At 61.3% G+C, this 125,847-nt stretch overlaps 3 protein-coding genes across 16 annotated transcripts; 1 reads left to right on the top strand and 2 right to left on the bottom strand.

The window, feature by feature from the left end:
• Window positions 1-5,764: 5,764 nt before the first annotated feature.
• Window positions 5,765-15,567, top strand: CCNQ (cyclin Q). Its single transcript, XM_065901213.1, has 5 exons — window positions 5,765-5,882; window positions 8,800-8,983; window positions 10,449-10,581; window positions 11,793-12,020; window positions 15,478-15,567. The coding sequence occupies exons 1-5, from the start codon at window positions 5,765-5,767 to the stop codon at window positions 15,565-15,567; spliced, it is 753 nt and encodes a 250-aa protein (XP_065757285.1).
• A 6,260-nt stretch (window positions 15,568-21,827) lies between these two features.
• On the bottom strand, window positions 21,828-62,823 carry ATP2B3 (ATPase plasma membrane Ca2+ transporting 3). Of its 14 annotated transcripts, none has more exons than XM_065900523.1 (21): window positions 62,616-62,823; window positions 58,502-58,699; window positions 58,059-58,316; window positions 57,537-57,662; window positions 57,309-57,431; window positions 54,321-54,362; window positions 52,674-52,838; window positions 52,093-52,307; window positions 51,278-51,520; window positions 50,663-50,904; window positions 48,143-48,377; window positions 43,597-43,776; window positions 43,375-43,462; window positions 42,672-42,778; window positions 42,183-42,374; window positions 40,437-40,650; window positions 39,497-39,708; window positions 38,468-38,575; window positions 37,227-37,409; window positions 32,787-32,900; window positions 22,571-22,891 (listed from the first exon to the last, which is right to left on the bottom strand). In XM_065900523.1, exons 1-21 carry the CDS (start codon window positions 62,821-62,823, stop codon window positions 22,571-22,573), a joined length of 3,774 nt encoding a protein of 1,257 aa, XP_065756595.1. The 14 variants fall into 14 exon arrangements, with proteins under 14 accessions (XP_065756598.1, XP_065756595.1, XP_065756596.1 ...); XM_065900524.1 differs by having other exon boundaries at window positions 32,814-32,900; XM_065900529.1 differs by having other exon boundaries at window positions 22,866-22,891; window positions 32,747-32,900.
• Window positions 62,824-88,835: 26,012 nt separating this feature from the next.
• On the bottom strand, window positions 88,836-102,346 carry BGN (biglycan). The gene is made up of 8 exons (XM_065901381.1): window positions 102,225-102,346; window positions 93,060-93,311; window positions 92,685-92,797; window positions 91,895-92,108; window positions 91,217-91,327; window positions 90,854-90,947; window positions 90,547-90,685; window positions 88,836-89,276 (listed from the first exon to the last, which is right to left on the bottom strand). Exons 2-8 carry the CDS (start codon window positions 93,298-93,300, stop codon window positions 89,079-89,081), a joined length of 1,110 nt encoding a protein of 369 aa, XP_065757453.1. The 5' UTR covers window positions 93,301-93,311; window positions 102,225-102,346; the 3' UTR covers window positions 88,836-89,078.
• Window positions 102,347-125,847: the final 23,501 nt, after the last annotated feature.

Here is a 125,847-nt window from a genome sequence, read left to right as displayed (position 1 = left end):
GGAGGGCGTCTGTTCTTTGCTCAGACAGGACGGGGTTCAAGGAGTCACTGATTCGGAGGCTCTGGCTCACTCAGGCAGGGGGTAGGGAGGGTCATGGAGTGCGGGGCGCGCTTGCGGCGGCAGAGGCCGGCGTGACGTTGCCAGCCTGAGGCGCGCGGGGGAGTTGTCCCTGGATCCCGGGACCCTGGCAGTGGCGGGCTGCACAGGCTCCCCGGAAGGGGGGTGTGGATAGTGACCTGTGTTCGCACACAGGCTTCTTGGTGGCGGCAGCAGCGACCTTAGCGTCTCATGTCTGTCTCTGGGGTCCGCACTTTTAGCCGCGGCTCGCGCCCGTCTCTGGAGCTCCTTTAAGCAGCGCTCTCAATCCCCTCTCCTCGCGCACCAGGAAATAAAGAGGGAGGAAAAAGTCTCTTGCCTCTTCGGCAGGTCCAGACTTTTCCCCGGACTCCCTCCCCCCTGCAGGCTGTGTTCACGCCGCCAACCGCCGTCCTCTCCCTGCGCTCCGACCGAAGCCTGAGCCTCAGGTCCCATGCCTGCCCGCCCCTGCGGGGCAGCAGACAAGCCTCTCGGGCTGGTGAGTGCTGGTTGGCACCGATCCTCTGTGTGGGAATCTCTCCGCTTTGCCCCCCGCACCCCTGTGGCTGCGCTCTCCTCCGCGGCTTCGAAGCTCCCCACTCCGCCACCCGCAGTCTCCACCCGCGAAGAGGCTTCCTAGTGTGTGGACACTTTTCCTCCTTCACAGCTCCCTCCCGCTGGTGCAGAACCCGTCCCTATCCTTTTGTCTCTGTTTATTTTTTTCTTTTGCCCTAACCAGGTACGTGGGGGGTTTCTTGCCTTTTGGGAGGTCTGAGGTCTTCTGCCAGCGTTCAGTAGCTGTTCTGTAGGAGTTGTTCCACGTGTAGATGTATTTCTGGTGTATCTGTGGGGAGCAAGGTGATCTCCGCGTCTTACTCTTCCGCCATCTTCCCGGAAGTCCTGATGGTAATTTTTTAAATAACAGCTTTATGGGGATGTAAGTCACATACCGTAACATTCACTCATGTAAGCTGTGCATCCATCACCACAATCTAATTCCAGAACATTCTTACTACCCTTCCAAAGAACCCTTGTGCTCGTTACCAGTCACCCGCATGGCTACCCAGTCCCTGGCCCCCACTAATCCACTTTCTGTCTCTTGATTCGTAGCATCTGTTTGTGCACGTCTGTAGCTGGGATGCGTTTTCTGACCCTCACGCCGACTCTCAGCCCTTCTCCTGAGGCCCATCTTGACCACACATGAGATCTCATGGGTGCTCAGAGCTCCCTCCATTTTCCTCTCTATTGAGTCTGTCTTTACTCAAAACTCGTTTAGTCAAAAGGAGGGCTTCCCTGGTGGCGCAGTGGTTAAGAATCCATCTGCCAATGCAGGGGACACGGGTTCAAGCCCTGGTCGGGGAAGATCCCACATGCCGCAGAGCGACTGAGTCTGTGTGCCACAAATACTGAGCCTGAGCTCTAGAGCCCACGAGCCACAACTACTGAAGCCCACGCGCCTAGAGCCCGTGCTCCGCAACAAGACCCTGCTCACAGAAACTAGAGAGAGCCCCGCGCAGCAATGAAGACCCAAATGCAGCCAAAAATAAATAAATAAATAAAAATAAAAAAAGGAAATAATCCCAGGCAGTAGGTTAACCAAGAACCGTAATCCCACCAATGTCCACACTTGTGAGGAAAGTTCCACCTTCTTTAATAGAACCAAGCCCTGACTTGCCAGGTAAACAGAGCTGTGTTCTGGCAGCCAGTATGGCTCCTGCAGGCTCGGAGAGGGAAGGGCACTGATCAGACTTCGCTTTTACAAAAGTCGCTCTGTCTGGAGAGGGAGGGGTGGGGGGAGGGCAAGGCTACAGGCTCACCAGGCGCTCTGCTGATGGGGGAGGGGAGAAGAGGAGCCAGGAGAAAGTGTTTGGGGGCGGGGAGGCGTGTGTTGTGGTCACTCTGTGGTGACAGGATGGACCCCCACCCACATTTGGTTTGGATATGGAGACGGATGGTCCACACTCACCAGGAGGCTCTGAAAGGGTTCCTTACTCAGGTACTGAGGCCCCCAAGGTGGTGGGCAAATGGCTTGCGAGCACGGAAAGGAGACTGGTGGGGTTCTTTGTCATGGGTGGAGCTGGGGTGAGGGTTCCTGGGTGGGCTTTGAACTCCCCTCTGGTGCCAAAGGAGGGAGCCCCCCGGGTTTTCTGATCAGCTTGCCCAGTCGTGGGGCATGACGGGACCGGGGGGATGAGGCTTCCAAGCTGTCGGCAGTGAGACATCCAAGTACTTTCAGAGGCGGGTGGGAGGCAGCTCAGAGGTGACACTTGACCTTGGCGAGTGCTATGGTCCGAATGGGCCCTCCCCCAAACTGATATGGTGAAGTTCGAAGGCCCAAGGTGATGGTACCGAGAGGTGGGGCCTTTGGGAAGTGATGAGGCAGGGCCCTGTGGAATTAGGGCCCTTATAAAAGCGGCTCTGGGGACCTCCCTGGCGGTCCAGTGGTTAAGGACGTCCAGGGGACGTGGGGTCGACCCCCGGTCGGGGAACTAAGATCCAACCTGCCGCGCGGCAACTAAGCCTGCCCGCCGCAACTAGAGAGCCCGCATGCCATAACTAAGACCCGATACAGCCAAATAAATAAATATGAAAAAAAAAAAGAGGCTCCAGAGAGCTCCCTTGCCCCTTCCGCCATGTGAGGGCACAGCGAGAAGTTGGTTATCTGCACCCGAGAAGAAGGTCCTCCCCAGAACCCGACTGTGCCGGCACCTAGACCTTGGAATTCCAGCCTCCAGAACAGTGAGAAATCAATGTCTGTGGTTTATAAGCCCCCCAGTCTGTGGTGTTTTGTTATGGTAGCCTGAACAGACTGAGATGAGGATGGGGTGCGGGTGGGGTGGGAGGACAGTCTCCTGTGGCAGGGGCCATATGCGGGGTGGGGGCCAAGGGCAGAGTGTGGGATCCAGGGACACGAGTGGCTTCAGGGATGTGGTGTTGAGAAGGGTGGGTGGGCAGAGGGCAGTGGGGGCCGGGAGAGGGGCCCAGAGGGAGGCTGCTGGGCTTGCCTATGGGGAGAGGGAGGCTTGAGCACCTGCCCTCACTGGCCCGGAAGGTGCGAGTGGAGAGGGGGGAGGGAGGGATGAAGTGGTGACAGTGGAAAGAGAAGTTTCCAGGGACAAGTGGCAGGGCTGGCCTTGGACCAGGCTGTGCTTCCACTGACCACTCCTCGGGTGGAGGCCCCTGGGGATGAGGTGGGCAGGGCGGGCACTTTAGAGATCACCCCTGCCTTTGAAGACCACGTGGGCACAGGCTTTCCTCTGCACCCTGCACACCTCTGCCCCTTCTCTGCCCCATCCTGTGAGCTTCAGCGTGACCTACTCATTCACTCCCTCGTTAGGTGACAGCACCTTCGGGAGAAGGAGGCTGAGGTTTACTTAGTGTCAGGGCGCACAGTCAGGGGGTAGATAAGGAGGCGTTGGCCAATATCAGAGTCCTCTTCTGAGATCAAGTCCGCCCCGCCTTTGTCGATCATCCTCTCTGTGCAGGGACTGGAGATGATCCCCAGGTGAGGTCAGGGGAGGGGGGATGAGAGTGGAGATGCCACCTTTGGGAGTGGTGACAGGTGGCAGGGAAGGGAGGGTCCCCGTGGTGGGTGTGGCTTGCCCGTGGGAGAGGAGACAGTGCCTCGAGGTTTGCTGGCTCCAATTGGTGGCTAGTGAATGATTCATTTATCAACCACTGTGCCCAGGCTGCCTGCCAGGAGGTGCCCTATGACCCAGTGCTTTCAAAGTTAATGTGTTCTTTGAGTCATTCCCCTGAGTCACATTCGCAGGTACCTATTGCTCGCTGAGCCCAGACTCCTCACACTACAGAAGGCCCAGGGGAGAAGGAGGGGTCCCAGCAGGGCTGTTGAACCAGCAGACAGTGGGCCAGAAGGTGACAGGCAGGCCCCTGGGCCAGGGGCCAGAGGGAAGAGTGATACGATCTGGGTGTGTGCGTGCGTGTGCACCTGAGTGTGCGTGGGGGGAGTGTCTGACTCGTGTGCGTGCATCTGTGTGTGCGTGCGTTGGGGGGGCATGTGCATCATGCACAGATGTGGGGAGCTCGGAGGCAGTGGACCCATATCCCAAGACCCACAGCCCCTTTAGGAGGGGAGAGGGTGGCGCTGCTCCCGGCCCAGGGACAGACAGCAGTGACAGAGTGCTCAAGGCATGACAGGGGTCAGCAGCCCAGGAGGCTGGGGCCCCCAAGCCCCTTCACACGCATGCACACGCATGCCCACACAGAGGTACTCAGCCCAGAGGGTCTGCCCCTTGCCCTGGACAGAGACAGAAAAGGAGAGACACAGACACAAGGGAGGAGGCCACGTGAGGAGGGAGGCAGAGACTGGAGTGATGCGGCCACAAGCCAAGGGGCGTCTGGGGCCACCGGAAGCTGGAGGTAGTATGGTCCTGGTGACACCTTGATTTCAGACATCTGGCCTCTAGAATCGTGTGAGGATAAAGTTCTACTGTTTTAAGCCACGTAGGTTGCTGGTCATTTGTTACAGCCGCGCCAGGAAACCAACCCAGCTGGTGTGGAGAGAGGGCTGGGGGAGGGGGAGCTCAGTAGGGGGGTGGGGGCTGAGGAGGGAGATTAAGGTTGGCCTGAGTGGGTGGGTGGGAAAAGGTGGCTTTTTTCCTCTCAACGTTCCCAGCTCTCTCAAATCATAGCAATTGTCTGACTGTAACAGAATGCCCAGAGTAACTGTCTGTCACTAGCTTGGGCGTGCCTTTGGTGTTCTACATGCCTGACTCCTGACGCACAGTTTCCTACTTGTGGAAGACACAAACGAAACGTGGGAAGCCACTGTGAGCTGGACATTCAACAACATTCATTCAGCAAACATTTATTAAGCTCCCACTGTGCTGCCACGCTGAAAAGTCGAGCAGCAACCAAATCCCCAAGGGATGCTGGGCCCCTGGAAAACCCTGACACAAACAGCCCTCATGCCCTCATTTCGTGCACAGCATTCCCTTCAGGGCTCATCTGTAGGTCTGGGAAACTCTGACAAACCTGGATTCGGGTTTTACGAACACTGACATTGAACCCCACGTCTTCTCTAGTTGGGAGACACCGATGTGAGCTCCGGTAAGCGATCCCCCCGCCCCCGGCCCCCGCCGCGGCTTGGCAGACAGCCAGCTCTCCCCGTCCTGAACCACGCGGGGCCACCAGCCCTGAGGCACACCTTAGTCGGACCGCAGGGACTTGTAGCTCAGGTGCCGGGGAGGGTGATATTTTCGTGCCCTGATCGTAGGACTGTAACGTCACTTCACCCTGGAGGAGTAACCCCGCCGGTTCCGGTTGCCGCCGTTCGGCTCCCGAGGGCGGAGCGTGAGTCTCCAGGAGGCGGGGCGTCAGCCTCCCGGGGGCGGGGCGTCGGCTCCAAAGGAGACATTTGCTGCATCTAGGGGACAGGGCGGGCGCCTTCGGCCTCTGCGCTTGCGCTTGAGCTTGAGTCTGCGTATTCGGCCGGACCCGCCTTTGGCGGACAGCTGCGCTACCCACCCTGGGGCGGGCGGGCCGGCCTGGGCTGGGCTGGCTGGCGGGCTGGCGGGCTGGCGGGCTGGCGGGCGGGCGGGCGGGCGGGCGGGCCGGCCGGGGCGGGGCGGGATCTCCGCTCCCGCCGTGAGCACCCGGGGAGCCGGCCGCCTCGCGTCCGGGCCCTTCTCCTTCCCGTGGGGGATCGGGGCCCCTGGGGCGGGACCTCATGGAAGCAGTTGGCCCGGGGACCTGCGGTGGAGGGGATGCGGCACTGGGCGCGGAGGGGCGGCCAGCACCCGAGGCGAGGGTGCACTTCCGAGTGACGAGGTTCATCATGGAGGCAGGTAACCACGGCCGGGAAGAGGGCGGGCCCCGCGCGGACGGGACGTGGGAGCCAGAGCCGCATTGCTGCACTTTCACCCAGCTGGCCCCAACCCGCCGCGGGAGCACCGAGCAGGCAGGCAGGGGCTGGCGTAGCGGGGATCCGCTTCCCGAAAGATGGGACCCGCCAAATTCGGTGCTGGCGTGGCTGAGCGGAGGGAAGAGATCGGGCCTGCACTGCCCTAGCGGAGGCTGGGAGGCTCGGCTTAGGGGTACCGGCCTCTGCCTTTCCGCCACGCCCTGCATACTAGGCTTTGAGCTGCGAGGCATACGCGGTCATGGCCATTTCATGGGCGGGCGCGTAGGTCCAAAGAGAGGATGTGGAAACTAGAAGGCCCCAGCTAGAAGGTGGCGGAATCGGGGCGCCCGCATCTCGATTGAGCGTGCCGCGCCTTCTGACACACCTGCCTCGCAGCACACGGGGAGGCTGGCACCTGGTCACACGGAGCCTTTTGGAGCATATGCCCTTGGTGAGGCTCCTGACAAACCTTGTTGACGAGGTCCCATCACATCTAGGACCCAGGGGCTTCCCTGGTGGCGCAGTGGTTGAGAATCCGCCTGCCAATGCAGGAGACACGGGTTCGATCTCTGGTCCGGGAGGATCCCACATGCTGCGGAGCAGCACAGCCCATGTGCCTAGAGCCCGTGCTGAGCTGGGCCTGCAGTGCTGTAACTAGTGAAGCCGGCGCGCCTAGAGCCCGTGCTCGGCAACAAGAGGAGCCACCGCAGTGAGAAGCCCGCGCACCGCAATGAACAGTAGCCCCCGCTCGCCACAACTAGAGGAAGCCCACGTGCAGCCACGAAGAACCCAACGCAGTAAATAAATAAATAAATATACAGGGAACTCTGGCAAATTTAAGTTTAAAAAACAAACAACCCCCCCCCCAAAAAAAACCCAAAACAAAACAACTAGGAGCCGGGGCGCAGCTCACGTTTTGAACCCGGCCAGGGCATCCACACCGTGGTGTTGGGTGCTCTAGCTCCGAAGGCGAGGCGATGTAGCTAATTGGATTCCGGTAGAAACACTGTTTCCATCAAAAGTGGTTTGCTCTGTTGTTGTTGATCTTTGTTAATTTGTATGCATTCTGCCGAAGAGGGCGATCTTTGTTACTTTGTATACATTCTGCCAAAGAGGGCGATCTTTGTTACTTTGTATACATTCTGGTGAAGAGGGCGATCTTTGTTACTTTGTATACATTCTGGCGAAGAGGGCGATCTTTGTTACTTTGTATACATTCTGGCGAAGAGGGCGTTGGGTGAGTCCGCTTTCAAGTCAAGGTGGGCAGAGCCTGGGGAAAATAGTGCAGGACCACTAATCCCAGTGATTTATACATTTAATTTCCAGGAAGTTTTGCAAAGTGTATAAGGAAGGATGGCAGTGCCTCCTCATATACTCCATACATCTGCTTGGAGGATCCATGTGAACCAGGGAAGCATGCTACCCTTTGAGGGTTTGCTATATAAAAGGCAAGACTTGGAGGGTCATGTGCAGTAATACCACCTAATCTGACATCTCTGAGAATGAGGGGTCCTATGTAGGAACTGTCTATGAAACTGAAGTTTAAACCTGGAAATGCTAAAACCTAAATGCTAAAAGCTAATGCTGAAATGTTTCGCATATGCCCTTGCCCTCTGTGTGAGGTTGAATACCGGTCCTCCAAAGATTTCCCCATCCTAATTCCCAGAACCTGTGACTGTTACCTCATGTGGCAAAAGAGATTTTGCAGATGGGATTAAGCATCTTGATGTCGGGGAGCTATCCTAGGTTATCTGGTGGGCCCAATATAATCACACCCGTCCTTAGAGAGAGAGGCAGGAGGAGTAGATAGGCTACGTGATGATGGAAGCAGAGTTAGAAGATGCCGCACCGCTGGCTTTGAGGATGGAGGAAAGGGCCGTGAGCCAAAGATTGCAGGCGCTTCAGAAGTTGGAAAGGGCAAGGGAGTGGATTCTCCTCTGGAACCTCCAGGAGGAACCAGCCCTGCCGACACCTTGAACTTAGCCCCCTAAGACTCATTTTGGACTTCTGACCACCGGCATTGTAAGAGAAAAAAGTATGTGTTGTTTTAAGCCACTTAGTTTGTGGTGCCTTGTTACAGCAGCTCTGGGGGACTAATACACCTTTTTAGGTAGAGGATGTTGACCCAATGTGGTGATTTCCCTAGGAGCTGTCGGGGGGATTTAGGGCTCTAACCCCTAAATCAAACCATCATGCTCTGGTGTTTGAGTTCTGTTCCCTTCTCCCTCGAGCCTGGCTGTGGCCTTTCTCCTGCTCTGCGGGCAGTTGCCTTTGGCAGTCACCCTGCTTTGCTTTTCTTGCCTTTGCTAACCTGTGGATTAGTAAACCAGTGCTGAGTATAATCTTAAACTATGACCTCAGGACTCGCGGCACCTGTTTGATACTCAGAGACCTTTTTTCCTCCTGTCACATTGGCAGGATTTTGGTTAGGTGAGCTGCAGAGGTGGGGGCAACCTCTGGTTAAATGCCTGCTAAGGTGGAAACAGACACACAACTTGTTCCTTTTCAAGATGTGCAGAAAGGGATATGCCAGGTGCAGTAGTTTGAAGCCTTGCTTCTACTGGCGTGGCCTTGAGGCTTGGGAGAAGCGTGGAGCCCACAGAGCTACTGAAGGGAATGCTGCACCCCAGCGTGACCCCCAGGGGCTTGTTAGCACGTTAGAGTCTGAGAAGCTCGCGTCTAAATCCCTCAGGTCGAGGACCCGGTGGAAGGCATGGCAGCCCCTGCCAGCTGGGCCCTGAGCTCTCGGTCTTGTCAGAACAGGGATGTGCACCCTTAGGGCCCAACCTGGCGGCTCCCCTCACACTTTGCAGGGGGCGAGCCCTGGATGAAGCACTCCCCTGCCTGCTTTCTCTCGGTAGGTGTCAAGCTAGGGATGCGGTCCATCCCCATCGCCACCGCCTGTGCCATATACCATAAGTTCTTCTGCGAGATCGACCTGGACGCCTATGACCCCTACTTGGTGGCCATGTCTTCCCTTTACTTGGCCGGCAAAGTGGAGGAACAGCGCCTGCGCACTCGTGACATCATCAACGTTTCCAACAGGTAGCCGCTTCTGGTGTCCCCGTGAATGGGAGGCCAGGGAAGGATCTCACTAGGCCCTGCCCCCCAGGCGGCAGCAGTCCAACTAAGGAGGAGGCACCTGGGTGGCCGTGAACTGGGGCCGGGAGCAGTAACAGCAAAGGCAGGGGTGAGCCAGGAGCCTAGGGGCACCTGTATGAGAGAAGCTGGGGCCAGATTTTGGGGAACCTCAGAGGCCAGATGGGGTGCAGAGCGGGGTGGGAAGGAGGGTGTCCCTAGCGTCGCACACGGGCACAGCTGGAGCAGAGTGTGTACGGACAGCTGATTCAGTTTGTGGTCCAGCAGAAACTGACACACCATTGTAAAGCAACCGTAGTCCAATAAGGATGTTAAACAATAAATGAAAGATCAAATTCTATTCTAAAAAAAAAAAAAGATTCTCGTGGGATCTTGGACAGGATGGATGGAGCCAGTTGGGTTCTGGGGCCGCTGTCCTGTTTAGATGGTGTGGAAACATGGTCAGAGTTGCTCAGGAGTGTCTCTCGCAGAGTCCTGGGCCCGAGCAGCCGTGTTCCTGTTGGGGAAGGACACGGGGCTCCAGCCGGCTGGGCGGGCTGTGCCGAGGTCCTGGGGCCTGGGAGGAAGCAATTTATGGAAAGGCGTCATAGCCTTTCCAGGAACTCTAATCGTTAGGGGAGAAAACTATTTTGTGCTGCTTCTCTTTTAAGAAACAGTTAACAGAAAAGCACTCCCCACCGCGTAAACATGACAGGTTCATGGTGTACCTCGAAAGAGTAGGAGAAAAACAGGGGAGGGAACCGCGGAAGGGCAGCCGGAGTCCACCTGTCATTGCCAGGGCCCTGGCGGGGAGGGTGGGCGGGCACCAGGGGAAACCGTGGGGCGCTCTAATAGGACGTTGGCGCCCGGTGTGGTTCTGTGGGGAGATCGGAAGAAGAGGGAGGGGCCGGGAAGGGTGAGTCAGCGGCAGAGAACTGGGGTCACTTGAGTGTGTATCCCATTCCCGCACAGCTTGGTGATCTTGCATAGGTGGGAGTGTTGTGGACGAATAAGGTGTAAATAAGGACACAAAGATCTGGAATGAAACAAAATGGAAAGCTAAAATACATTTACGTTTCTGAGGGCATCATTCTTGTGTTCAAATGCCTTCCTTGGGCCCAGAGTGAGAGCCCGGGGCATCGCCGCCCCGGGTGCAAAGACTGTTCCTCAGGAGACACTGCAGAGAGCCCATCTTTACACTCGACGTCCTGCTGAGGAGGTGGGACAGCCATGGGGCTAACGCTAGAAGTGGCTTCTTTCCTCTCTGGTTACCGTTTGTATGGCATACGTACACCCGTAGGTGGAGAGTGGTTGATGGTGACCTGTGCCGATCAAGAGCACAGGGGCCCTGGCGTTGCCTCTGGGTATCCCACGACTGGGCGCTCCTGGGGCCACCCACTTCTGCCGTCAGCTGTGTTGTTTCTCTGCACAGGTACTTCCACCCGGACAGCGAGCCCTTGGAACTGGACTCACGCTTTTGGGAGCTCCGGGACAGCATCGTGCAGTGTGAGCTGCTCGTACTGAGGGTTCTGCGTTTCCAGGTCTCCTTCCAGCACCCTCACAAGGTATGTGCTGGGGGGGTCGCCGACAGTTCCCAGAGGCACGAAGATACTTGCAGCCCCCTGAGCCTGGAGCCACGCGGGGCCCTGGGGAGAAGCAGTGACCGGCTCGGGCAGCCTTGCCCGTCGCCACTCTCGGGGTCCGTCAGGCAGCTCTAATTTCAGCTGCTGCCTTTCCGCCCGCTCGGCTGTGGCTGCGAGCCAGGATCCGCGTGCCCTCTGAAGCCCGTGCCCGTCCCCAGACCCGTATGAATTATTTGTTCACTGAGCCACGGGGAGGCAGGGCCCGTTTCCTGACCTGCCGAGTCCCTGTGCCAGGAGTTGCTGCCCCGCCTCAGAGCTCAGTGCCAGCTCAGCTGTGCGTACGAACCCACGAGAAAAGCCTGGTCACTCACCATTCACAGCTAGGAGTGCGTTCGTCCCAACAGAAGAATTGCTTCAGAAAGCAGCAGAAGGGGCACGTGAACCCTTAGAGCACTCGGAAGGACCCTGTGGACAGCTGGAAAGGTGGCCTGCAGAGAGGCGGGTGGGGGGGCTTGGGACGTGTGCCTTCCCGACCGCCTCCCTAGTCCCAGAGCCGCTGGTGGAGATTCCAAGCCGTAGTGTTTTCTGTCGGCGTGCGGTGCAGGGCTGCTCTCCTCAGTGGCACTCCCCGTGGGCTCAGGAGAGAGTGGTGTTCGGGCAGAGGGGGAGCTGACAGACGGCCGAGCTGGAGGGCATTCAGAGGCCCTGGCGCCCCGAGAGCCAGTGTCCGGTGTCTGGCTGGCCCCTAGCCTCAGGCTGGACTGTGGGTGCCTTGCCCTGTCGTGCACATCGGGGCGCCGTTTCTGGAGTTTTAATGTTTGAGCTGGGCCACGGGCATGAGGAGAATGATCGCTGACGGTGGCCGGCACAGGGCCACGTTGACGGAGAGGGACAGTGGCGGGGTGGCCATGGAGAGCGGCCGAGTGGGTTTTGGGAGCCGGGCCTGGAGGCTGAGAGCAGGCGGGCCTGAGGGGACCGCGGCGGGGCTGGAGGTGAACCTGGCAGGAGGGTGGGGCAAGGCCTGTGGAAGGCACTGGGGCTTTTTTCCAGTGACACCGGGAGGCGACATATCCGATCTGTGGCGTACACACATCGTGACACTTAGGGGAGAGTGGCTGGTGGGCAGACAGGCCGCAGGCTCACAGTAAAGGAGGCAGGTGACGGGGGGCCAGCTGACTGGCGTGTCTTTGCAGTACCTGCTCCACTACCTGTTGTCCGTCAAGAACTGGCTGAACCGTTACAGCTGGCAGCGGAGCCCCGTCTCCATCACCGCCTGGGCCCTGCTGCGCGACAGCTACCACGGGGGGCTGTGCCTCCGGTTCCAGGCTCAGCACATAGCCGTGGCGGTGCTCCACCTGGCCCTGCAGGCCTATGGGGTCGAGGTGCCCGCTGAGGCCGAGGCCGAGAAGCCATGGTGGCAGGTGAGGTGACTGCGTTGGCAGTCCCCCTTGGCGTGTGTCCCCCTCTTCTCTGCCTGAGGTCCCTGTACCTGGTGTCACATTTCTTTGTAGTAATTATCCACAAAGAAAGATACGGGCTACTTGGGAACCTTGAAGCTTGAGGCTACTCTGTCCTAATAGTCTAAGGCAGGCTCTCGCCCTCGACACCGCGGACGTTCAGGGTCGGATGTAGGAGCAGGACAGCGCCAGACGTTGCCAAGTGCCTCGGGATAGGGATCGCCCCTGGCTGAGAACTACTGAGGCCAACCAAGCACTTTTTTTGAACTGAGTGGGAGCTTGTCGTAGATCCGAGGTTAATAAGTCTGGCTTCACGTCAGAAGACGTACAGGGGGTGCTCTAAAAAGACAGCGGTTGGTAGGTAGGTAGATAGATGATGTGTGGATGGATAGGTGATGGTGGATGGTGGGATGGAGAGATGATGGAAAAGGAGGTAGTTGGATGATAGATGGGTGGGTGGATGCATAGATAGATAAGACAGATGACACCCCGCCTCCCCGAGACGTACTGAATGCTGAGAGCGGTTTGTCGAGAGCTGGGTGAAGTGTGTCTGTCAGAAAGGCTGCAGTTCTAGCGGGTTTCCCTGGGTAGTCCCACCGTTCCTTAAAATGGGATTTTGACATCATTCTCCGTTTTTCCTTTCCTGTACTTGAAGTTTGCCGGCCCTCTCTTCATGATACCTTTGTCCCTCCTTGTCCTACAATGAGATTCCATGTAAGCAGACTTTGAGGTGACGGAAGGCTCCTCCTTTTTGGGCACCACCCCTCCCACGCGAACCCACAGTGGCTGCCCTCCCCCTTCCTGAGGCTCCCTCCCCCGGCCTGCTCGCCCTTCCTGGGAGCTCACAGCTTCTTTCTGTGATTCACTGTCCTGTATTGCCTGTCTGCCCCCCAGCCCCCCACCGCACCCCAAGGCCAGGGACCTTGTCTGCTTCATCGGTGTCTGGGCAGGTGGGGGGCAAAGGGCGGCTGCGTGGACAAAAGCATTGCTCCGTGCCGGGCTTCTTGGGGACTTCCAGATCACGTGAGCCCAAGGTCCCCACTCTGTTGAATCAGGTGGCGGCGCAAGGGGCTGCTGCTTCCTGGCCCGTCCTGGGCTGCTTTCCTCTGCGTGTCCTCCCTGCTCTCCTTTCTCTTCGCTTGTTCCTGACGGTGACCGGGGCTGGAGCTGCCGCAGCAACCTCTGCCTCCCGCTCTGGGCCGCCACCCCTCACCCCTCGTGAGAGGAGAGCACGGAGAGCGGCTCCGCCACGGGCCTCTTTTCTGGGCGACACACACGTGCCCAGCAATCGTTCTCCTGGACGAGGCCGCCCCTCTGGACGCTACGCCCGCGCTTCGCTCGCTCTTGTCTTTCCGGGTGGCTCCGAGTTCCGTGCACGGGAGCGGCTGGGCATCCTTTGGGCACGTGAGGGCCGCTTCTTGGTGCTGAGTGGCTGCTGACGAGCCGCCTGCCCAGCCCCGAGGTGCTGCCTCTAAATCGTGAGACATTCTTACTGCTCATCGAGCGTGGCAGCGGTGGCAGCGGGGCGGCCGTTTGTGCCCAGGTGCTTCGGGCCTCTGGGTGGATGAGGCTCTGGCTCTAAAGCAGTAGCGAGTTGTAGCGGGTGTCGGAATCCCCATCTTTTGGAGGCCGAGTCCTGTTCCGTGGTGTGGCTGGACCGCGTCATGTTGGTTCGTTCCTCCATGAGGGACACTTGGATTGTTTCCAGCTTTTGGCCCTGGGCTACTTTTTTTAAAAAAATATTTATCTATTTATGTGGCTGCGCCGGGTCTTAGTTGCGGCAGGCGGGCTCCTTAGTTGCAGCTCGCATGTGGGATCTAGTTCCCTGACCAGGGATCGAACCCGGGCCCCCTGCATTGGGAGCGCACAGTCTTAACCACTGTGCCACCGGGGAAGTCCCAGCCCCGGACTACATTTTAGCGGTCATTTCTTGGCTTGGGGTCTCCAAGAGCATACAGCTAGTGGACCCTGACAAGCAAGCCTGTATTTCTTTTCTTTTTTTTTTTTTTAACATCTTTATTGGAGTATAATTGCTTTCCAATGGTGTGTTAGTTTCTGCTTTATAACAAAGTGAATCAGTTATACATATACATATGTCCCCATATCTCTTCCCTCTTGCGTCCCCCTCCCTCCCACCCTCCCTATCCCACCCCTCTAGGTGGTCACAAAGCACTGAGCTGATCTCCCTGTGCTATGCAAGCCTGTATTTCTGAAGTATTTATTTTCCAACCGGAGTCCAGGGGGTGACGGCTGATCTTCCTGAGCCAGTGGTCGAGGGAGGGGCTGTTTCCAGGTCACTATCTCCCACCTGAAGTGACAGCCTGTGGAGAGTTCACGCTTCCTTTGGTGGCCATGCAGGAGGGTGGACTCAGGTCCAGCTTTTGCCCCAGCTCAGCCCTGGGCCTTGACCTTCATGGTACCTTGATTCCCCAGGCAGCACCCCCCGGCCCGGGGGCCACGGCATCCGACCAAGTGCTCCTTGTTTTGCTTTTTACTTGCCGTGTCATCAGGGGTCTCAGGCTTGCTGTGCTGCCGAGAGGACTCACAGAGTTCAGAAAAGCCGTTATGCTCGTGGTTATGGGAGTTCGGCTTAGTTACCGGGGAAGGGTACAGGTTGAAATCAGCAAAGATAAAAAGGAACGGAGGACAGGTCCAGGAGAGACCAGATATGAGCTCCCAGGTCCCTTGGCCCTGGGCAAACCGAGACCCTCTCATCAGGCAGGGGCCTAGAGTTCCCCTCCCAGGAGCCAGGCCAGGACTGGACCTTCCTTGGGAACGTGCAGAGTTAAGCCCTCTTCATTTGGGCCCCTGGGGACTCACGTTGCAATTTTATAAGCTCCGTGGCACAGTCAAGCGGCGGTCTGGGGACTTCCCCGGCGGCCCAGTGGTTAGGACTCAGTGCTCTCACTGCCGGGGCCCGGGTTCAATCCCTGGTCGGGGAACTAAGATCCAGCAAGCTGTGCAGCGTGGCCAAAAAAAAAAAAAAAAAAAAGACACGTTCTGGTCCAGGCTAGAGAGCAGGTCCACGTGTTCCCTAGGGGTTGGCCTAGGGTAGAGTGGGGTCCAGGAGACCTAGCCTATTTCTGGAAATGAACTCCCACCCCTGCTCCCATACCCAGAGACTGTGGACCAGGGGGAGGCAGGAGCCTGTCACCAGCTTCCCATGTAACCCAGGACAAGTCCCCTCTCCTGTATGAGTTGGATGATCACCACAGCCTCTTCCATCTGGAATGTTCTCTGCTTTGTGATCAGCCTCGGCAGGCTGGACCTGAACCGGCTGTGCAGAGAGCCACCCTCGTTTCCAATAGCCGAGTCCCCACGCCATCCCCCACCCCTGTGCACTGTGGTTCTGTGCTTTGGCGGGTGCCTTGTTTAACGGAGAGGGAGTCTAACCGGAACCTGTTTTCCTTCTCCTTTCTAGGTGTTTAGTGAAGACCTTACCAAGCCAATCATTGATAACATTGTGTCTGATCTCATTCAGATTTATACCATGGACACAGAGATCCCCTAAGGCCCTGGTCCAGGCCTGCCCAAAGAGAAGTCCGTGACGCTCGGCAGCCTGGGGATGGCACCGCCACAGGGCCGTGAACGCCGGCCCCCAGAGGACCAGCTGGAAGGGCTGGTGAAGGCGATGACTGTCCCCGGCAGCCGTGGTCTGGACAGTGACAGGAGCCACGCCTTCAGCGGGCGGGCTTGGAGTTCACCGCGAGGGGCTGCCGAGGCCAGGCGCCGCGTCTGCTTTTGTCCTTTGAGAGGACCTGACTGCCGTGGAGGGTGACGTCGTCGGAAGGAAAATCAAAGAAAGGATGGGACTGAGCCCCTGGGGATTTTTTAAAAGCCTGATTTATAGAATGAATTAATGTGTAACATAGATGGAACTTTATTTTGTGTAATAAAAGATACAAATGAACTGGGACACCCGGTGTTTGCTCTCTAGCCCGTGCTGCCCTGGGGGGCTTGTGGGTGCCGTCCAGACTCGATTTCCCCTCAAAGGCTCTCCAGGTGGAAGTGCCTGGGGTAGGCCCTCCACCGCTTCCGGAAGGTAGGATGGCACAGCGTGTGCCCGTGTCACAATGACGTCCCCTAGAAGGGCCCACGTGTCCTCCCTCCTCTGCTGGGACCCTTGCAGGGCTTGGCAATCATTCTGCTTGGCGAGTGAAGTTACATCTTGGAAAGAGGGATTAGGGAGTATCATCTGAGTTCAAGAAGACCAAAATGTATCTAGAAAGTTACAACTTTTTATTAAGGCCAAGAGAGTGAGTCAAGATGCCGAGTCTGGGGAATCTCAGAGCCGTGCCCCGCCCCCCGACTCCCACTCAAATGGCACTGCTTCGGGAAGGACTGCTCTTGGGTGTGCCCTGGGGGAAAGAGGCCAGCCTGGGCGGTTGGTAGGACGCACGCTGGTAGGACCATCCTTCAACACATGATGGCGTGGGGGCTGGGGGACCGTCCCAGGCACTTCACCACATTTGCGAGGTTGTCACCAGGGGAGCGCAGGCTCTGGCCACTGGCCACCATGCCCTCTGGCACCCACAGGTATGGGGGCTGGTTGGCACGCCCAGGGTCCACTGGGTGAGGGGCACAGGGAGGGGCCGCTTATGGGTGACAAGTCAGGCAGTAGGGCTTGCTGGAGTTTGCAAAGTGATTGTGTTATTTGTCTTTAGGGTGAAGGATATGAGTAAGTGTCCCCTCTTCCGCTGTGTCCTTTCCAGCTCAACTGGGTACTCTTTGATGACAGAGTCTGTGCCAGAGCACAGGGCCGGGGCTCTGAGCGCGGACAGTGGAGGGTGAGGGGCCTGGCTGGCAGGCCTCTGAGGGCGGCTTCGGCTCTCTTGCCAGTCCTTTCTGCTTCGTGCTTTTTAAAAAGCACCTTGCCTCCATCACCCCTTTCCTCCCCGCAGGCTGGACCCAGCTGCCCCCCACCCCGGCCTTGCCTGCCCCATGTGGCCTAGCACTGCCCTTGGTGTCCCCACCCCAGCCGAGAGCCACCGTGCTTAACAGGGAGAGCTCTGGGCTGCGGGGCTGACAGCAGCCTCTCTGGAGTTTCTGTGGCCCTGAGTTTCCTCTCACCATTACCAGGTATCAGTCTCTCGATGGGACTCAGTTTCCCACTATGTAAATCAAGCAGGTTGGACCAAACAACTTCAGACTGTGACTGCTCACTGCTATTTGAAATCCCTCCACCCATGTGTGTGCCTGTCACACTGCCCTGGGGACTCGCTGGCTTTGTGTGCTGGCCTCTGGGCCTGTCAGCTCAGTGCTTGTCACTCAGGGGTCATCTGTGTGTCTTCCTGATGCCGCTAAGGCTGTGAGCCCCACCTTCAGTGTGTGTTGTCATTGGAACAGAGATAAGGATAGGTATCGGGACGTATGTGACACTTTTAAGGAATACGTGACACGGCCAGCTGTGCTTTGTGCTTTGTAAGGACAGTTCAGCCACAGACTATGAATTAAAACCTGGTGCAGGGTGGTTTCCTTTTGTTTGCTTTGGCTTCCTATTACTGAGGCTTTTATAAAAGATAGTATGGATTAAAGATATACAACCTTCCATCTCCTTTATTTTAGGTTCAAAAAGGAGAGATTGAGATAAGATTTACTAGAACCTGAAGCTTCCAGGAGCTTTTCATTCCAGAGCACGTCTTAATTACTGTAAAGTGATAAATGTTTGATCCTTCCTCGGCCTGTCAAACCAGAGGAAGGAGGGGGCAAAGCAGGTTCTATGTGGGGCTCGACCCATCTCTTCTTTTCCAGCTGGGATGGGGAGTGGTGTCCCCCAAAGACACGTTCACATCCTAAGCCCCGGAATGGGACCTTATTTGGAAATAGTCTTTGCGGTGTTGTCAAGGTAAGATGCGATTCTACGGGAGTAGGGTGACCCTAGTCCAATATGCCTGCTGTCTATAGGAAGAGGAGAGAGACACAGAGATAGGCCTGTGCAGAGGGAGAATACCAGGTGAAGACAGACTCACAGGACAAGGCCCTGCGACGATGGAGGCAGAGACCAGAGTGATGTGTCTACAAGCCAAGGACTGCTGGCGATGCCAGAAGCTGGAAAAAACTAGAATCTTCCCCTAGAGGCTGCAGAGGGTACGTGGCCCTGCCACACCTTGATTTCAGACTTCTGATCTCCAGAACCGGGAGAGAAGAAACGCCTGTGCTTTAGCGCCCCCCATCTTCCGGTTTGTGGTACTTTGTTACAGCAGCCTAGGAAACGCACACGTGGGCCTTCCCCCAACTCATGGCACCCACCCCCGTTCCCAGGCTGCCAGCTGGTAAAGATGGCGTCCGGCTTCGTGAAGGGATGGGTGTTATAGTACCTTCCTCGCCCCAAGGCATTTGGCTGAGTACCAGTTTCTTCCCATGGGAACCTGGGTCATATTTGATAGTGGAAGTCCATGAAAAAGAGAATTCAGACAGAAATGAATGCGATCGCTCCAGAAGGTGCAGCTGTCTTGATATGGCATTTGGCCCAACCTAGGCTTACTTAGAGTTATGGTTCGAGGTGGCTTGTGCATCAGTGAAGCAAGAGCTCCTGTATTTGTCTGTCTGCTGCTTTCTGCCATTTGTCTCTGGCCTTTTTTGGAAGTATGGACTCTGGTGGTTGGAAGGGAACTTAGAAGCCATTTTGCTCGTTTCTTGGCAGCTTCCCTGGAAAATGCTTTCTCTGGCACTGCCAAGTCTACAAGGGTGACATGCACAGTCGGGGAATAGAAACATGAGGAAACAGGATGCAGGGACTTTTGGCACCATTGCCGCGGGAGTCATTCGCAAATCTCGGGCCAGATCTGCCTTCGTGGCTCTACTGGTACGGCACGGCTGTCCCCAGCACGGGTGTTCAAAGACGCCTAGTGAGCGAAAGAATGAACGGGGCAGTGACGCTCGGAGCAAGTGAATGGGTGCAATAATGGGCTTTCTTTCCACGGCTTTGGTTTAAAGAGGAAATCTGTGATTGGAACCCTTGTGCACTGCTGGGGGGAATAGAAAACGCTGCTGGTGCCGTGGAAAACGGTCTGGCCGTCCCTCCAAAAATTAAACGGAAGATTACCATAGGATCCAGCAATTCCACTTCCAGGTATCTACCTAAAAGAAGTGAACGCAGGGGCTCAAATAGGTATTTGTACACCCGTGTTTACAACTGCGTGATTCACACTAGCCAAATGTGGAAACCACCCAAGTGTTCGTTGAAGAATGAATGGACAAACAAGATGCGGTCCCTCCAACCAGTGGAATGTTATTCAGCCTTAAAAAGGAAGGTCGCTCCGACACCTGCTGCAACATGGCTGGACCTACAGAGGACGGATACCGTAGGACTCCACTTGTACGAGCTGCTTAGGGCCGTCGGGTTCCTAGGGACAGAAAGTAGGATGGGGGTGGGGCACGGGCTGGGGGGGGGGCACGGGCTGGGGGAGGGGAGGGGGGCTAGTGTCTAACGGGGACAGGGTTTCCCCTGGGGAAGATGAACAGTTCTAGAGATGGATGGTGGGGATGGCTGCACACCAACCTGAATGTACTTAATGCCGCCCAGCTGGGCGCTGAAAAATGGTTAACGTGGTAAACTTGACGTTATCTGTACTTTTCCACAATAAAAAACGAAGCCGTCTGCACGCGTGCCAGGGTTCTGGCATTTGGGTGGCGTTCCCTGCTCCCACCCTCCTCTGAGGATGCCACCCTGGAGACTCAGGTCAGGCCCTTCCAGGTCAAGACAGTTTGAGGCCCACCATGCGAACCTGACCCCACAGGGCGGTCGAGCCCTCTCCTCCTTCCATTAGGATTGGCAAGGTGGCCACGACCCCAGGCGAACCCCGCTGCCCCCGGGGCTCACCCCAGCTTGGTAAAGGGAGGAAGACGCTTCTCTTTAGGTCTGGAGGAGAATTCGCCAAATAATAAATCACACACGTTACCCAGACTGAGATTGTGGGAGCCTTTCATTTTTTTTTTCAATACACAGAAATTTTGGTCTATTCTTTAAATTAGGAAATTCAACTACAGACTTTAAGTTATTATGCATCTGTGGTCTTCCTCATTAAGATACTTTTGTTCATCTTTATAACAGGCAGATAAAAATGTAAAACAGATTTAATAACTGAACACAGTTGACCAAGCCATTCCGTATAAGATAATGCTTTAGAGGGAGGGGCTTCCCAACGAGATAGGGCCCCTGGCCTGAAGACGCACAGAAATGAGAGCAGCGATCTGCACCCCACACCCCATGGAAAGGCAACCTAGGGACTAAACAATCGCCGTGTACAGGAGGCAACTTTGGACAGCAGCAGCAAGGCTTTGTGTCTACAACAGAGGATGAAAAGAAGCCCGTGAGCATAGCATTACTCAGTGTATATTCTTCAATTTAAACATTTCCAGTTTCAGTTCTTGTTTAAGAACACACAGACCCTCAACAAATTGAGTTGCCCTGTTTGTTGTCGTTTAAACAAGGACATTAGGGAACAATTTACAAATGGGTAACATTCTCAATGTGCCCTTTGGAAGAAAGGGATGGCTTTAAGTTATCGGTAGCTGGCATTTGAAGTGGGATTTGCTTTTCTAACCGAAATTCCTTTGCCCGGGGTGACATGGCATTAATGTTAACAGTGGGGACCGAGCACGCTTGGGACGCCGCCTGCCCGGAGGCACACAGACACAAGTGGAGGCAAGGCGAGCCCTGGCCAGGGGCTGTGGGATGGGCACGGGATGGGCGAACCAGCCTTGTCACTGGTCCAGCTGCTGCTCAACTGCCGAGCGAGCCCCTCCACGCCTCAGCTCCCAGCTGCCCCCCAGCGGCTCAGCCCCAGGCCCGAGCGACAGGCGCCTGTACTAGCCGTGGCTGGACCCCAACCTCCTCCCTGCAAAATGTGAGACAGAAGAATTCTGAAGGTAAAAGAACCTCTGCTTTTTCTGCATTTCCCACCCCGGTTGTCACGCATTCGAGGAAAACTGAGGCTTGGCACGCCGTGTGCCCACACTGCCAGGAGAGGCTCCCGAGGGAACCGTCTGGGGAGCCCAGGCCCAGCTCTCCCCACCTGCAGACCAGGTGCTCAGCCGATGACGTGGCAGAGCTGACCTCCTCAGCCTTCCGCACTCGCCATTATATAGCAACAGAGACGAGGGACCGTCGCTCCCAGGGGCTTGGCCTCCCCAAGGTCGCCGTAGGTGGCTGCAGACCCAAATCCATGCCCTTGCGGGCCACAGTTATCCTTGAACGAGAACACCAGGATCCGAAGAGTGCTTTGCGGGTGGTGACTGAGAACTTTTCCCAGTCGCTTTATGGGCGTCTCAGCGACAGCTTCTTGGCATTTGCCGAAGCAGAGCGGGAGTCCAGGTGGAGGCGCCCAGGGGGCTGGGGTCTGCGCCGCGGCCGTGCCGGCTCCTCCTGGGTTTGGATGGAGCGTCTGTCTCCGCTTTCTTTCTGACTCTCTGCATTCTTCCCCACCTCCACCCGTGGACCTGGCTCTCCTGGGGCTGCTCTGGGGATTCCGGATCATCCCAGGAGGTCAGGCATGGCAGGTGGCCTGGCTTCGTGCTCTTGAAGTTGGGACTCTGACAAAGAAATCCTACCCACTGGCCAGATTTCAGGACTTGGAACTGGAGTTGGAACCAAAGGAAACCGAAAGCAAAACTCCCCCTTCGGCCTACTGGAGGGAATCATTCTCGTCAATACTTTGGTATTTTCCTTTTTAATAAAAATTCCATCGAATGGTGTTTTTTTCTCTATAGGCAGGGGTCTCAAAGTGCAAATGTTCCAACTGTTTCAACTGTAATCGCTCCGGCCTCACGCCTGCCTTCCCAGGAGCTGTGCTGGGAGTACGGAGGATGGAGGGGACTGGCGGGAGGGGAGCAGTGCGGGGGAGGGGCGTCCCAAGCAACCAGAAGGATATTATTCTTGCAGTCTAGTTCCCTGAAAAAAACCCTGCCGCGATAAATAATGAAATCTCAAAATGAAAACACCCGATAAGAGAAATGGAAATATCATGCCGTTAAGTAGTTCCTTATTCTTTAGATATGCATCTGGTCCTATGTGCACGTACACGTCTATACGCGCACACACGTGGCTACGCACACATGCACACACAGGCTGACTGCACGCGTCCTGGGGAGGGGGTGCTGGGCCGGTGGACCATCTGGGTGGGAGCATCCTTCCTGCAGAGCGGTGCTCGCCTCTTGTACCTGTTGAGCCGACTGCTCTGCAGCAGGTGCCACGAAGCTCTCGATAAACCGAAACCGGCCCTCTGCCGCACTGCACAGCCCAAACAGGGAACATCTGGTGGAATTACAGTGTTCGTTTAAAAAAGCTTCCATAGAAAAAGGGGGGAACACGACTGTTCTTGGTCTCTCCTTCCTCCTCCTTCCCCTTCCTGGTCCTCCTGAGTAAGAAGCCTAGAATGCATTGGCTTCTGGCAGGTGCCTTGGAGCATCTTCTGCGGCCTGGCGGGCCCTCCTCGTGGCCGGTGCCCTCGCCCGGCCGGCCCGGGTGCGTGTGTGTGCGGGGAGTGCGCGTGCCGTGCCGAGAGCAGTTCTGCTTAGAGGGACGTCTCCACGCTGTGGAGCGGGCTCCCGGGGCGGGAAGAAAACACTGACGAGGTAGCTGACTTGGTGCCGCGCGTAGTCAGGTAGACGCCGCTGTCTATGGCGTTGTTGTTCTGGTTGGGGGAGGGCGGGGGCGGGGCCCGCAGGCGCTCCTCGTTCTCGTCCACGTCCGTGTCGTCGATGAGTGGGATGTTGTGGGTGTAGTCATTGATCAGAAACTCGGGCGTCGCCATGAAATTATGGATGGAGGTCTTGGATTCGGGTTTCTCCAGGCCTTCGTAGAGGGAGCTACGGAATGCTTTCACCACCCGGATCTGGAGGGGGAGGGGGAGGGCCAGTGAGCAGGAGGGAGGAGGGGGAGGGCGAGGAAGGAAGAGGGAAGGAGGCCATCAGCGGTGAGTGCAGCCCACACCCAAGGCAGGGGTCACTGCCTGACAAACGTCTGTCTTTTGGAACAGAACAGTTGGAGCCCTCTGCCCCGCTGCGTCTCCCTCCCCGTCGCCTGATGCGCATGCGGGACAAATGGCAGTGGCTTTCTCGAGGCTGAACTCAAGAGCAATGGATTCACGGGACTCCTGGCTGCTCCCTCCCACCCCTTCCCCTGCACTGAGTGGAGGGGGGGATTCCAATGTGGGAGCCCGGAAAGATGACTGGGCAAAGGGACAGTGCTGGACACTGGGCTCTCCACTTTCTCTTCCCAGAGAGTCCGAGGAACTTTCTGGCAAGAGAAAGTCCCCAGCCTGTGGGCACACTGCAGGCCTTTCGCGCGTTGGTTCCCCTCCCTGGCTTCTCGGCGCCCTCTCCTCTGTCCCCCGGCTCCTGTGGCAGCAGCCCGTGCTGGCCAGGCCCAGACACATCTGCCCATCACTCTCCGTGCTGCTAAGTCCAACGGCCCTTCTGTGTCTCCATCTTATTTGATCCCCCAGGGGCCACCTGCCCCTCTTTCTGGGAACTTCTCCTGGCTCCCCTGACACTGCCCCTGTCTGGCCCTCCTCCTACCTCACCGGTTTCTCTGTCTTCACCTCCTCCACTGCTTCTGACTCTGTCCCAGAGTGCCCAGAGCCCCGGCCTGTCCCTGTCCCCCTCCTCCCTGTGCACACCCCCAGGCTCACCTCCTCGCCCTGGCCACAGCTCTGGGCTCATCTGGCTATAACCATGGACTGCGGCCCAGGCCCCTCATCAGAGCTCCAGGCCTAAGAGCCTACCAGTCCCCCATCTGGAGGCATCCAAGATGGAAAATGGCCCCATTTTTAATTTACACCGACCAAGCCTGTCCTGCTCGGATGCCCTGATTCACCAGCTGGCTGCGTTTGATCTGGTAGTCATTTCCCTTCTCAGACCCTTCCGTCCTGCATCTCCTGCCATCAGAGGCCCTTTGTAGTCTGCCGATACCCGCCTCTACAGCCTTTCTCACCCTCCTCCTTTTCACTCTCCAAACCACACGACTTCTTTCAGTCCCTGGAATTTGGTTGGGGACCATATGCTTCCCCCACTCACATTTGCTACACCTTGTTCCCTGGCTGCCCCGCTGGCATCTGCAGACCTCAGATCAGCACAAGTGCCCCCTGGGGAGAAGCTTCCCACAATGCCCTGCTCCCCAGCTACCGAGGCCCCAGCTGAGCTCAGGCACCCCTGACCTCCGCACCTCCCGCAGGACCCTGCTCTCAGAACTAGCCCCTCGGCCTCCGCTGGCTGCCCTGCCTTCACCTCCACATGTGCTCAAGTCTCCTCGGTTTGCTGCCTCTCTCCGCTCCTTCCCTGGGCCCCCAGCCTGGGCTCCCTCATGTTTCTAGAAGGCAGAATCGATGGGAAGCCTTCAGCTGGGCTTCGCACTAGCCAGCTGGTCCTGTGCTGAGATGGGGAGGCCAGAGCCTCCCTATGTGAGTGGGTGGACACAAAGTGAGCTCTAAAGCCATTTCCAGGTCCAAGGTCCTAGGGTTGGGTTTTCTTGGTTTAGACAAGGTGTTGGAAAACTGTGGCCCAAGAGCTAACTCTGGCCCTCAACCTGGTTTTGTAGATAAAGTCTTATTGGGTACACGGCCATGCCGTGTCCTCTGAAGGACATGTCCAATGTTCATTGCTGCCCCCTGGTTTAGACCATGAATCCCTTTCAACCCTCCAGTGTCTGGATCCCGGGGTAGGTCAGTTTAACCCAGGAGAACCTCACAATTAAGTGCAAAAAAAAAAAAAAAAAATGAGCCCAAGGGCTCCATAAAATTGGAAATTTCTGATTCCATATCTTAAATCCAGTTAGGATTTTCTCTGCATTTGGTACAGCCGCATCTTCCAGGTCGTAGATGGCCATCATTTGCTGTCGGCCCCCGCATTCCCCAGACTGGTTTCTGAGATCGGGGTGACCCAGAAGTTGACAATCATTTTCCTTTTCTGGTGCCAGGATTGTGGGAGAGCCAATGGGACACTGGCTGTGGCTGTGTGGTGGTGGAGGATCTACTCCGGCAGTCAGCCACCCCCTCAAGCCACAGAAATGGGAGCAGGTGGCGTGCTGCCGCCCTTGGCCCTGGAGGCCTTTGTGGTAAGTTTGCCAGCAGTGCCCGGGTGCCCCTGGCTACATCCTTTCCCCTCACCTGGACCTGGGTCATGTGATCAGGCCAGGGCCCTGCTCAAACTCATCCCCAGCTCCCCCAGAGGGTGGCCGGCTCTTCCCTCCCCAGCTTCTGTTGCTCTGGCCTGGAAGGCTCCTTCAGGGCCCTCCTCCCGGGTGTAATCAAAGACTCACTTTGATGCCCCTCACTAGCCTCGTTTGCTGCCTGTCGCCAGAGCCTGGCGCAGAGCGGCCGCTCAATCACCAACAGAAGGTGCCAGGGCTGCCCACCCCAACGTGCGCCGTTGGCCTGAGTCATCCTGAGTGTCTTACAGCTGACGGTGAGTCGGCTTCCCTCCAGCTTCCATTTCCCTGCATGCAAATCTTGGGCTCTTAACACATGGCCTGGGATTGGTCTTATGATGGGGAGTTTTCAGGCCACTCCACGCTGAAGGGCACAGTCAACCCCCGGGACACGGGTTTGGTGGGAACTGGGAAACGTTTCTAAGAGAGGGCCGCCCTGGACGCCTGAGCTCGCACCTGGGAGTCTGAGGACATCCCCACCGTGGAGTTTAGCGCGTCCCTGCGAAAGCCTGGTCACAGCTGGGTGGGTCCAGCGCTCTTCCCCAGTGCGTGACCCTTACTGCCTCCTGAAGCTCCTCTCCTGGCCTGGGACTGTCCCAGGGGCCAGGGCAGGGTCCTCAGGCCACCTGTTCATCTCTAGGACGCCCAAAGGGGTGTCATTGCCCTCAAGGCTGTGAGTGCCGCCCACAGCGCACAGCCCACCTCGACGCCACCAATGCCCCCTGCACAACCTCCGCCTGCATCTGCCGCTCCTGTACCTCCTGTCAATGGCTAATGGGCCTCTCGAACTGGAGGAGGTCCAGGAGGACCGTCAGCCTTGCCCCCCGCCGACCCTGCCCCTCGCCTAGTCTTTGCATCCTGGTGCAGGGCTCTGGCTGAAACTTGCAGGCACAGACCCAGCGCCGCACATCAGCGTGTCTTGGGGCCCCTCTTTCCCGAACCTCTCCAGGGCGGAGCCGTCCCCGCCTCAAGCGCTGCGGCTGTGTCTCCCCGCAGCCCCCGAGCGCAGAGACGCCCCCTGCCTGGTCCCTGGATCTTTCCCGGGCTCCAGCCTGCGTGGCTGCCGCCCCTGGGGTCCCTGGTCCTTCTCTCTGACCGCTGAGTCAGGCCCTGCCCTCGCTGTGTAGCAGGCAGGGACTCCAAACATCCCAGCAGCTGCTGAAGCTGCTCTGGGTCCTGACTGGTGGCGCTCACACTGGTCTGCGCAGTGTGGGACGCCCCCAAGTCCAGGTTACTGTAAGAGAATTTAAAGGTAAAGAAAGACGTGAAAAGCACCGGCCAGTAAAGAGGACTTCTAGATTACAGCCAACCAGAAGCAGGTCTGGCTGGGGCTGGGGGCTGTCCCACGGCTTCCCTCCCCTTTCCGAGTGAGGCCTGCTGCGCCCCACCGCCTGGCCTCTGACACCGCGGCCCGCTTCCTCCTTCGCTGTCAGCTCCGTCCCCCTCGTCTAGGTTACTCTTTGCCCCTCTCTCGGGGCTGCAGCCCCTCCAGCTGTTGGTACGCAGGGGCCCAGCTTCGTTTGGCCCTGTTCTCTTCTGCCCCCACTCCCCAGGGACCTCTCCGTTGGGCGCCCCGTGCCCCCCACACTGCACCCCTGCTTCCAGGTCCCCCTGCTGCTGCCCATCCCCTATCGTGGCCAAGGGCCCCAGAGTCGTCTGGGCCTTTTCTCTGTCCACATCCATGCATTTCCTGGGTGCTTCTAGCCATCTGCCTGCTAAGGAGCTCCCACCTCAATGTCCAGACTCGGGGTTCTGCCTGCTTCTTCAACTTTACCTCCCACCCCCCATGTCTCCTTCCTTGTCTCCCTGTTGCCACCCTTGACGTCCACAGTCTCTTCTCAGCATGGCAGCCTGAGTAATCTTTTCCAGCGGAAGTCAGAGTGTGTCGCACCTTCCACTGGTCCAAACACTTCAGTGGCAGTGTCTCCCTCAAAGGAAGAGTCCTGCCAGGGCCTGCCTCGGGCCATTCTCTTCCTCTTTCTCCTTTACCCTCTCCAGCCTCCCGGCTCTTCCTCAAGCACGACACTCCTGCCTCAGGACCTTTGCACTGGCTGTTCCCTCTGTCAGGAAGGCTCTTCCCCAGTGAGCCTCATGGCTCCCCCTCAGCTCTTTCTGTTTACAGCCACAATCCACTCATCTCCCTCGGCACCCCGGCACCTCTTCTGCCTCCTTTTCTCCCCAGCATGGTTCACCTTCAAACACCCCACACATCCCATTATTCTCTCCTCTGTCTCCTGTCACTGGAACATAAGGCCCCTGACGTCCCCAGCACCCAGCACAGCATCCGCCTGCAGCAGGGGCTCAGTGGATAGGTGCTGGGCGTAGGGGGCCCACACAGCCTGGCACGTGTCTCCCACCATAGCTCCCCCGACCAGCGCCCTCCGCCCACGGTGCTCGGAACAGCAAGCTTGGGTGTCCCCCAGGGCCATCACCCCTGCCCTGTCCCCCGCCTACACTCTTCTTCCGCCAGATCATCCCATGTCGGCCTTGTCTCCTTATTTGGAACTCAGCTCACAAATCATCCTCTGAGAGGCTGTCCCGGACAACCTTTATCGAAAATAGTGCCACTAATGTTTCTCTCGTTCTGCTTCCTTTCCCTCTGAGGCTGGTGACCACCTGCACTCAGCGCAAACTTACTTCTCTGTTGTTTGCTGCCCGGCCCTCGCCCCCGCACGTGAGCCCTGGCCTGTCTTCCCCTCACCGTGAGCTCCATTAGCGGGGATGGGGCATGTGACGCTCCAGACCCGCGGGACTACCCCGGCCACAAGGAGAAAGGATGCTTGTGTCAGACTCTGCCACGGGACCATGCCACTGATGAAGAGTTGCAAGCAGAAGGGGTGAAGGTCGCGGCTGAAAGTGGATGTACCCCGCTTTTGTTTTGAACTTTAATCGCTTGCGTTTGCAATGTAGGTGGTGGTGGAGGCGGAGAAGGGACGTGGAAGCAGGGAGGAAAGCGAAGGATGAAGGATCTCCCACCCCATTAAAGGAAAAGAAAAGGAGAGAAAAATAAAAGCAAAGGCTCCCGAACAACAATGACAATGGCCACAACAGAAACTGGGTCTGACACCTTCGGGCTGTGGGAGGAGCAGGCCCTGGGGGGGTCGTCACCCTCTGCACCCTCCCTTCTCTCTCACTGTGAAGCTCACAGAGCTCAAAATTCTTCCATCCAACTCCTGCCCCGTCCTTCCGTACCAACCACCATCCAGAACCTTCTGTGGGAGGAAGGAACCTGGCAGCTTCCCTGGCAACGGGGCTTTGGATTTAGAGCAAATTCTGAACACAGCAGCCAGGGAGAGCCATGGCGCCTCCATGAACTTTAGGTTCCCAAGTCCCAAACCCTCCCTGTAGGCATGAGGGTGAAACGTGACTTGAGATCAACACAAAGAGGTGTGCGGTGATGGACCCACGATCGAGGGGGTAGCAAGGGGGAAGGCTCCCTTTCCTCACCACGGAATCAGAAGACATGAAAATTCAGACTCCAGAGTCGGCTCTTTCACTGAGGGATCGAATCCCAAACAAAAGACACAGCTTTGTGTGTGCTGGCAAGCCGAAAATGCTGGTGGCTTGTGAGTTTTGCGAAGTTTACCTCCCATTCTGTGGGCATGTATGTGTGCCCAGGACCGGGACAGGCCAGACTCAGTGGCCGGTGTCAACAAGATGTTGCGCTGAACTGACCCAGGCATGGAGAGTCCTGGGTTTTCCAGGGGCTCGGCCTTGCCTCTCATCCTGGCTGTCTCCAGCTGCAGGGCCTCAGATAAGTCTCCTGGGCTTCCTGGGCCCTGGCTCCCAGCCCCAGGAGTCGGCCCGGAAGTGTCTACGGGGGTGGGGGGCTCTGGAGCAGGGCTTTCGGGGTCTGCCTTAGGCTGCAAGCTGGCATGTGCTTTAGGAATTGCCTGGAAGGTTCTTCCATGTGGTAGGGTCCCTGGCTGCAGGAAGGCTCGGGCAGGGCTGACACTGTTCGTAGTGTGGAGACAGTGTGCACAAAATGCCAATACACTATTCCCAGAAACCCACGTGGGCAGACTTGCCTCGAAATCAATGGATTTCCTGAGAAGGAAGCAAACTCCAGCAAACAAGACAGCTTTCACCTTGCAGGGCTCCTTCCTCAGTGGGGCTGGCTTAACTACTGCTCTAGGAGTGTGTGAGGGGCATGTCTCCCCAGGCTCCAGAAGGGCGTGTCCACAGAAGCCCCGGGGTCTCACCGGGCTGGGCTTTGCCAAGTCGGCAAAAGCCAATTAAAATAAAGCAACCGCCATGATATGTTTTCGGTATGGTTGATCAGACCTGAAGGGCCCTGAGGGAGTCCTTCTGGGCACATCTGACCAAACTCGCCACCTGCCCCTGTGACAGTAATCGTTTGAGCGTAGAGGCCCACTGTTGCTGCAGGAGGGCCAGGCTGCTGGGGAACAGGCTGTGGATATGTGGCTGGGCGGGGCGGGGGGGGGGGGCTGGGTGTGTCTGTGCGGCCGTGCTCGCACCTGGGGGCAGCCATCTGTCGGCCTGGGCTTGCTGCTCATTAGTAAACCTGAGTGAATAGACACCTCCTGTCTGCCTCCACCCTGGGGATCCTAACAGCCAGCTGGGGAATGAGGCTGAGCTTCCTGAAGAATTACCGTGTGAGAGTATGATTGGGGCAGGAATGAGGGTGACTGACACACTAACAGGGGATAGGATTTCGCACCCCCTTCGTTTCCAGAAGACTGATGGTGTTTAGTAAAGAATGCTTTTTCCTAAGCCACTCAGGTGGGTGGCCTCAAGGCCATGCACGGCTGAGGTCCCATGCAATGGCTGTGGTGGGGCGGCCACTAAGGCAGGCAGGAGAGACGGCTGAGTGGGCGGCGGGGAGGCAGCCAAGGCCATTCTGGAGCCGGGGGCGGGGTGCCGGGGGTCAACAGGAAGTGTGCGTGGCTGTGAATGTGGGCGCGCTGAGCCCCGAGGACCATCGCACCTCTAGCCTCCCCCCAACACTCCTCTGAGGGGCTGTCCTCCCCCTCGGACTCTGGCCACTTCTTGCGTTGGTGTTGCATGCCGGGGCCTGCACTGGGTGAGCAACGTCACCTGTCACTCTGGCCTTCGGGCTCCTTGTCCACACCCGCAACCAGGCCTTCCGCCTACACAGCCTGAGGCTCTCACCGGAAGCGATGTTGGGCCGAGACTGGCCGCGGCGCTCAGGAGGAGGCGCGGCCTGGCCGGGTGTTAGGCAAGGAGGACAGAAGCCTTCCTGAAAGAGCTGGGTTTTCCTGAGGAAACCTTGTGCCCCGTGACCACTGCACCCTGCCTTTCTTCTGGTAAGTTCCGAGAGAGAGACTGAAGGCCTAGGGCTGTCCTCCACTCTGCCAGGACTTCCCCTGATTTGTACGATGTGGGTGCCAGGCTTGGTGATTTCTCGGGGTCTTTGAAGCTTGGACTGGGAAGCGGTGATGGTGGCAGGAAGTGGTCTTGGTCGGCAGCTTCTGGAAGCAGGAACGTCCCCTGGTGCCACCTGGCCCTCCATCCAGCATCTTGTGAGTCAGGACATCGGGACCCTCCTCAGGCAGAAGGTGCTCGTCTCCCAGTGGTACGTGGTGTGGATGGACAGTGACCCTTCTTCTGGCCAGGAGCTACTTAGGTTCCCCGGGAGCGGCTCCTACCCCACGCTGCTGGGCTCCCGGCACTGGGAAGGGGGATAGGACAGGTGGCCGCAGAAAGAAGGAAGGTACTAGAAGCCGAGGAAGAGAGAGGAGAAGGAGGCTGCCCCCAGGGAGGAGGCCTGAGGCCCCCAGACAGCGCGGCCTCAGCAGGAGTGGGGGGAAGGCCTAGGGGTGAGCAGAGGAGGGACGGGCTGCCTTCCCCCAAGTCAACACACAGGCGGATGGACAGACAGACAGAGAGGAGGCACAGAGAGAGATGGCAAAGGAACACGTGAAGGAAGTGGCAGGCGAGGGCAGCTGCGGCCCAGCAGGCCCTGGCCGAGCCTCCTGCCGGCTTCCCCAGGTGGAGTGGTGCCAAGTACCCTGTGGGACAAGCTTTCCAGCTCGCCTGTGACGGCTGTCAGCCAGCGTCTGTGGCCCCGGGTGGGTGGCTCAGTGAACATTCAAGGGAGCTGGACATGCGTGTGGCCTGTGGGATGGGGAACGCGCTCGTGTGTGTGTGTGTGTGTGTGTGTTTACGTGTGCGCTGTTTCCAAAGGGGACAAGGTGGCCCCAGTGGGGACCAGTACATCCCTTCCATAAAGGGCAGAGTGGTCTGAAAGGACAGCTTAAGAAAGAGGAGGGACGCCCTCCACTGGGGACCTCTTACCAGTTCCTAAAAAAAAAAGAAGAAGAAGAAGAAAAGAAAAAACAAAAAAGAGAACACAAGACAAAAGAAAACAGGAAAAGAGAAGAAATCAAGCAAAAAGAAAATCCCAGAGTCTGGTGTGGGAAAAAAGCATAGTTAACAACTCCCGTCCACGGGGAAGTGATGTGTTCACAGAGGTGAGAGTTGCCGGGTCCCACTGGAAGGAAAGGAGACAGGTAGCAGTGAACCATCCTGGCAGGGGCTCTGGGCTCATACTTGAAGGTGTACTGTTTGGCTTTTGAAATCTCGAGTTTGCTGTGAGAGGCAGGTGGCCCTGGGGGGCAGTGGGGGGCAGTGGGGGGCCCACACTGTTCCTTGTGTTGTCTCTTACCGGGCGGACCGTGGGGTGGTGGGCTTAATGGCCTAGTGGCTTGCCCTTTGTCTTTGTAAAGAAGTGTGAGCAAATATGGAACTTTCTACCTCTTTAGGACAGCCCCTGGGTTCCTTTAAAAATGTGACACACATGGCGGGAACTTTTCAGAGGGACGTATAAAAAGGAATCAATTTCTCCCAGCTTCTCGAAGGAAGGAGGAGAGAGAGTATGGACCAGATCAGGTTAAGACCTTCCAATCCTGAGGCCTGCTTGGAAAGAGCGAAGATGCTTTGGGAACAAAAGGAAACGTGGCCGAGGGCGGGCTCGAGGCATGAGGAGGGCTCCTGGGGTCACCTTTAACGCCCGGGGGCCCAGGTGTACTGCCTTTGGAAACCACTTCAAGGAGAGCTCTGGAAGCTGCTGCTTTAGTCCCAAGTGGGCGGGCTGGGTTCTTCCGCTGTGAATGGCACCGCAAAGGCGCTCGCCTCTCCTTCCAGTCCTGGGGGGGCGGCCCTGAGGCCGCGCGCCTCCCTCGAGCTGCCCCGCGGAACACTGACCAAGGCCCCAACCTGACTGACACCAGACACCACCAGAAGCGGCCAAGTTCATGAAGAACCATCAGTTCAAGAAAAGAAAACCAGCGACAGAAGGAGCGCTAAACAAAACCCCCAAACCAAAGGAAAGAACAGAAGGTCCAGCAGTGCCATGGATTCAGTACATTTCATAAGAGGATATGGCTTTAGAGAGACACACCGTCTGGGCGGGAAGGACTGAACAGGGCGATAAAGAAAGAACGGAAAAGCCTCGGTGAGCGGAGGATGTAAGACTGGAAAAAAAGAGAAGGAAGAGGCGGGAGGCTTTTTCCTCCCCCAGAGATGCCATTTATGAGAGAAAAGGGGACTCAAGACTCACTCCCAGCGGCACTGGTGGGATTGGCAGCAGAGAGAATTACGTGAGTAGGGGTAGAAAGATTGGTTACGTCATGGAGCTGGCTGAGGACCGAGGACCGCCGGCGCACAGCACCCTGAAATGAACCGCTTCTCTTGAAGGTACTCACTACCTCCATCTGTGGGAGAGAAAATGAGATAAAGGTTGGCTTGCACTGTTGTCCCCGCGACCGCACGGGGGTGGGGCTGGGTGGGGACAGGGGCCACACTGGGTGCATATCGTGACAGCAAAGCCTCACTGAGGTCGCCTCGGTGCTTCTGCTGGGGCCGGGGCCGAGGCCGAGGCCGAGTCTGGCCTCTGCGTCATCCACCAAGAGAGGCTTTGCTGAGCAAATGATTAGCGCTCAGAAGACCTGGCGCGCGGGGGTTGACGATGGATCGGGCACACCGCAAACACTTTAGAAAGAGCCATTTGCATTCACGATATGTTCATCGCAAGCCACTCAGTGTAAGAATGGATTTTAAAAGAGGGGGAGGGGGTTTCCCCAAAGCCCCTGCTTTCTCTCATCGGAATGCCTTCCCACAGAGCCACAGGCAGGGCAGGAGGGAGAGTGGAGAGCCTGGGTCCGGGGAGCAAAGATGGCTTTACTTTGTCCCCCACCCTTAAAGCCTCCTAGGAGGCTTCGGGAAATGAGAGCCATGGGGGTGAACTTGCCGGAGATGCAGTATCTTTGGGTTTCCCGACCCGCCTTTGGCTGGCAGGGGGGCCTGGGGGTGGAGCAAGCCCGGGCGTGGGGTCCCAAGGAACCGTGGCTGGGTGGCCACTGTGAACGTCCCCCCATCAGAAGACCGTGTGTCTAGATTCTGGGAGGCCAGCCCGCTGTGGCGTACTCTGGGCCGCTCCTTAGAGAACGTGCCCTCTTAGCGGGGAGTGTGTGCGGAATCTCTGGCCCTAGAAGGTGGATCTGATCTCTAGAAAGTGCCACATAGTTCACTGGATGACGTGAGCAGCGGAGCGCTCAGACGGCCCCCATCCCAACCGAAGTGAAGACGGCCGGCATTTCAACCCTCGGACGCGCTGCCAGACAGACTAATTGTTGTGTACGCACCACTGAGCCCCCTTCTGCCCAGCAGAAGCAAGGCATACTGAGTGCCCACGGGGACTGGCACAGTGCCGAGTGCCCCAACACACCGAAGGAAGATGACTCGTGCCATGATGTCGCTGTCTCTTTGCGGGGCGGGGGGCGGGGCGCATCTCCTCCCTAGACTGAGATGTTTCTAAGGCTACGGAGACAGGGGACTGTCTCAAGAGGGGGCTCTTACTGTGGCAAAGGCGACAAGGGAAGGGAAAAATGCCTTTCCTGCCTCCGACTGGGCCTCTCCGCATGGTGTCCCGAGGCGATGATGGTATCAGTCAAAATACCACAGAATTATCCCTCTGCCCCACGCCTGCCCCGGAAGCCCCCCACGCTGGGCCAGGAACGAGGCCCAGTCACTGCTGAAGCTTCTCTGGTTTAGAATGGAATGCGAAATAGACCACGCCGTGAGCACTTTGAAAAGCTCCACGTCCTGCGTTTGGAGGACTCTTTTATTCTGGAATGACACCCTTCCTGGCTGGTGCATTTCTATGTGCCTGGAATGATGGTGAGAGCGGGCAGCAGCTTAGGAAATGCCTTCACTTAGCGACATAAAAACTTGTGCTGGTCTCTGAAATCTGGGGAGCAATTTCGTGTCTTGCAAAAGTTGCAAATCTAGGGCTGGCTGCCTAGAGAACGTTTCTCTTGGCATGGGGTGTATGCACCTTGAGGGGCTTTATTTCTCCTAGGCTTTATTTCTGCTTTGCAAGCAGGTATTTTGAATCAAAATGAACAAACGCTCTTAAAAAGTGAACTAAAGCAACTGGTTGGTTCGGCATTCCTGAGAAGTGTGGCGGATTTGATGTGACAAAGTCAAGGGGAGGAATGAGTGGCTCCACGGAGAGGCCAGGGCTAAGGGATGGCGGAAGGAGACTTGGGTGACCTTGGGCAAGTCCCTTCTCTCTGGGCCCCATTTCCCCGTGTGGAAAGCAGGGACCCGACCAGCCCGGAACTGCAAGGCTCTGACCGAGGGGACCCACTCTACCAACGGGGTGGCAGTGTCAGGTCCAAGAGCCTGCAGGCAGTAAGAAGACACAGACGCACAGGTGGCTGGGGCACCAGAGACCTCTTCCCGGACACCTAGGATTGGGGCAGGGCTGTGGTCTTGGCTGCTAGAAGAGCTAACACTGACTTTGGCTCAGCGATGGAAGCGAATAGGCTCTGCTGTAGAACCCGCCCAGCATGACACACCAGAGCCCGTCGGGGCGGGATGGGTGGGTGGGTGCTCACAGTTGAGCAGCCAGGAGGCCACGGGGAAAACCTAGACAGCTGGTGACAAAGGCTCCTCCCATTCTACTGGGCGCTCAGTGTTCCGGCCGGGCCCAAGACATCCTTCCCCCGCCACGCTGGCCAAGGCGCCTGCGATGCCGCGAGGGCTGAGCCAGAGGCCCGGAGCAGCCCCTTGGGACTCTGAGAAGGCTTCATGGGGCCGCCGTGGGATGAGGAGGGGCCCCAGGGGACACGGTGGGAGCTGCGGAGGCCTGGGGCCCAGACAGTGGCCAGCATGGAGGCACAGCAACGCGGGCGAGCAGAGTGGGAGTCTGGGAAGGCAGCAGGGGTTCCGGGGACGCAGGGCACGTGGGGTGATGCCGAGAGGCAGACGGGAGGCTGAGTGCTTCTGGCCGGGGAGCTGAGGCTGGCGCCTGGGGAGGAGAGGGGCGCCCAGAGACTAGGCCCCCAGGGGTTGTGTGGCAGCAGCTGGTGAGCCGCGTGCACTGGGAGGGCGCTTTGGGCACCTGGCACGGAGGATTCTTTGGGATGAGCCCCCATGGTGACTTGTGACAGGCTGGAGGCGGGCGCTGGGGAGAGCTGTGCTCTCAGGTCCTGGCCCAGGCCAAGCGGCCACGCGGGAAGCCGCCCGAGCAGGCGCCCGGTGGTGTTCTTCCTGCCGGTGGGTCTCCAGGGCAAGAGCAATTGGAGCTGGGTCGGGGCAGTGGGGCTGTGGGTCCAGGACAGAGCACGGAGAAAGGCCCGGGAGGAGCAGGGAGTGGTGGGGTGTCACACGCTGGCTATGTTGCAAATAGGCTGCAGGGGTCCAGGGTGGACCCCGGGAGCCTCAGTCCAGGCAGAGACGTGGGCGGCTGGGCCAGGAGGATGTTGGGGGCGGGGCCGGAGGTGGCTGGACCGGGCATGCGCGTTCGAAGGGCCATGCCAATGTGCCGGGTGTGTGGGGAGACGGGAAGAGGGTCTGGGACAGCTCCAGGGCTCTGGCTTGGGCAGTAGAAGTGAGGGAGCCATGGATCAGGAGCTGGGGGGCGGGAGGAGGTGGGCTTGGGGAGGTGGGGCCTGGGTCTGGACTGACCCGAGCCCAGGGTGGGTAACGTGAGGCAGAGGAGAAGGTGGTGCGTGAGGGGCGCCTGGTCGCCATCTGGAGGCTGTGCGGGGAGGGCCAGGCCATGGGGAACTGGCACGAAGAGACCAGTGCCCCCGGGGACCGTGGGACTTCCAGCAGCTAGGGTCACAGCCAGGCGACAGGGCAGACCACGGTCTCAGTGGGAGGTGGGAGCGACAGGCAAGGAAGATGGAGAGGGGCCAGCAAGCTGCCAGGAGAGCAGGGCGGACCGCACTTCCGGAAGGGCGCTGGGAAACAGTCTGCAAGCGGGGATGGAGGGACGGCCCAGCTCGGGAGCCGGGAGGGTGTCTCGCAGACCTTGGTGAGAACTGCCTCTGGGGTGTTGAGGGCTGATGTCAGGCTATGATGAGAGAGACAGCAAGTATGGAACATTCTGGCAAGAAGGCTGGCCGGGAAGAGCTGGGGGCAGGAAGCGAGGGTGGCTCTGTCAGGCAGACTCTCAGGAAGCCTGTGCAAGTGCCCACAGCTGGGCAGTCGTCGTGGCTGTCTGAGTTTATAGAGGAGACTGGGATGCACAGAACGGACCAACTTGGTTACCAGAGTTCACTTCCCAAATGAAGTCTTTCCCTAGAATTCACAGTATAACCCACTGAATGGTGAGCTCACCAAAGCCTATTTGAAACGGGCGTCTGCCTCATCCCGAGAAGGCCCCTTCCCCGTGAGCTGGGGCAGCTCCCAGCAAAGAAAACGAGTCTCAGCAGCTATTCAAACAGTGGGTGGCCCGTGCCCCCATCTCCCTGAGATACAGCTCTGGGTCACAGCGCACGCCGTTAGCTGACACCTGTGCCCACTAGCGGGGAGGGCCACCTGGGCTCTGAGCGAGGCGTCAGGGAGAGGCCACCTTGGAGACATACTGTCATCTGGCACATCCGGCAACTGCCCTTGTGATCGTGGCGGCAAGCCCCAAGGGCTTCCCTGTCGCTCTCAGGCTCATCTCGCCCATTCTCTGCCTCTGGCTTGCTTGACCCCCTCGCGAGGCGGGAGAGCCAGAGTGGCCGAGCAGCCCGGCGGCTTACCTGCGTCTGGATCCGGTTGAGGCCCCGGAACCAGAGGATCTGGCCTCTGCGGAGCTCCCGCTCGGCGTGGTCGATCTCTTCCTCGCCCTCAGCCAGCTCCTCGTCAGTCATCTCGTCCTTCCCGGGCCCGTGCCCCGCTTCCTTCAGGCACTTGAGCTGGCTGGTGGGGATGGTGGCGATGACCTGGGTCGCCAGAGGTGAGGGACAGCAGGCAGAAGTGGCCGTCAGAGGTGGGAGCTCTGCTGGGGCCGGGAGCGGACGCAGGCTGCCCGCCTCCCGCTGACGCAGGCCCAGGCCAGTGTGTGTGCCTGCCCCTGCACAGGCCCCGGCCCCGTGTGCAGCTCCTTCCTCAGTGCTTGTTTCCTGCGGGCGGCCCCTGGGCCGCCTCTGCCAGCTGCCGAATCCTGCTCTCCAAAGCAGTGTGCGCGCCGGTGGACCCTCCTCCATCGACGCCCAGAGGAGCGGCTCATGCCACCTTCCCGCACAGCGTGTGATGTAAGGGACTCGCTTCGCCAGGCCAAGGTCTGGCCCTGGCCTGGCTCATGGGAGGGGACCTTTAGGCCCCTGCCTCTTGGTTTAGCCGGGGCCAAGGGCAGGCAGGCTACACTGCCGCGGTGATTTGGGGCGGGTCCCCGGGTCGCATGTACCAGCTTGACCTCCGGGACGCGGAGATTGAGTAACTAAGTCACACGGGCTCCCCAGGCCTCCGGGACCGACGCCACTCAAGTCCCCGGACCGCACCGCTCAGGGGAGCTGCCCTGATGGTGGTACCCACGCGTGTCATCACACGTTGCCTCCGGGAGAAACTGCACTGCCACGTGACTCCCCTGGTGGGGGAGCTGGGAGCTCGTGCCCGGCCTCTCCTGGGCCTGCCCTATGTAAGCATGATCTTGGACATCTAGCCTCCAGAGAATAACACCTGCCGTTGAAGCCACCCTGTCTGGAAGGTTCACAGAGGTATTGTGTAGCTTCAAATATGTGAGCATTTTCCAAGCCACCCAATTCTAAGGCACGATTTTCAGCTCCTACCGTGGCAAGGGGAGCGGTGGGTGGTTTTGCTGGGCGCTGTGACATCCCAGCCACGGCCCTTTGCGTGCTCTCTGCTGAGGCCGTCACTTGTGGCCCTGCACCTAGGTCATGGCCTGTCCCAGAGGCAGGCTAGGGGACCCTGGGCTGCCCACAGTTCCCCAGACAAATGGGAAAGGGGCAGGGCTGGGAAAGCCACCGAGGCGGACACTTACCTGTCCCCAGACCAGCTCCCCAGCACCAACAAACAGGCACCAGAGCCACTGTTCCGTAGACAGCGGCGAGCAGCTGAAGGGCTTTCCGCCGAACTGCACGATGACAATCTGTGGAAGAGGGGTGGGCGGGAGGCGCGTCCAGCCAGCTCCTCTAGCCCTCGGGGCTCCCCCTGTCCTGTGGGCCCAGCTCAGGGAGTCAGAAGGCTTGTTGCTTCACCCAGGTAGACAGGCAGCTCCTGGGAGCCTTCTTTTCTCTGGTCTCCTTCCCTTCATCCCCACCTCAGCCAGTGCCTAAAGAAGCTTCCCAGACCGGCTGACCACAGGCCGTGGGTGCTGTGCCGGACGGGCACGTGGCCTCGCTTGGTGTAAGGTGCCCACTGACCCAGGCGCCCCGGACTGTCCCTTTTCCAGCCTTCGGGTGAGGCTCGGTCACGTTAGCCATGTTCCTGGCTTCTGTGAAGGTGGTGCTTGAACGTGCGTACGCCAGACACTCCGATTGGCCTCCCGCAGCCTCAGGGCCCCTCCATGGGAGGAGTCCTCTTCCAGGGATGAGCTTTTCAACTACAGACCAACTGGTCCCAAGCCCACACTCCAACTCTCTCTGTTCCTGGGCTCTCACCCTCCAGGCCACTGTCCCCCTCCCTAACCACCCAGGGCTGGGTCCCAGACCACAAGGTGGACAGCCCTACACCCCAGAGCCTGGGAATTATTCACACCATCAAGTGCTCAGCCTGCCCCTCCCGCCTCAGCTCCTGCTCTGGGTTCCTCGCTCTCCTTCTGCCTGCCGACCAGCCCGGGTGCTTCCCCAGGTGGTCCCCGTGCCACGGCTGGCCCCCCTCTGAGAACTGCGAGAAACCAACTATCCTGGCCTGTTGGCCTCGCTCTACCTCACATTTTCTATCAACACGCCCTAGTTTTGAACACTCAGCGCCTCCTGGAGTTAAGGTGGCCTCCCGCCAAGGAATCGAGTTCAAGAAGTGGGAGTGGCAGACCTGGAGGGGCCTGCAAGAGTGGAGCCGCCCCTCCTACCTGGATGGCAAAGGTGCCCAGCACGATGGTGCAGAAGATGGGGTTGCCGAAGATGCCGTGGAAGACGTTGCGCTCGCCGTGGATCTTGCGGGCGTTGATCTCGTTGAAGAGCTGCATCATGACGAAGGTGTTGAAGATGATGGTGTAGTGCTCGGAGGGCGGCGAGTGCAGGGGCGCGTTCCTCCCGCTGTCAATGTCGAAGAAGAGCTCCCCTGCAAGCCCAGGGCCGCGTGAGGGGAGCCGGGCCCAGGTGGGCGCGTCACCACCGGGCGACATGGCTGGAAGTCATGAGCCCCCCAGCCCCCAGGCTAAGCAACGGGAGCTCACAGCCAAGGCCGCGTCCAGACCAGGGGGGTCTGGCACTGAAACCCCAGGACAGGGGTGAAGACATTAAGACCCATGTGCACACTGGCTCGAGCTGGGGAAGGAACGGGAGCTGCAAGGCTCAGGGCAGGCCCGGCCCTCCTCTGTGCCGCCCTGCCTCTGGAACGGCTCTCGGGTCAGCCATGACCAGCTTCTGCTCCCGAGATAGCAGAGAAAGGCCCCATGAGAGGACCCCCAGGTGCTGCCGTTTGGGTGCCCTCACGTGGTGACTCTTGCCCCTTGGCCACCGCCATGCCTGCACTGAACTTTGAGTCTACTCCCAGGAACATGTGCTGAGAGCCAAGCCACCACGTGGTCAGGGGTCATCAGACCCGTGGAGGGCCTCTGACGTCAGGAAGAGACAAAGCGACAAACCCGCCCCCATGTAGATAAAGGAATCTCCTAAAAGGAGCCGATGCCATACAGAGAACAAAACTCCCAGGATGGCAGGGAGGTGAGGGCCGAGGGGTCCTCACCGGAAATCGGGTCCCCAGGTGCCCGTCTGTCCCTGCCACTGCCGGACAGCGCCGGGGCCTGCGGGGCTGGCCACAGCACAGGGTGCCCTGGGCCAACCTACCGACGAACAGCAGCGTGAAGATGGTGGTGAGCTGGTAGACGGCGTGGCCCAGAATGTTCTTCATCATGGTCCGCGAGATCAGGGGCTTGTCCCGGCCATACGGCTTCCGCAGCAGCAGCGACTCAGTGGGCGGCTCCGTTGCCAGGGCCAGAGAGGCGAATGTGTCCATGATCAAGTTCACCCACAACATCTGCACGGCTTTGAGAGGAGAGTCCTGTGGAGAGGAGCCAGTTACCCCAACATGGGCCTGGAAACCCCACCGGCCCCCCACTCCTGGGAAGAGACTCAGCTTGGGGTCAGCGTCACTGGAATTGAATTCAAGCGAAAATGCAACAAATCCAACCTTCCCGTAAAAACGCGACATCTCCATCCCTATGTTTTCTTAAAGTTAGCAGAGAGTTTTCGCTGGGCTTTCAGATTCCTGCTCTTAAAATGTTGTCAGTCTCCCTTCTTCTCTCACCTGCTGGCAGTGATCTAGAAGGTGTGGTCCAAACTGTTAGCGGGAGGCTGCCACGCCCTGTCACTTGCCCCAGACCATAAAAGAGCCCGACGGATGCATTCCTGCACCCAAGGGCCAGGAAGAGGTAGAAACTGCACTGGACCTTCCTTCCCATCGCCTCTGACTTGTTGGTTAAAAATGAGCCTCACAGAAGACAGACACCAGGGACCATATCCTGTAGGATTCCATTCCTGTGAAACTTCTGGAACTGACAGACCCATGGAAACAGAAAGCGAATGGGTGGATGCCAGGGCTGGGGGAGAGGAGAGTGGGGGAGTGGCTGCCTAGTGGGTACAGGGGTGATGAAAAAGTTCCGGACTGAGGTATAGGTGACGGTCGCACAAGATGCGCAAATGCATCGAAAACCACGGGTTGGTACACTTTGGTTCAAATGGCTATTACGGTACAGTTTATGTTATGCGGATTTTATCTCAATTCAAAAATACCTTTGAAAGGGAGACAAATTCTGGACACTCACTAATGGGGAGGAGAATTGGAGAACTGAAAAAGGAAAAGAGGCTCCTGCAAAGGTTAACCACGGAGTTCCCAGCAGACCCAGGACAAGCGCAAACGCAGGTCCACCAAGACTTGCACACGCACGTCCACAGCGGCCACGGGTGGAAACAACCCAAATGCCCATTGATGGAGGGATGCAGAAACACAAGGTGCTCGCTCCATACGATGGAACGTCAGTCCGCCATCAAGAGGAATGAAGTACCTGCTACAACATGGACGGACCTCGAGAACACTGCGCTAAGTGAAGGAGCCAGACACAAACAACCACCTATGATTTGGTTCCGTGTAGCTGAAATGTCCAGAATAGGTAAGTCTGTAGAGACAGAAAGCAGGTGAGCGGGTGCCGGGGGCTGGTGGAGGGCGAGTGGGGAGGGACTGCTCATGGGGATGGCGCTTCCTCTTGGGGTGATGAAAACATGACGGAACTACATAGAGGTGATGATGGTGCAACACTGTGATGTACTTAAAAGTCACTGAATTGTATACTCTCGAACGGTGAAGTTTTTGGTGGGTAAATTCTATCTCAACCAAAAAAGTCTGCAACAAAAAAAAACCCTGGCTCCCGCCACTGGGTCCTCAGGTAGGGGCTCTTCAGCCCTCACCCTGCTGGGGGCGGGGTCCCCTGGGCTTGCTCTGCACACTGGGGTCCAGGTGCACCGGGCGGGAGGAGCCCGGCCATGGGAGGGAGAGCCCGGGGTCTTCCTTGGGCCCCGGTGGCCCCCAGTGCCCACCTGAGTGATGCAGGCACCCGTGAAAGCCACAATCACGGCCACCACATTGACCGTCAGCTGGAACTGCAGGAACTTGGAGATGCTGTCGTAGACATTGCGGCCCCACATGACGGCCTTGACGATGCTGGTGAAGTTGTCGTCCGTCAGGATGATGTCCGAGGCTTCCTTTGCCACGTCAGTCCCCGCGATGCCCTGGGGGACACACACACCGTGTCCGCGGGGCCCCTTCCCTAGCCCCCCTCACCCACTCCAAACGTGTCCTTGTACTAGAGAGGTTTTGCTCACAAACGAAGAGGGCGCCACCGCTGCAGCAGCCAGCAACAGGGCAGAGCTTGCAGAGGCCCAGGTGGCCAAGATGTGAGAGAAAGAAACTTCTGGCACTCTGCAACTTGCCTCAACGCTAGCTCCCACGCTGTTGCACAAAGCTTACGTCCTCCATCACAAGGCCCCACCTGGCGTGGTGAGCCAGGCTGACAGCGGGTGGCTTACCATGGCGAAGCCCACGTCCGCCTTCTTGAGGGCTGGCCCATCGTTGGTGCCGTCCCCGGTCACGGCCACCACCTGCCGCTGCTCGCCGGTGTTGCTATCGATGATCCCTGGAACACAGATCAGGGCAGGTCTGGTGCCATCTGTGGCCCCGGGTGACCAGCCCGGGGGCGGCGGGGGTGGGGGGGCCAGTAGGCCATCCTTGGGACCAAGTCCTGTGCCTTCACTGGCAGTCCCATCCCCCTTCTCCCACCCTGGCCCATCACCCAGTGCGATGATACAGGGTGGTGGGATTTCGTAGAAGGCAGGGGCTCGGCACTGGGCAACCTGGAGAAATGTCTCCCTCTCCTGGGCCCCAGTTTCCCCATCTGCTATGAAGAGAGCTGGTCTCTACTGGCGTCTTCCATTGATACTGTGAGCGCAGAGAAGTGGAGGCTCGAGCTCTGGCAGGTCAGCCCTTTGAGGGAGTCTCCATTATTATCCCCATTTTCCCGATGAGGTTCAGGGAGGGCCAGTGACTTCCTCTGAGACACAAAGTCTCCAGCAGCAATGGGTCCAGAGCTGAGTACCCTGAGACCCAACTGGAAGCTCAGCTTTGGGCGTCTGGGAGCAGACGACCACCCGAGGGGTGATGGCCATACCCAGCCTGCGTCCCGCCACCCGGGGCCGGGGCAGGGCAGGGTGAGGAGTGAGCCCACTCCATTACCTTTAACCAGAGTGTGCTTGTCGGTGGGAGACGATCGGGCAAGGACCCTCAGCTTGGGCCACACCTTGTCCAGACGCTCCTGTTCTATCTGGGAGGGAAAAGCACACAGACGCTGCAGAGCCTCGGTGGCAGGGCAGGCAGTCAGGGCTGAACGGAGGGGGCGGCGGTGGAGAAAGTGTCAGAACCGTGGACTCGAGGGAGGGCTGACGGGCCGGGAACTACCTCGCCTTTCTCGTTTCGGATCCGCCGGTTGAACTCCTTCCCCTCCAGGCACAGGAAGTCCTCCCCGGGCTGGATGATGCCGCACTTGGCTGCAATGGCGCGGGCCGTGTTGATGTTGTCCCCAGTCACCATGCGGACTGTAATGCCAGCGCGCTGGCATTTACGGATAGCTTCAGGGACCTGGAAGGGACAAGATGGCTGGAGCCCAGACCCGCTCCTCCATCCAGATCTGGAGGAGGCGGGAGAGACGGCCTGTCAGCTCTGCCCCGGCTGGGAGCCTGGCCCGCAGGGAGCAGGGTGCCCCCAAGCCCAGGTGCCTCCTTCCCTGTGCCGGCCCCGGGGACTACCGACGACTCAGAACCAGGCCCTGACACCAAGAGCAAGGCTGGGAGAAGCCACTGGAACGCTGTCAAGGGGCACCATCGGAGCCGTGTGCAGCAAGGTGACCGGAGAAATCACCCAGCTCTTTCAACCTCAGTTCCCACTGGGGAAACGGAGACCCAGAGCAGCCGAGCCAGGACCAGTCCCATTAGCAGGCCAGCTGGCAGGGGCCGTGCCAGTGAGCTCCGGAAGGACAAGAAAGGAACCTCTGGCCCCAGCTGCCCCGCCAGCTGGCAGGACCCACCTCGGGTTGGACCCTCTCGGGCCCTGACTCAAGGCAGGCTCTGGCCTCGTCGGCCGAGCTCTGGGAAGCTCTCACGTGTTTCCCCGCCACTTTTTTTTTAAAAAAAATAATATAAAACCTAAGACATTTAGAGCCGTAGGCTTGACATGACAAGGCATTCTCACTGCTCATTAGAGGAAATGGGACATTGCTCTGGTTCCTTAGTACCTCTCCATTTTCCAAACGTAAGATTAGATTCCGGAAAAGGGAGAAGAACAAGACATCCCTCCGGTGCTGAAGGGAACGGAGGCCAGCCGGGAGGGGGTGGCATTGTGGAGCGGAGGGGCCAGGAGGGGACAGGAGGGCAAGGAGACGCGGCGGGGCCAGGGGTGCGGCCCGGGGACACCCGGCTCCCTGCTGAGTCCGCTGGGCCCGGCGCACCCCACTGTGGGCTCCCGGTGGGCACCGCCGGGCTGAGCCCCTGGAACCGTGTGAGCACGACAGAGAGCACGGGAGCACGTGGTGTCCCGGGGGCGGCCTGGTGGCCAGGCCGGGGGGTCAGGGCAGCTGGGAGACCCCAGGGGAGGTGGGCAGCAGGCGGGGCCAGGTCGGCTGCAGGGGACCACTGGCCCGGGAGGTCCGGGCACGCTGGTGGCCCCCGAAGCCAGGGTGTGGAGGCCGTGATCTCAGGCAGGGAGAGAGTAGGAAGAGGAGGGGTACCCGGGGCCCAGCCAGAGGGGCTCCCACTTCAGGGCTGGGACAGAGTGACCTTACGATCCCTGCAGCAAATATGGCCAGGCGGCCTAGAAGGCCCAGCCCCGGGAAAGGGGCTTGCATCCCACACCCCCAATAACGTGTCTCTTCACTCAGCCTCAGGGACGCTTTCTGCTCTTTGGGGACCCTTGAGAGCTAGAGGATGAGCTGCGGGGAGATACCTCCCTTTCCAACAAGCTCCCCCCACCACCTCTGACGCGCCTGGGAGGAGCAGCCCCTCTGCTGCCACCAAGTGGCCGTGACGAGCCTGAGCCCCGGGAGCCCCAGATCCAGCCTCTGCTGGCCTCCTGTGTGGGCTCAGCCCAGGCCGGCTCGTCTCTGGTCTGAAAGGCCCTTGGCCTCAAGCCAGGTGGCAGGAAGCTCCCTCCGTCTGCAGGCGCCCTCTCCCTCATCAGGTGACTGTCCTTCCTCGCCTGCCTCCCACTGGGCCCAGCCGTGGTCCTGACCTGATGGCTGAGGCCTGACAGCACAGCAGGCAGCCAGGTGTCTGCAGGAGCCCCCAGGCCCCTCTGGCATAAGTACAGCCTGCCTACAGGGTCCACGCAGCTCCCCAGGGCAGAGACACCCCCCTGCCAGGCCCTCCACAGGCTGTAGCCGTCCCGGGCCCCCAGGCATCCCAGCAAGTTGAACAGCACCCTATCGGCCTTCCCGCCTGCCGTCAGCACCTGGGGCTCCCCTGGGCCCTCGGGGCACCCTCCTTGGCCACTGCGCGGATGGCTGGTCCCCCTGGGCTTCTGCCTGGCTTCCCCACCTGCTGCCCAGCCTCTCACTCAGCCACTCTCCAGCCAGAGAGGAGCGATCCTGTCCCCTGGGCCCTTTTACCAAGGCCGCTTCTGGATCTTAAACGAGCTGCCCATCGCCTGGCCTTGGCGGCTCTCTCACCCTGTGCTTCTACCCGCCGGGGCAGCCACTGAGGCTGAGCCTTCAGGGTGACCTTCAGGGAACTTTTATCCATGTTTTCTCTAAGATGAAAACATATAAAAACAATAATATCCCTCTCTGAGAAGAGCACTGACCGGGGGAAGGGCTGGGCCTCACCCCACCTATGTGCAGCCCTTCTGGACTGTTCCATCTAGCCCCCACGTCCAGCCTCCAGTCTAGCTCATTGGCGCTTCTGTAAATGAGCCGCCGTGGGCCAGAAGAGGGCCTCTGCAGCTCTGTCTTGGAGATCTACAAATACGTCTCAGGCCTCCAACCTTACATCGGTGACTAGAGCTTCAGTTTGCAACAAATATTTATGCCGGAACTTAGGGGAAGCTTGTAGGGCTCCTTGGCCCAGGGGATCAGGCAAGAAGGGCTCCCCGTGCCGTGCGGCTGCCAGCCGCTTCACACCTCACACCCCTCCATCCGGGCAAAGGGCGGAGGTGGAAGGGCTGGGCGGGTTTGTTATGATGCTGTAGAAATGGCCTTGGCCAGGGCCCTGGGGGTCCGTGAATGTCGCCTTCCCGGGTCTGTGAGACATTCCAACAGGAGCTCTGGCTTTCCGGCAGCTTCATTCAGCCCCAGTTATCTGGATGGAAAAGTCTAGAGCTGCTACTGTCGACACCTCCCAAGGAGTAAGGAGAGAACAACCATCACCCTGGAGCGGCCACCTGGGGGCCGGTGGTGGCAAATGGCTCTGTTCAGATGGAGAGGCCATCGGGTCTATGCAAGGGCCACATGGCTTTAGGACTCGGCTCGCCGTATGGACACAGCCTTCCTCTGCGCCTCAGTTTCTCCTTGGTCCGGCGAAGGGAAAGGCCCAGTCCCTGTGTCCCTGGAGGTAGCCCTGCCACCCTCAGCGGCATCCCGTGCCCCTGCTCTCCAGGCAGCTCCTCTCCCCACCCGCCTTCTCTGGGCCCATTCCTTGGCTCTAAGTCTCTCTCCTTGCCTCTGCCACCACCCGCTTCCTCCTGGGGCCGACTCCGCGTGCCCCTTCTCTGCACACAATGGTCCCTATCTCCTTGGAATTCGGGGATGTGCTGTCGCTGATGACCCCTGACTTCTGAATGGAGGGTCTGTGGTGCCTGGTCCAGTACGTGAATGCCTGTCTCCCGAGGGAGAGCTGAGGGCAGCCCGTGCACACACGTTTTCAGGCTAATTGGCAGGATCAAGGTGCCCGTGCTTCTGACACGAGGTGGGCGCCACTGGAGAGGCCCTGGGAGAGAGAGGATCCTTCCCTGCCTCACAGCCTGCACCCCCCGTGCCTTGCACACTGTCTCTGGGGGCTGGTGCCCTGCAGCTGCCGCCAGCACCCTGCTCCAGGGCCAGCCTGGCAGGCTGTCTCCCTCGGGGGTCTTGCATCTTGAAGGACCAGCACCGCCTCCATTGCTCTTCCTCTCTGCACCCTGAGCAACCTCTGCCCTGTCGCCCCGTTCCCCGTTCAGCAGAGCTCTGGGTGAAGCTGTGTCCACACGCTGGCCGCCCTGCTCAGCCACACGCCCCTCACAGTTTCCCCTCCCCGCCCGGCCCCTTCCTTGGAGTCTCCTTCGCAGGCTCCTCCCACCTGTGCTCCGATGCACCCACGACCATCACTCATGAAAAGACGCTCCTGGAGAGTGTCTCTCTGGCCAGGACCTAACCACGTGACATCTCCGTGGGGATGTCCCGAACCTCACTCGGCCCCAACCAAACCCTCGACTGAGAACTGCCTTCCCCTCCCCCAGCCCCCCAAACACCATCTACCCAGTTCTCGGAACCAGAGCCCTGGGAGTTGTCCCCGGCTCCTGCGTCTCCCTCACCAGCCCCTCTGGTCCATCAGTCCTGCGGGCGTTGGCAGCCGTCGAGGTTCTAACTGCCGCCCTCTCTTACCTGGCGGAGGCCAAGCAGGAGGGGGCCTTCCAGACGGCAGGACCGAGCCTCCTGAAGGGTGCAAGGGCAAGAGGACGAGGGTGGGGGTCCAGTGTGCCGGGGAAGGTCTGATCTGGGGCATGTTGGCCATGCCCCTGGAGGACCCCGAGGCTCTGCCATCGCCCACCCTCCCCAATTGGTCCAACTCTGGCGGGCTGCCATTTGTTCTGCCTATAAAGTCCGGCAGGGAGTGGCGTGACGGCCAGGAGGGCGGGAGAAAGGGGCAGTTCCCTCCTTGCATTTACGTCCAAAGGCCTCACCACCGAGGCCAGACGCGAAGAAGGGTGGCCCCTCCACCCATCCCGACAAGCGGGAAGCTCACAGAGGGGCTCTGGCTACCTCGGGCCGCACGGGGTCCTCGATGCCCACAACGGCTATGCAGGTGAGGTCGCCCACGACCTCGTTCTCGTTGTCCCAGTCGGGCTCCTGGGCAGCGGAGAAGTCCCGGTAGGCGATGCAGATGGTGCGGAGCCCATCGCAGGCCATCGGCTCGATGATCTTCTGCACCATGTCGTCCCGGTCCCGAGGGCGAAAGCTGCGCAGCTCCCCATTGCTGTTTAAGATGTTGGTGCACCTGGGGCGGACAGAACAAGAGGAGCCCTCTATGTGATGCAGTAGAGGGCTTCTCCCAGAAGGGGGCGCTGTGCTTGTGCGCGGCCTAACAGTGTGCCCCTCCACGTTCTGCCCAGAACCTCAGAATGTGACCTTATTTGGAAAGAGGGTTGTCGCAAAGTTAAATGAGGTCACAGTGGAGGAGCGTGGGCCTTCAGTCCAATGCCTGCTGTCCTTATAAAAAGAGAAGCGGGGGCTTCCCTGGTGGCGCAGTGGTTGGGAGTCCGCCGGCCGATGCGGGGGACACGGGTTCGTGCCCCGGTCTGGGAGGATCCCCCGTGCCGCGGAGCGGCTGGGCCCGTGAGCCATGGCCGCTGAGCCTGCGCGTCCGGAGCCTGTGCTCCGCAACGGGAGAGGCCACAGCGGTGAGAGGCCCGCATACCACAAAAAAAAAAAAAAAAAAAAAAAAAGAGAAGTGGACACGTCGAGACACAGACACAGGGACAAGGCTGTGTGACGATGGCGGCAGAGATTGGAGAGGTGCAGCTACAAACCGAGGGAGGCCAAGGGCATCTGGGACAGACAAGGGAGGATCCTCCCTTGGAGGCCTTAGGGGGAGGGCGACCCCACCCACGCCATGATTGAGGACTTCTGGCCTCCAGCACTGGGAGAAAATAGGTCTTTGTTGTTTGAAGCCCCCAGGATGATGGTACTTTGTTCCCACAGCTCCGCACAGACTCGACGGGAGTTGGGGGGCTGTCACTCTTGCCCCGTTGCGCTTTAGGGAGAGAGGTGGGACATCGGCAAAAACCGAATGCCACGGAGCAGGGCCACGACAAGGCAGCGACCACAGAAGGGCTGGGCTGGGGAGGGCTGGCAGGATTCAGGTGCAGAAAACGAAGGAGCAGAGGAAACACGGGCCCCAGAGGCTGGCACGGCAGACGGACAAATGGGGGCCCCGAGCAGACTGGTGAGGAAGGAAAGAAAGAAGCCGGCTGTGGAGGCCACGGGAGGAGCCCAGAGGTCCTGCTCGGGACTCTGTCCTGAAGGCCCCAGAAAGCCGGGGGTGAGCGCGGCAGCGCAATCAGGCCAGGTCTTAGAAGGGTGCGTGGGCGCTGCAGGGGCCAAGGCCGAGGGGAGGTGTGAACGCTGAGCGGGTGCGGGGCATGGCGCACTCGGAGGCAGAGCTGTGTGCCGCCCACCTCAGTTTCCCTAACAGCTCTGTTGAGATACAATTCACACAGCACACGACTCACCCGCTTAAAATGTCCCATGCAATGGCTTTTAGTATATCCACAGTTGTGCTACCATCACCACAGTCAACCCGAGAACATTTTCCCCACCTCTAAGAGGAGCCCCGCACAAGCGACAGAAGAGAAAAAGAGATAAGCTGGACTTCACAACTGAAAGACATCTGCGCATCCAAGGGCAAATCAAGGCAGTGAGCAAAAATCTATCAAAGAATTCACATCCAAGATGGGCATGGGCTGGAATAGATATTCCTCCAGAGAAGACGAACAAATGGCCAATAAGCACATGAGAAGGTGCCAGTATCACTGGTTATCAGCAAGGTGCAGATCAAAGCCACCATGAGATCCCGATGGCTGTAACAACAGCAGCAGCGACAATAATCGGGTAATAACACGTCGGTGAGGATGAGAAGCTGGAACCCTCATGCACTGCTGATGGGGAAGTGAAGTGGGGCAGCCCCTGTGGAAAACAGTTTGGCGTTTTGTCAAAAAACGAAACATGGGATACACCCAGGAGAATTGAAAACACGCGTTCAAGCAGAAGCTCGTACATGACCACTCAAAGCAGCGTGATTCACAGTCGCCGAAGGCGAAAACAACCCAACTGTCTGTCGATGGATGACTGGATAAGCAGAACGTGGTCTACCTGAGCGATGGAGTATTATCCAGCCATCGAAAGGAATGAAGCCCTCGGATGAACCTTCAAAACACTATGGCGAGTGAAAGAAGCCAGGTGCAAAAGGCCACATATACTGTATGATTCCATTTCTGTGAAATGTCCAGAACAGGTAAATCCACAGAGACAGAAAGCTGATGAGTGGCGGCCGGGAGCTGCGGGAGGGGGATGGGAGCGCTTGTGTGACGGGCACAGGGTCTCCTTTGGGGTGATGAACTTGCTCTGGGATCGGGTGGCGGTGATGGCGCACCTAATGCCACTCAACTGTCCACTTTAAAGGGCCAATTCCATGCTATGTCTACTTTCCCGCAATAATACAACCAGAAATGCCATACGCTTTAGCCAGCCCCAGCCCCAGGCTGGGTCCTGCTGCTCGCTCACTTTTTCAGCAGGATCTCCGAGGCGCCCTTGCTGAAGAGGCGGAAACCGCTGTCGGGCATGCGTATGACTGTGCTCATGGACTTGCGGACCGAGTTGAAGGTGTACACTTTGTAAAGCTTATCTTCAGGAATCTGCTCCCGCACGGGCTGGAAGTCCTGCTTCAGGTCCAGGACGAAGCCCAACAGAGCGCACTCCGTCTTGTTGCCCACTTGGCGCGGGAGGGCGCCTTCCTTCTCTGGAGGCTGCGAGGTGAGGAGAACCAGCATGGCCCTGGAGGCCCAAGGCCACCCTCCTTACCGTCCCCAGGCGCAGGCCAGCCTCGGCCGCCACGTCTTTCAGGTGTGGTGGCAGGGAGCTAAGGAGGGCCTCCAGTACGGACTAGATGGGCAGGTTTTCCACGACTCACTGGGCTGGGAAGGGCTTCCAGAACCTGCAGGCCCCGCCCAGTGTCCAGGGACGAGGAGGGAGACCAGCACCCCAGAAGCGATCGTGGCTCTTGGCTCAAAAGTTCTTAAGAGAGCCTAGCAAGCCCCTGGTGACGCCCACGCCATAGCCGGGCCAGGTTCCCTCCCCTCATCCTACCCCCGCCTCGGCCCGCCCTTGCTCCCAGCTCACTAGTATTTTGGTGGTGTAGGCACTGTTGATGGAGATGGCGTGGACCAGGAGGTCGAGGATCTTGGGGGTCAGGGCGCTGGGGGCCGGAACCTCTTTATAGTGGGTGTCCCCGAGGTAGGACTGCACCACGGTCATGCGGTTGGTGGTGAGCGTGCCTGTCTTGTCTGAGCAGATGGCCGTGGCATTGCCCATGGTCTCACAGGCGTCCAGGTGGCGGACCAGGTTGTTGTCCCTCATCATTTTCTGTAAAGGGCACAGATGGAGGCTTGGGTAGCCAGCTGTCCTCGCGGGGTGGGGGAGCACAACGGCATGTGGGATTCTGCTCCGCCCACCAGCTTTCCTCGCGGCACTAACAGCCCGGGACCTCGGGCGGCAGGTGCACAGCTCAGATGGCAGTGGGGTGGTGGTCAAACCGAGGCAGCGGGCCTGTGAGACGTAAGGACTCTCATCAGACAGGCCGAGCAGTCGACTCTGGGTGGCCACTCTCCCTGCTGACAGGGACAGCTGTAGGGACAGCTGGAGCCTCCCTGCTGCCCAGAGCCCCCTCTCGGGTCACTTGCAGGCCCTGTGGCTCCCCTGCCCACCCCGATCTCTGCCCTGCCCACTGTCTCCCAGGGCCCCCCTATCCCCCTGCCCCCACCTCGACTCCCTGGCCCCTCGGCGACCCTGCCCACATCCTGCAGATGCTAGCTCGTCACACAGCCCTGCCCAGGGAGCCAGGTAGGCAAGGATGTGCAAGTCCAGCTCCGCGTCCCTGCTTGGGTCTGTACCCTGGGATCGCGGAATTCTTATTTGTGTCATGTTTATTTTATTACCTTGACAGAGTAAGCTAAGGAGATGGTGACAGCAAGAGGCAGGCCCTCTGGGACAGCCACAACCAGCACAGTGACACCGATAATGAAGAACTTGACGAAGTACTGCACGTAGACAGGTGTGCACTCTGCCAGCCACGCCCGGCCATCCACCACGAAGGTCTCGATCACAAAGTAGAGGGCCAGGATGATGACGGTGACGGCGGACATCACCAGCCCTGCCCAGCCACATCAGAGGCCACGGAGCGTGGAGGCGGGAAGGGTGGCCGGCAGGGGTGAGGGAGGGGGAGACAGCAAGAGGGAAGAGCTAAGGGGCGCTGCGGCCACATTCCCTTGACCCCGAGTCGGGGGAGGCGCTCCTTGTCTCTGGCCTTACGGAGCTTTGCAGTCCACGCTCGCCAGAGGGGGCGGAACCAGGCCCTGAAGGCCATCACCTGCTCCTAGCCCGTGCCCTTGCTGCCTGGCCCACACCGCACGTCACATCCCTTTTCCACTTGTTCTCCTTGGTCCGGCCTCGAGTCCGGGAGCCCAGTGTCCGCCCCTGCCCGTTGGTGGCCCCTGGCCGCCCCCTCGGCTGCCCCCACCTGCTTTCCCGATCTGCACAGCCAGTTTGGTGAGCTTTCCCTGAAGGACCGACTTCTCCTTCTTGGGCACGTTGGCTTTCTTCTTTTCCCGCTCCTCCGTCTCCCCACCTTCTGCGCTCTTCAGGGGCTGCATCTCCATGGCAACTGCCCCATCCTGCTTCTTAGCTGCCCACAGAAGAAACCCGCAGCCAAGGTTAGGGTCTGGCCGCTGGGGTGACGGCTACAAGGGGCTTTCACGGAGAAAGATATGCCACACCATCCGAGAGGAAACAGGGGCCTCTGTCCTCTCCCTCCTCTCTCATCAGCCCAGGCCCTCCTGAGGTGGGCAGTGGCTCCAGCGCTGTCCTGGGCAGGACAGAGATGCTTCTCTTGGGGCCTCGCAGGGGAAGGGAGGACAGACACAAGCACTTGGGCACACAGACAGCGTGGCCAGTCCTGTAACGCCCCAAATCTCAATACCTGAAAGCAGAGGCCTGGGGCCCACGGAATGTTCCAGAACCCAGAGCTGACTCTTGCCCACTGCTGTCTTAGCCATGTTCCCACTCCCCTCAGGGAGGCCCAGGAATCCCCGCTCAGGCTGTCTCTCCTGCCAGCCCTCAGGTGGACACCCCTCCGGTGGATGCCTGGACTTCCACCGGGGCCCCAGCTCAGCACGTGGGCAGTCCTCAGCCCATGCCCCGGCTGCTGGCGGGCAAGCCTTGCACCTTTCTCTCGCCATGGGGCCTTCCCTCCTCTCCCCTAGATGCCTCTCCATCTCCTCTCTGGAACCGGCAGCCCTCTCGCAGCCCCCTTGGTGGACCCTAACGTGGTGGTGCTGTGTCCCCTGCCCCACACCCGCCTCTGGCCCGTCCACCGCCTCACACGCCACCCCGTGTAATCTCACCACCCGCAGGGGGCACCCAACCCTGCCACTCGTCCTTGTCCCCCCACCCAGTGGGGCTCTCAGCAGGCTCTCAGCGCCTCTGCATGCCTCCTGCCACCATGCAGTGTCAGCCGCTCCCTCTTTCTCTGTCTCCCCGCCCATCCCTTCTCCCCTTGGCTGCCTGAGACCACTCACCGGTGGCCCCTTCTCTCCATGGCCTCGGGCCACAGCCTCAGCGACACTCAAGGTCCCACCCCACTGGGCCACTCTAGCCTCTACCCCACTGACTGCCACTCCCTGCCCCTGCCCGGGTCCCTGGCCATTGGACTGTCCTCCTGTCCCAAATGCCATCCCAACCCCAGCCGGCCTCTGAACTCCAGTCGTTTGTCTGCGTTCCTGGGTCCCACACTGCACTTGAGTATTGCCCCTGGATTCACGTCTGTGGATCGTGACCTTCCTGAGGGCCAGGACCGTACTTTATCCATCTTTGGATTCCCAGCACCTTCAACCCTTCACCCTGGCTACAGAGTATCGGCACCCGCCAGGCATTCTGGCTGAAAGGGGCGCAGGCCTCGAAGGCTCAGCAGAAAGGCAGCTGAACCAGGAAAGCCACAGGCCCGATTAAGTCTTGGGTGAGTCGCCCCTCTGGAGCCTGTTTCCTCAGCAGGGTGCTGGCTCACGGGCCATATTTGCGCACTTCCGGTGGGGTCTGCAACCGAGGCGGGCGGCCCCCCACCCTGCGCCGCACCCTCTGCCACCCATCCTGAGCGCGGGGCGCGCGTTACCTTTGGTCTGGCTACTCTCCATCGCCCCATCCTGCTGCTTGCCTACAACGGGAGAGGAACGACAGACACGGAGACTTGAGAACACCCATGGGGCCTTGGCACACACACGCGCACACAGGACAGCGGGGCACAGACAGTGCAGCCAGTGAGTGCGGTGAGGGGGGCGGGCGGGGGAAGAGGGCCTGCTCTCCAGCCCTCCAGAGAAGCCGCGGGCCAGCCCTGGACAGACCCTGGCTCACGCATGGTCGGCAGTGGGAGGTTTCTGGAAGGGCCGGCACCACGGGTAATGGGGGCTGCCAGGTGTCAGGTCCCAGCTCTGCTGCCTCAAACAGGGCCCCCCAGTCGGGATGGGTGCTCCCCCCAGAACCAGTGCGAGGGGGTTGACCTAGATGGTTCCTAAGTCCTGGTGGCCTAGAGATCAGCTTTCTGTGCAGCATGGCCAGCAGTCAAGTCCGTGGGCGCTTTAGAGGATAAAGGAGCGAGACGGCTAGCCTCAGGGCACCCGCAGCGCTGGAGGGGGCGGCAGGGGCACCGGCCGGGCTGGGCCCCACTTGGAGCTGTGCGGGCGCGCCTTCACAGACGTGCTCTGCCACCATAAAGCCCACAGCTGGGTGCTAGGGACTGGGGCGGTGACCAGCTTCCCCAGGCCAAGGTAAACAGTGCTGGCTGTGCCTCTGGTTTCTGAGGCCGGCAAGGACTGCAACTCTGGGAGGGCCCAGGAGAGCCGGCAGGTGACGGGCTCTGAGCTGGGGGTCGGGCTCCGCCCCCCAGCTCCACCTGCCTCACCTGCCCCAGGGCAGCAGCCGGGAGAGCTCTCTGCAGGCCACACACACACTGCCCTGGATCCAGAGACGACCAGCCTGGGACAGGAAGGGCTAGTGGGCTGGCTTGTCAGCCACGACCCAACAGCTCATGTCACTGGGGACCCAGGGACACAGACCGGAGGCCAGGTGGCTCCCAGGCAGTGGGGTCTGGTCTGGGGGTGTCAGTTGGGCCCTGTGGGGCATTCATAGGTGAAGGAGATTTCTGGGGCGGGGCAGGGGAGACACCTGTAGACACACGGTGGGTGACAATGCAGCGGGCGTGTTGCCCTGGGGCCGTGGCAACTTCTGGAGGAGGGAGGGAGGTTTGAGATGAGCACGGTGGGAAGACGAGGGCCGGGCCTGGCCTGAGAAGGGGCATAGCTGAGGCAGGGGAAGGAGTGGGGAAAGAGGTCAAGGCCGGAAGGCAGGAGACAGGCGGGCGAGCAGCGCCCTTGATGGACAGATCGAGAGGTGGCAGGGGTAGTTGAGGGGGGATGCTGAGGGCGAGATGCCACCTTCCGGTCTCTGCAGCGGCCAGGGCCTTGGCGGAGACGTGGGGGAGGTGAGGGGTCGTGGGTGCCGCTGCCCCCTCCCCGGAGCCTGGCCATCTCTGCCTCCCCTGCAGGGCCCCCCCACGTTCCCCTCGTCCAGGGAGCCAGCTGCTGCTGGTGTCCCCTCTGACTCTCAAGTGGCACAGTAAGCCAGGGAGAGGAACCGGGGCTGGGGGAGAGCCGGCGGGGGCGCCTGGAGGGGTCTTGTCAAGGTCAAAGAGAAGGGGCCTAGGACCGAGTCCTGAAGGACGGTGACATTTAAGGGAACCTAGCGGGAGGGGAAGAGCCTGGGAAGGAATGTGGAAGAGGCGTCCTGCCAAGCAGCCATCAAGGACTCCAGTCCAGCCCAGAGGAGGCCCAGGGCCTGCCTACCCACCCACTTGCCCTCCTGTGGGCCCCAGGGTGCTGACTGTGGCGAGACGCCGGGCTGAGCCCTGCGGGGAGGGGGGCCTGGTGTGGCCAAGGTGGCCGAAGGTCCGCCAGTGCCCATTGGCTGTGAGGGGTGGGCCGGGTGGGCCAGGAGCAGGGAGGAGTCCGGGAAGGGAAGCCAGGCCCAGGCTGCCAGGAGGCGGGGCCCATGGAGGCTTTTAGGCAACAGTGCCTCATCCATTTTTCCTCCCTCACGTGCCCAGGTCTGGGAACACTAGTGCGTCTTTCCTTACGCTGACCTGTCCCCACGTTACTGGGCTGGGCAGACCGATTCCGCCTGCACTGCAGGCCCAGCAGGCTCGTACTTCTAGTGGGCCCAGGTGGCTTCCCTCAGAGGTGGGGTACACACCTAGAGAACGTCATTCCTTACCTGGTTTGATGGCAGGAGTGGCCTGAGGGGAGACCCAGGTCAGAGCAAGGTGAGCAGATGCAGGCCTGAGTCGTGGAAGGGATCGGGGTCCTGACTGGGATGGGGGCGGGGGGGGGGATGCTGGCCGAGCTCTAGAGCTTTGTAAACCCTGTTCTGAGGAGTGGAGGGGGCACCAGCCACGCCAGGGGCTCGGGACGCTGGCAAGAGGAGGCAGCTGGGTAGCCGTGTGCCAGGTAGGCCAGGGTGAATACAGAGCTGGGCCGCCAGAAGACATCTGTCCCTCGACACTGCTTTCCCTTAGGGTGAGGGCCCTGGCCCCATCTCAGCTTCCTCTGGCCCTGGATGTCCTTTGGGGTGTCTAGTCCTTTCTGCTTGGGAGCCCTCCACCTTTGGCTGCATGGCCTGTGTTTCCCTAGCTGCCACGTTGGCCTGGGGCCCTCAGTGCCTCACCATGTGGGCTGACCACCCCCAAGTCCGGGTGGCTGGTCCCTGTCCCTCCAACCCCATTCCTACCCAGGCAGGGCACTCCCCCGACCCTGGCACCCACGCCCCCAAAGCCTCAGGGGAAGAGCCATCCGAGGGAAACTGCCTCACACAAAACGGGGGGCCCCCAGCCTGCTGGCTCTGGGGCAAAGACCCCAGAAGAGGGGTCTCCAAAAGGAACCAGGAGACAGGGTATGGCCTCCCACCCCCTGAGGGCTGGTTCTCCCCAGTGCCAGAGCCAGGGCCTGGGCCAGCAAGGGGCCGTCACCAGGCAGGCGCGGAAGAGAGCGCGGCTGCGTACGAGGGCCAGCGGCCTGGCGGCACTGGGAACTGCAGGGTGCTGTTGCCTTACCTTTCTTATCCTTCTTCTCCTCCTCTCCACCAGCCCCAAGCAAGGTAAAGATGATGCCTGTCTGGGAGTTCACACCAACGGCTGTCACCACCATTCTTCCAGAACCTTCCATGACATGAGTGCCTGGCACAGCAACACACAGAGGCTGAGACGGAGATCCGCACCGTTGGATGGGAGGCGTTGTCCTGGGCGTCCCAGGAGCAGGGGCTCCGGTCCCGTTGGGCTCACCTGACAGCAGCATGGGGTCTTTGTCTGCCGACTTGCGCACGTGGTCCGACTCGCCCGTCAGGGAGCTCTCGTCAATCTTGAGGTCATTGCCCTGGATGAGCACGCCATCGGCGGGCAGCAGGTCTCCTAAGGCCGGCCAGGTGGCCAGAACCACAGACCATGCGTCCAGGAGGCCTTCCTCCATGTCGCCTCCCATCTCCCCCAGAGGAGGTCCTGTCGGGTGCGCGGCCCTCCTCCTTTGCTCTGCTTTCTGGGGGTACCCACCCACTCCTAGCCCTGTCATCCGTCTTCCAGGGAGTGGGGCCCACAGGAGCGCCCTGCCGTGCTGGGGAGGCCCTCGACAGGCTGTGGGGACAGCCTGCTCCCGGGGCGCCGAGGCCGCTGACACGCCCCGTCTTTGCTGGGCCTGCTGCCCGAGCTGCCCGCCTGCAGCCTCCCACCCCACGTGCTCCCCGGAGAAGGCCTGCCCCTGACGTGGGAGCTGAGCCCCTCCGCAGCGCGGGTGGCGATGGGCGCGCTCACCATACTTGACCTGGGCGATGTCCCCTACCACCAGCGCAGCCACCGGGACCTGCAGGAGCTGCCCGTTCCGGATGACGGTGAACTTCTGCTCCTGTTCGATGCGGCTCTGCAGGCCCCGGAACTGCTTCTCCTTGCTCCAGTCGTTGAAGGCCGTGACCAAGACCACGCAGATGACAGACAGCAGGATGGCGGCCCCCTCAATCCAGCCCGCCTCGGCCTCCCCTTCGTCTTCTGCCCCAGCCGACACATTCCCGCACGCTGTGCCCGAGGACGGGAGGGAAGGGCAGAGGTGGCAGCGAAGTCCCTCTGCCAGCTCCTTCCTCCCTCCGTCATCTCAGGCTCTATCCCTCCCCTCCTCCTGCCAGCACCTCTGCGCTGCCACCCGCGTCCCGCCCCCGTCCACCAGGTCCTCCTTCGCCGCCCTTCCCAGCCCTGCCCCTCACCTTCGCTCTCCTCTCCAGGTGGCGCATAGAATGAGAGGCCCAGGGATACGATGGCGGCCACCTCCAGGATGATGAGGGTCACGTCCTGCAGGGCCTCCCATACCAGCTGTAGGAAGGTCTTGGGCTGCTTGGGAGGGATGAAGTTCTGCCCGTAGATCTGCCTGCGCTTCTCCAAGTCACTGGTGTTGTCGGCCAGGCCTGCGCAGCGTGGGCACGTGGAGCGGAGGCACAGAAGGAGAGGATGGGAAAGGCCAGCCCCGCATCCCCCTGCTCCTTTCTCTGTGCCTGTCCTTCCCTCTACACTGATAGCTCCCAGAAAGCGGGCACTGCACTGGCCTGGCACCTGGAGCCCTTCTGCAAACCCTGGGGGCATGTAGGCGGGAGCGCTGGCAGCCTCTCCAGCTGCCCGGAGGGCACCGGTGCGCGACCGCGCCCGAGCGCAAGGAACGGGGGACCATCCTCCTGATGCGCCTGCGGAGCTCCAGGAACTACAGTCCCCTCCGCAGCCCCGACAAGCTGCGCGGGCCAGGAGGGAGGGAGGGAGGGGGGCCGGTTCGCACAGCGGCTCAGAATCAACACCCACAAGGGGGCCCGCCCCAGCTTTTGGAAGCTGGGCCCTGACTTCTCAGTCTTGGGACGACCCACTTCCCACCCAGGCCTGCGCCAAGGCCGCTGGGTCTCTCCTTCTAGAGCACGAGTCTCCTCGGGCCCGTTCCTGAAGGTACCGAAAGCTCCCACGCGGGACTGGTATCCAGGCCGCTGCCTCCGAAGGCCAGGCATCCACTTGGCCATCTTCCCCAGAGGCAGGCAGATGGGATGACACAGTCCCCTGGCCCCGACCTCAGCGCTTGGGACTCTGCTTCCTTCCAGGCCCATCCACGGGCCCCCCACCCCCCACTCCCCGCAAGCCTTTCTGGCTTCTCTGCCCCCAAGCGCCTGGTCCCACACTGACACCTCGTGGACAGACAGTGGCTTGCAGTTCCCAGACCTGAGTAGCTGCCCCTCCCCAGGCCTCCAGCGGGGAGGGGAGGGGCAGGGGGTGGGCGACCAGAAGGACCCGGGTGCCAGCCCTTGGGGTGCCCCCTGCTGGCTTGGAAAGCCACACAAGACCGGGTCCCAGATGAGTTGAGAACAAGGAAGTGCTGGGTGTGGTGCAAAGGGGTTGGAAGGAAGGAGGGTGGGTGTGTGCTGGACAGGGAAAGGTGGCTTCTGGGGAGGGGGAGGGGGAGGGGGAGGGGGCCCCTCGGGGTGGAAGGATTGACAAGAGCAAAAGCCCCCAGACACACCGCCTTGGCACGTCTCCCGAGCTAGGCCATGACCGCACACTGTCCGCCCCACCCAGCAGGAGCCACAGCTGTCTCTGCCCTTCCCCTGCCTCACTGTGCCTGGGCCCGGCCACGGCTCAAGTTTCTGGAGGCTGTGGCCTCCCAGTTGGGCGTCTGGGAGAAGCTCAGGACCTCAGCTCCTAAGGGCTGGGGACCCAGCTCAGGGCCCATGTCCCACTCCCTTCACCTACAGGAGATGTGAAAAGCGGGGTTATTACTGGGAAGGTCCTCGAACCCTGAATCTCCCAGACACTCAGGGTCTCCACTACCCCCGCCCTGGGAAAGGGCACTGATCTGGAGGCCCCGAGAACGATAGGGGCCCCCGCACCCTCTAGAGAGCCCATGGGTCCTCGTCACGCCTGGGGAATCTGCATCTTGCCTGCCCTGCCCCCTATGCCCAGCTGGTCCCCGCAGGAAGCTGGGTCCTCAGGGCCCCTTCCCCAGGAGCTCCCTCCCTCCCTCCTTCCCTCAGCCTGTCCCTTGGCCTTGGTTTGCCCTTGGTGCGGCGGCAGTGCTTCTCTACGCCTTGCTCTAGACCAGCCAGAGGCCTTGGCCTTCCTGTGGGTTCAGGGGACCGGAGAGCTGCTGTTGCCGAAGTGCTTGCTGGGGTGACCGAAGGCAGCTGCAGCCCCTCTGGCTCTGAGCACGCACTGGTCCAGCAGGGCCCCTGAGGTGGCCCAGGTCCTGGGTGCAGGGGCAGTGGCCGGCAGTTGGCATGGACTCAGGTGGGCACCCTGCCCAGAGCAGAGGCCAGATGCCATCAGAATTGGATTAGGACCACATGGAGCAGCTCTCGGCTAATCTGCCCTCTCCTTTCCACGAGTGCCAGTGGAGGCCAAACGGGGGAAGGGCCGGGGCCCAGGGTCTCCCCAGCTCGGCCTAAGACCCAGCTGGCTTCCCTGGCTTCTGGAATCTTCCTGGATAGCTGACAATGCGGAGCCCACTGATGTATTTGCTGCCCGGAGAACAGCAAGCGCCCTCCTCCAGTAGAGCGCGCACCGCCCTGGTCTCCTCACCCTCCCCAAAGCACCAGTCTGCTGGCACCCCAGAGTCTGCCCGCCTTGCCAGGGGGTGTGCGGGGGGGGCCTGGGCTCAGCTAAGTCGTCCCTCCCCCAGCTCAGGTCACTGTCTGAAGCAGGAGCGGGAACATCCAGGTGAGAACTCTGGGGCCTTGAGGGCTCCCAGGGTCGGAGATGGGAGGGTGGTCCTCGAACCGCTCGTTCTTCGGGATGCAGACCAAGCCAGGCTGGGGTCCCTCTGTTGGGGCCACCCGCCTGGGCACCCGCCCTTCTTTACGCCCGCCCCTCCGCAGGCACCGGGCGAGCGCCAGAGCCTCTGTGGCAGAATCGGGCGCGTTCCCAGGGGCCTTGACATTTTACATATTTAACAAGGCCTGACAGGCAGAGGAAAGAGCTACCAGCTGAAGCCCATCTGCTTCCTTTCATCTGGGAGAGGCCAGAGCCCTTGCGGCTAAATGGCCCTCCACCCCAGCCTCCCCCGCCCCACCCCGGCCCCAAGTCCGGGGGCTGGGGGGAGGGGATGGGCGAGGAGGAGAGCAGGAGAGAGCTCCTCCGGCCCTGAACCAAGCCATCTGCCCCGATCACACACCCACACCAGGCCGGGTCCCTTTAGAGCACAAAGCAGGAGAGACCCAGGCGGCCCCTCAGAGCTCCTGAGCTGGCCGTGCGGGCGCCCCCTCACCCAGCCTCAGGCCCACCTCCTCTGCAGGGGGCGGGGGCAGGAGGCATCTCCACTCCCCGTTCCAGCCCAGGTGTCACCTGCACACAGACGGAGCCAGAGAGCAGGAGACAAGGGTGGCGGCCAGGGCCCTGGGTGGACAGAGGTGTGATAGCCGAGACAGGAGCTGATGCAATCGGCCGGCACTGGCCGGCAGCAGCCCTGGCACCAGCAGCCCTGCCGGGGAAGCGGCAGCTGGGCCAGAAATGCTCCGGCCTCTGGAAACTGGGGCCAAGCCTGGCTCCCGGGGTCCCGGCCTCCCAGCAGACCCAGCGGGCAGGACTGGGGAAGGCTGGTGCAGGGCAGGGCAGACGTCTGCTCTGGAGCAGGGGAAAAGGGCCACAGGGCGGAGGGGGGGACCAAGGCGGCAATCAGGCCTCCACCCCTAGAACCTTCTAGAGGACACACCCCAGGCTCCCTAGAGGCTCCCTGCAGCAGATCTCAGAGATGTACCGTCTCAGATTTGGACCTCTTCAGGATGGCCTGCGCTGGCGCCACCTCCACGCAGCAGTATACCTGGCCCCCACCCCAAGCCCCTCCCTAGAGGACCGAACCCTACGCCTTTCCTCCTCTTCCTGCCCCCCTTAAGTGCACGGAGGGCCGAGCATATGGGGAACCGGGGGCACTCGGTCAGGGGCTGCCCCGCTCGTCTCTTGGAAGAGCTGCTGGGGTTTCAGTTTGGGGCCCATCCCGCCAGCACGTGCGATTCGGTGCCGGCTTCTCCCTTCCTCTTCTCTGTCGTTCCATTTCCAGTTAATCCAAAGAGGACACGCAAGCGGGAACTGCTGATTACGGACGCACAGGTGCAGGGGGTCGGGTTGCCCCACACAGAGCACGTCCCGCTCGGGGGGGAAATGGGAGCGCACAGGCACGATCGTGGTCATGGTCGTGGTCAGGAGCGCCTCTGGGAAGCTGCTGCAAGCCCACCCAGCCCTTGGCGGGGCCTGCCCCCGGGGCTAGAGAACGTCGGCAGGGAGGAGTGAGGCGCGGTGCAGGGCCGCGCATCCCCGGCGCACACGCCGCCCGTGCCAGGGCTCTGCTGGCAGACTTACCCTCCGTGGGTGAGGTCTTCAGCCTCCTGCAGAGCCCGCCCACATCCCCGTAGGTTTCCTGGACTTTCTGCAGCGCCTCGGCCCCTCGGAGCTCCATGAGGGAGCACAGCTCAGCCAGTGTGCACCCAAAGCCCCCTGCGTGGGGGGCCTCCCGCTGCTGCTGGGGTTTGGGGTGGAACTCGATGGAACTGTTGGCCACGTCCCCCATCCTGCCTGTGGCGCGGGAGGGGAGGGTGTCCTCCAAGGTCCCAGCGCCTGGGCGAGGTGCGGCGAGGCGGCGGCAGAGGGAAGTGGCCGCACACAGACACCTGGGGAGAAGGAGGTGAGAAGAAGCCCGGGGCTCGGTTGAGACAAAACCAAGGTCCACTCTCCTGGAATGTTCTCTGCAAATCTGCACTCCGACTCACTGAATGCAGAACTGCCCTCCCAGGCCCACCTGCCAGCTCACCCTCGCTGCGTGGGGAAGCAGGCGGCGTCAGAGGCTCCTGGTGGGGACCTGCCGCCGCCAGCAGTAGCCAACCTGGGATGCGAGGCTCTCACTGCCCCCTAGTGCATCTGGGAACCCACACCGAAGCAGGGGTGACGTGTCAGGGTTGAATAGTGGCTGGTCTTGCCCTGGCGCGGTTAGGTTATCTGTGCCTGTGCCCAACCTCGAGCTTTCCTCGTCTGCTCCAGCACGCTCCCACGCTTGCCTGATTAAGACTTGCCCGGTGCAGCCGGCATGCTATAAATCCCTGGGGGCAGTGGTCTTCTGGCGCGGCCTCTGCGGCTCAAGGTTTCAGGCCTGGCGCTGTGCAGGGTTCCGGGGAGCAGGCCAAGCCATGGACAGAGCCAGCTGGGCGCTAGGTCAAGGCTTAGCGTGCAGGGTGTTTCTGCTGCCTTGAGGGGACCTGGGGTCGGGGGGCAAGGGAGGAAGGGGGGTGCGGTGGGGAGGGTAAAAGGAGGGGAGAGGGAGAGAGGGAAGGGGAAGGAGGGAGGGAGGCAGAGAGCGGAAGGGGAGGGTGGAGGAGAAAGTGGAAAGCAGCCACAGGTCACTGGTGACTTCTCCGTCACCCTGGCCCACAGCACAGTGCCACCCACTCCCCTCCACGCCCCTCTGCCCTCCAGGATAACAGCAGAGCGTCAGGAAGTTGTCGTCCCTCGCACTGTCCCCACACCCCGCCGCCACCAACCCACCTGCCTGAGGAACCTCGGCACCTGGCTGCCCTGCCTGCCGCCTTCACAGGGTCTGGTGGCGCGGGCCACGGGGGTCCTGCTGGGCCGCCCCTCCTCGGGCCCCTAGCTCCTCCTGCTGGCCTTTCCCCACCTCTCATTCCCAGCTTGTGGCCTGAGTACGAGTGGTAGCATCCCCCAAGGCCGTGCACTAAGCTCCCCGGACTGAATCAGTCTCAGCGCACGTGGCCTTGGCCTTCACACCAGCAAAGAAGCCTCCTGGCGGTGAGGCTCCATTGGGCCCGATCCCTCACCTTTGGGGAAGCTCCTGGCTCAGAAGGATCCTCTTGGAAGCAGAACTCGGCCACCAATCCAGGTTTCTGATCTAGAACCGCCCATGGAAACACAGTAACCCAGAGCCTCGTGGCCTCTGCTCTCAGGAGAGCCCTTACCTCTCTGTGAGGCCAGCGGACGCCAGGAGCATGGACGTGCCACAGTCCTCAGGGGATGAGACCAAGGTCCCTGGGAAACAAGGTCCACTCCCCCATGCCCACAGGCCTCAGGGGGTCTCGGAACATGGTGGAGGCCTCAGTTCCTCTGGACACTGGCCTCACGCTGTCAAGAAAAATCTCACGTACTTAAGGCAGTCCCGCCAGAGAGGTCTGGGAGACAGAGAGGCACCTCAGCTAATGGCCATCCAAAGTGAGCCAGGTTTTAAAAGTTTGGGCACCTAAGTGTTAACTCTCTAGATACTTTCTGCACGGAGCAGCCTTCATTGCCAGAAGATGTGGGGACAAGATGGCGGACACACGAATGCACCGTCCTCTCCGCTCCCACGCATCTCCCCACCTCCTGTCCCTGCTGTTCACCATCTGACCAATCTTTACTGAGCATCTACTGTGTGCCCGTGCTGGCCACCTCTGCTGGGGACAGAGGGGTGGGCAGGACTGAATGGGTCCCTGCACTCTCTGGCCGGGATATGGGTGCCTAGCAGTCCCCGCTGGTGGGAGAGATGGAGATAAGAGCTTCAGAGCAATGGGGGCGCAGTTTCGGTTGGGGGCCGGGGGGCCAGGGAGGGAAGAGTGTTCTGATACCAGGAAGGAGGCGGATCCCATGGGGCCACGAGCGGCAGAGGCCACCACTGAGCAGAGGGCTGCTGGGTGATGATGGACTGTAGGGGCAGAAGCCGGGAGACGACGGAGGGGGGCTGCAGGAGGGGTGGGGGCAGGGACCCCGGGGGCACGACCGGAGCTCAGGGGACTTGAAGGAAGCCAGGCTTCCGGGAGGTCGGGGCACGGCAGGCTCCTTCTGGGGTGCTCTGTGAACGCACCTGCCCAGCCAGGTGGGCACAGCAGGAATCCTCTACCATCTGTCAGCTCGGGAAACTGAGGCTTGGCCAGGTGAAGTGGCAAGGCCACAGGGATGCCTGGGTGTCCCGCTTCTGACTGCAGGGTTTCAGGAGGCGCTGGAGGCCGTGATAGCAGCTTTTGGGCCACCCGAGCTCCGCGGCCCTCTGCAGACGCCGCGGGCCGTCATTCCCCCGCAGCGGTTTCCTTCCCCTCCTTTCTCTGCCCTGAGCTCCGTGCCCCTGTCTCTCCATTCCCGGAAGGTAGCACCCTGGGTGAAACTGGCGGGGTCGGGCTCTGTCTCCCCAGCCCCCTAGCCTGTTGGTTGCTGGAGGGGAGGGCGGGGCCGGGTTCATCCGCGGACGCTCATCCGCGGACGCTCCGCTTTGCCTTTGACCAATGGGCGCTGTGAGTTCCGGTAGGATGGGGGGCACCCAGCAAATATGTGAGTCACTTGTCCCTGAGCAGAGTTCCCAGCCCTGGCTGAGGGGAGTGGCCAGCGCTCACCCGGGGCTCTGATGCCCCTGCATTCCAAGACCTTGCAAAGTCGACCCAACGAGCTACCAGGGCCTCTCCAGAACTTCTCTCTAAAAGGGAAGCCAGATGGACAATTTGTTCCTTTTATCCTTTTGGCCTCTACACCCTCTCTGTGGAGACCAGTTGAAAGGCACCCAGCCCCGCCCACATGACACTGGTGGGTTCCAGGGGGTGACCCAGTCAACCGCCCATGGTTGGGTGGGCTCTTGGGCCTCCACCCCGACAACCAGGGCTCACCCAAGGGCGGCTTCATCTCCCCCCGCCCCCCCGCTCCCTGCTCCTGTCCCCAGGTGTGGCCCTGCCCTCCATTAAGCAGCAGCCGCGGCCCAGACACAGCCACGCCAGGGCCTTGGGCTGCTCCTAACTGGTGTGCTGTCGCCACTGCGGCCAACTGGGCCCAAGGTGACTCACGGTAAGGGGACCGGGCAGGGAGTCGAGGCCTGGCCTTCTGCCCTCGCCGCAGCCCCGTGGCTGGCCTTGCCGTCGCTGCACGCCTCCGTACCCCCGGCACCCTGCCTGCGCCGCAGCCCGCTCTCTCTCCCTCGGCCCCCGCCAGGCCCCACGTGCCGACCAGCACCCCACAGGCCTCCCTCCGGTCGGGTGGCTGGTCACCACCCTGCTCTGGTCACCACATTGCCCAGTTCAGGTGCTGTCACCCTCTCTGCCTCCAAGCCGCACTGGCCTCTGGAAAGCCGAGCCCGTGTTTCAGTCCTCCCCTCCCCCGTCAAGCAAAAGGCCACATTCCTTCAAAGGACCCCCCCACCCCCCAGCTCTTGTCGTGCGCTGGCTGTTCAGCCATGCCCCACACCGGTCTGTCCACACACGCCCACAGCACTGCTGGCCCTGCCACAGCACACGGCCTGACCGCCACACCTTTCTGTCCCCTCTCCCCCAATGGCCTCTGACGAATCTGAGCGGCCATCCAAGCGGACCGTTCTCCAGAGGGTCCCCGCCAAAAGCGATTGCTGCCGAGTCTAGGATCCCGCGACTGGCTCTACTTCGCTCCGCTTGGCATGACAACGACCCGTGAGCGGGTCTTTCCCGCGGTTGGGTCATCAGCTCTGAGAGACACGTGGTTATTGATTCGGCAAGAAGTCTACCGCATGGTCAGCCCTGGGTGGGGACAGGGTCCTGGAGGAGTGAGTGAGCGGGGCCTGGGCGGCCCAGGAGGAGCCGGGAGCCTTGGGAATGCCACGACCCCCAGCTCGGGGCCCCTTAAGCCGGAGACGGTGGTCCTGCTAAACTTCCTCTTCGTTAACTCCACAGGCCACTGGGTACAGGGGGCATCAGTAAAATCAAGGTCTGTCTTGAGTGACTGGTGGCCGCTGGAGAGACCAAGCAGCATATACTCTTGTTTCCCTGGGTTCTCCGCAAGCCTGGGCAACGGCCTCCCTCCGTCTGAATGAGGACAGCAGCCATCACCGAAATGGCCAAGAACAGAAGTGACTTTCCGGCCTGGGCTGGCTGCCTAGAACGGTTTGTAGGCACCAAAAGGGCAGGGAACATACCATTTCTGTACTCTTTCATCTCTCAAACCTTAATTGGCTTAATTGAGTTGAAAACCTCCATAGAGGGGGACTCGGACCTTCTGGCTTTTGCTCCATCCTGGCCCAAACTGGCCTGCACTGGTGGGTGGTGGGAGCAGACCCGCTGTGGGCCCCCTGGCCCGCCTCCCCATGGCTCCGTGACTTTCAACAGGCTGCTACCCAGGGGGGCGACAGGCACGGTAGGAGATAGCTCAGCTGCAGGCCTGGACATTTGGACACCTGTTGCCCCTGGGCCCCGTGACTCATGTCCACCCAACCAGAAACCCAGGAGTCCTCTCCCCCCTGCGCCAGCCCTCCCTGGCCACCGCGGACCGGGCTTTGGGGGCTCTCCCAGCACCTCTGACTTAATTTGCCCGGGTCCCCCACTTCGTCTCCTTGGCCCTCCCTTCAGGCCCTGGACAGCTAGGAGCTTCCTGGATGAGATGGGGGCACTTGTGCTCCCAGGCTCCCCTTTCTTGGCATGCTAATCCAGATGCTTCCCTCATTGCATCCTCATAGACACCCTGTGAGGGCAAGGAGACGCCTTCTCTCCTTCTCAGACCTCCTGGCCTCGCCTTCCAGGTCGCTGAGGAGAGAGTCAGGCCACCCCTGGCAGCTCAGCCCCTGGGCTGCCCGGAGCGGAAGCCCTTCTGCTTCCCCAGCAGCCGGTCCTGCGCTCTACCCAGCGCCTTCACAGCGGAGGCAAGGGATGGAGGACGAATCCCACCTGCCGGCCCCCCCAAGTCACAGGTCGCAACGCGTTAGAATTTACCGCCGTTCACAGTTGTGGAGACACAGTCCCATGGCAGCTGCTGTCTGACCCCAGTCTGCAGTTGCTGGGGGCCGAGTGGAATCTGTCCCCACACTGGTGACCGGGCATTTGCCGCTGGCACCGCCACCTCCCTGGGGTGGATGGATCCCGGCTGGTGGCACCAGCCAGAAGTCTCTGGTGATGAGAACACTCCCCCGTTGTGAGTACAACCGGCCCAGGACACCACGCTCCGAGACGAGAAGGGAGCAGAAGCCCCTGAAGTCGAGTCCCAAGTCCCATCTGAGTCCCATCTGAGGCAGTGTCCCAGGGTACAGGATGCCGCCTGATGCCCGCCCGCCTGCCCCGTGCCCTCCCTGCAGACCCAGCAGCAGAGGCACTCGCCGTGGGGATTCCTTGAAATAACAGTCCCCTCCTCTCTCCGCCTCTGGGCACCTGGAGACTGGCCTCCCGGCACCTTCAGACAGGCTTGGGGCTCCCGGCACCTTCAGACAGGCTTGGGGCCGGGGAGCCTGCAGGGGAGCGAGGAGTGGCTGCCCTGCCCTCACCTTGCCCTCGCCCTGCCCTCGCCCTGCCGTTGCCCTGCCCCTTACATCCCAATGATCCCAGGCAGGTGAGGACCGTGGCCAGCTACCCCTTCACCCCTTGATTTCCCACACCGCCCCTCCCCCCCCAGGCCCTCTCCCTCCTGCCGGCCCCGCCCCCTCCCCTCTGCCCCACGCACCTTGGCGACCGCCCTGCAGGGGAAATGAGGGCTCCAAGGACGAGGCCCCGCATTCAGCCAGGGAGGGAGGGAGGGAGGGAGGGAACCCGGGGGGAAGGAGCCGAGGCAGAGAACAGCCTCATTAATATTTCAGAGGCACCGTCACTGCAGCTCCTGGGCCCTCACAGCTCCACCGCTTATGCTAGTGGTGGGAGGAGGATGGGATAAAAGAAGGAAATAAAACAGAGAAAACAGATTTAAAGGGACAGCTCAGTCCCCCCGCTCCGCTCCTTCCCCGCCTTGTTCCTGGTACAATCTGTGCACACGCCAAGTGGCTCTTGCAGAGAACAGCTTTGGGCAAAAACAATAACAGCAGAAAAGGGTCAATCACCGCCACGGACCCTCTCCCCAGACTCCCGCCTCCACCCACACGGGGCTGCCCCTGTTGTGCTGTGACCAGGGCACCGGGGCCGCCTCAGGGACCCACCGGGGCTGCCAGCAAGGCCAAAGGATGCTTCCTATCCAGAGCCTGGTCCAGACCCAAAGGACCATGTGAGGCCAGCAGAAAGACAGATGCACAGACTCTGGGCATTGGAAGTCCCCACTGATCAGAGTCCATTCAAGGAGGATTTGAGAACCCAGGGAAACACAAGCCTAGGTTCCTGGAGGTGGCAGGGACCGGGGTTTACCTGATTCAGCCCCTCTCCTCGGGCGGGTGAACCTCCTCAGTATCCCTTGCTACTTGATGGCCCAGTGCTTTAGTCTTATCTAGAGCAGTGGACACCAGACCTGGAGGGGTCCCCACTCCCCCCAGCCCTGGGGGCTGTAAAAATGCATAGTCCCAGTCAGAGCTTCAGTCAGGAGGGGGTGGCACTGGGCTCTGTAAAGCTCCCCCAGAGGCTCACGAGGCCCAGCCAGGTTTGATGCTGCATATTTGCCTCTGCCTTCAGAGGCTCCAGGGAGGGCCCAGAATCCTCCAGTTAAAACAAGCTTATCCTTCCCTGGTGGTGCAGTGGTTAAGAATCCGCCTGCCAACGCAGGGGACACGGGTTCAAGCCCTGGTCCGGGAAGAGCCCACATGCCTCGGAGCAGCTAAGCCCGTGCACCACAACTACTGAGCCTGCGCTCTAGGGCCCACGAGCCACAACTACTGAGCCCGCGTGCCACAACCAATGAAGCCCACGCGCCTAGAGCCCCTGCTCCGCAACAAGAGAAGCCACCGCCATGAGAAGCCCACGCACCGCAACGAAGAGCAGCCCCCGCTCGCCGCAACCGGAGAAAGCCCGCGCAGAGCAACGAAGACCCAACGCAGCCAAAACCAAAACAAATAAATAAAGTTATTTTAAAAAAACCAAAACAAAACAAGCCCATCAGGGAATATAAAATGGTGCAGCCTCTATGGAAAACCGCATGGTGGCTCCTCAAAAATTTCAACAATTACCGTAGGACCCAGCAATCCCACACCTGGGTACATGCCCAAGAGAACTGGAAGTAGGGTCTCTAAGAGATCTGCACGTCCACGTTCACAGCAGCGTTATTCACAGTGGTCAACAGGTAGAAGCAACCCAAGTGTCCATCAGTGGATGAATGGACAAACAAGATGCGGTCCCTCCAACCAGTGGAATGTTATTCAGCCTTAAAAAGGAAGGTCGCTCCGACACCTGCTGCAACATGGCTGGACCTACAAGGCATCATGGTCAGGGAAATCAGCCAGACACAGAGGACGGATACCGTAGGACTCCACTTGTACGAGCTGCTTAGAGCCGTCGGGTTCCTAGGGACAGAAAGTAGGATGGGGGTGGGGCACGGGCTGGGGGGGGGCACGGGCTGGGGGAGGGGAGGGGGGCTAGTGTCTAACGGGGACAGGGTTTCCCCTGGGGAAGATGAACAGTTCTAGAGATGGATGGTGGGGATGGCTGCACACCAACCTGAACGGACTTAATGCCGCCCAGCTGGGCGCTGAAAAATGGATAACGTGGTAAACTTGATGTTATCTGTACTTTCTCACAATTAAAAAACCAAACAGGCCCTACTGGCCCTTTTGCTCCATATCCAGACTAGCTTTCCGCGGTGCCCCAGGCCACACACTGATAGCAGGAGTTCTACCACCTTGACTGGCCGATCGGCTGACGATTCTGCCCACGTGCATTTTGACTTCCTGGAGCGTCCCCTCTACCCGAATGGAAACCTAAGCAGACCTTTCTGCACCCTCAGCCTTCGGCCTCAGGGCCCTTCGGCACCACCCACATCCTGTCTCAGCTGGGTGGCTGCCACAGTAGGTGGCAGAGGAGCTGAGAGGCTAAGCTCGCTGGCAGCCTTTGGCACTGCTCTTGCCTCCTACTTGAAAGAAGTGTGGCCCTAAGGGCCTCCCCGTGTGCCCCCTCTCTCCCCGCTGCTAGTATGCACTTCCTCAGGGGCTCTGACCCCACCCTGTCCTCAGGAGGAGCCAGAACACCTGGGAAGGCCTGGTCTCCAGAATGCAGATTCTGAGCAGACAATATGGCTTTAGGAGGTGCTCACGAATCCCCAGGAGCTCGTGGCAGAGACTCGCTAGACTTTCCCTGATTTCTATTCCTGTCTTCCCACGTTGTATTTTAATTTTTAGCTATAGGCATCTTGTCATCCAGCTAACAGCTATCTTCCCCCAACTCCAGTGCAGCTACGGAGGACCATGTGACGAGGCCCTGGCCAATGGGATGTGAGCAAAAGGGACAAGGAACCGCCTTACTCTTGGACAGCACTGAGGGTTCTCAGCACAAGGGACAGAGCCAACTTCAAGGTTGTGTCCTTAAAGGGAAGGATGTGTCCTCCTCCGCCCCTCTCCTCCTTCCTGCGGGCTGGAATGATGATGTGAAGACAGGGGCAGGAGCAGTTACTTTGCTCCATCTTTTGCACATGGGATCCACATGTCAAGGATGGCAACACCATCGAAGGAGCCCAGATCCCTGATGGCCAAGCAGCCCTAGGTTGCCTACCTAGACTTATACGCACAGAAGAAATCCTCTCTCGTTTTTGTCTCCATTAAGCTGGGTCTCTGTTACAGAGCTCAAGCCTGTCTCCTAGGTAATTCAGGTGTATAGGGAGGAACCCAGCCTGTCACCAGGTAAGATGCCTGTCTTCCCTCTATGACTAAAGTCAGCCCTGGTTCTGGGAGATCCAGGAGTCCTTCCCAAAGTTTCCATGACCTACCACCCCCGACATTTCCATGGGCTCCCTGGGACATGGGACGGTTCGGACCTGGGCTCCCTTTCACCTGTGTCATTTGATATTGTCCTAGAAGTTCTAGGCAAAGCAGAAGACAGAACCAAGAGAGTATCAGAGAGAGAGACAGACAGAAATCTGGTCGCAGGCAACGCCGAGCACCCTTCTCTGTGCCGTGGCGGAATTCTACATTCCCCCTGTGCTCCAAGCCTCTAACGTGGGAGGAGTAATTATCCCCACTTTAGAGCCGAAGCCGCTGAGGCACAGAGAGGTTAAAGAACTCACGCAAGGCCACACAGCCAGCAACGAGCAGAGGCCAACGTGAACTCAGGTAGTCTGGCTCTAGAGAATTCTACATTGCTCATTTGCCAAGTGCCCCGAAAACCACGGAAAAGCAAGAGTTCACCAAAGGGACCAGGTGGGAAATCTGTCCACATATCCCTCAGGGCTTGCAGGTGCAGGTGCTGGGGTGAGACCTGGCTGTGTGAACCGACACAAATCACTCAACCTCTCTGTGTCTCCGCTTTTGAATCCGGAAAATGGGTCCTCGTTCCTCCTGGCTGCACTGGTGTGAACTTCAAGGACAGGGCACCACCACAACACACACACACACACACACACACACACACACACCTAGGAAGGGCCCCAGGGGGCCCGTTTCCCTGCAGGGTGTCTTCGCACCCACCAGCCCTGCCTGCAGCCCAGAACTCATAGGCAGGACCAGGCTCCACCAGGGAGGCCAGGGCATTCTGCTTGGCCAGGGGCTGACCCCATGGGCCTCTCCCATGCTTCCCTATTTCTGAGGGCCATCCTCAAGCCTGCCGAGGCCCTGAGTCCCTCCTGGGGAGCGCTAGGCACTGGCGGCAGGGCTGGGAAGCAACCAGGATGCTTCTGGAGGGAAGTCCACACTTGCACATGGGTGGTCCTCACAATCCCGGGTACCCCCTGGTCCCCGAGGGAAGCTGGAAGCCTTTATTCTTGCTGGGGCCTGGAAGCGTAGTTACGGGGGTCAAGCCTCTACCCTGGGGGGCAGTCATTTGTTTTCTGCCAGAGAGCGAGAGTGCGAGAAAGCAGGAGCAGAGAAGCCCGGTCTGGCCCACTCTGGCCCACACCCCTGCCGCTTTACCCTGTGAGCAGGTGACGGCCACTGAGGTCCCGGGCCTGCCCTGCAGAGCGTGGCCTGGCCTGAAGTCTCGGGAGCGTGCCTCTGGCCCCAAAAGGGGTAGAGGACACACACGTGGGGGCCAGGAGGTCGCGGGGCCCTGTCCTCCAGGCCTCCATGGCCAAGAACACGCAGACGAAATGAAGGCCCCTCCATCCCAATCCTGCCCGAAACATCCCCGGCTCTGTCCATGGTACCACACGGCCCACCCTGCCAGCTTCCGGTCCCCAGAGCCAGCTCCGAGCCACCGGAAGCAGGCAAGTCCTAAACAGGTAATTAAGGAAATTATAGACAGCTGGAGGCCACGGGATGCTGCAGGCCCAGGGTGACTAGATAAGGAGACTGCCAGGACCCAAGTGTCCTCCTAGGGACACGATCCATGGGGGCCCCATGGTGGGTCCTGCTGGGGAAGGGTCCGGTTTCTGGAAATAGGCTGAAGCCCTTGGGAAGACAGGCTTGGAGGGACTCTTAGGGTGAAGGTCAGGGGCGGGAGACTGTCAGGGAAGGACACCCACTTCCCTGTGGCCAGCAAGAGTCCGGAAGGCCAGGCCGCAAATGCGGGCCCGGAGATGTGCCGCTGACTTGGGCTCCACCAAGGGGGTCTCTGAGTGCCGGCAAAGTAGGTCTCCTTGTGTCCCTCGTAGGACCCATCTTGGCTGGAGGTTGGAGCCAGGTCCAGTGCCCTGGCTGAGTACCCCACGGAGCCGGCTCAACTGGGAGAAAGAGGTGATGAGGACCGTCGTCATACAGGGACCCTGGGCACAGACCACTCTGAGCACGTAGAAAACACCTTGGTCTTGGGCATCCCACTGGGAGGGCTGAGTGGCAACAGCACGAGAGTGCCGAGTGGGGCAGAGAAGACGTGTTTGGACTGAATACGGGAGTCCAGTCTAGCTGGCCTTCTGTGACCCAGACACGAAGAACTAGCATACCAGAGCGTGTGGGCCACCTTTCCCGGCTGACCTCAGAGGGACACGTGCCAAATGTGTGGATGGGGGAGAGAGTGGCCGGTAGTGCCACCCCAGAGGACGCCTCGGAAGCTGCAGCCCTGGGACGGGCATCTGCAAGGCTCTCAGGCTCCGTTCCAGCATCCTTACCAACCCCAACTGGCAGCAACGGCAGGACCTGAAGGTCACCAGGGCACCAGACGGCAGGGGCCTGGCTGCCATCTGAATCACACAGACGGCACTCTGCTGGGTCCTGAAAGCTATTTCTCATGGAGAACCTGGCACACAAATCCAGAAGTATTTCCAGCGAACCTCTGAGAAGACACCACAAAGCTCCGCAGGCCCACGGTGTGCCCAGGAGGGAGTGGGGGGTCATGCAGAGGCAGGAGGGCCCCTGTCACACGGGAATGCCTCAATGACAACAACGCAGGGTCCGAGTCCCGTCCCCGCATAACCCTGCTGATTGCAGCGCAGTGAGGCCGAGAGCCAGGAAGGGGGTGGGGGACGATGGGGGAGAAGATGGGGGGCGGGCCTGCCGCTGCGTGCAACGCGATGAAAGTGCTGTCCCCGTGCCACCCGCAGGCGCAGCCACGTGGGCCCCTCTGGGGGCCGCCAGGGCAGGGGTCCCGGGCAGCAGCCCTCTGGCCGCACACATGGATGGCAGGGTCGGAGGGACTCTCGCTCCGCTCCGCTCCCCGGGACAGAGGTGTCCGCGAGAAAGAGCCCGGCCACCGGCCGTGGCGCTGCGGGCCGTGCAGCCAGGGGCCCAGGAGGGAGGGATCAGGTGGGCTGGGGGGCGCCCAGGATGGCCGGCGCCTGCGTCCCAGCCCCTCCCTCCGGGCCTGCTGCGGGCACTGGGCCACATCAGGCGGGAGCCTCCCTCGGCGGCGGCAGGGCCGCCCGCTCGCAGGGCAGCGCTCGGGAACCCAGCACCGAGGGGACCGGACCGCCCGGCCCCGGGCCACGTGCCTCCCTCCAGGCCCCTGGCTCCAAACCAAGATGGGACACTGCCCAGCTTCTTCCAGGAGGAACAGAGCTGAGGCCCAGAAGTGGGGAGGGGGTGCCAGGGAAGGTTCCCCCGGGCCTGGCGTGGCAGGTGGAGGCCCGCTCACGGCGGGGAAGCGGGCGCCTGGCCCTCCCCACGCTGTGCACGGCCGCCGCCGAGGGCGCCCAGCGCTTGCGGTCGGGGGCTGGTCCTTTCGCGGAGAAGGGGCCTCCCTGCGCGGTGGCCACCATCGTGCCCAGTGATCGTGTGCACAGACGTTTGGCAGGGAGGCCACCACCGCTCCCCGGTCTGGGGTTTGTGTCGGGACGCGGGCGTGCCGGGATTACCAGCGTCCCGTGGTCCGGGGGGCTGAGGACGTTCCCAGGCCAGTGGGGAAGAAGCGCTCGTGGAGGCCCGGTGGCATCCACCTTCGTTCCGGGCCGGCCAGAGAGGTGGCTCCAAAGCACAGCACGAGGACCAAGGCCCCGCGCTCTGAGGTCCCCGCGGCCGGGACGGAGATGGCCGGCAGTGACGCCTGCGTCTCCCTGCCCCTCCCTTGGTTGCCGGCTTTGCTCTCCTGCCTCTTAATCAGGAGGGTCTGGCGATCCCGGGCTGTCTGGCCATCCTGAGCTGTGGGCCTTTGCTCTGATCACGTTCTCCTGCCCACACCCGCCTCCCCTGTGTCCCTCTGTGAGGAAAACCCACAGCGTCTGCGGAGAGCCAGGCACCACCCGAGTCCGCAGAGAAGCACCCGCTGCTCTGGACTCTAAAGAGGTGCAGAGAATGAGCTTGATTTGGGGGACTGGACAAGTGGCTCTAAAGTTCAGGGGACAAGAAGAGCAAAGGAGTTTTGTTTTGCTTTAAGATAACTGACGTGGGACCTGCAGGCCAGGTATCAAAAGATCCAGGGTGTGGGCAGTTACCAGTGTGGGAGCCCACGCCCGAGTCCACAAAATGGGACAGACAGCCCAGAGACAGGCCCTACCACACATCAGGATCACACATTAACCAGGGGACAAAAGGTTTAATAAAAGAAACAGGGATGATGGGTTACAGCTTGAGAACCTTACCTCATACTATTCCCCAACACAAATTGTTTTTGGATAAACAGGGCTTTTGGCAAATTCCGGCCTCAGGGCCAAATCTGTCGGCCAAGTGTTTTTGTGAGTAAAGTCTTACTGGTACACAGCCACGGTCAGGACAGAGACCTTGTGGTTTGCCAGGTGGAAAACATATAGTATCTGACCCTTTGCAGAAAAAGTTTGCCCACCCCTGGATTAAAGAGTTAAACATCTTAAAAATGCAGCTACACATACGCTCACTCACACACACGCAGACACATGGCCAACCCAGAGATGGGTAGTTCTCAGATTTCTCCAAGGGATCGTGTAAGCCTAGAAGCAATGGAAGAAATCACAAAAAAATTGTGAGATACAAGGTGTTAACCTTTTGCATGAAAAAATGAAAAGGCAATGAATGAAGAGGATTTAAACTTATTTGCAACAAGTATGCTAAACGTGGATATGTTTCATGGATAAAGTTTATTCAGACCCACAAGAGGAAACACTTGGACCTCCACAAATAAAGCTGAGGAACTGAACAAGAAGAGATACAATTAATAAACACGTAGAAAAATGCTCACCATCAGGAACAATTCGAGAGATAGAAACTGAAGTAGACTAACGCTGGCAAGGCTGCAGCGAGCCAGCCCTTCAGACGCCCAGAAAAGCCCTTTGGCAGAATGAGCTTCCGTCTGGGCACTCTCTCCTCAGGACAGAACGAGTCACCCACCGAGATGCTCTGGAGACGCCTGGATCTCCACAAATAGCCAAATAATTAAGTGAATTACAATCTCTTGAGAGAATATTATTCAGCCATTAAAAATTGTAATTACAGCCCCGAGGACCGCCCTGATACATCCTGGGTGCTCGGGAAATAGCTGTCAAACGAGCCAACGATCATGTTCTTTATTTTTGTAATAAGTACTTACTGCTTTCATAATCTTCAAAAAATTAAGCCGTATCCATTTTGAAAAAAAATCATTTAGAAAGGGATTACGTTAATAAAGAAAATGCTTGTGTGAAGTAAAAAATAGATTACACAATTGTGCCCATGGTATAATTACAGTAATGTAAAAATAAATAGCCCATGCAAAGAAAACGGAGCAGAAACGTGTCCAGTGAAATGGGAAACACTGACTGGTACTTTGGAGATAGGATGAGGGGGGTGGGGTGTTCCTACATCTTCTACTTCTCAGCATTTCATGAATTTTCTGTAAAGAGCATGCATGTTAAGAGCATCATTTTTAAATGAAAGAAGTAAACGTTATTTTAAAAAAACGCCCAAGAGCCTCCCCCCGTCTGCAGACCTGCCCAGGTGCCTCCAGCATGCCCCATGAGCCATCCTGAACCCAGGGCAGGGGCCAGATCCAGATTTGCCCAAAGTGGCATGCCGGGGCCGCTGGAATCAGCATCCCCACCACGTGGTGGGCTGCTTCTGGAACGAGGCACTCTTGCCTCCCTTGCCCAGTTCTGTGCGGGCACCTGGGCTGGCCCTTGGCGAGTGTGGCAGAGCCCCCCAGACTCTCCAGGGTGCGGACAACCTCTTTACCGGCTCCCTTTCAAGGGGCCACCGGGGGCGCAGGCTTGAGAGTGGCCTCAGGGTCCCTGTGAGGACTTGGTCTGCATTGGCTCTAAAGCGGCACGGGGTGACAGAACGTTCTGGAATGAACACTTGAAACGTGGTGTGTGGACGAGGGACGGGATTTTCAACTTTGCCGAACTTTCATTCAGTCGCCACTTGTGGCGAGTGGCGAACATCGAACCTCACAACGGAAGAAAGCGCCTCGGGCCTGCGGATGCAGGACAGAACTTCTCATTTGAATAAAAGGCTTCCCCTTTACTGAGGAGCCACCTACAGAGCACTGAGGCAGGCCCAGGACCCCGTTACACGAGGTGCTCACCAAGGACACCGGCCACAGCGCCCCCCTCACACAACTCTGATTTGGACCCAAGTTTCCGGAAACCTCTTGTGCTCCAAGATCCCTGCCAGCCCTCGGAGGCGGGACTCAGGAGAAGCCTCCAGCCCTGCCCCCCACCTGAGCCTTTCCCCCTCGCCCTGTGGCTCTGGTGTGGGCTCTGCCATCTACTAGGCACGTGAACTTGGCCTCATCCCCTCTTCCCAACCTTGGGCAGTCTGGGAGGCCCAGCCTCCGCTCCTCCGGTGGAGAGTCTCTGTCTTCTGTCCTGGTGGCGTGTGGGCTCAGACCCTGCTCTCCAGGTGGCGCTCCCAGGCCCACTTCCAGCACCTCCCACCCAACAGAAGGTGCCCAGGCAGGGGAGGGCTTTCCAGCCGGGCACCACTTGGCCCGGCTTCTGCCAGCTTAGCCAGGGCAGGGAAGAGAGAAACAGCCAGGAGCTGGGGTCCTAGGTAAAGAAGTGGCCTTCTGGGAAAGGGTGGGGGTGAAGTGGGGAGGAGACATCTGCGCGGTCCAGGTGTCTGCCTGCTGTGCCCGGCAAAGTTCACAGCCAGAGCCTGGCTCCCGGGCCCATCTCAGAGACGGCACTGGGGAGGCGCCCAGGCAGCACGCCCTGCGCTAGATCGAAGCATTTGCCTTTGGCGCCACAGCCCAGGGCTCCACCTAGCAGCAGACATTCACTCACCTTCGTAGAGGCGCCCTGGACGGGTCACGGGGAAGACTTACTGAAGGGACTCAAGGCTACGGTTTGTCTGTTTCTCTCAGTGGGTAGATGGGGGGGCCCAGGTGGCTCAGCTTCTGACCTGCAGGGTCTTCCCAGGACTGGAAGTGCCCTTGACAATCGGCCCACTCATAGAACGCGCCATTCTGCTGAGTTCAGCACACACTTCCAGAGGCTCCGGAACCAGTGGCTACACGCACAAATCAGACTCAGGAACCTGACGGCCTGCCTTCCAATCTTGGTTTTACCACCTACTGGCTGTGTGACCTTGGGCAAGTTGCCTAACCTCTCTGGGCCTCAGTCGCCTCATTTGGTTGTTTCGTTGAAGTGAGAGAATGTCTGTGAAGCACTGAAAACGGCGTCTGTCGCAAACTATTATCACTGTCACTACTGACATTATTTGAGGTGCTGGTAACCTCTGACAGAGACAGCAGCCGTCAATTAAATATACACACCCTCAGTTTAAGAACAGAAGGGAGCGTAGTGGGCAAAGCCCACATACGTGCTGACAACCCTGTAAGGTGGGAGGAGGAAGCTGGGCCTGGCGTCGACGGCTTCGAGAGTCCCAGCCGAAGCTCGGCTCTCAAAGTCCCCAGGCACCCAGGACACTCTCATCTTGCTCACCAAGAAGGCCAGGGTCCCTCTCTAAAAGTCACACTGGGGGAGGGGGAGAGGGGCTGCCACCTCGCGCTGGGAGAAGCTGTTCTGGGCTAGAGAGCGCTCACTGACTCACGGCCAACCTCCCCGCGTTCGCAAATGATTCAACGTCTGAAGCTCCAGCTCTGAATCCTGAAATGTCAGCGGAGTCCGCCGAGGCCCACCCCCACGCTCCCCAGGCCCGGAGCGCGAAAGGGACTTAGACAAGGTCACAAAGACCGTGAGGCCCAGAGCTGGCAGCAAACCCGGGTGCTTTCCGCCACCTTCTTTGCTCCTCGGGGGCCTGCTGCAGCGTCCCTGCCGGCCGCCCGCCTGGCGCTGTAGCTCCCCCCCAGTGCGCTCTTAGCCTCCGGGGCTTCCTTCCCCGAAGGACTGGCTTTCCTTCTGGCTCTGCACAAAGCCCCCTCCCACGCCGCCCCCGTTCCATCTGCCTGCGTTACCCCCTCCCCCCAACTTCTGTGCCAGAGACGCCTGCCCCTTCGATCAGACCACGTGGCGGCACTAGGCATGGACCAGGTCGGTCTGATCCAGACTGGCTGTGTCCACGGCCCTCCCTCTCCTCGAGGCAAGCAGCAGGGACAATCCGTGCCCTCAGACCACAGCTGCCCGGCCCCCTCCACACGGCTTGCTCTCCAGGGGCTGGCTCCACCCTTGGACCCTCTGCCAAGCCTCAGCTGAGGCCCTCCGGGGCCCGAACAGCCCCCCAGCCCTCCCCTCTGCAGGCCAGAGCAGGCAGGGGGTTCCCACTGCCCAGGTCTGCATCCCAGCTCCCCTCTCGTGACTCATGTGTCCTTGGTCTCCTTGGCTGTGAAAGGGGGTGATGGAAACAGTGGCGTAGCTTGTGAGACTCAGCCAGAGGGTCTAGAAACCTGCTTAGAACTGTGCCAGGACGTGTGGGACGTGCTCTCCCCCCACGAGGCCCGTGAGAGCGTCCCCAGCCAGCCCCCCATCCAGCCAACGCAGGGCCGAGTCCCTTCCTTTCTTGGGGCCTCAATTTCCCTGTCTGAAAAATGGGGACAAAAACCCAGGCCTTGCCTCCCTCACCGGGTGATTCTGCAAGTTCAGTGAGGTCAAGGTTGTGAATGTACCACACAGAAACCCATGCCCACTCTGAGCCAGGCCTGTGCTGGGTACCCAAACAACCAGGGCAGATTAGTAACCAGTCCCTGCCTTAAGATGCTCACAGACTAGTGAGGGGTGACTCTGGTGGGTAGGGAGTGGACAGAGCTGGTGGGCAAATGAGGGGAACTGGGATGGTTGGGGTCAGGCTGGACTTGGCCCTGTGGCTGGCAGGGACCCACCTGAGGTTAGGGACCCAACGGCCTCACCTTTGGAATACCGAGTGGCCCCCCTCCCCCCCTCCCCCCAGCCCCGGGAATGTCAGGTGCCTAGTTGAGGGAGGCGGCCCTGCCCTGTCCCTTCAGGGAGCCTTTATACACTCTCTCCCAACCCCTCACCAGACCCTCACCCTGGGCTCTCCAAGGCTCCCTCTGGTCCTGCCCTGCCCCACGCCGTGCCCCGGCCCCTCTCCTGGCCAGGCGTTAAGCCCCAAAGGGACCGGTAGAAGGAAGGAGACCAGGTCTGAGGAGAGAATCAGATAGTCCAAGGGGGAGACCCAGGGCTCCCTCCTCTGGGAGATGCCACACCAGCGCTCCAAATTCCAGAATCCTAAACCCCTGAGAAAACTGAGGACCCGACCCGGAGAAGCCATCTGGCCAAGGTCACACAGGGGAGGAGGGGGGGACAGCTGTGCGCAGAGGGATGGGGAAGGAGTTACCCAAGTGTGGCCGAGTCTGCTGGCCGTTGGCATGCCGGTGGCGGGGCCGGGCAGCTGTGTGGGCGTGCAGGGGACAGTGCGGGAACGTGTGAGGGGTTCTCAGACTGTGTGTGTCCGGGAAGGATGACACAGTGTGAGGAAGCGGGGCGGGGTGGGGGCGGAGGGGGTGCCAAGAGGCTCCGAGAACGTGCGTGCGCGAGGTCGGCTCCAGCCCAGGCCCTGAGCCCCCCGGCTGTGCCCGCCCCGGGACCCGCCCGCAGCCCCCGGCGGCCTTTCTCCCCAGACGCAGATGCGCGTGCGCGCAGGATGCGGGGCACAGGGTGCAGGGTGCGGGGCGCTGCCCGCTGGCCTGGGGACCCGGGGGTGACGCGCGGCCGCGGCGCCGCAAGGACACAGCAGGCCAGGCGCGGGGCGCAGGTGCAGCGGGCGGGGATCCGTGTCCCTCCACCTGCCTGCCGCGCCACCTGCCGGGCCGCCCTCCCCGCCCGCGCCCGCGCCCACCCCGGCAGCGCCCGAGCGCCCAGGGCACCACTTACCCGGTCATGGGCACGGCCGCCGCCGCGGCCTCGGTTCCGGCGGGCGCTGTCGCTAGTCGCTGCGGTCGGACGCCCGGCGGACAACGATCCGCTCCAGGGACCGAAAGGCCCGGGCACCAGGCGCCCTGGCCGGCAGCGCGGGCGCGACCCTCCGCGGCGGGCGAGGGCTGCGGCCGAGTGCTCTCCACGCTCCGCACCGGCGGCGGCGGGCGACGCGGCGCGCTCGGCTTCAGCCGCAGCTCTGAGCGCGGAGGGAGGGAGGGAGGGAGGGAGGGAGGGAGGGAGGGAGGGAGCGAGAGGGGGGAGGGAGCGAGAGGGGGGAGGGAGCGAGAGGGGGGAGGAGAAGGAAGGGAGGAGGGAGCGGGCGCGGGGGGCGGCGCGCGGCGCGGGGGCCGCGGGGCTCCAGAGCCACGCGGCTCCCAAGCTACGCGCCCGGTGCGCGCCCTTCTCTCCCCCAGGACGCGCGGCGGTGCCCGCCCTTCTTGGCCTGGCGGTGACCCCGGAGGGCGCTGGCCAAGGGGGGTGGGGGTGGGCGCGGCTGGGTACTGGGGGGCCCTGGCACCGGGGAGCTCAGAGAAAGGGCACCGAGCAGGCAGGCTGCCGCTCCCTCTCCAGACTGCCCCTGGGTCTGTCTCCTTGACAGTCAAAAGGGGCGTGGAGCTGAGTTGCTGATTTGTAATGTGGGGTCCCTGCCCCCCTCTGACCCTCACCCCCGCCCCGTGGCCTCCGAGGGGCTGGTGATCCTCAGGAAACTGCCTGCTAGCAGTTGGGAGTAAGACATCTAAACACTTTTCCCGGAGGGTAGCTGGAGCTTGGGACAGGTTCTCAAAGTCAATGACCCCAAAAGGTTATCACACAAAGACCCTTATACAGGATGCAGAGATCCCGCACACAGGTGGACACACCCAGAAGCAGACACACAGGGACACACATTCGCAGACACAAGGGGAGACAGACACACAGACAAAACTCCAATGTGGAGAAGACCCCCGTACGCCCAAACACATGTAGGCACGTCCGCGGACAGAGGCCCGAGTGTGTGCCCGTGGACACCCAGTGGCCAGGCGGGAGCTGGCTGGCGGTGCCGCTGGTCCTTAAAGCCCCAAGCTGCCCAGCCCCAGGGACCGTGAGTGCCTCTGGACCTGGATCAGGCCCTGGCCCCCATCCGTGTGAGCAGCGAGCAGGAGAGCGAGGGGGCGGGAGCGGCACAGGACGGGGGCTGAGTGTGAGTGACAGGCCCGTGGTGCGCGTCACCAGTCCGGAGCAGGCAGGTAGAAGAGGCCTGGACACAGCCACTGATTGCTGCTTGCCTGGGACAAACAGGGTCCCGGGGTGTCCTGTGTGCCAGGCCTGGTCTGGGCACCGAGGACACAGCAGGGACCCCAAAACAAGGAGCTGGCGGGCAGAGCGTGAACTCAAGGCAGCGCAGTTGGGGTAAAGGTCCAAGGAGAGCACGGCGGGGGGGAGACGAAAGATGGTGCTGGGAGCTCAGGGAAGGCTTATTTGAGGAGGTGCCGCTGTGACAGACACCTAAAGGACACAAAGGCTCTGCAGACCCAGGGGGTCTTCCCTGGGTCAGAAGACTGGCACACCTCCCCACAGTCTGTCCCTCAAGCAGGAGGCAGCTGTTCCACAGACAGCCCTTGAGATCTGGTACCTCTCAGTGCAGGCAGAGGCCACGCTTACGTGTGCATGTGCGTACACACACACACACATGCTGACACATCCTCAGGGATGCGGACACACTCACACGTGCTGACACTCACAGCCGGTGACACACGCTCACTCAGAACGCTCCCTCCCCCACACACGCTCAGTTATTCTCACACCTTTACACGCTCACTAGTCACACATAGTCCCAGACTTGCACACACTTGTACACATTCAGTTATTCACACTCACACCCTCCCTCATGCCTCTCACGCTGGCTCACACAGTCGTTCACACTCTCTCCCCCACACACACTTCATGCACGCTCACTCACGCACATGCTCCCCTTGCACTCCAACCCCGGCCGCTTTTCCTGGGACTTGCTCTCTGAGAGCCAGCTGGCTGTCCTGGTTGGTGGTTGGTTCTGACCCCCTCGGCCCCTCAGCAGCCCTGGAGCCCGGTGCTGCCCCGGCAGCCTGGCACTGTTCTCCTGGCCACCCCTGCGCTCGGAGGGGAGCCAGTCCCCACCTGGAGCCGGTGGTCAAGATGGGCCTGCACTGGGCTGGGTGATGGGGCGCCAGCCTGCCCCGGGCACCCACACCGGGGAAGAGGAGCCCCAATCGGTGGGTCGCCTCCCGAGAGCCCTTCCCCCAGACTCGGACCCCCCTTCCTGGCCTCCCACGGGGGAACAGGCTCTCTGGGGTCTGGCACAAGGGCACGTCCTTCCATCCCAGGCCCGAGGCCCCTGGCCTCCCTGGGCCCTCGCTGGAACTTCCCTCGGGCAGGGGGTGAACCCTGGCCAGTAGCAAACACCAGCCTCTTAGCAGACGTGTGTCGGCGGCTCTGGGAGGACAGAAGTGGTGGAGGAAGAAATGGGTGCTGAGAGGGGAGGCTTGGGGGTGGCTGAAGAGAAGAGAGAAGACTCACTTTTAGGACTGTGTCACTGTCTTCCCTCAGCGACCGGGGGACATATTATCACTTCTGGGGGCGGTGTTCATTTTACTGATGGCTGCTGTGCACACGGGGGCATTGGCACTGGCATGTGAACTGCGTCCTGCTCCCAGAGCTCAGAGCCGGCTGCCTCTTCAGCCCTCACTGTTCTCCCCCTTCCCAAACTCTTTCTTTCCCAGGTCCTCGGCCACCACCTGTCCCCAGGCCCCTCCCCTCCGTGGGCCCCGCAGCTGTCGCCCCTCCCTTGCCCGGTTTCGCTCCTGCCACTTTTGGTGTGGCGGTCACCGTCTCCTCCGGGTACAGCAATCCTCAGCCCAGCCCTGAAATGGGAGCCCCTCTGGCTGGGCCCCGGGTCCCCCTCCTCTTCCCACTCTCTCCCTGGCTGAGATCACAGCCACCATCCCCTGGCTTCGGGGGCCACCAGCGTGCCCGGACCTCCAGGGCCAGTGGTCCCCTGCAGCCCAGGGAGGAGGGGCTGAAATGCCCCTGGAGAGACATGCACATCCTAACCGTCCCCCACCCTGCACTGGGCTGGGAACCTGTGTGGAAATAGGGCCTTTGCAGATATAAGTTCAGGATCTTGAGATGGGGAGACGATCCTGGGTTATCTGGGCAGACCCCAGATGTAGTGATAAGTGTCCTTATAATAGGGAGGCAGAAGAACAGCTGACACACAGACACAGCAGGAGGTCTCGTGAAGACAGAGACGGACTGGAGTGACGCAACCACAAGCCAAGGGACACCTGGAGCCACCAGAAGCTGGAAGCGGCCAGGAGGGACCCTCTTCTAGAGTTTTTCGAGGGAGTGCGGCCCTACTGATACCCTGATTTTGGACTTGTGGCCTCCAGGAACATGAGAGACTCGATCTCTGTTTGAAGCCGCCCGTGTGGTCCTTTGTTACAGCAGTGGTCCCAGGAAACTCATACCAGCCCTGATCTGGCAGCGGGAGCTGGGGTCCTTCAGCGCTGGAGCTGCCCTGGGCTCTCCAGGGCCACAGTGGTCCTGTGCCACCCCTGGCGACCATGCCCTGCCCCGTGCGTCCAGAGTGGAGCCGGCTTTGCCTCTTCCTGAAACCTCTGCCCTCCCAAGACTGGAGCCCAGAGTCAGGAGCCCATGGGGGTGGGGCCCGCAATGGATGAACACCCCCCAAGTTCTCAGAGTGGGCCCCTCCACCACCCAGGCCCTTCAAGGAGGGGCTGTCCCTCTAAGTGCCCTGCCCCCAGCCCCGGCCATGGCCTGAGGACACCTGGCTGGCTGCCCCTCCGACAAGCCCCGACTCGTCTAAACCCAAACAGTGGATTGAGCTTAGGTTCCAGCTGGGCCCGGCTACACCCAGAAGGCACCTGACCTGCAATAAGTACTTGGAAATGTCCCCCACGCCAGCCCCATGCCGCTCAGAGTCAGCTCCTTAGTGGCCTCTCCTTTCACGGGACAGCCCTCCCCGAGCGAGACACTGCCATGACTTTCACTGCCCTGGGTGTGTGTGTGTGCACGCACGTGTGACGGCCCCAGCTCACCCTCCGGATCAGAGCCCTACTCTGAGTGCAACCACACGTCCACAGCTCCCGGCGTGCTCCTGGCCCTCAGGGGGCATTCTCCAGGCCCCGGGGGTGCCACACCCCACCCTGCCCACTCCCTAACTCTCACCCCACGTCCAATATGCACCCAAGTGCAGGCTCCCACTCAATTCAAGGTCGACTGGACCTGGCCCCTCCCCCATCTTTCCTGCCCCTTTCCCGCGGGGTTACCGAGGCTTTGGGACTGCACACCCCTTCGCCCATCCACCTGCCCACGGCTCACAGCAGAGCACCCCAGTCCCCTGCAGCTCTGCCACCTGGGGCTTCCTGGGACCGCAGCTGGGCCCTGGGCTCCGCAGGGAGGAGCCTTGCGTGGTGTATAAGGCATACGGGGAAGCGTACACGAGGGACTGTTGGCTGACAGAGATGTTGCCATAGGCTTTTTTCAAAGGCCAGTCAGTCTCAACTTTTGTTATTACTATCACCTCATTGTCTGCGGCACACTCGATACCACAGTGAGGCTAAGTGGGCCGTTTGTCTTTTTTGTTTTTGACTGCGCGCGGGCTTTCTCTAGTTGCAGCGAGCGGGGGCCACTCTTCGCTGTGGTGCGTGGGCTTCTCGTTGCGGCAGCTTCTCTTGTTGCGGAGCACGGGCCCTAGGTGCGCGGGCTCAGTAGTTGTGGTTCGTGGGCTCTACAGCGCGGGCTCAGTAGTTGTGGCGCACGGGCTCAGTCGCTCCACGGCATGTGGGATCTTCCAGGACCACGGCTCGATCCCGTGTCCCCTGCATTGGCAGGTAGATTCTTAACCACTGCGCCACCAGGGAAGTCCCCCCCCGGCCCCAGGGTCATTTGTCTTTGACCGAGTGCTCTGGGTACGGAGACCTCCTTTCCAACCATGATCCCCAAGCCCTCGTGGGGTGCGGTCCTGTTCAACTCCGTGGCGCCTGCAGTGGGCCATGCCTGCATGGTGCTGTCCCCTCTTGTGTGTGGTGACCCACCGGGCCTACGGGACACCTTCCCTGGGGCCCAACCACGGGGTTCTCCTCTGTGCCTACCGGCATTATTACACCGGTCCCACTAGTGTGTCATGGCACCGGTGTCCCAGAGTAAGAGGGAGGCAGGGAGGAGAGGAAGGGCAGCAAGCCTGGAGAGAAGACAGCGATCCACAGGGGGCTGAGTTGAACCCACACCACAGGGTCCGGTGCCCAGACCTGCCCGCAGAGAAACAGCCCGAGGGCTCCGTGTTTCTGTCTCCGCCAGGCCCTGTGCCGGCTGCCCCTCCTCCCACCAGCGAGGGGACTTGACCGAGGCCCTGACTCCTGGACCCCCGCCAGTGCCCTTGCCCTGAGCCTGCCCAGCTCAGCAGAGATTGCCGGGCCGTGGAGCACACGGCCCAGAATAGTGCTGTGATGCCAACGGGTGACATTCTATTGCTGGGCCACCACACTGAGTGGTGCCTCCCATCCCCAAAAGGAGAAATCTAGGGACGCCGCGTGCCCCAGGGCCGGGCCAGGCGGAAGGGTTCTGTGCACGGATCCAGCACGCGGCGCCTCTGGGCTCCTTCTCTCCTGGGCTGGCGCTCCCGGCGGCCCCGCCTGCTCTATTTTCGTTGGTGGCCCACGGCTGCTCAGGGAAGCCCTGGATCCCATCACCTGGGGCAGAGGCCCCTTGTGTACGACGAGGGAAGAGCAGCCAGGCCATAGCCTGTCTCCTGCTTAGCCCGCTGGGCTTGCCATCCAAGGGGCATTTCTTGGGGGACTGTTCCCCCCCCCCCACCGACTCCCTTTCCGGGGCAGACCTATGTCCCCAGGCTTCACGGGCTGTGCCCTGGATCCTCTCTTGGGAACCGGCACCCACACGCTGCGACCTGGGCTTGGCTCTGCTGGCGCACAGGGTGACCTACTGGGTGGTCGCTGCGCTGGGATCCCAGGCCAAGCCAGTACAGGCAGGCGCGCGCAGCACTGGGCCCCGTCCCTGTGAGGCCTGGCCCTCCTGGGAGTGCGGCCCCTGGTGCTGACACGGGTGTGGCACACAGCTCTGACCACAGCCGAAATCCGGTATTGTGCTGAGACCCCAAACCCCATCAAGACAGGCAGGCAGGGGCCCCTAGGGTTTCCCGGCTCCCGCTCGGTTGGGGGGAGTTTCTGGCCTGGTGCTCTTCAGCCAGCGGCTGCTTGGCAGACACGCCACTCTGGGAGGGCAGATGCCACCTCAGCCGGCCCTGCTTCAGGAGCCCAGTCTGAGGATAGCCGGGGCAACAGAAGTGACCAGAAGGGACGGGAAGGGGGCAGCCCGGGGCCTTCTGGTCCAGCCCCGAGCCTGGGGGTGCTGAGGACCCTCAATGAAGGCAGGGGAAGCAGCGAATAGGCAGCCCAGGGCTCCGACTGGGCACAGAGAGGCGGAACCTGGGAGCCAGCCACAGCGGACCGTCGTGGCTCCCGTTTCTTTTGGGTCCCCAGTCCACCCTGAGAGGCTGCACACGCAGGCGTGTTGCACAGTGTTTCTTTAATTGAAAGACAACAACCGACCTCAGAAGCAGCCCCTCCTCAAGCTGGGCGTGATCACTTGGAACCCTCACTACCCCAGGGGCTGGACGGCGACAGGAGGGGAGACCTAGCTGTCGTGGGGGAAAGGGGGGCAGTGAGGAGCGTGCTGGGGACTCTGGCGGGGCGCTGGGCCCCTCCCGGGGGACAGACTCTCAGGGTCTGGCTGAGTCCAATGCTCTCCCTGGGAGCACGTGGCCTGTGCAGCGCGTGGTTGCCGGATCATCCAGGCTTGGGGGCGGGGCTGTCCCCCACCGCAGCCCACCTGGGTAGGGGCTGGGCAGAAGCCCAGCGAGACAGAGACCAGACCCAGCCCAAGGATGTGAGAGAGGAGAGGGAAGACGAGGGAGGGACAGACGGAGAGGCAGAGAGAGATGGAGAGGACTGATCCAGGGGCCGGTAGAGCAGACCGGCCGGGATGGATGGCCGTGAACTCACAGAAGGATGCCAGCAGGCATGGGAGGAGAAGGGTAGCAGGCCAGGCCGAGGAGGGATGTGTGCCCGGCAGGTAGGGTGGGCTCAGCGGGGTCCGCTGTCTCCATCCCTGGCCCCCCAGACCCAGGGACCATTTTCCTTGGACTGGAGCCTCAGACAATTTGGTTTTGGGGTGAATGGGAAGAAAGCTTCGTGGGGGCACCTCTGCGTGGTCATGATGGGGGAGCAGGGGCGGCTCCGAAGCTAAGGGGCGTGTGATGGGGGCCAGGCCTCACGCCTCACCTGCTCCCTTGCTTTGCTTCCCCCCTCAGGACATCCGCTGTGCTCCCCAGAGACCCCGCCCAGGCCACCTTGGCGGCTGCCGCCACCTCTACTTTTTGTAGTTGCCAAACTGGATGGCCAGGCGGTCGGTGACGCAGCGGAAGGTGGCCGGCTGCACCTCCCAGTAGGGCACGGGGTTGCCGAAGAGGCTGATGCCGTTGTAGTAGGCTCGCTTGACCCCGAAGCCCACCGGGCAGAAGTCATTGACGCCCACCTCGGTGATGTTGTTGGTATGCAGATAGACCACCTGGGGGCGGAGGGGCGTGGCTCAGGCTCAGGGCAGTGGCCCAGTCGCCCCGACCCCCCTGCCTGCGTCTGTCCTGCCTGGGTAGGCCGAGCGGAGGGCAGAACCCCGAGGGCTGGTGCCCTCCCTCCCGGCTGAGTCCCGCCCCACCGCCTCATGGGCCACGTTTCATTGTATTGCATCCACACGGCCCTTTGAGGGCATGGAGGTGATCCTCCCATTGTCTGGAGGAGCAAACCGAGGCTCGGGTATGGTTGTTGGGCGGGTGCCGGCCCGCGTTAAGGCGCTGGTGTGTGACTGGGTGCTGGGATGGGGAGCTCGGGGGGTGTGGGTGTGAGGGGAGGGGTACGTGGGGCACGAGTGGTGGGGTGGGACTGTCGATGCGGGAAGGATGGCACCTTGGGCTCACATAAAGTCCCTGGCCCTCCCTCTGGGTTCCCTGGGCTCTGGGCCTGCCCCCAGGGAAGCAGCCTCCCAGTCCAGAGCCCCAGGGGCGTGAGAGGAGAAAGAGCCTCCTCCTCCCCCCGCTCCCCCACCTCCCTGAAGCCACATGCTGTGGGACAGGAGGGTCAGGGAGGGAGGACCCAATGACGGCAGGGAGGCGCTCAGACTGCAGCGGCGCCCTCTAGAGGCGGCAAGGACACGGCCGCTAGAGGGCGCGCTCGGCTTGGCCAGGGGGGCGCTGCGGCTGCAGGTGGGCGGTCCCCACGCCGGGCTCAGGCGGGCTCCGGTGTACTCGGCTCTGACTGGCCAGCCCGCGAGAGTGGCGGGTCTCCTGGCACGTGTGAATGGGTTGGAAGCAGCGACTGAGGTCCAGAGCAGGGCCGAGTACAGCCAAGTTCATCCATGCGGCTGACAGCCAAACTGGGGGTAGGGCCCCTGAGAGAGCCCCAGGCCAGGCCCTGTATCCCCTCATCAGCCCACTTCGTGCCCTGGGCTGTCCCTGTCTTGCCACAGATCTGTGTACCCCCGTGCCCAGACTGTTCCCTGACCTCGTGGGTCCGGCCGCACCTTGCAGGTGTTGCATCCACCTGAGAAACCTGCTCTTCCCTCACGACCTCGCTGCCCCGGGCCCGCCCTCTCTGCTGTCCGCAGCGGCATCCCCACCCGCCCCTCTTCTCCCTCAGTGCAGGTGATTGGCGCTGAAGGAGGGATCCCTGAGCCTGCTCCTTTGCAGTGAGGTCCCATTCCACTCTGTACCCAGACCCCACACGTGCTGGGCCTGAGCAAGGAGGGCCATGGGCTGAGGGGCTGCCCACTCCCTGGCTCTCACCTGGAGGAGCTTGAGGTCCGGAAGGCCAGCAGGCACCCTGGACAGCTTGTTATTGTCCAAGTGCAGTTCCCGCAGGGTGGGCAGAAAACTCAGGCTCCCGTTCTCAATCATGCGGATCTGGTTGTGGCCCAGGCCCAGCCTGCGAAGGGGCGGATGAGAAAAAGACGGTGTGGTGGGGCCCGCAGGCCGCACGGCACTGTGAGGACTCAGGCCCCCAGCCCCCCCATCCGCCATCCCTCCCAGTCGCCCCAGCGCCCCCAGACCCCCAGATCCCCAGCCCCCCAGCCCCCCCAGACCCCCAGCCCACCTGTACAGCTTTGAGTAGCGGAGCAGATCCTCTAGCTCGATTGCCTGGATTTTGTTGTGGTCCAGATGGAGTTCATTCAGGGTCTCGGGGAAGTCTGCCAGGAAAAGAGGATGCTCTGGGCTGAATGCAGGAGGGGAGGCCACGTGTGCGGGCTGATGCTCTGTGTGTGTGTGTGTGCGCGCGCGCGCGCACGGTCCCACGCTTGGTGGAGCAGAGACCCTAGCTCTGCCCCAGGTGGGGAGAGGGGCAGCCAAAGCCCTCCCTGAGTTGACTGGGTGCCTCCAGATGGCTCCAGGCCCCCCACCTGTGTCCATGTGTGCTCCGAAGGCCAGGTAGTGTGGGAAGCAAGGGCTGACTTCCTACCTTTGGGGATGCCGGTGAGCTTAGCCTCAGAGATGCGCAGGTAGTTGAGCTTCAGGCCATCGAAAGCTCCAGGTTCAAAGCCACTGTTCTCCAGGGGGTTCCCACCCATCTCTAGGAGAGAGGCCCCCTCAGCCCTGGAGCCAGGGCTGGGCACCTGCCCACACGCCCCCAGAGCCTGTCGGCTGCCTGGCTTAGGCTGGCCTAGTGGGCCCTGCTAATTACCCGCTCCCCCATCTCTCCCTGAAAGCAGTGCCACTAATTTACTAACGCTAATGGACTAAATGCAAACTCCTCGCTGTTCAAGGCCACTAACTCCCAAGGGCACTGGGCCTGGCGTCAGCCTTAGCGGGCAGAGGGAGCATGGAGAAAGGGAGGGGAGACAGGAATCGAGGCCGGGCTCCCCCGCCCGCCCAGCCCCTGGCTGGCTGGCTGGCTACACTGGCCCTTTCCCTTCCCTTTCCTTAGGGGCCCTGAGTTTCTCTTCACCTTCCCTTGGCAGCTCGGGGGCGTGCTCCTAGATGGGCTTCCAGAAAGTACCGTGAGGCCCAGCCGGCTGGTCCATGGCTGTCCCGGACAGCCCAGCACCCAGCTGCCCTGCCCCCCCTCTTTGACCCTCCTCCCCCATCCACTGCCACCGCCGGGGACGGGTGACGACGCCACTGGCGGGATGTCGCTCACCGATGCAGTTCATGTTGCGCAGCCCACTGAACACGCCCTTGGGCACCTTGCGGATGCGGTTGTCATGGATGCGGAGCTCCACCAGGGAGCTGGGCAGGTTGGGAGGGATCTCCACCAGGTGGTTCTTGGAGATGTAGAGCTTCTGCAGTTTCCGCAGGGGGCTGAAGGCCTTCTCATGGATCTTGGAGATCTTGTTGTTCACCAGGACCAGGGCCTGAGGCGGCACGCGTGCTGAGGTGAAGGCCCCGGCCCCCTACCTGCCCGCCTTCTCCTCTCCCCCGTCCCCTGCCACCTGAGCTAGCGATTCGCGGTTAGCAGCTCTCAGGACTTTACAGATGTTTGAGCCCCGGCTCAGCCTCCAGGAGATCCGTCAGTGCTCCTGGGCAAAGTGCAGATCGGAGCTGGCGCTCAGGCCCAGCAATACCACTGCTGCTTAGTGCGGCCTGCCGCTTCTCTGTGTCCCAGTTTCCCCACCTGCACCCTGGCTACAATGAAATCTTTTCTCACTGTGTTGCCGGGAGGAGTCAATAAGATGAAACGTTTTCAGTCAAGAAGGGAATTGGGCTGAGTGATCCTGTCCTGCACTTACGGCTGCTGACAGCTGCACGTGTGCCCTGTGACCCTGGGCACTCGCACCACAGCCGCCTCCAGACCTCTCTCAGGACTCCCCAGGTCCCCGGTCCCCTCTCGCACTCCACAAGTATGTGCCCACACCCATCTGGCCCCGAACCCCCGTGCTGTGGGCCTGCCACCTCCTTGCAGCCCCTTGGAAGGGCCAGGGTGGGCTTACATAGAGATGCTGGAGGCCTTTGAAGTCATCCTTTCGGATCTCGGCGATGTCGTTGTTCTGCAGGTCCAGCAGAGTGGTGTCGGGCGAGATCTCTTTGGGCACAGCCTTCAGACCTGGGGGCCGGCACCACTGTCACCAGTGTGAGCCGTGGCCATGACCCCAGAGTGGCGCGGAGCTCAGGCACTCGCATGCACGCAGGGACTCCGCCGCAAGTGGGCCAGCGCCAGAGTCGGCAGATGGAGGGGCTTCTCGCTCCCCGCTTGCTTGCAAGCAGACCAATGGACACCCTCCCACACTGAAACCAGGATTCCCGAGCTGGCTTGGGGTCACCCCCTACCCACCCTCACGCTTCCACGTCCATCCCACTGGACTGACCCAGGTCGGAGCACTGAACAACCCGCAGGTGGCAGTGGCAGCCGAAAGGGCACATGGCGCTGTAGGTGGGAGGGAGGGAGTCCAGGTCTGGGATGCCCGAGGTCGTGTCGGCGCCTGAAGCCTCCTCGTCGTTCAACATGGGCAGCCCGTCGTCCAGGGTGAAGTCCCAGAAGCCTTTTTGCTCAAAGGGCAGAGCCTGGCTCAGGGCCAGCAGGGCCGCGAGAGGCCACAGGGGCCACATGGTGGGTGTGCCTGCGAGACTGGGGTGAGGAGAGGCCATCAGGAGTGCCCAGCTGGCGCCCACGCCCATCCTCTGGGCCCTTGCCTGGCTACCGTGCCGAGTCCGGGGGGCTGGGGTTCTGCACGTGTTGGCCTCGTGTCCCTCACCCCTCACCCCTCACCCCTCACCGGTGCAGCCAGGCCCTGGGCTGTAGGGGCCGGGAGGGAGGTGTGGGTGGGCAGGAGACTCCGGGCAGGACTTGGCCTCAGTGGGCAGCACTGTGTCTTCCCAGTTGGTGAGTCTGTACCCCTCCAACACGTTCACGCGAGTGCACACACACACTCACGCAAACACACACACACGCAAACACACACACACACTCACGCAAGCGCACACACACACACGCAAACACACACGCAAGCGCACACACACACACACTCACGCAAGCGCACACACTCACGCAAACACACACTCACGCAAGCAAACACACACACGCAAGCAAACACACACACGCAAGCACACACACACACTCACGCAAACACACACTCATGCAAGCACGCACACAAGCGCACACACACTCACGCACCAGCCACTGAGTCAGCTGCAGCCTGCCTGGGGGGTCAGTGAGGCTAGTGGAGGAGGCGGAGAGGGAAACCCAGCCATTTGCCGCCCACAGGCTTTGAGGAATTCAGATTTAAAGAAACCACTGTGGCCCGGCCACTCCCACATGCTCAGGGCAGTGTGAGCGCGCTCAGGGCAGTGTGAGCGCGCTCAGGGCTGACTTAGGTGACCACAAGTCGCTTCCTTTCCTGCCTGAGCCCCCCCTTGCAGCACACCCACATTTTTCTAAGAGAGTCAAGAGGCCAAGGCACCAGGCTGGGCACGTTGGGTAGAAAGCTGAGCCAGCCCTGGAGGGAAGGTGGAGGAGAGGGGCATTTTTCCAGGCCATGCGTGGAATCCTGGAGATGGAAGGGGCGTCCCTTGCCCCCCCACTGCCTCTGCTCCCCTGGGCTGTGGCTTCCTCCCCTGGCCCATGAGCCGTCCCCTGGCTCAGCCCGCAGAGCCCCAGGGCTCCCGCCTCTGCTCCCATCCTTCCTTCTGCCCACGGCCCCGGGCCCCTGGAGAGGCCACCAGAGGGGAGCAGGCTGCTGCCAGGGTGGCGGGCAGGTTCAGGCTTGTCCAGAGGCTCCTCTGCTGAAAGACAGTGCCCAGGAGGAGACTGGAGTCCCTGCCTCTCCTACCGCCCCCAACTACCTGCTTTCCTGGGAAAGCCCCAGCCTCATTTTCCCATGTTAAAGAGGAATAAGTCAAAAAAAAAAAAAAAAAAAAAGAGGAATAAGTGCACCCGCCCTGCTTGTCTCCCGGATGTGGGGTGTCTGGGGTTGCCCCGGGTGCAGACGTGAAGCAGCCCCACCCCAGGGAGGCCCTCACTTGGGGCCCATCTTGGCCAGGGGAAAGGCTGTTCGGGGCTTGAGTGGGGCTGGGTGAGCCCCCCGAGCCTGACAGCCAGCTGCAAAGGCAGAAGGAGGCCCCCGACAGGCCTGGTTGACCTGGGGCTGGAATGGCTGCCCGGGGCGGGGGGTGGGCACTGCTGACCTGGAGTCCTCCCACCAGCAGGCGGGGGTTGGGAGCTGCGGCCACCTCCAGGCATGGGCGCAGCGGCTCTGCACCTCGGGTTCCCATTGATCCCCATCTTGCCGCCCCTCTCGCACTCCTCAGGCCCCCCACTGAGCTGGGCACGTGGCCTGTCCTGGCTCCCACCATCCTGAGGACAGAGCTGCAGCGGCCGGGGGCCCAGGACGCTGTTTATCAGACGCAGCTGCGGAGCTGGTGACGGGCTCAGAAGAGCTGCCTGCCTGCCCCGGTCACACATCAAAGTGAGGGTCCCTCGTGCTGGGGGAGCGCCCAGCCTCCCTGGCTCCTTCAAGCCTTGAGAGCTCATGACGACACTCCAGGCCCCGCCAGCCCCAGGCTGGCCCAGTGGGACCTGGGGAGCCCCTAGAGGGCCTTGGCGAAGAGTTGGGAGAAGGCCCTGGGCTGGCATCCTGGACCACGAATCCCTCCTTCTTCCCACGAGTTCGCAAACCCCAGGGCAAAGCAGGGTGGGCCTAGGCCTCCCAGGCTTGCCGCTGCTGCGCAGGGCCCCTGCCCAGGGGCTGCTGGACACCCAGGGCTGCGCGGAGGAAGGGCAGCGGAGAGGACAGGAAGGCGAGGATGATGGCACGAGAGGGAGGGGACTGCCCCCCCGGCCTGGCACTCCCGCCAAAGCCACTGCCTCATGGCGGGGGCGGGGGCTGTGAGTCAGGGCTGGAACGCCCGGCAGGATCCTTGGGAGGCTCTGGGATCCACCGTCCACCTGGACAAGTGGGGGCAGGGGGCTGGTCTGGCCAGGCCGGGGGGAGGCTTCGGGGGGCGGTGGGCGCAGACAGGGCTCTTCCAGCCTGGTGGGACCGGGAAGGTCTGGGGGCCTCCACGGGGAGCCTCCACCCGCATCTGGCCCCTCCACCACGGGGGAGGATGGACAGGCGCTGGGAAGGCCAACCAGGGCAGGACTAGCCACTAGGGCCCCAAGTGGGCTCACGGGACCCTCCGTGGGGGACGGAGGCTCTGGAGGAGGTGAGCCGCTCCGGGCCGTCGTGCCTGATATTCTGATGTTGCTGCATCTGGGGCCCCACAGAGTGGCTGAGAGAGGGGAAGGGCTGGCTCTAGTGCAGGCTCACTCTGGGGGGAGGGAGGCTGAGGACTTGGAGGCCCCACCCCAGGGCCCCGTGACAGCACAGGACAAGGTCTGGCTGGTTTCACCCGGCTCCTGGCTGGGCCCAGGCAGTGGGCAGGCTGGCGCACTTTCCGGCACAGCCCTGCTTTCCCCGCGGAGAGCTGGCAGGAGACTCAGTGGCCAGAACTGTGCAGAGTGGAGGGGGCCGACTGGACACCAAGCCCCCGGGGGCCACAAGAGACCCAGAAGGAGCCGGGGGTGATGGAGTTCTCTGGCCGGCCGGCTGAGTGTGGGCAGTGCACAGAGGCTGGGGGAGGAAGCGGAGCTGCAGGGCTGCCTCCCCCCACCTCACACCGGGTCCCTCCCACCGCACACACGTGCAGGAGGGGGGTGGGCCCTCAGCCCCGGAAGCGGGAGCCCCCCACGGACAGGTACTGTGAGACCCACGGCAAGTCCCGCCGGCCCCACCTCCCACACTACCCAGGCCTCTGGGCCTCCTGGGCGTGTCCCCAAGGACTTCAGGCAGCCTCGAGCCCCATCAAAGTGTTCTCTGAGCTGGATGGGTCCCTCCTCCTCAGAGCGAAGGAAAGAAGCGGTGATGGCGGTGAGGCCTCACGCCGTGCCCACAGGTTGGAGTGAGGGCCGCCCACCCAATAGGGCTCTCCTTGTCTGGCCCTCTGAAAGCCAGCGCAGTCCTCCAACTGGGACTGCTCCAGGTCACAGCCAAACAAGACACACTGGCAGCCCCTGAGAACACGGAGGGGCCGTGCCAGGCATTCAGGCCAGGCCAAGGGCGGCGGGAGCGGGCCTGAGGTCTGGCAGGCCCTGGGAGCTCGCCTGCAGATGTGCGGCCCGCAGCTGCCAAGTCGCAGATGCCGGACGCCTGACGCTGTTCCGCAGCCTCGGCCCGGGTGTCTGGCCCCTCTGAGCAGCCCGACCTGAACCCGGGCGCGCGTGCCGTCTTCCACGCCGCCCCACGGTCCCTGGGACTGCGGGTCGCGCTTCCCCCCTCCCCTCTGTCCGCCAAAGCCTTTGAGGCCCAGCTTCTACTAGCAGGCCAGAGGCAGGGGCGCTGCCCAGAGCTCTGCTCTGCAAGCCGACACCCGGCTGCTCGCCGCCTCCCTCCCGGGCCCCGAGAGAGGAGACGGGCACCATCCGTGGGTCTCCTGAGGCTTACGCGCGTTGGGGTCGTGGCTGCAGGGGTTGGGGTGGGCCCTGAGCCCCGCGCCATCGGTGTCTGCTCGCCAGCCACCCCGAGCCCACTACCATGGCCTCGGCACGCCTTCCAGCTACGAGGGGAGCAGACATCCAGGCGTGGCTGGCCAGGGCGCTCCTCCCTGCTGGGGTCTTGGCGCTGCTGAGGTGACCGGACAGAGCTGGGTCCTGTGCCCCTGCAGCCTTCAGGGACAGACTTGACTTGGATGTGGGTGTCGGAGGCCAACAGGGAGCCAGCCCGTCTGCTGCAGAGCGCTGGCACCGGGGAAGTGGCTAGGCGGCCGGTGCTGACCAGGCCGGACGTCTCTCCCCACAGCCTTGAGGACAGCCATCACTTCCACCCCCAGCCTGCTGGGAAACCTCTGGAAGGCCGGCGGTTCCAGTGCCGGCCTTCTGCCGTGCCTGAGCCAGGCGGCAGATGAGCCAGGTCAGCTGGGGGTCCTGGGCTGCTGGGTGCCCTGCCCCCGCCCCGCACCCCCGAAGGCTCGCTGCAGAAACCCTGAGGGAGGGGGAGGGTGTTCTATCCCTTCCCAGGGTGGGACAGGGCACTCAAGGGATTTCTTAGCACAGCGCTCCTGAGGACCAGCAGGAAGTGCCATTTCTACCACTGGATGAATGGGTGAACCGAGGCTCAGAGTCTGCCCGAAACTCTTGCCCAAGGCCACACTGTGAGGAAATGGCAGAGGGGGCACACGTGCCCTGCCCCACCCTCTGCCCCCGCAGACTTTGCTGCAGAGCCCAAAGTCACAGGATCCCAAACTCCCTGGGCTGTACAGGGGGCCGAACCAGCCCCCGGTCCCTGCAGAAGACTCCTTGTATCTCCCCCACTCTGGCTGGGAGGTGACACTGACGGAAAGCAGGGCCCTGCCCTGTGGGTCCTGCGCCCCCTGGCTTGCATCACGAATCCTCTAGAAACATGGCGTCTCTCTCTGACTGCCACCATCCATAGCTTCCCTCAGCCCGCGGGGCCAGATGCCCCTCCTCGGCCCCAGCGCACCCATCAGGCCAGCCCCAGCCCCTCCGCCTCCGCCTCCAGCTGCACAGAAGTGGCCTGGAAAAGCCATCATCCCAGCCTGGCCCGGGAGGTTCCCCCAAGCATTTTAGGTCCCAGCAGGTGCCAGACCCCACAGGGAGATGCTCTCAGCCTGGTTCCCAGAGCCTGAGGTCCTGTCTGCCCTCTGCCCCTCTCCTTCAGGTCCTAGTTTTGTTCCCCAAATCCCTGATCCCATGGCCACTCGGGCCTCTGACTGCCGTGTCCCTCTTGGCCATCTGAGCCACCCAGAGGCAGCTGGTTGGGGAGAAGCAGGGGCCGCTTCAGAGTTGCATGGAGCCTGGGACCACCCCCAGCCCGCTGCCCCTTGTCCTGCAGCTCTGCTCCAGGCTGGGGTTTCTGCCGAGTTTGGCCTTCAGACGCCGTGGATCACGAGAGCTGGCTGTGAGGAGGCCGGGTAGAGCCCCAGTCCCCTAAACCTGAACGATGTGTCACCATAGGGAGGGGCAGGCATGAGTCGTCTGAGTCCCTGGCACCTCCACCGGGCTTGGGAACGTCAGCGATACCAGCCTGCCAATGAGCGCGAGCTGGGCTGCTCTGCGGACTGCCATGGGGGCCGAGCGGCTTCTGGAGGAGCTGAGGCTGGTGGCGTGTGGGCAAGTGGGCAGCTCCCATAGGCACCCAGGAGCTGCCCCACCCCAGAGTAGAGAGGGTGGGGGACAAGCCAAACAGAGTCCCAGAGGGCGTGAAGGAAGCCCCGGGGGACCCTGGGGCTGGGGACTCCTGGTGAGGGGAGGGCTTTCACCCCAGGGGAGTGAACCACAGCCCCAGGGAGCACTGGGAAACTGGTTTTGGAAGCCTGGAGAAGGGCCTGGCTCTAGGGCTACCAGTTAGCCTCTGGCCTGGGGCAGGACTGAGCAGACTCCCTCTCCGTCCTCCCAGGGCAGGCACCTCTGCCTCTCCCCGCACTGGCTTCCTTGAAGATAGGATTCACAGAAAAGGTTTTGTGGGTGATTGGGTGTGGGCCCCAGTATGTGAGCAGGGGGGACAGAGGGGGTGGGAGGAGAACTGAGTGCCCCTGGCACCAGCTGACAGGACAAGAGGGGGCAGAGCTGGCAGGGCCCGGGGGTGCCTGCCTCCAGAGGGGGCCCATGTTCACCCCCACCCCATGCTCACAGCAGGGCGCCCCAGGACAGTCACCATCACCCTCTAGCCCCAGGATTTGAGCTAAGCCTTTGGGCTGGTGTGTCCCCTCCCACCAGCAGGGCCGACAGGCACAGGGAGGGGTGGGCAGCTCAGGGCAGGGACCAAGCTCTCCAACCCCGGGGAAGAACTTTCTAACAATCCAGGGTGTTGGCAGGGAAGGAGAGGGGCTCCAGACATGCCATTGAAAGGACAAACAGCCCAGTGGCCTAGCAGGTGGGGCTTTGGAGGCCCCGGAGCTGGGACTGGGGCCCTGCCCGGAGGCGAGTCAGACAGCGCCGGGCCCTACTGGGAGTCTGGGAGCTGGGCTGCCGCCCGCAGCTCACGTGCTCCAAGGGTGGCCCTGGGGGCCGGCCACGGCCTCAGGCTGCATCCCCAGGAGGCCAAGGACAAGTGATGGCTGGGACAGGCCTGTCTCCTTGGGGCTTCTCCAGGGAGTGGAGGAGGGCTGGTGGTGGGTGGGCCTGGGAAGGGGCTCATGACAGATCCCCCCTCTGGGACTCGACGCCGGTGCTGGAAGGGATGCTCTGTGGTCCTGAATGACTAAGGAATGTTGCTAAAGAAACAAAGCTCCTCTGATGGGCCAGGGCCACTGATGGGATTGGGGAGAAATTGGGGCCAATGCTTGCATGTCAGCCTGCATGACAGTCAGAGGGCCAGCACCCCACATTTCTGGGCCCCTAAAATGAGCTGGTACAGAACTGCCACCAGAACCATTGGTGAAGGGGCTGGGCTGTGGGCTCCCCATCGACATAGTGGGGTCCCTGGTCCCTGCTCCAGGGCAGGGCATAAAAGCGGTCGGACGGTTAATGCCCTCTGTGAGCCGGGTCCTGGGACGTGAAGGTGGGCCGGTCGCTGCCTCGCCGTGGGGGCCCTCCCCGCTCCCAGCCTTCTTCCCACCGCCTGGTCTTGGCGGCTCGGAGACAGTGCTATGGCTTCCTTTCGATGCATGCGCAGAGAACTGCCCTGAGAGGTTCACCCACGCTGGCCCATGGCAGCCGGACACCGGAAGTTGCACAGAAAGGCGCCTCTGCCGAACCGCCAGCCTTCCCAGGGTGTGGGTGGCGGTGGTGGCCATGCGCTCTCCCTACTCACCATCCCGCAGCCCTGGCTGCGCATTCCTGGGCACCTTCCTTGCTGGCACCGAGGGGGGCCTGAGCATCTCCAGCTGCTCTCAATCTCAGTCAGTCCCTACCTCGTGGAGAGCTGGCCGGCCAGGGAGGGGTGAGTGTACAGAGGCAGGAGCCCCCAGAGGGCAGGACTGGCCACCGAATCGGCAACCTGAGTGGCCCTTACGAAGACTTCAGCTGCGTGAGGACAATCTCCCTGCCCTGGAGAAGCTCTCACCACCGGGTGCCCAGGCCCCAGCCCCGCCCCGCCCCGCCCATGGAGCAGCGAGGTGCTGTTCCCATCCCCCAGCCTTCCAGGATACTCAGTGGCACACCCAGACAGAGGGCTCCGTTCTCCCTTGCTCCTCTCCTGGGTCCCTCGGCACTTCCCTCAGCATGCCAGCCATCTTGAGAGCTTGCGGGACGGGGCCAGTGGGCCTGCCCCCTCTCACTCCAGTCCCCACGCGCCGCACTTGACCATAAGCTATCATCGTCAACGTGCAAGTGACTTTGCGGGCTCCCTGGATGCTATGGGGTCAGTAGCCTGGACTTGTCAGTCAGGAGCTCTGAGTCCTGGCCCCAGTTCTGCCCCTGACTGGCTGTGCCACTGTGGGCAGGTTCCTGCCCCTCTCTGGGCCTCAGTTGCCCCCTCTGTACAACGGATGGGGTGGGAGTGGGACCAGCAGGGGCCACGGCTCCCCTCCCAAACGGCTCTGGAGGGCAACCTTGTCGCTACACTTTGTTTCAGAACTGGAGTTCTCTCTCCATTCCTGAGATGCCCCCAGGCACCAGTGGGGGGCGGCCTTTGGGGGACAGAGCATCTAGCCTGGGAGCTCTTGAGCCTCACCCCTTCCTAAAGGTGCCCATCCTGGGCTGATGGTGTCCTCACATCTACCCGTGGCCCCCAGAAGCCCTCCGGGGCCACAGGCCAAGCCTGCCTGTGGCTAACACAGCACAGTTGCCTGAGTCTCCTTCTGCACCCCGCTTTGGAACCTCAATCCAAGGGGGCTCTGGGGCAGAGAGGACTGAGCTGTCCAGGCAGCCCCGCCCGGGGACCCCCCAGCCAGGACTCTGTGGACCCACACCTCGCCCGGGAGGAGGTGGAGGCACGGCATTGGCCTGTGGGTAAGCATGGAATATCTGGGCAGGGAGCCTGGGGTGTGCCTGGGAAACCGAGTCTCTGAGCCCACGCCGTGGACTAGCCCCAGGCCGTGGGGACCGCTCCCCAGTGACGAGCTTGGGTGGCCGCCCGGAGGTCCTCCTAACCAGGGCCGAGCGCAAAGTGCACCCGGGACTTGCAGTGAACTAAGGGGGCCATTGGCAGAGTGAGGGTGCCAGCCGCCCAGCCATGCCTGGATGACGCTCTGGGGTAGCGGCCAAGGGGAAGAACCCCGAGGGGGGAGGCAGAGAGGGCAGATGTGGAGCAGAGCTGAGCAAGGTCAGAGGGGTGAACGAGGGGGATGTAGAAGGTGCCTGGAGGACAGCGGGGAGAAGACGCAGAAATGGGACAAGGACCCAGGGGGCCGCAGGGTGGCGACGAAGGGGCGCGGACCAGGAGCCTGCAGCTGTGCAGTGGGAATCCACAAGCAGCCTAGGAGCGGGAGAGGGCGGTGAGGGGGCAGCGGACCCAGGGGTTAGGCAGTGAGAGCAGCTCAGGGCCAGCGTAGGAACAGCGGGGACACTACAGGGCTTGTGGAGGGGGGGACCCTACCTGAGGAGGGGAAGCGGCGGGCACAGGCTGGCTGGTTGGCGGTCTTGAGGGTCGGGCAGTCCGTGCGTCTGTCGGTCCGTCGGGTCGTCGGAGAGCAGCTGCTCACTCCTGGGCAGTTCGTGGAGAGAGGGAGACAGAGGCGGTGGCAGCGGCGGGAGGGAGGCTAAAGGCTGGGCGGGCGGGCCGACGACGGGAGGGGACGGCGGGGAGGGGGCGGGGAGGGAGGAAAGGAGGGAGGGGGCTGGTGGCGTGGAGAGGGAGGGAGGGAGGGAGGGAGGGAGGGAGGGGGCAGGCTTCCCGGCCCCCCTGGCAGCTTCAGAGGGAGTAATTTTCTTGTAGACGGCTGGGCTAGCTGCACCCCTCCCCCTTGCGCCCCCCAGGACTCCCCCCACTCTGCCTGCCCCCCCTCTGCACCCTGGGGCACACAGTGAAGGGACACACAGTCTAACTCACACAAGGACCCTTGGCGGCTCTGGGCAGGCGCAGTCTCAGAGATTCAAACTTTCCACTATCCGGATGGGGCCACTGAGGCCCAGAGAGGGGCGGGAGCTGGCTTGCGGGTGTTAGGGCGGGCGGAAGAGAGGGAGAGGGCAGAAATGGAGGGGAGACCGGGGGCAGGTGGCCTCTGATTGCTAGTCCAGGGACGGGGCCCTGGAATTTGGTTCTGAGCCTTCCTCAGCCTGGAAAGGGATCAGGGTGGCAGCTGTTGTGGATTTCCGGAAGGGCTTGATCTAGGCTCCCGGGCACTCCGGGCACCCCACCTCCCAGCCCACTGCAGCCTCTTTCCCCTAAAAAAGAGGAAGCGGTCCTGTTTGTGTGATCTCAGGATGGGACTCAGCTGGGGGCTGGCAGGACGCAGCACAGATACTGGGGGTCCTCCCCAGCTTGCCTGCCCCGAGCTGAGGCTCAGAGAAGCTGATTCAGAGAGGAGGAGCCAGCGAGTCATCCTTGCTCCATCTGAGCAGGTCCCCTAGGGTGCAGTAACTGCTCTGAGGGTGGCCACTTCCTCGGGGCTGAGCCCTGTGCTGGCCACTTACAGGAGTAACTGGGTCAGCCCACCAAGCGTCCCAGGAAGAGGCCGTCATCAGCCATGGCATCCACGCCATCACTGGAAGCTCAGCCACTTCCTGAGGGCCCAGATGAGCCCAGGGCCGTAGCACGACACCTCCTTCCTGTTGGGTGGGGTCCCATTCCTCCCCCGGCCCGTGTACCCAGCCTCGGTCATGGGGAGACTCCTGCAAGAGCAGTTTTGGGGAGACAAACGTGAGGGTTTAGACAGGGCGAGAAACTGAGGCAGGGAGCGACACTGAGATCTGCAAAGGAGAATAGGGAAGAAACGAAGGCAGGCAGCATGAGACAGGACAGAACTCCACTGAGAGGAAAAGAAAGATGCATAGAAAGAGAAACAGCTCAACAGGGCAGAGGCCGAGGGCGGGCCAGGGAGAGGGGGGGCCATGAAAGGAAAGCAGGGGTGAGGCCCGAGGGTCCCGCGCACCCGGCCAGCTGTTGTTTAGGCTTTTGGTGCTCAGCTTCAGGCCATCAGGCAGGTAAGGGTCTAGAAAGTTCTGCCAGGGGGAGTGGCTGGGCCCAGACCCCTCTTCTGTTCACCAGCATCAGTTCAGGGACCCCCTGGTCAGACCTGGGACACAATGGTGGCCTGACCAAGCCGCCCGCCTGCAAGAAGCTTCCAGGCTGGGCCACGGCAAAGGGAGAGAAGTAAGAAAAGCAGGGCCAGGTCGGGAGCTCCGACTCCTTCTTGTTTTCCTGGGTGAGGCAGTTACAGATGGTTGCGAGCAGGAGATTGGAGAGAACACGTGCCCTTCCAGACACGGGGAGTCGGTTTTGCTGGTTTGTTTGTTTTTTACTGTTTATTGGCGACATATTCAAACATCTCTGGGTCGCCCCACTGAGCTTCAGCATCCCCCGACGCAGCTGGGGAGGAGGAGAAAGAGAGTCCAACCCACGTATAAAACACTGTGCTCCACGAAAGAAGTTAGTTGAAGACGACCACATATTGCAAGATTCTGCATGAAATGTCTAGAACAGGCAAATCTACAGGGACAAAAAGTACATTCGTGGTTTCTTAGGGCCAGGGGGGATGGTGGTGGATAGAGTGGTGACAGCTAAAGGTATGAGTGTTCTTTTATCTCCATAAAGCTGTTTACAAAATTTTCAAATGAAAAGAAATAGGCACAAGGCATGCCCATTGCCCAGGGAGCCAAGTCCCTTACTGAGTAAGGTCCCCTCTGTGAGGAGGGGACTGGGGCACGCCAGGGCCACACACAGCACCAGAGGCTCAGGAAGGCTTCCTGGAGGAGGTGACTTAGAGCAGACAAGTAGGGAAAAGACGGTGTTGGTGGAAGGCAGAGCCCAGGGCTAGGTGTGGAAGGCGTGGGGAGCAGGGACGCAGTGAGGTGGGAAGGCTGAGTGGTGGGCCGGCACGTTCCTGGAGGGAGCAACTTGCAGGCGGTGGTGAGGCGACACCCTGCGCCTTGGAGCTCTTTCCCGCAGTTGGGGGGTACGTCTGGGGCAATATGTCTGTAAATACGGTTTTTGCGCCTGGAAGGCTCTTGTGTCTGTGGTTTGCAGTCTGCAATAAGCCATAACTGCACACCCGGCCCAAGGCCTACTGAGTCACTGGACCTGGCCCTCTAATTTGGGGGCCACTCCCAGACCAGCCGGCCGGCACCTCAGTCCTGGGCCTCCCCCTCCCCCTCCCTCTCCCCAGGCCTCAACTCTCTCTGTGGCTGCAGTGCAGGAACAACCTGGACCCCAGCTTGAGCGGCGCTGAGAACAGCACGTCCCTGCTGGCCAGCGGAGCTGCAGCCTCCTGCCCTCTGGCCTTTCAGGGCTGCGAGGCGGCAGCAGGAGGCAGGGGAGGGCAGGCATGGGGGGCAAGGCAGGAAGGAAGAGCAGGCATTTCCTGAGGCCCCCGGGCCCCTGGAGGCGGCCAGTGCACAGCTGTCTTAGCTCCACAAGAACCAGTGGCAGACAGGGCTGGCCGAGCGATTAGAGGTGGGGCCGGGGGAGGCGGAGGGGGGGGGGGCAGCACCCTCTCCCAGCATGCCCTGCGCCTCTGGGACACTGCTGGACAGGCCCCCAAAGCCCCAGCCTGGACTCTTCCCCCCAGGTACTTCGGAGGGCTGGGTGATCCTGCCGGCACCAGCCCGCCCCTCAGCCCAGAAACCCCAGCAGGCCCCTTGGCAGAAGACCCCTCTGCCAGAAGGAGTGAAGACGCGGCTCTCTTGACCTGAGAAGCAGCCTGGTGGCCGGCTCAGGCTTCCCAGGAAAGTGTCCTGCCCCAGGGCCCCACCCGTGCCCCTGCCCGGGTCCTCAGGCCACACTGCTGTGTCCCGGCGCAGAGCAGCCAGCCCTCCCCTAGGCCTTGTTGGGTCATTGCTGCCCCTGCCAACACCCTGGTGCCCAGCCCAGAGCCCCAGAGCCCAGGGCAGGTGCTGAAAGGTAGTGGGGCAGGGGTGCGGGGCAGGCAGAAGCCAGCGGTGGTGGGGAGAGAAACGTGCAGGGCGGAAGGGGGCTGAGAGGAGGGGCGGCAGGGCTGGTGAGCAGCTGTGGGTCCACCCCAGGCAGGGCCATCTAAGCCTGTTGCCATCCTGTAGGGCCTGTGTGTGGAGAAGGACCCGGAGTCAGCTGCAGCCCGTCCCCCTGGCTTGCAGCTGTTGGTGCCCTGGCTTCAAAGCGAGAAGGGGAGGCCCAGGACAGAAGCAGGGCACCCAGAGGGCGGGCCTCAAGCCTCTGATCCCCTGTGGGCACGAAACCCTGCCTTTGATGCGGGTCCCTGAAGGGCAGAGCCTGGGAGCCTGGGAGGTGGCCCAGTGGGCAGGGCTTCCAGGGGCTCAGAGGGAGCCCCTATAGAGGTGGCAGCAGCTGACAGAGATCACCCCCAACCCTGGGCTCCAGCCCACCCAGCTGCTCGGCCCATGAGTTTCTGGGCCCGAGAAAGAGCTGCCCGACCCTGACCTTCAGGGGCCCTCTGCCAGACCCCTTCCAGGGCCTTCCTAGCCTCCCTGCCCTGCTATGTCTGGCTGGTGCCCTGCTCGCTCCCCTCTGCCTCTGCTCATCACTCCCCCTGTCTGTCTTGGGCTCCCCACTCCTTTCTCAGGTCTCCCCTCTGCATCGTCTGTCCCTTCCCCGGGCACTGAGCCAATCAGCCTCAACTTCCGCTGGCGCCCTTCACTCTCCTGGAGCACACCGGATGGGGCGCAGGGGGGAATTCTGGGAGGCGGCGGCTCTGCAGTGGCGCCCTGGGGCTGCCTTCCGACCCCTCCCTGGAGTGCTCCCACAGGGCTCTTGCGCGGCTAGCCCAGAGCAAGGCGTTGCCCACGGGAGTCCCCTTCCACCTCCAGGACCACTTTCCAGGCAGGGACACATCACACACATACATCAAGGTCACTTCTTGAGCGTGCCACCCTGCCTAGAACTCAGCTGAGATCCTGGAGAGGGCCCTCGAGGCTCCTAGGCGTTGCAGCCCCAGAACCCAAGCTGGCACCCCCGAATTCACGGCCTGCTGGTTTCATCCGCCCCCGATCTCTGCACCCTCAGGGGCTGGGCAGGGGCAGGGCAGGGGCTAGGCCCACAGTCACTAGGGGGCCGCCCCTCGCACCTCACTGCTTCCTTGAGGCCAGAGTCATGACACCCTGGAGCCCCAAGGGGCAGCAGTTGTAACATGTGCTCAGGGGACCTTCTGGATGAGGATACCGCTAAAGGGAGCCGAACGGCTGCGGAGCAGGCGAGCCTCCGCTCTCTGGAAGTTTACCAGCGCTGATGGCCGAGGCGTGGCCGGTGAAAGCTGGCACTCTCTATGCCAGAGCTTTTTTTGACCTTCCCCTGAGGACATAATCACACAGCGGCTCTGTGTCCCGGGCCGCCAGGGCTGTAATTTCAGGGCTCGAAGGGGGCTCCGTGGAGGCCCGGCCTGTGTCTAGCTATCTTTAGAGAGGCATGCTCTGGGTGTGGCCAGACGAGGGAAGCTGGACCGGGGGCTGTGCCACAGGGAGGCATCTGTGGGCCTCCTGCGAAGCCAGCAAGACGCAGGGACTCCATGAAGCGCGGGGCCCCGTGGTCTTCCCCTGGGGGAGGCTAGCCCCCAGCAGCAGGGCCAGGAGGCTCTGGTGGGGGCCATGACGGGGAGCAGGTGCAGGGCCGGGGGGCCAGGCGGTTTCTGGACTGGCCCCGCATGCCCGTCACGGTGGCACTGCTCACAGAGAGGGGGCCGGGGGGAGGCCCGGGCCCGGAGTACACCGTGCCTGACACGTCCTTTGCCTCCCTCGCTCTCTTCCGCTCCTCCCTGGGCTTGTTTCTCCTGCAGGCCACGACGTGGGGTATGAGGCGGGAGGAAGGCTTCGAACCGGCTGTGCAGGGAGCCTCTCGAAGGAGTGGGCGGCGGGCCCTTGGGCAGGAGTGCTGGGGGCGAGGAGTAGGCGGGCTGGAGAAGAACTGGGTGGTCAATGGACGGGACTCCGGGATTGTGGCGGGGAGGGGGCCCTCGTTAGCCTCGGTGACCCGCTTCTGGCTCCCACTGTCCCCAGTGTTCTTACCCTCACTCCTACCCCCACGGTCTGAGGACCTCCGTCTCGGTCCAGGGACGGATGAGTGCCTCGCTTTTTGCCACCTGAACCTAGTCACCCCTACCCTGTTGTCACCACCATCACAACCATCACCACAAGGAAGCCTGCAATGCCCAGTGCTTCTGGGTTACTGACTGGGCCGCACCCACCGCTGGACCCTCCGATGGGGCCAGTGCCAGCCCTGAGGAGCACGCCACCACCGCCATGCAGGTACCAGTGGGCAGAGGGGACAGGGTGGGCTTTGTCCCACCACCACGACCAGTCTCGGCTGCGCCACACCTTCTCGCCTGGCTGGGGGTCTGTCCGGGGATGTCACTGGCTGCACTGCTGACCAGCCCCCCACCCGGGGCATGCTGCCACTGCCACCTCCCCGCTAGGACTGGAGGCGCTGCTGGCACCCCCGGCCCTGACCTCTCGGCCCTCTTGAGGAGTTGTCTGCCCACCTGCCAGCAGCTGCAAGGGCTGAGAGCTCCCCATCTGCAGTGGAATTAACCCAGAGGGCCTGCTCAGTAGGGAAGTGCGAGCGGCGGGGGGTGGGGTCGCCCAGCCTGAACTTCCTGTGCCTCCCGGTGGGGGCCTGACCCCTGAGTGCAGGGAGGGGGCTGGGGGCTGACTGCCCTGGAGCAGGGGGGGGCCCGGGGCCAGGCAGCCATGCTGGGGAGGAGGGGTCGTGAGAGCTGGGAAAGCAGCGGGCCCTCTCCTTCAGGGCCAGCGCCTCAAGGGCTGCTGACCTCTGACCCAGTCCAAACAGGAAGTGCCATATCTGTGGGCCCAGGCCCCGGAGGAGAAGGAATGCAGGGATGAGTCCAAAGCAAACACTCCACCAGCTTCCCAGGCCTCTCCCCGCCCCCTTCCAGAGTCTGGCCTTTTCTCTGCTGAGAACTCACGGAGGGGGCGTGGGGGGGGACTGGCTGCAGAATGGGACCGAAGCGAGACTCACGGTTCCCAGGCCCAGACCCCAGCCCAAGGTGCTGGCGGGGCAAGGTCTCGGCAGCGGGCACATGGGGCCCTGCTTCCTTCACTGCGCCACATCCAGCAGCACTGAAGGCCGGGGCCCATCCTGATCGGCCGCATCCTCCACGCCTGTCACTTGTCTGTCTTTCTCACCCCCGTACCACCGTCCTTCTCCCTCCCCAGCACTGGGCGCGGTGACAGCTGCCGAGGCTGACACACTGACCACGCCCCGTTCCTGGGGGCCCCTCACACAGGCAGGGCAACTGTTCCAGGGGCCTCAGGGGGCTCCGCAGCTCTTGCGTCCCCACCCAGCACAGTTGATGGGTCCTGTCTTTAGGGCTCAGCAGACAGTCAGCGACTCCAGTCAGGGGGTGGTGACACCCTGTGTGCGTCCACTCCTGGGACAGGGATGCGTCCTGGACAAGAGGGTGGTGACGCTGGGACTTCAGAACCCTGGCCAGGGTGGGTGGGGGTGGGGAGGCTCTCGGAGAAACTTCTAGAACCAGGCCCTCTTAACCCTCTGCTGACAAAGCAGTGCCCAGGATGTGGGCTCTGGGGGCTCCATGCACAACGGAGTGCCAGCGTGCACAGGCGGCTTAGATCCAGGAGGGAGGGAGGCTGGGGGAGGCAAGCGGGCTTGAATGAGATGCATTTATTATGTGCAAGTCCAAACCAGCGCCATGCCAGGCTGGGTCATTTACTAAGTTAAGGGGCCTCAGCAGTCAATGGGACATGGGTGCATCTGAAGCAGCAGGGTCTTCTAGATCTTTCTCCCAGTGGTGCAAAGATGCCCCGCCACCCACCCAGTCCCAAAAGAGCAGGGGGTGGGGAAGGCTGGTGGGGCTAGGCGGACTCCCCCTCCCCCTGCTGGGGCTGGAGGACCACGCTGTGGTAGGCCCGGATGCAGGAGAACGTGGTGGGTGGGATGCGACGCCGGCCTATAAGGTTGTTCTCCAGGTGCGTGGAGATGAGGTTGGAGTCCTGGGCCACGCGTGTGTCACAGATGGAATTCAGGGGCACGTGCCTGTGGAGTGGGGGTAGCAGGGCGGGGCAGAGGAGAAGAGACCCCAGAAAGGAGAGTCAGGCCTCAGGTGAGAGGAGAGAAAGAGGAGCCCGACAGCGAGGGGGTGTTGAGACCAAGGCACAGACACCAGACCCTGGGTGGAGGGTCAGGCGGTTCGCTGCCACCACCTGCCACCTGCCCACTCGGGGCTCGGCCCTTGTTGCTCTGGGCCAGAGCCCTCCCAACCTCCGCCCGCCCACCCCCTGCCCAGATTCTGCTGTCTGCAGCTGTCTACCTTGGCTGCCCGGGCCTGCCAGCGGCTACAGCCTCCAGTCACGGCGACCAAGATGGGGAGTTGGGGGCAGTGAAGGATGCCCCCCACAGTCCCGCCCTCAGCCTCTGAGGCCCTTGGGTGACGAGCCCACAGGCCAGAGCACCTGGCCAACCTACCAGGCTGGGCCTCCGGGCCTCAGCCGAGCTTCCTCCTGGGCTGGCGGTAGGGACGCGGGTGGAGTGGGGGGGACAGCAGGATGGCCACAGGCCATCGGCCCTACCTGATCTTGTTGTGGCTCAGGCTCAGCACCTGCAGGGCCCTGAGGCCCAGGAGGCCCTGTGGGACGGCCTGCAGCTGGTTGTGGTCCAGGAGCAGCTCGGCCAGGGAGGCTTGCAGGCCCAGGAAGGACACGCCCTGGATGCCGTCCTCACGCGGGCTATTGTGGGAAAGATGCAGGACCGCCAGGCCCGGCTTCACGTGCGCGAACACGTAGCCGGGGATGCGCTCGATGCGGTTGTGGTGCAGTGTCAGGCAGCGGAGGCCCCGGGGCAAGAAGGAGGGCACGTGCACCAGCCGATTGTACGACAAGTCCAAGGCTTCCAGCTTCCTGCGGGCCCAGGGGTCGGGGTGGGGGTAGCTAGTGGCACCCGGCAGAGACCACAGCCCAAGGGGAGAGTGAGGATTTGCCCCCAGATGGCAGCTGCCACCAAGGCTCCCAACAGCTGGCGAGGGCCAGGCCCCGTCTGGCTGCTGTGCTCTCCTCTGTCCGCTGAGGCTGGGAAAAGGGGTCTGAGGGGTCCTGCCTAGCTCACCGCAGAAAAATAAGGCTCCGAGGGGTCAGGGCCAGGGAACCCTGAGGGATCGGGGAGGCAGGCAGTGAGCCCAGGTCACTCCATGGTGGGAAATCAGGAGCAGAGGGTGGTGATGCTTCTAGAACGGGTCCGAGCAAGGAAAGTGACTTCTCTCAGTGATATCCCCCAGCCCCTGTGGGTGGGGTCAGCCCTTTGGCCTTGGGATGGGAGCCATCCTCAGTCCATGGGGGCGGGGGCTCCGGTGCCTCCCAAGCCTGCCGAGCCACCAGCCTGCTCCCCGTCTACCAGCTGGAGAAAAGCTGGGTGGCCGCCAGCCCCCTGCCCAGGCCCGCGGCGGGAGTGGAACACGGCTGGGCGGCCCCTCCCTAGGCTGTCTGCTTTCCTTTGCCCCCTTGGCAAGAGGGGGAGAGGAAAGAGGAATAATTAAACCCAAACGTCCTGGTAACTTTTTCCTGGAACACGAGGACGCAGGGTGGGAGGCTCCAGTCTCTGGAATGGCAGGTTGGACTGTCAACCCCTGCCTCCCCCCAGTCCCCCACCCCTGCCCTGCCTCGGTGGTCTTCAGATCCCATGGATTGTACTTCCCCAGCCCTTCAGCTGCTCCCGGGGTCACATCCTGACTCCTTAGGCAGTGCCTGTAAGGGCCCTGTCTCCTCCTGGGCCCCTCCTGCCAGCGACCCGACTCAGCAGCCCAAATGAGATCATGGGGACTCATCCTGGACCCTTCTTCCTGTAGTGGGGTGAATAGTGGCCCCCCAAAGATATGTCTACCCAGAACCTGTGAATGTGGCCTTATTTGGCAAAAAGGTCTTTGTAGATGTAAGTGAAGGATCTTGAGATGAAATCATCCTGGTTTAGGATGGGCAATGCAATGATAGGTGTCCTTATAAGAGGTGGAAGAGGAGAGACACAGACACAGAGGAGAAGCCACGTGAAGACAAATGCAGAGACTGGAGGGATGTGGCCACAAGCCAAGCGGCACCTGGAGCCCCCAGAAGCTGGAAGAGGCAGGAAGGACCCTCCCCTAGAGCCTGCAGAGGGAGCACGGCCCTGCCACACCTTGATTTTGGACCTCTGACCTCCAGAACTGTGAGACCATAAATCTCTGTTGTTTGAAGCCACCCACTCTGTGGTACTTTGTTATGGCTGCCCTGGGAAACTCACATGCCTTCTTCCCATGGCTGCCATCTCTTCCATGCCCCTTCCTGCCCATGCGACTTCCCACCACCCAGGCTGCCCCTCCATCTGGGCCCACGGCACCTCCGGGCATGGGCAGGGGAGGGGGTTTCTGTGGTCTTGGGGATTCTGTCGGGTGGGAGGGACAGAGGGAAATCTTGGAGGAGCAGGTGTGGCTGAGGGCCCAGGCCACCCTGAGCCCTGGGCAGGGAGGCAGGTGACCCAGGTGACACACCAGACACCAGGCCTGAGCAACAGCGCCCTCCTTCAGCCCTCTCGGCCTTCCCTCCTGACTCTCTGCCTCCTTAGGGAGCATCCTCTCTCTCTGGACTCCACAGCTCGGCCCATGGGGGCGGAGCTCGGGCGGTGCCAGGGTGGATGGCAGCGCACTCATGGGAGATCCATCCAAGCACGGGGCGCCAGCCGGTTCAGTGTGCCCTCTGGCACCTCCTCGATGACGTTGGTGCCCAAGTGCAGCTCCTAGGGCCAGGGCTCGGGGTGAGCGCCCCACCCACCACTCGCTGGCAGCCTGGCCGGGTCCCCTGCCCCCTTCCATTGGGTCCCTCCGTCTCTGCCCCTCTCAGGGCCATGGCCAGCTGTGCAAAGGATCCCAGCGACACCCGCAAGCCCTGTCATGACTCTTCAGAGCCCCACAGGACACAGGCTCAGAGAGTACCACCAAGCACGGGGGATCATGCGGCCCAGAGAGGCCATGAGCCGTGTGCAGGGACACCCAGCGGGTCCAGGACAGTCCTCGAGGCTCAATTTTGGGCTCCAGGAAGGTCAGGTCAGGCGGAGGAAAGGCCCTTTGGTGCTCAGGCCTTGTGGGTTTATCGTCAAAATTCCCCCCCATGGGCAGCTCTACCCGCCGGCCTGGCTGGCGTGGGCAGACGCTCCAGTCTTTCGGCCACAGCTTTGCCTCTTGTGGCCTCGGGGCTCCCAGCTCACCTGCAGGGAGGCTGGCAGGCCGGGCGGGATGGTCCGCAGCCGGTTCCGGTCCAGCCTCAGGTAGAGCAGGCTGCGTAGGGGTTGGAAGGCCAGGGGGGAGATGTTCCCATCGTGCAGCCGGTTCCCTTCCACCTCCAGTGTGAGCAGCTGGCCGAGCCCTGCGGACGGCGGGTAGAGGGGCAGGTGAGCTGACCGCCGAGCTAAGAAGGCCTGCTGGGAGCTGCCCACCGTAGCTCCAGAGACCCCCCCGGCCCTCGGAGCCGGGGCCGCCTTCCTGGGCTGGCGCTCCCACGTCTGCCCTACAGCCAGGCTGCCTTGGACAGCCCCTGCCCTCGGCCTCCATGGCTGCTCAGGCCCAGCCCCTTTGGCCCCTGTCCCCTGGGGCCTGCCGGCACCCCGGAAGCTGCTGCGCTGCAGGCCCTGCAGAAGGTTGCCGTTGAGTTTGAGCTCCTGCAGGGAGGCAGGCAAGGCCTGCACCGTGGAGAGTGAGTTCCCATCCAGGTTCAGCCGCTTCAGCAGCGTCAGACTCTAGGGGGTTGGGGGACAAGAGGGCGCTGGAGACTGGGGTGTTGCTGGCTGGCGCTAGGCCTTCCGGGCATGGCTTTGGGCTCATCCTGCCCAGGGAGCCCCCTATTTGGTTGCATTGTGGCTTCCTGGTTCCCTCTTGGACCAGGCCTGTCTGGGGGTTTCTGGGACTCCCCTAAGTTTCTCCCAGGAGTGCTGCTTCCTTGTGGGGCCCAAGGATCTGTGTTGCTCCCCACGCTCATAGCTATGGGCCGCATTACCCCAAATCATCAAAGCCCGCGGCGCTGGGTTTCTGCACAGTTCCCACTCCAGGTAGGGCGGGGGGGGGGGGGGCGGGCAGAGGATGCCCAGGGCCTCTTCCCGCGCCACCCCCCAGGACAGCAGGATGAGGGGCTTCCGCGCACCTTGAAGGCATCGGGGTGCAGGCCAAGGGCATCCAGCTTGTTCTTGTTCAAGTCCAGCCACTCCAGGTTGGGCGCTCCCAGGAACGCGTGGGCCGGGATCTCGGCAATTTCATTCTCTGTGCGCACACGGGGCAGCCATTTTCCGGGTCCCTCTGTCCCCCTCCCCTTTGCCACTCTACCTCTCCCACACGGGCCGGAGGCAGCAGTGACACACTCTTTGAAGGAGCTGGCTCTTCTGACTGTCCCAGGTCAGAGGGGAGGTGGGCCGACCCCAGGCGCAGTGGCGTGGCAGCCACAGTGGCCAAGGGACCAAGGTGTATGGCCTTCTCACCCCTGCCACGGGAGTGGGTGCAGGGAAGAGGGGACACCCACCTGCCAGGTAGAGCGTCGTCAGGCTGGGGTCGGACAGGGCAGGGACGTGTTTCATCTTGACGTTGCCACAGGCGATGGCCGCCTGGGCCAGGAGGCAGGAAGCCGGCAGGGAGGGCATGGCCTGCTCCATAGCGCCCGGGTCTGCAAGCCCATGGCCGTGCCCTTGCCTGCTTCCAGGCCTTTTCCGCCCACGACCTGTGGTCTCCGAGTTGCCGCTGTCACCTTGGCCTCGGGTGTGATCTTTCTTTTGACGCCAGCCTCCAGGGCTGGGTTGCTGGGAGGCGCCTGGAGGATGAGAGATGAGGCCCCAGCCTGGCCACATAGAAACAGGGGCCCGCCGAGGGGCAGGGGCTTGCCCGGGGCTCCCTGGACCTGCCGGTGACTTGGCCAGCTGAGCTGGAACAACAGGCCACTGGGCCTCCTTCCCTTGGCACCAAGGGCAAAAGGCCCAGATCGGGGCCCTGAGGCTGGGGGAGGGGACCTGCCCTGGGAGGGTTCCCCAATTGCCCACACACGGGGCCGCTCAGCTTGGGCATGTTGAGAGCGCGGTGGGGTCTCAGTGGCTGGGGACGTTAGTATGATTGGCGGAGGTTGGCTCTTGCCTCGGCCACTTCACCCCCTGCAGGGCCCATATGGGGGCTGCCGGTCCCAGCTGGTCCTCACCTTTGGGGGGCCTCCTAGGCTTTGGGCCCCTTTTCCTGGCTTCCTGGCCCCCTGCCTGCCTGCCCTGGCCCTCCTTGGCAGCCACTGCCCCCTCTTGGGCTCGGGGGGTCCTGGTTGCCTGCAAGGGCCTGAGCTCGGCAGCCCGGGGCCTCACCGCCCCAGGCCCCGCTGCGGCTGTGGCCTGGAGATGGGACTGCACAGCGCCGGCCCCGTGGTTGTGACCCTGCTCCTGCCCCCAGGCTGCTGGCGGCGTCGCCTTCCTCTGGGCCAGGCTGGGTCTGGCGGGGGCCTTCCAGCGCGGGGCTGGGGGCTGTTTGGGGGCTCTATGGGCTCCCTCCTCGGAGGTGGGCCGCAGCCGTGGCCTGTCCAGCTGCCCGTCACTAGGCCTGTCCGGGCTGCCGTTCCCGGGGGTGGGTCGCACTCGACCTGCAGAAGGAGCCGGTGTGGGCTGGGGTGCCTGGACCGCTATGTGGCCGGGAGGCAGCACCTCCTTCCCGAGCTGGGGATCAGCTGTCGGCCGGCCCGCCTCCCTCCTTCTGTCCACCCAGGCCTCACTTCTGCCCTCTTCTCTCCTCAGGGGCTCTCAGCCTTCTGTCACCGACCCCCAAGGCCACCAAGTGTCAGAGATTCCCTGATCTCCTCCCCGATTTTTCATGGTCCCAGAGTGGGGGACCCCGAGCGGGAGAGACGGGGAGCAGAGAGAGCTCAATGTCAAGGGCAGGATGGGTCGCCCTGCCTGCCTCTCAGAACTCCTGGGGACCCTTCAGGCCTGTTGGGACAAGGCAGCGGCAGGTCCTTGACTCATGAGGGTGGGCCCAGGAGAGCTTCAGTAGCCCTAGGCAGAGGGGCTGGGCCTGTTCCTGTGCCCGCCCCCCCTGCCCCGGTTCCCTGTGGGTTCTTCCTGGACAGGGAGGGGTGGGCAGCCTCTGGGGAGATGAAGGAGTCGCTGGTGGAGGTGACGGCCCCAGTGGCTGCCGCGAGAGCAGGTTGTTAGGGGCCAGGCGAGCCCCGGGGCCACGCTGAGGGGCTTTCAGCCGCTGCAAAGGAGGGGCGGCGGCTCCCCGCCCTGGGCCTCCCCTCCACCGCATGGAGCCCCTCCTTAAGCAGCACTGACCAGGGGCCTGCCGTCTACAGGGGGTGGGGAATTGGGTCCCCCCACCGGCCCCTCCCACCCCACCCCTGGGCGGGGCCCTCACTTCCAGCGCCAGCTGCAGTGGCCCCTCCTAGGGGGCTGTCTCCCCTCCCCCGCCCCCACCCTGGGCAACCAGCGCGAGGGCCTCCCAGAGTCTGCAGTCCCCCCTCGCCCCCCAGGGAGGATTCCCTGAGGCTCATGGGTCCCTCCTGGCCCTGAACCGAACACCCACGGGGGGCACCACGTGGGCAGCCTCAGGGTGACCCGCTCGCTCTCCCTCTGCCCCCGCCCCGGGGGGTCCCGCTAGCGGGGCAGGGTCCCGTCCTGCCAGCCTCCCTGCTGGTGCCCCCTACTCACCGTCGGGGGGCCCAGATGGGCTGGGCAGCAGCGGCCGCAGGGTGGGAAGCCCTATGGAGGCTGGCTGCAGCACGGGCTCTCTCAGGCCCGGCCCCTGCCTGGTCAGGGCCCCTCCAGGGCAGCAGCCCGCCCAGAGGGCCAGGAAAGGGAGCAGCGCGCTCTGCATGGCCACCGTGCGCAGGCCGCCCCGGCCGGCGGAGGGGATGAAGGGCTGGGAGGGGTGGCAGCGGCGGCCGCGGCAGGATGGGACACCAGGGGGGCGGCAAGTGACAGTCCGGATCCCTGAGCTACAGTGCTGGGAGCCTCCCGGACCCAGCCCGGCCCTTCCCCAGGAAGGCTCCCCACAACGAACGCCTCCGCAGGCCTGGCCCCCGACTCCCCCCAAGGTCCCCTGCTCCCACCTGAGGAGAAAGAGAGATTGATTTTTTTCTTGGACCCGAGCTCTCTCGCTCCTTTTCTGAGAGGCCTGTGTTCCTTCTCCATTGGCGCCGGCCCAGTGGCCCCTGTGAATGGGGCTTCTGTCTCCGCACACAGGGGACCTGGGAGGCCCACCACAGAGCAGGCTGCCCGCCCCAGGCTGCCAGGTCCTTCCTCGGCGGCTGGGAAAGGAGAGGCGCCGGGCCCCGAGAGCAAGCTGCAGGCCCCAGGACCTCCAGGGTCCTCGGGAGAGGGGGCAGGTGCCAGGGCCACTGGGACAATGGCGACTCCGGCCCCTCTGGAACCGGCCAAGCCTGTGAGCTTCCACCACAGGCACCGGTGCCAAGGCCTTCCAATTCCAGGAACACGGGGGTAGCAAGCGTAGACCCCAGCCCCTGGGGCCCCAGGGCCGCCCGGGCACAGACCTCGTGCCTCAGACGGGGCTGGAGGACGCAGTTGAGCCCCTGCTCCTTCTACTGGCTCCCTGCCCACCTCTGGGCAGCTTCCCTTCCTCCAGGCGTCCACTTCCTCCTCTGTAAAATGGTGAGCAGGTATACGTCCTGAATGCCACCTCCCATGCCCCCTCCGCCCACAGTGGAGTGTGTGTGGGCCGGGGGCGGCCGGGTTCCTCGGGCACACTTGGCTTGGGGTGGCCTGGCAGTGGCCTGGGTGAGGCCACCTCACCGGTTCCCCCAGACTGCTTGGCTGAGGGTTCTAGGCCTCAGTGTGACGGCTGCCCGAGACGCCCCTATGCCTCATGGGTGCCCTCTCAGGCAGAGGGGTACCTGTGGGTCGGGGTGGGGCCTGAGAACAGGGGCTGTGGGCTGCAGCAAGAGGCAAAGAAGGGGTGTCTGACCGCAGGCCCCCCGGCCCGCCCTCAGAGGGCCCAGCCCCAGGCCCAGCTGTGGGAGCCGAGGGCGGGCGGGGGCTGGCAAAGAGGCCGGGTCTCACCACATGGCTCTTCGGGGCCAGCCTTGAGGAAGCTTTTCCTACAGCTCTGTCCAGCATTGACTTATGTTTGGAAGCGATCTTAAAAAATGAGTTAATTGTGGGCAAGGCTTGGGCGGAGGGGAGAGGGGGAGGGGAGTGAGCAGCAGGGCCAGGAAAGCTCGTGGAGAAAGCGGGTCCCGTAGCCATCTGGGGTTCAAGGCACCGTCAGGGGCCACAGAGGAATGTGTGAGACCCAGGACAGGGCTGGGGGCAGGGCACAGAGTCCCCCGCAAGTGGGTCTTCGTTGGGGTCTTCAGCGTTTGCCCATGTGGGCCTGGGGATCAGCCCGAGTCCGCAGCGCCAGCTGTACTGCGGCCGGGGTGTGGCAGGGACTCACAGGGTCTGCCGGCACCCCCCTCCCCTGTCCTGTCCAGGTCTCTGGTTTCAGGCCTGAATTTGGGGCCGCGCCGCACGCAGACCAGAGACAGAGCCCGGCTGGGGATTGTAAGCAAGCACCCTGGGCGCCAGGGATGAAGCCACCGTCTGCCTGAGCGCCCGTGGGTGACACAGGATGTGCTGGACGAGCGAGCACGACCCCCCTCCCCCCTTGCGCAAAAGGGACTGAGGGGGTAGGGCTCGCCCAACTCCGATGCCAGGCGCCAGGCCTCCTGCCTCCTGCCTCCTGGTCGGGCATCACTTGAGGAGGTGGTAGGACCCAGCCTGATGCGGGACCCTGTAGATAGACTGTGGCGGGAGCCCTGGCTCTGAACCTCCCCCTGCCTAGGGATGGATTCTGGAATCCTGGCCCCCAACCCATTTCCCCTGTTCGCGCCGCTCCCCAGGCGCTGACTAAACATCCTGCCATCTGGTTCCCATTAGCAGGGCTGGAGGTGGGGGAGGCCTGCTCCCAGGTTTCTCTGGCACAGTGGCCTGGAGGAGGGAGGGACCCCCGCTCCTACCCACCTAGGCAGGAAGGGGCGAGGCCTGGAGCGCTCTCAGTTCCCCAGGTCCTGTGGAGTCCTGTCCTCGCTGCCCTTCCCCCACCGGGGGCCCCGTGTCAGGGGGCCTGACCATCGTGGGGACCTTGAAAGAACCCGCACAGAGCAAAGCCAGCTTGCAGGGGCTCAGCAGGACCAGAGGTGCCGTCCTGCCCCGCCCCTCCTGCACACAGAGCTTGGTCGCGGACTTGGGCTGAGACAGGCAGGGCCCCTGGCCAACACTAACCCTGAGCTTGGTGTCTGGAGCGCAGGGCGGGAGGGTTGTCAGGATTTTCCAGGAACCAGAGATGCAGCGCGGGTGTTGCTGGAAGGGTTTTGGGCTCCCAGCTCTGCCCTGGACGGCCTGGCCATGTGATGTCAGGAGGAAGCCTCCCTGCTCAGGACCTCAGTTTCCCCATCTCGATGTGGTGGCTATGGGCTGCTTAGAAAGTTCTAGAATCTGAGACCTGGAAGGGGCCTAGAGAAGCTGCATAAGATGATCACGGTTGCTTCTGGCTGCACAATCGCAGGGTTCTGAGGGCTAGGAAGGGACTCCTGCCCCCTCTCCTCCTGTCCTTCCCTTACATGTGGCCCACTGTCCACACACACTTGCCCCCCAAGAACACACATACCCTCACAAGTCAGGACACATTCCCTCACAATTGGCAGCCCGGAGGATGCCAAAGCAATGCCCTTTGTCCCTTAAGCCTCCTGAGAACTGCACAGCGGAAAGCTCCCCTCCTGTCAAGGGAGGATTGGAGAATGGATTCTTTGCTCACAGAACATTCCTGAGCCCCTGTGGTGGGCCAGGCACAGCGTGCAGTACGATGGTGAACTACATGGCCAGCTCCCCTGTGCTCACAGAGCTGGCCGTCTAGTGGGGTGCACGAGGACCCCATCAGAAGGAAACGGCTGGTCAGGGTGACTGCAGGAAGAAACACTTTCGACAGGGGATCAGATGAGGACTGTGAGAAAGTGACATTTGGGTGGAGATGTGAGTGAAAAGGAGATAGCCACGCAAAAAGGGCTCCAGTAAAGAGCCCTCCAAAAAGGAGGGACAGCAGTGCGAAGGCCTTGAGGCAGGCAAGGCTTTGGCCCAGTTTGAGAACCAGCAAAGAGACCAGTGAGGTGGAGCGGGCTAAGTGAGGGGTGAGGGTGGGGAAGGGCAGGAGGGCCAGCTTGATAGGGTGGCGGGTGGACTTTGCCTTTGACCTTGAGGGAAGCAGGGAGCCATTGTGGACTTCTGAGCAGAGGAGTCACACATGATCTGACTCTTTAAAAAAATTCGTATTGAAGTCTAGTTGATTTACGATGTTGTGTAAATTTCTGCTGTCCCGCAAAGTGACTCAGATACATATATATATATATATATTCTTTCTTTCTTCATATTCTTTTCCATTACGGTTTATCACAGGATATTGAATATAGTTTCCTGTGCTATAAAGTAGGATTGCGTTGTTTATCCATCCTATATATAATAGTTTGCAGCTACTAATCCCAAACTCGCGATCCTTCCCTCCCTCCCCTCCCACCCCAGTGGCAACCACAAGTCTGTTCTCTGTATCTGTGAGTCTGTTTCTGTTTCGTAGATATGTTCATTTGTGTCGTATTTTAGATACCACATATAAGTGATATCCTATGGTATTTGTCTTTCTCTTTCTGACTTACTTGACTTAGTATGATAATCTCTAGGTCCATCCATGTTGCTGCAAATCCATGTTGCTGCAAAGAATTTCATTCTTTTTAATGGCTGAGTAATATTCCATTGTATATGTGTACCACATCTTCTTTATCCATTCCTCTGTCGATGGGCATTTAGGTTGTTTGCATGTCTTGGTTATTGTGAATAGTGCTGCTATGAACATGGGGGATGCATGTATATTTTCTAATTAGAGTTTTTGTCTTTTCCAGTATATGGCCAGGAGTGGGATTGCTGGATCATATGGTAATTCTGTTTTTAGTTTTTTAAGGAACCTCCATACTGTTCTCCATAGTGGCTGCATCAATTTACATTCCCACCAACAGTGTAGGAGGGTTCCCTTTTCTTCATACCCTCTCCAGCATTTACTGTTTGTAGACTTTTTGATGATGGTCATTCTGACTGGTGTGAGGTGGTACCTCATGGCAGTTTTGATTTACTATTCTCTAGTAATTAGTGATGTTGAGCATCTTTTCATGTGCCTATTGGCAATCTGTATGTCTTCTTTGGAGAACTGTCTATTTAGGTCTTCTGCCCATTTAGGTCTTCTGCCCATTTTTCGATTGGGTTGTTGGTTTTTTTGGTTATTGAATTATATGAACTGCTTGTATATTTTGGATATTAAGCCCTTGTCGGGCGCATCATTTGCAAATATTTTCTCCCAGTCCATAGGTTGTGATCTGACTTATATTGTAAGAGGGTCCCTCGGGCTACAGGGTGGAGCACAGACTTGTTGGGGGCACAAGGGCAGAAGGAGAGAGCCAGTGTGGAGGCAGCTGCACCCTCCACGGGAGAGGTCACCGTGTCTGGCCCAGGGTGGGGCGGGCTGGTGGGAGAAGTGGGTGGAGCCAGAACACTGTGGGTGGAGTGAGCCTGGGGCAGAAGCTGGGGAGGCCAGCCCCTGACCTCCCAGGTGGGAGGCTGGTGATTAGACAGCCAAGCGGTAACATCTATAAGGCAGTTCCGTGTATGAATCTGGAGCTCAGGGCCAAGGTCTGCACTGCCAGGCCTGCCCTCCTGCTGTCTGTCATTTGACAAGTTCACTGAGCCCCTCCTATGTACCAGGCCTTCTGCCAGGGCCCAGGGCAGAACAGTGGCTCTGCAGCCAAAGACACACCCTTGGGGTGACCCCCAGAGCAAGGGAACAGGCCTGCTCTTGTGCCTTCCACAATGTGTCCCAGTAACATCAAAGCCTGTGTATGTGTGTACGGATGTGCACATGGATGCCAGGTCTACCCATGGGGGGGGGGGTATGTGGGAGGGTCCCTCCAGCATGTGTTTGGGCATCTATTGTATATAAATAAAGGTACAGTGGCTTTTTCCCTCTTCAAACTTGGAGAAGAAGAAAGCCAAACTTTCCATGCCCTCTTCCTGTTGCCAGCAGTTGCTTCCTTAGAGAAAACCCATCTTGTTTTAATGTCATTAAAACCTCAGAGGATCTGGTCCCAATTAAACAACTTTTCTTGCAGATGCTTTTGTGAAAACTAAATACATCAGGCGATCCGGACTCATGTGTCATGCTTCCTTGCTTGAGACCTAGCGCTCCTGAGGGAGCAAGCCATGGAGGTGGGGGGCGGGGGGAGACACTGAGGCAGGGACAGAGAAAGAAGGAGGAAAAGGGAACACAGAACCCCAGTGATGGCTGGGGATGCAGTGGTGGGTAGTTAGAAGTCCTGGCGGTCAGCGGAGAGAAGCCGACACCTTCAGCTGCTGGGCTGTGGGCATCCCTGGGGAGGGTGCCAGTGGAAGGTGGGCCGGAGGAGGTGGAAAGCAGCAAGAGTGGTTTGGGGGCAAAAAGGTGCCAGGTGGCCGATGTGGCTGGGTCGAGGGAGCAGGGCCATGGCTGGGATAGGGGCACGTGAAGGCCACTTTTCCATCCTCCTTCCCGTCTGAAATTCCAGATGGTTCTTGCCAATAACGTGCGCCCTGCTTGACTCCCTGTAGAAGTTGCCTCTGCCCCTCCAGGTGGGCATGGAGGGGCCTCAGACATGGGACAGAGTCTGGGCAGACACTGGGGCTCGAGTGAGGACTGGGGGCGAGGGAGAGGGAAGGCGAGGTCCACCGCCCGCCGCCGGCCCTCCCGAGTGGGCACGTTCACGTTCCAGTCCTGGCGCCCGCGTCTCCAGCTCCAGACGCATGTGACTCAGCCCCGCCGGCCTTGCCAAGCCGTCTAGACCCGAGCGTCTCCCCGTGGAGGGGGCCGTCCCGCCCGCCATTTCCTCCGCCGCCGCCCGGGGGCCGCCGAGCCCCCAGCGCATGTGCAGCCGCGCGTCCCCGCCTCGCCCGCGCCGCGTGCACGCGCCCCGGCTTGTTCACCCTTCGCTGCGCTGGGCGCGTGCGCCTGGATCGCCAGAGACCCTGAGCGCGAGGGCGCGAGCGGGGAGTCCCCAAACCCCCAGAGGCCCAGTCCGCCCCACCCCCACCCCCACCCCGCCCCGGTGGCTCACCCCAGGCTCCACCCGGGCCGGGAGCGCCCTGGTGGGGACAGCCCCGCCCACGCAGCCTGGCTGCGTCCGCACCCGCACAAGCGCCTCGGGCCTCCAAGCGGACCCGCAGACCCTCGCAGGCCCTCGGAGTGGGCTGGGATCCGATCCGGGTCCTGGGCATACGAAACGTGCTCTCGCAGGAGCTTGTGGCCTGGGAGCGGGTGGGGTCCTCTGAGCTCCCAAGGGCCCCTGAGCAGCAGGACATGGGAGTGGGGCCCTAAAGCAGGAGGTCCAGGGTTTGACCTGCTGTGAGGGCAGCCTTGCCTAGGTGTCCCATGGGCAGGGAGCCACCTGCCCCTCTCAAGGGCTGGCTCTTCAGCTGCCCCTACCTTGGGCTGCTGTGGTTCCTGCCCCAGCATAGGGATCAGACGCGACAGGAAGAGGAGGCCAAGGTCCCAGGGCAGCTTCTCCATCCTTTTGTGCCGATAGTCTCTCAATGTGGACACAGGCCTAGAATGAGAGCGTTCCAGAACTGAGTCACCAGGCAGCTCCTAGGTTGACATTCTTATCCACCCAGTGCTAGGACCAGAGACCACTAGGCTCCCCCCAAGACTACCCTCGTGGCAGGCCCACGTCTGTCCGGCCCATAGTGGCAGCTCTGGGGCCCTCCAGACTTCTGCCACCCCAGTAGCTTGTGCTTGGCCAGGCCAGTCCCCAGGGCCTCTGGGATGCTGAATGACAGCCACCCGAAGGAAAGTTGGTGTCATTCTTGTTCCTGGAACCCTTTGGGTCTCATTGCTCAGGTCAAAGTTTGGGGTCCCTGCGGCCTTGAGGCTCTTCCCAATCTCATTTGCAAGCGCCCCCCACTTTCCTGTTCTCTACCCCTCCTCCCATCTGCGTGAAGATGGTTTGTTTTTGAGTGGGCTTCCGGCTGGCACAGATGGCGTGGGCTGGCTGCAAGCCCCAGGCACCTGGGTGGATGGGTGACCAACAGCCCAGCCTGGCGGCTCAGTCTTGAGCAGATGAGAGAGGTTCGGGAAGGGGGAGCGGGGGAGAGTGAGGGGAGAGACAGCCCTCTCACTTTGCCTCTCCTGGAGAACCTTGAACTCAGACCATCCTCAGCCTGGCCTCATTACCCTGTATCATTTCTCCCCCAGATCCAGTGCCAGGCCCTGCCACTTACTTCTCCCATAGAGCTTCTCATCCCATAACTAACAGAATTCTTCCCCTGAAAACCTCTCTCCCTCTGTCCCTCTCTCTCTCACACATACGCTCTCCACCTGCCTTTTCTCCAGGAGCCTGCATTTGGTGCTCACCAGAGGATGTGGTGAGGAGTCCTTTAATCTCCTTTTCTTACTGGGGAATCTCAGGGGTGGGGAAAGTGGGGGCTGGAGGGACCCCCCCCCGTCCCTCAAAAGCTCCCCTTTTTGGGAACAAGGCCTTCAATCCCTGTCAGATGCAGCAGAAGCCAATCCGCCTTCTCTTCCTTGCTGGAGAGGTAACACTTGAACTTCAGCTTTCTTCGACTGGCTGTTGGGGGGTCAGATTCCCCCAGCACCCTGGGATCTGCTGCTAAAGGCAGCTGGAACGTCGGGGCTGAGATGCTCTAGGGACCCTTCCTCTTGTCCGATGACCTGCGCACCTCTGGCCAACAGCCCACTGCTCCAGGGCAGGGAAGCCATGGGGTGAAGCCACCTGGTTGGCTATACATTCCGGTGCCCGAGGCACAAGGCGAGGTGCGTCACGTGGCTGGCTGCCTCAGCCACCACTGCTTGCTGCCAGCCCATCCCTGACACAGTGAGGCCAGTACCTGTCAACTGGTCTCATTTTCCAACCTGTTTTCCAAGCACTGACACATGGCCAAGTTTCCCCCATGATCAGGAGGTTGGCTCAGTGCTCGGGTCTGCTCAGGGCCCCACAGCCTCTGCTGACATCTGCCCCCCAGCTGCATCCCCTCCCAGGTGGACCTGTCCTTCAGCCCCATTTTCAGCCCCTGACCGGCCCAGGCCTCCCTCACAGAAGCCAGGGGCTCTGGGCAGGGATGCGCCCTACAGAGCTGTCCACTCCCTGCTCGCCGTAGCAAGCCACCCCACATCCCTCCCTGCCTCCTTGAGCTTGCATACATCCCGAGACAGAGAGCTCCTCCTCTCTTTCCAGGCAGCCAGCTAGTGTTTAGACAGCGCCCTCTGAGAGAAGCACTTCTTTGTATTGAGTTTGAGTCCACATTTCCAGAAGCTTCTACCACTCGGCAGCCCTTTCTCCCCCCTCCTAGAGAGGCCCAGTAGTCTCTGTTCCCATCCCAGCCTCCAGTCCTTCCGGTGGAGGACGCCTGGGAGGCACCACGATTCGGGGCTGGGGAGGCTGCGGCCTGCTGCTGCGCCTTCAGCTGCCATCTCCATGAGCTTAGGGCTGGCCAGCGGGTTCTCCATGCACGGGACGAAGCCCATGACCCTTTAAGACGGTCTTCTCCCATCAAGGCCCTGACAATCCCTCCACGTCCCACCCTGTGCCATAGACAGAGCTGCTGAGTCGGGGAAGGGCTGTTTAGACTACTGGCTCCGTGGAGCTGGGTGGAGAAGGGGAATTTTCTTCCAGAATACACAGGGGCTGGTTTTTTCCCGATCCTCAGGAGCAGAGGATATGGGGAGGGTGGGGAAGGCCACCACACTGCCATGGTTTCTCCCGCCAAATTCCCTAGTCCTAGGAAAGATCCACAGGAAAACCCACAAGAATTTGAACGTCTGAGCTGGGGCTGTGATGGAAATGAAATTTTTTAAAAAGAAAGAAAAACAGAAAAGGGAAAAAAAAAAAGATTTAAAAAAACAACCCAAAGACCCCTCCAGCCTTCAGCTGCCAGAAGGGCCCAAGTCAGCAGCCACGTCGGAGCAGACTTGCTTTGTGAGTCTCTGGGTTCCTGGGCCCCTGGGCTGGGGCATCCCTGCAGCTCAAGTCTCTGGGTCCCTGGGCTG

This window comes from Phocoena phocoena, chromosome X, assembly GCF_963924675.1.
Source record: "Phocoena phocoena chromosome X, mPhoPho1.1, whole genome shotgun sequence".
Lineage (NCBI taxonomy): Eukaryota > Metazoa > Chordata > Mammalia > Artiodactyla > Phocoenidae > Phocoena > Phocoena phocoena.
This window is presented reverse-complemented; position numbering and strand designations above follow the sequence as displayed.

What these genes read in the sequence shown, in the direction of transcription:
- CCNQ (XM_065901213.1), top strand. Translation starts at nt 5,765, where the DNA reads ATGGAAGCAGTTGGCCCGGGGACCTGCGGTGGAGGGGATGCGGCACTG. An exon ending in ATCATCAACGTTTCCAACAG is followed by an intron (nt 8,984 to 10,448) that starts GTAGCCGCTTCT and finishes TTCTCTGCACAG; the next exon opens with GTACTTCCACCCGGACAGCG. An exon ending in CCGAGAAGCCATGGTGGCAG is followed by an intron (nt 12,021 to 15,477) that starts GTGAGGTGACTG and finishes TCTCCTTTCTAG; the next exon opens with GTGTTTAGTGAAGACCTTAC.
- BGN (XM_065901381.1), bottom strand. Translation starts at nt 93,300, where the DNA reads ATGTGGCCCCTGTGGCCTCTCGCGGCCCTGCTGGCCCTGAGCCAGGCT. An exon ending in TGTTCAGTGCTCCGACCTGG is followed by an intron (nt 92,798 to 93,059) that starts GTCAGTCCAGTG and finishes GCCGGCCCCCAG; the next exon opens with GTCTGAAGGCTGTGCCCAAA. An exon ending in AAGGCCTCCAGCATCTCTAT is followed by an intron (nt 92,109 to 92,684) that starts GTAAGCCCACCC and finishes GTGCCGCCTCAG; the next exon opens with GCCCTGGTCCTGGTGAACAA.
- ATP2B3 (XM_065900523.1), bottom strand. Translation starts at nt 62,823, where the DNA reads ATGGGGGACGTGGCCAACAGTTCCATCGAGTTCCACCCCAAACCCCAG. An exon ending in CATCGCCCAGGTCAAGTATG is followed by an intron (nt 57,663 to 58,058) that starts GTGAGCGCGCCC and finishes GGCCGGCCTTAG; the next exon opens with GAGACCTGCTGCCCGCCGAT. An exon ending in GGAGAAGAAGGATAAGAAAG is followed by an intron (nt 54,363 to 57,308) that starts GTAAGGCAACAG and finishes CTCCCGTTGTAG; the next exon opens with GCAAGCAGCAGGATGGGGCG.